General features: G+C 42.6%; 8 protein-coding genes across 9 annotated transcripts in view; 4 read left to right on the top strand and 4 right to left on the bottom strand.

Moving 5' to 3' along the window:
• Positions 1–71,816: 71,816 nt before the first annotated feature.
• On the bottom strand, positions 71,817–75,494 carry cdca8 (cell division cycle associated 8). Its single transcript, XM_070846757.1, has 11 exons — positions 75,431–75,494; positions 75,015–75,107; positions 74,580–74,708; positions 74,271–74,311; positions 74,051–74,126; positions 73,841–73,908; positions 73,612–73,694; positions 73,406–73,504; positions 72,742–72,871; positions 72,368–72,454; positions 71,817–72,216 (listed from the first exon to the last, which is right to left on the bottom strand). Exons 2-11 carry the CDS (start codon positions 75,103–75,105, stop codon positions 72,181–72,183), a joined length of 840 nt encoding a protein of 279 aa, XP_070702858.1. The 5' UTR covers positions 75,106–75,107; positions 75,431–75,494; the 3' UTR covers positions 71,817–72,180.
• A 132-nt stretch (positions 75,495–75,626) lies between these two features.
• On the top strand, positions 75,627–77,551 carry airim (AFG2 interacting ribosome maturation factor). Its single transcript, XM_070846454.1, has 4 exons — positions 75,627–76,084; positions 76,387–76,566; positions 76,660–76,778; positions 77,186–77,551. The coding sequence occupies exons 1-4, from the start codon at positions 75,816–75,818 to the stop codon at positions 77,224–77,226; spliced, it is 609 nt and encodes a 202-aa protein (XP_070702555.1). The 5' UTR covers positions 75,627–75,815; the 3' UTR covers positions 77,227–77,551.
• Positions 77,552–77,650: 99 nt separating this feature from the next.
• Positions 77,651–78,942, bottom strand: cldn35 (claudin 35). Its single transcript, XM_070846453.1, has one exon. It carries the CDS (start codon positions 78,800–78,802, stop codon positions 78,113–78,115), a length of 690 nt encoding a protein of 229 aa, XP_070702554.1. The 5' UTR covers positions 78,803–78,942; the 3' UTR covers positions 77,651–78,112.
• A 4,822-nt stretch (positions 78,943–83,764) lies between these two features.
• ago4 (argonaute RISC component 4) lies at positions 83,765–104,596 on the bottom strand. Of its 2 annotated transcripts, none has more exons than XM_070845974.1 (19): positions 104,421–104,596; positions 97,550–97,721; positions 97,216–97,336; positions 96,662–96,843; positions 96,119–96,255; positions 95,218–95,352; positions 94,236–94,323; positions 93,923–94,070; positions 93,636–93,755; positions 93,232–93,393; positions 90,012–90,160; positions 89,266–89,450; positions 89,016–89,175; positions 88,469–88,640; positions 88,075–88,218; positions 87,685–87,819; positions 87,487–87,588; positions 86,579–86,778; positions 83,765–86,437 (listed from the first exon to the last, which is right to left on the bottom strand). In XM_070845974.1, the coding sequence occupies exons 1-19, from the start codon at positions 104,437–104,439 to the stop codon at positions 86,329–86,331; spliced, it is 2,640 nt and encodes an 879-aa protein (XP_070702075.1). In that variant the 5' UTR covers positions 104,440–104,596; the 3' UTR covers positions 83,765–86,328. The 2 variants fall into 2 exon arrangements, with proteins under 2 accessions (XP_070702075.1, XP_070702076.1); XM_070845975.1 differs by having other exon boundaries at positions 90,012–90,145.
• Positions 104,597–106,928: 2,332 nt separating this feature from the next.
• On the top strand, positions 106,929–120,352 carry LOC139215543 (claspin). Its single transcript, XM_070846535.1, has 24 exons — positions 106,929–107,023; positions 107,813–107,930; positions 108,570–108,991; positions 109,273–109,422; positions 109,600–109,662; positions 109,754–109,826; positions 109,970–110,072; positions 110,382–110,971; positions 111,096–111,284; positions 111,370–111,533; positions 111,647–111,831; positions 112,104–112,156; positions 112,343–112,536; positions 112,873–113,410; positions 113,655–113,688; positions 113,838–113,925; positions 114,046–114,191; positions 114,327–114,488; positions 114,753–114,874; positions 115,268–115,395; positions 115,631–115,751; positions 117,157–117,233; positions 117,909–118,070; positions 119,817–120,352. Exons 1-24 carry the CDS (start codon positions 106,997–106,999, stop codon positions 119,940–119,942), a joined length of 4,035 nt encoding a protein of 1,344 aa, XP_070702636.1. The 5' UTR covers positions 106,929–106,996; the 3' UTR covers positions 119,943–120,352.
• A 5,052-nt stretch (positions 120,353–125,404) lies between these two features.
• Positions 125,405–128,988, top strand: LOC139215820 (uncharacterized). Its single transcript, XM_070846853.1, has 2 exons — positions 125,405–125,457; positions 127,292–128,988. The coding sequence occupies exon 2, from the start codon at positions 127,314–127,316 to the stop codon at positions 128,403–128,405; it is 1,092 nt and encodes a 363-aa protein (XP_070702954.1). The 5' UTR covers positions 125,405–125,457; positions 127,292–127,313; the 3' UTR covers positions 128,406–128,988.
• Positions 128,989–142,218: 13,230 nt separating this feature from the next.
• On the bottom strand, positions 142,219–143,873 carry cdca5 (cell division cycle associated 5). The gene has a single exon (XM_070846917.1). It carries the CDS (start codon positions 143,814–143,816, stop codon positions 143,007–143,009), a length of 810 nt encoding a protein of 269 aa, XP_070703018.1. The 5' UTR covers positions 143,817–143,873; the 3' UTR covers positions 142,219–143,006.
• A 115-nt stretch (positions 143,874–143,988) lies between these two features.
• The window catches only part of psmb2 (proteasome 20S subunit beta 2), an 11,641-nt gene continuing 11,450 nt past the window's right edge, over positions 143,989–144,179 (top strand). The window contains exon 1 of the mRNA XM_070846472.1: positions 143,989–144,179. This exon is cut by the window's right edge and continues 12 nt beyond it. Coding sequence (XP_070702573.1) covers positions 144,101–144,179 — 79 coding nt within the window. The 5' untranslated portion in view covers positions 143,989–144,100.

The raw sequence follows: 144,179 nt of genomic DNA, 5'->3' as shown, positions 1-144,179 counted from the left end.
CTAAATCCATGAACAGGGCTGAATAGAATAGTTGTGAATGGCTTTTCTTACTTTACTTTTTAATTTCCATGGAAAGCACATTGGATTTTCCCCTGTGCATGAAATGTGCTGCATAAAACAGGCTTGGCTCAGCTTCCTCCCTGCACTCTCCCATCTGGATAACTGCAGTACACACAGGTCACAACTATGACCCACAAACTGGGAATTGCTGGCCTCTGCCACGGAATGGAAATCAGTGTTGGTTTGGCATAGTGTATGCTCATGAAAACACAGCAGTGGATGGCATTGTGCAGGAGACTTTTCTCCAAGTTTAACAAAGAGTCAATCACCCCAAAAGTTTGTGCAATCCATCAAAGCTGCTTGGTTTGGCTTTTGGAAATCTGAAAGTCTCTAAGATGTGAAGAAAGTTGGTGAGAGTTTACTTGGTGAGGTGCTTTGAGAGGGAAGACTGAATGCTTGAACACTACTTGAAAAAAGCAGGTGCAGCATTTGTCTTTGGTGGTGCCACCTCCCCTTCCCACTTATTTACAATACAAAGAAAATGTCAGGTTCACTATCAGTTCAGTTGTGTGTGTGTGTGTGTGTGTGTGTGTGTGTGTTTCTTTTTCTTTCTTGGGGGCAGATATTTGAATAAAATTACTCACAATTTGCAAATGAAGCAGGTTTCATTCCAAAGTGAGATATCCAGCATTTGAATAAAAGTTTCGCCTATTTTTAGCAAATAATTGCCTGCATGAAAGTAAACCACATCAGGTGACACACCGTTTGAGTTCTGAGTGACCATCATACCATTTGCTCAAAGCAGGATGATTGAAGACAGAGAAATGATTACATATCCAAATAAAAATGATCAGGCATACGTGTTGTTCTTGATGTAAATTTTGCATATCTATATTTCTGGTAGCCGCAGTCTTCATCCTTGGAGACATCCAAGCTGATCAGAATCAGATCCAGTGGTTTTGTACACTCAGCTAAATCTGCTGCCGTTTTCCCCTTCCTCTCTGAAGATTTGGACACTGTTAGATCTCAGGGTAGGAGATGACCTTGGGTTTGTCATTGAAATCTGTTAACAAAGTCTGGAGGATATAATGGATTTTCCTGGTGGCTGGGCTGCTGCTGTCCAGCCATGATCCCAGTGTCCTTCAGAAATCTTGAGACTGTCCTCCCAGGAAACACGACGGCATCTTTGAGCAAATGGCCAAAAAGAACAAGTGTTCAGGTTCAACTGGCAAAGCCCTCGGTGGGCATTTATGAATTATGAATTACGTCATTGGGAGGTGAAGGAGGAAATAGTACCAATATCTTATAAGAGCCAGAAAAAGGGATGAAGTCTGGGTGGTTGAATAACCGAACAAAATGTCAGACTTTTTGTTTCCCGTTTCTTACCCATACTCAACAAATCTTTCTTTTAACCGTGATCATGGTCAGTCCCTGGTCACAGATCCGAAAACACTCAGTTTTGCAAACGTCATTTGTAACCATTTTGGAAGCACTGCGTGTCATCCATAGGGGTCTCAGATGTGTTGTCAGGTGTCTATTTAAGGTTCTGGAGGGCAGTCGCAAACAACATCTGAGCATCGACAGACGCAGCATCTGCAGCAACAACACAGCGTTTTGATTTTCTGTGCTGCAGCTCCACTGTTTTCGGTACACTCTCCCTGCTCTCATCACCGTTGTTTCTGTGTGCACCTGATTTCATTGAAAAATAGAAAATAAAAAAATGCTAGCTGTGCACTACCTGCTCAGCACCAACTGACAAACAGACAAAGTTAGCAACTAGATATTGAATATTGGACTACTGGATGTGAAAATAGGAAAATAGGCAACTGTTTGCAAAGTTTTCCATATCAACTTAATCACTTAACTTATCAACTTCTTTATGGTGCCCCCAAGTGGCCACAGCAATCAGTTATTGCTGGCTTAAATTCAGTGTATTGTGTGGTTGATTAGTAGTAATTGTAATGGCAGTTAGACCTGTATTATGGTTAAAATGAAACTGATAGAAATGTTTGGCAGGCAGCTGGTGATATAATAGGTGACCTTGCTCTGCTACATGTTAGACTCCTCACACACCGTCTTCATGTAAATCGATTCAGGCATGCCAATCTTTTACCCCGTCTCACCGCCTCGTGTTATACGTGAAGTTATGCTGACATAAGAAGGGAATACATTACCTTTACGCAATGCATTGTCCAACTCTATTATGTAAATAGCTTGCTGCTCTTGCTACTCTCTTGGACATGAGCCTGTGTGTGCATTTGTGTGCGCTTGCATGTGTTTGCGTGCTCATGGCTGCGGGCTGGACTGTTATATATGCATTTACATTTTATCTTGTCATTTTGGATTTGTCATAAATCTACCTGCAGAATACATTGTTTTTATGCTGCTGCACATGCAAGCATGTGTGCTCGTGAATTTTTACGCTTGAGTGTAATTGTAGCCAGCACACAAGGACATTTGGAACGATTACGGGAGATGAAGGACATCAACAATATCTAGTAGTATTGATGGCTCCCATTAGAGACATGTATGCCATATGCCAAGCTACTGCACCTGATTAACCACTCCTATTACTGATTAACTACTCTTCTCCCCTTTGTTTTGTCCTGCCTCAGCTTATTGTTGTCTCATTCAGGACGCAAACAAGTCCCAGCTCAGGTAAGATTGCCATTGTTCTCCCTATCTTTCTGCATCTTTTTTGTCACTTTTTCCATCTCGCTTTCTTTCCCTCCACCGCAGTGCGAAGACGTCCACACAGCTGCGGGAATTTTTAATGAAGGCAGCTTTGGATAATACGACCTCACCCAAGGGACCGCTTGTTTGGAAATAATTATCTCTTACAGCTGGCAGAGAGAGGGAGAGAGTAAAAGAAGGAGAAGAAGAAAAAACGAGAGAAGCGCGGTGTAGAAATTATGAGAAAAAAGAGAAAAACACAAAGAGTGAATGAAAGGCATCTTCATCTGACTGTAGGCACATGCCTGTATGGAAAGACATGAGAGAGAAAAAGAGATAGAGAGAGAGTTGCAACTCTGCCCCACTTGCTTAAATTGACAATTATTAATATCCTGTATTTATGGTAAGCAAGTACATTCAGTCATTTTCTGTCTCATACAAACAGGAATACACACACATACACACCCCTACACACACACACACACACACACACTGACACACTTCCTGTTCCTGAGTTGAAAAGCTTTAAAGGAGGTAGAGCGTGGCTAAATTCAGCTGCATCTGAGCACAAAAAGATGGGACGATGAACAAAAACAATCACGGAATGAGGATTTGGGATTAAATCAGAAATACTGCATTTGCGTGTTGGAGATGGAGCCGAACAGGTTTTATCTTTGTGTAGCCTCCCTGTGTGGATGGTTATTATATTTAACCCTACTGACTTCAGTGTGTGTGATAGCACGCTACATTTGCTTTATCTATGGTGGGTTGCCAAATACAAATACTGCCACAGCACGCTGCATCAGTTCCCTGCTGCTCTTGCCGTTACCCTAAATCATACACACACATATATACACACTCATGTAAACGCACACTGATGCAATCGCATGCCAATACCCAGGCTCGTCCCACCCTAGCCTGCTTTACATTTTATTTCCTTCAACCCTGCTTTCTCTGTTTCGTCTTTCATCTTTTCTTCCTTCCTCGCGTCCCGGCTCGTCTGTCTTTTCCAGCAGCCTTATAATGCTGACAAAGCCAATAAAAAGCCTTCAGGTGAAGATGGGTCAATGCTACAGTTTCATCTCTGGATAAAGACACCTTCAAACACAAAGAAAAGAGGACGGAAGAGGTCAGAGGGGAGAGAGGGGAAAAAGGCAGAGGGGGAAAAGAAAGGATAAGAGAAAAGAGGATGAGGAGAATATCGAGGGAGAATGAAGGATAACAAGCGATACAGCCAAGGACGAGAGGGAGAGTTGGGTTGAGGAAGACAAAATGGCAGGACAACAGGAGCAGGTGGATAAAGACGTGATTATGATAAACCAACAGCATGCCTACGCAAAGCTATCTCTCCCCCTCTCTCTTTCTCTCTCTGTGCATCATCTCTATTCTGTGACCAGCCACTAATTTATGACATGATAGCCTCGGCCATGTGCCTGAGAGGCACACATAAATCTACCTCATCACTGTTAAACACAAGGGCACGTCAAGGATACCGCCTTCCATACACTGCAAAAATATGTCGACCCCATCAAGTCATTTCATCTGGCGTTCTATCTTAAGATCTTATTTTCCTGAAAACTAGTGGAGAGTCACGCCAGTGAGTTTGTAAAATTCGGTTCTTATTCAAATGGTCTTCACACTTAGATGGTTCCTGTTCATCCATTATTTCAGTTAGCATTATGTCAGTATCTTCAAACGATGCAGATCACTCGGCTACTGAAAATGACACCTTATTAAAAAAAGATTTCTCCCTGAATATTTTGGCAGATTTTTCTTGTCTCGTGAAATATCAGATGCAAAATGAGCTGAAAGTGATGAGCTCATCAGATTAAAAATGTGTTTTTAATAATCAACTAGTTGTTGCATATTTCTTTCAAGCAAATATGCAAAACGTTTCCTGGTTCCAGCTTCTTAAGCGTGATTATTTGTGTTTGTTACATATGATAGTATGCTGACTGTTTTTGGGGGGTATGGACTGTTTTTGTCAAATATAACAAGCAATTTGAATGTGTCACCTTGAGCAACTGGGAATGATAAAGGGCATTTTTCCACTACTTACTACTTTTTATAAACAAAACAATTAATTGAATGAGAAGAGAAAGAGAAAGAGAAAGAGATTAATCAATAATTGTTGCAGCCCTAGACGCAAAGACAAAACTTGTTATTCAGTTTGTTTGTTTGTTTTTTGACTATAGCCCCCTTCATTAAAAAGAAATCAAAGATAAGACGGAGATCAGAATAGCATGTAAAAAGAGTAAAAATAATATAAATACAATAGTATCGCAGCCAGATACCCACAGGTTGACCCAGGCTGTAAAAAACTAAATGTTCCATAGGCACATAGAGCTAAACAGGTGACTGAATATGCAGAAAACTCAAAATGAAATAAGACAGAAGCACCAAGGTTAGTGTTAGAAAAGGAGTGAGATCAGACCACAGATGGACAAAGTGGCTTATGGGAACTCAAAAAAAAAAAAAAACCTGGTTTGGTAAGCTTATTGTCTTCCCCTTCAGTGAGGAACGCCCTGCACCACAGCAGGAAACTGACAAAAGCAAGCCAGAGGCACTACATTCAAACACAAGCCATCATATCACAAGGCATTATTGATTCATCTACATACACACAGGGGCATCACACAAATATGCAATCAAACAGCACGAACACACTAACACACACACACACACACACACACAAAGTGATTTACATTCAATCCCGTACGTTGTAAAAATGGGGAGCGGTCCAATCACTGGCATGAGTGAGACGTATATGGTCAAAGAAAAAAAAGCCTTCCACTATAAGCTGTGTGATTTTCAACACCATCAACTCACAGTCTCAAGAGTACTCCTATATCATCCGCTCTCTCGTCCTCTTTCCCATGATGCCACTGTGTCTCTTGCCAGCGGCTCTTGTCTATACGTTCTCCTCACTGCAGATAATCAAAGCACGTACATGTAATTGAATTTGCCCATTAATCCGTCGCATGCTTCTACACACACATGAACACACATACAAGGGCACAGGCTCTTTGTCTCATATGCCATCTCTCCTCTCATCGCCCACCTCTAATTCTCACCCAGTCTACTGTCTCAATAAGATGTTGCCTCAATTGAGCCCCCCCACCACCGCCACAACGACCCAACCGTGAAAAAAAAAACAGCACTGCCACAAACAATCAACCACCTCTTGAAAGAAAAGGCTCCCCGGGGACCACACCTCATCCCATCTAATGCAATTTCTTGGATGTTCAAGCAATAAATAAATAAATAAATAAACTTCTCTCTGTATGTGCCGTAATTAATTTAGAACAGCCAAAATGAAATTAAAGCTGGATCGCAGGCAACGCGGAAGGGGGCCGCATTTAACACTGAGATGATGAAAATAAGATTGGAGGTCCGCGTGCACGTAGCGATGTAGGTATCAGGATGCTCGCGAGAGGGTGAGGTCTAATTGTCGTCTCGGGAGAATAGATCCTCGACTCGGTCCTGACTGGCTGAGTGACTCAAGGCATCGTCTGTATGGCTACACAGCAGAGCCACAGCATGTCAGGCAGAGTAATTCCAACTTTTAAATGGAAGCACCTCCGTAACATTTGTTTGACTTCCTGAACATTCACATTGATTTTATTATTCTTATTCGCTTCTCGTGCTTTCTGTTCGTGGAAGCAACTGATATGATATGTTATGTTAAGACATCAAATCTCTTCATTCGCTGGATTTGTTTGTTGGATTTGTTTGTGTGGAAATGATTTTTAACAGCCTCAAGGTGGGGGTGGGGGCATGATGAAGACACCCGAATGCCTACTCCCACAGATTATGCATATCATTATTATTTTATGTCACATCAAGTGTGTGAGGGTGCTGGGCAGCAAGGGAAGGACTTACGAGCTCAATCTTTTCTGAAAGTGGAGGTGCAATTTCACTACAAACATAATGTTTGAAGTCCGTACATTTGGATTAAGACACAAAAACAAGGCTACTTAGATTATTCATGTTAAAACCGGTTTAAAATGGATTATTTTATGCTATTACACACTCATATGCTCCAGAATAAATCAATTCCAAAGTTCATAATGGGAGGCGGTGGCATGTGGTTACTATTGGTTATAATATTTATTATGTGTTACTGGTTACAATAAGATTTCACCCCAAAACATGTTATTGTGCAGAAAAATAAAGGTAACAGCTGTGCTTGAAGGTTTATTATTGGCCTTGGAAATAGCAGTTTGACAAAAGGTCCAAGTGTTAATCCTGAAGCTTTCACTCACATCTAAGTGAGCGACTCTATCAACACAGAGTAAGTGATGATAATTCTTTGTCAAAGTCAATGTTACAGGATTTTAGTGTGAAATTACAGCAAAATTAAAGAAAACAATTTTTCTGGCCTTAAATGATAAATATATGTACATCGTGGAGTATTATCAAACATTTTCCTTAATCCTTAGATGCTTTAAATGATGATTAGCTTCTACGTAGGACTTGCTAAGTGTATGTGAAGGAGCAATGTTGGTTGTCAAGTTGTGGTAGGCTATAATTGGTGATCTGATTTTTCACTGTCACATTTTCATTTCAGCAGACGTTCACAGCTGGCAGCCACGGCGCTGGAGTTAAACTAATTTTCACTTGCTTATTAGAATGCTTCCTTACTGCCATTTAATAAAAGCAATGAAAGGTTCAAGGCCGTGTTTTACAGTGCCGTGACTTAGAGCTGAACACTCCACGTGATGTTTGCCTGCCTTTCATACAAGAGTGCATATCAGCGTCAGCATCATGCAGAAAGCCATCGTCGATGATTTTCCATCTGATTTACCACAGCTGATTGATGGTGTTGCCCCAAACAAGAGGAAAATGAAAAATGTGTTTGGATTTATTTTAGACCATCGGGAAGAGAGACAAACACGCTATCATCTCTTTGTATGTCATACAAGTGCTCACTCACTCGAATCCATACGCATGCACACACACACACACACACACAAACACACACACACATGATCTGTCTTCCATTCTGGATCAAACACACACCTACATATGTTGCTGCTGTCTTGGTGGATGGAGTGAGTGGAGGGCCTCATTTGCCAAAGTGTCTGCGCTGGGCTGATTGCGGCGATGTGATGAATGGCTGATCGAGGCTCGGCAGGGGTGCAGAGGAAACAATTAGTGCCATGTTGATCTCTCCTCTTCTCCTCCACCCTCCATCCATCCCTCATCCCCCTGATCTCTCCTTCTGATTCTCTCGAGTGTTCTCCCAGTTAATCACTGTCTCTGTCTCCCCGTCCCATCAGCTGGACCAGTTCACTGTCTGTCTCCTTCTATCGGTGTCTCTCTCTCTCTCTCTGTACGTCAATGAATTTGCACCTTATCGCCATTAGTATTAATATGCATCTTGAGGGAAGAGAGGGAACAGGCATAAATGAATAAAGATGGAAATAGGGAACAGGCGGATGAGGGTTGGCAAGAGGACAATGAAGTGTCTCGTCCCTGTGATGCCAACATCATTAATATTAGCGGCTGCTGGAGTCAGAGCAAGCGAGGTTGAGAGAGAGAGAGAAAGACAGAGAGAGAGAGTGCAGACAGGTGAAAGTAAATGAATTAGAAATTAAGGCACAGATGAACAGGTGAGATTGTTCAGGAAGATGGGGAGGGCCACGCTTCAGAAGGTGTGATGCACGTTCAAAGCCGATGAAACAATGTCCTCTGACTGGCCAGAATCCAGATAAGAGAAGAGAGGAGTTGATCAAAATGTAATGAGTCACCTTCAGTTCGCAGCTCGTGCTAACAGAAATCAAAGGAGCACGCCGATTTAACATAACAATTCTATAACATTGTTGGACGCACAATGGACTTTGACGACTATCAAAAATCGATGCAGTAGAATCAGAGATATCTTCTTTTTTTGTTCCATGCATTCCTCTGTCTTGTCAAAATATGGCACCTACATTACCCATAATGCAGCTTGGTCAGGTTTGCTATGCTAGCAGCAGCTAATAGAAGCTAATGTAGCCAAATTATCAGATTTTGTACACTTCCCTCTCATGCCACTACAGCCTTATTAAAACTAGTAAAGTAGTCCCTGTAAACAGGCTTGTACATTTGGTCACTCTGCCCAAAGTTTCGCCTCTCAGGCAACATAGAGGGTGCCCTGTTATTGTTAGATGTTGGAGTCGTACACAGCCTAAGAGGAACATTTCCACAAAACACTATTGAAAGTTGAAAAAAACGTTACAGCTCATATTCTCCTACAATGACACCAGAGCTGAGCATCAAAAAGATAAGGCAGTAAAGCAAAGTTCCATTTCAGTGAAGACAGAAATACAAAATCATCTGTAATAGAATATCAAGGCTCTAACAAGTGATCAAAGTGGGATTTTTTGGCACCAATTTCGTTTAGCATTTCCAATTTTCTTTATATTACCATTATCATGAAAGGTATGATAAGCAACTTGATCATTTTATGTTATTTGCTATATTGATAATGATGTATATAAATGCATTTGGATGAGGAACCTCTGACTTCATTGTGTCACCCCGACTATTGAAACCAAAACTACGCTCTAGTGCATGTATCTGTGTGTGTGTGTGTGTGTGTGTGTGTGTGTGTGTGTGGGAGAGAGAGATGGGGCTCCCATACCCTGTACAGGACACATTGTATTAAGTATGTCTGTCCCACAACGAGGTCAGGTTGATGAATGGCCACTCCTCCTTAAAGTGCTCAGCAGGACCAATCTGTTTATGTCACCCTACCACTCAGTGGACAACAATAAGTGTGTGTATGCGCTTCTACAGTATATCCACACTGCTGGTGTGGGCTGGTTTGCGCATACATGCATATATTCGCCTAATGTCACCTTTATGAATGCGTGAATGTTTTTGTATAATAAGAAGAGTGTGTCATGTGCATGTGTGTGTGTGAACTTGGGGACAACAGTGGCAGCAGGTGTCACAAAATCCTGCTTTGTAGTTACAGGGCCCTGGCAGATAAATCGCTCACACTGAGTCACTGATCATCACTACAAATAGGTCATGACATAAACAGGCTAAAGAGGGAGGGTGAAGCAGCGGAGACCATCCGGAAAATGTTAAGTCTGATATCGGCAGGAAGAAATAAGTGGCTATTCAGTGTGCTTAAAGTTTTTCATGTAGGCAAGATAGTGAAAAGTATCTTATTCGTGCTAAATCCTGCTAATTTGTAATGCTGATGTGTGTGAACAGTTCTCGTCTCATATACATAACAGTGTTTAAATAAACTCTGCTAACTGAATTTTCAGTTTAAATCTGTTAAACACAGCGTGTGTTCATCCATGACCATTTCTGTCCGGCTGTAACGCCCTTGAGCTGAAATATGAACTCACTGTTTCATAAATTATTCTAAATAAGATCCTCCATCAAAGTCTAAAATGTTTCGGTGAAATGAGCATGAATCACAGATTGGCTTGACCTCTACATCTCTACTTTCCAACCACTCCATTTCACTGTCAGCCAAACGGTGTCGTGCAAGATCACACTCAACAAAAGCTAGTTCAGAAGTTCAGCTGACGCACATCAAAATGAACTCGTTGACATTCACAGTTCACGATGCAAGTTCAAACTAAGGTCACTGTGCCAAAAAAATGAACTTGCGTTAATTTTCTTCATTGTAGAACAACTGCAGTATTTGAGCAAGAACAAAAATGGAGTCTCTACAAGTTTGTCTACTTGTTGGGAAACAAAAGTAACTGATCTTTTACAAAATGCTGTGTAGTCTCACTCATTCGTTCGCAGATATTTCCATAAAACTGGTCACATGCTTCAATTTGAGTCATTTCAAATTCGTTGCCAATATGACTGACGCTCCGACTTGTTTTTTCCAGTACAAAGTACAATGTGACATTTGTCTGTAGGAACCTGTACTGATTTGTTGACTTCAAAATACTCATATCAGCTAGCTCAATCAGTACCAGTAGTTGCCTCTGAATTTCCTTTTACACTAACTGTGCCACCATGCCAGGTGCCATTAAACACGGTGTGTGACCTGTCGTTAACGCTCTCGGACGTTAATGACGTGCACATTCACGTCTACGTCCATTACTTGCAAACGGTTCAACTTCCACTGAAAAGATGAGAATATTCATGCACAACACAGCAGCCAGAGAGTTGATCCAAGGAAACATATTTACCTGACTTTTGGTACTGACAGCATCCTATTCTCACTCCATAATATTTTGCTCTATTTACAAAACTCTCAAGAGATCAGAGATCAGCAACTAAAAAAAAATCATGCACAGAAAATTGTTAGATCTAAAGAGTTCTGAGTGCAAGTTTCAAATATTTTATTCTGAATACTGTACGTCTTTAAGCACAAAGCATATGATTGGCAGCAAGATACTGTATGTCAAATAAAAGTATAGAGTTTTGTAAATACTGGGAAAGAAACAACAGCAATAAAGGTCATGAGAATTATTCCTAAAAACATATTGTGTGCCCATAAAAGTTATGTGTATGTTTAGTTTGCTAACAGCTTGGAGGTTGATGCCTTGCAATCAAAAAATGTGTTATTGCAAGTGAAATAAAGTTGTGAATAAAAATGTATTAATGCAAATCCAAAAGTTTTGTTTGCGAGTCCACAGGTTTTTGCTCGCTGTTGACCGAATCTTGAGGGCGGGACCTACGCTGAAGGATGTAAAACATCTCCATTGGCTAGTCGATCTGAGTGACAACAACAAGCAAAACTTTTAGTTTAAAACTTTTGGATTTAAAACTTTTGCTTTTCCAAAGCAAAACTTTTGGATTTGCATTAATACATTTTTAATCAGAAAATTTGTTTTGGACTGCAGTGTCAAAAAGTTTTGCTTGAAAGCCTAATTCTGAAATGAAGACAAGACTAATCTCATTGGTGTCTGGTGTAAAATCTTCAATAGATATGGATTTATTCTTAAATGTGAAAAGATAATTGTATGTTTTTTAAAGTGTTGTATTTACAAAAGGTGTCTTCTCTCCCCAGAGGAATGTCACTGTTTTAAAAGAAAGTGATACCAGATACATTTAGGAGGTACAGTGATGCAGTGATTTTAAGGTTAATACCATAAGCCCTATAATCTTTATCTAATGTTTTAATATGACATGGAAGATAAAAATGGAAGTAGGATGAGGTAGAGACAGAGAGAGAAAAAGACAGAGAAAAAGCCCAGCCATAATGAGAATCATGCCCTAATTCATTTCACTTATAATATAATTAATTCAATGCAATTCACCACACACACACACACACACACACACACACGTATCTGAAGTGCTTTAGAAGAATATTGTAGATATAAAATCTCATTCCACTGACAAAATGAAAACGGAGAGACAGGAGACAAAAAAAAGCAGAGAAATGAGAAGTTAAAAAAAAAAAAACACACACACAAAGAGAAGAAAACTAGATTTTGAAGATTCATTTCAACACCATGGTCCACTTATTATATGAATTAGTTTTCATTGTCATTCTTGTGGAGCACAGTGGCTGTCGGTGGGTTTCTGTGTCACCCTGCCAGTTTCACTGCAACACATCAGAGGAGGAACTGTCAGTCAGAGGCACGAATAAATACAATCACACAGCTGCACAGTCATCTCGATCACTGTCTGACAGATTTTGATGTTTGTCTTTGTCAGGCTCAGAGGATTAGAAACACTGGGCTCGACATTCTTCAGAGTTATCTCACAGCCATACCGGAAGGATATACAGCAAAGATCAAGCAGATTTTTAAGATTTTTTTTTTTTTTGCACTAAAAATAAGTCGTGGGCCCGTTAGAGCAGCTTCCAACAGCAGAGAATCGAGACATGATGAAGACAGGGTTTTTAGAAATATGTCCTGCTGTGATGAAATGTCATTGCAATGGTGTGACAGCTTAATCCCAACTTTATTCGCAGATGCTCACAATAATTTTACTATGGAAGGACTATGGATGTCAGAGTATAACGTTAACATCCATCTAACGGACATTTTGGAACTCTTTTTAATGGGTCCCCTAATTCTAAGAATATCTTGGAAGGAGCAATGAATTTCAGTAATAATTAGTGGGGGAAAAGTGGCAAACTCCTGATAGTTAATGAGTTTAGTTAGATTGAGTTTATAAACAGTTGTTGATTTCCAGTGGAGTTTCCTTTAAAACTGTAAAAGAACCTGTAAAATCTTTATAGCTGGAAAAATCGACAGAACCATCTTATCCGAAGCTACTTAGTTTTCACACAACAAACACTTTCAAACATCATCATGTGGAAATCATGGATGTTGTGCTCATGTTTTAAACTCACTGGTATTTGAAGCCACTAATATAGAGTCCCGTGGTCCAGTCAGTTTCTGACCATGTTGCTATAAGCACAGACGCTCAGACAAGCAACATATAACACACACATTTGTCTTACATTTGTCTCTCAACAATATCAGAGACTTTTACACTGGAAAAGAGAGATTTTACATACATGTCAAACAATATGGCTGGCAAGCATGAAGGGTTTTAAACCCGGTGACAGTAAAAACAGAATTGTGGCTTTTAAAACTGGGGGACTTGTGTGTTCATTAATGAAAGAGACACACAAGTAGCTGTAGAAAAGCTCTCTGGGCTTGTGCAGCCATTATGGTGAGCCCTTGTGGAAATATAGAGAGGGAGAGAGGGGCTTTAATGAGCTCTCGTCAAGTTAATGTGTGTGGGAGTGTGTGTGTGTGTGTGTGTGTGTGTGTGTTTGTATATGTGCGAGTACAGGCCGGCCCGTGAACGAGTGACTGAATGAGTGAAAGAGAATCACAGAGATAGACAGACAGCAGGGAGACAGTAATCTTTGTCAGAGTGCTGAGTGAGCTCCCAAGGGTTCTACCTTTCTGTCTGTTTGCGCGCTCGTCTTTGCATGTGTGCGTTTGTTGCACATGGGCACACACACCTGCCTCATCTTAGCCACAGCGGCCCATATCGTGCACGTGTGACCGGCATGCTTATGTTTCAACTGACCGTGTGTCCGTTTGTGTGTTTGTGTTCCAGTCTCTGTTATCTGTGTGTGTGTGTGTGTGTGTGCGCCTGATACACTCGCCCAGTGTGTATACTAGGAGGATTGTTGACAGTGACAGAGAAGCAGGACACTGGGTAATGGAGTTTGTACCAGTTGAGAGTGCATCACACTGACAGATGCTAGTCCCCTCGGACACCGTGGGGGAGGAAGTGCTCATTCACTCTCATTGCCACCTTGTGGGAGGGCCTGGAGTACCACTACACACACACAGACAGTGATAGGTTACACCATACACACAGCCATGGGAGGGCAAAAATAGACTAGATGAACACACACACACACACACACACACACTCGCACACGTGCATGACAAAAACACCGGCTTTACACACACGCTGTACACTACACATTACACTTACAGGGGGGTATAATGTGCATGCACACATTTGTTTGTGTTACATTTGAGGACATTGTGTTGACTGATTTTTTTTTCCCCTGGAGGCTCACCTTAACCTTAAAGGGTCAGTTCACCCAAATTACACAAAACATATGTCCTCATTTACTTCCATTATCTAGCCATGCAGATAGTTTTGATTGTGCTGCTGTGTCCGTTCAGGTGTTGAGATACCGCATCTGTTTCTGGGGTTTTTCCTTCCACAACAAAAGAACGGAGCTGGATGTATTTTAATTTGTACAACAATTCAACATGTAACGTCTACTTCCAGAGCCAGTGACATAACATTGGAACTACTTTCCAACAAAGAGATAGTCCATTTGAAAACAGTTTTCATAAGTGTGTTTGGTGAAGTACTGGTCATTTCTATTCTTTATGCTAATTTAAGTGTCCCCTGGCTCCATCTTTATAGTCAGCGGACAGATATGAGAGCGCTATTGATCTTTCCACCTAACTCACAGTAAAAATACAAATAAGAGTGTTTCTCAAAATGTCAAACTGTTCCTTTAGCACATTGTAAGGACTCACGTCTGGGGACAAACTGCACAAAGCTGGACGCCAGAGAGCAGTTCGCATACTGCACACAGGTGAACTACACACACACACACACACTCGTACAAAGACTCATTGCCACAATATGCTGATAAGTATACACTACAAGGGCCCTTTCTCTCTCTCTCTCTCTCACACAGCCTCATACCAGCACTCTTCATACTCGCACAACCCATTTGAACAAATTCACACATGTGGATGCACACGCGCAGAAGCACGTACAATATTACGGCACCAAAAAGCCTGTAGACAGGTACGTTAGAGTGTCACAAATCCACCAAAGTTGCCCCCAGGAATACAACAGAAGTGCGATTTGATGAGATTGATGTGATGAGATTGGATGAAGGACAATGGAACACACCACATATTTTTTTATTGCATTATATTCATATTTTACAGCTCTGGTTTTATCTTTTTTCTGTGTCCTAAATTCTTTCTCTTATCCCTCTATACTGTTGGTTGTGTCATTTATTTCTGTTGTTTCATAAGTCATTTTGCAAGAGCAGGTGTTCTGTACATTTAGGACTCACATTTTTTTGGTGCAATCCCCAACTCCCACTTTGCATTACACAAGAGATTTTATTAAAAGGCTGCTGCAACTAGGAGATGAGTTGCTATTTTAAGGAGGGTGTATTAAATGCGGTCATTTCTGGGGCACTTTTCCTTTTTTCATTTCAATCTCCCCAATTTTCTTGAAAAGCTGTATCACAAAATTAATCTTACATAACCGGCTCTTATCTGAGCTCGGGGCTTAAAGCTCTTATCCAATTACAAAGTTGCAGCCCCCACTGACGGACTACCTCAGCTTGAGGACATTACCACAAGCACAAGAGGAGGGCACTCATCTTCTCTGTCTGTATCATACCTCTTTTTTCACTTTCTTTTAATACACAGATGTTATCAACTCTCACAGAGAGAAAGAAGAGAGTGCTACAGACATCTACTGAGTAAACACAACGGGAGAACACTCGTTTCTCTTCATCCATTCCTCTGTGTCCACTTCATTCAGGAAAAAGATATTATCTATTGTTTAGACCAGCACAGAGGCAGGGGGAGTGTGGTAGAGATAGTCTCAGTCATCAGGATGAGACTAATCACAACAAGTGGGCCCCCTTTTCTCTCGGTCCTCATTTAGCTTCCACTTCTCCAGTGGTTTATTGAGTAGAAAGACACAGATATGCTTTGCGTATGAAATGAGTGAAATGAGCACTCAACACAACACTCCATCTTCTGAGACCTCTCACAACTCTACACAACAGGAGGACACTCGTTCTCTGTGTCATTATCTGTCCCTCTTTCAGCAGAGAGATGAATCTGTGCATTACGCCCTGCGGAGTGTCCATGTTTCAGACAGACTACATCCTCTGAGTTATCACAGCTCAACTCACCACTACAGCAGGACTCTCATGCCATTTTATCTCCCCCTTTCCAATCAGAGGATGAAATTGCGCTACGCTATATTAGAGGAAGGGGAAAGTACCATAATGTTTTAGTTCACATCCTCTGAATTACAAATTAGAATTTTTCTTTTTTCATTCCTATCCTATTTCTGGCTGATTTTAACCATTTAAGCAAGATTAAAATAAGCACTTGCACCATTAAATGCATATGTATAAATTACTTTATCGCTATGAAAATGTAGGGCATTGAATACACTCTTTTTTAAATAAAATCACATATTCAGGTTACAGAAAACAGTTATTTTTGTTGCTATAATTGAAAATGATGTTTTAGTGGTAGTAGTAGTAGTGAGTTACCATTACTAGTGCACAAAGCTACACAAATCATGCTTTTCTGGTATTAATAACTGTTCTGGGCTTTCCTGCATGTTGTTTTGGAGGTTCTCTCCAATTTCATCGAGCAAAGAGCTCCACTGCACTGTTCCAGGGGCTTGCACTGCATTAACAAAAACTGTCCTCCCAAAATAGCGGCGCAAGTGTGCATGCAGAGTAATAGTGTGAAACTGTCTGCAGGCACAAAACACCCGTAACACCTTTCAAATGCTTGGTTTGCAAAGAGTGCTTTACAAAAAAACACAAGTGCATCAGCTTAAAAGAGAAAAAGAGGTCACTGTCACCACCTTCCAAAACATCCCGTATGAGCATTTGTTTGAGCAAGAGCGTCAACTGCTTGCTGCGTATTTGGACATCCTCATGCACATGTACAGCAGTGGTCAAAAACTCTTTAGGGCACCTTTAAGTATAAAGGCGAACATCTGAATGAACAAGCATTTAGCTCTGTCTACAGGAGGTTTTTCTTCTCCCACAATGGGCTCCTGCTTGTAAATCCCCTTTGTTACTTCAGGCTATGAATTGTTGTCAATCAGTCACCACACTGCCACAAGCATGACACGATACCCCTCATGTCCTTTAAGCTATTGCTCTTTTTCCTGTTGATGCCAACAGCTGTGTTCTTTGTGCCTGCTTGGAAGTGTGTGTCAAAAGCAACAAAATAAAACTTAATATTTATGTAGCTACACTCAATAAGGAAACACAGTTATTGGCAGGAGCTCACTTGTTCTGGGGACACAGGTCTTGTACGCTTTCTGTCAAGCAGACTAAAGAGACCAAAAGATTTTTACAAAACTCACAGCACTGATCCACATGCGTCACTGGCCAAACCCACTAAAAGAAGGTGGAGGGATTTGGATCCCTGGTTGACCTAATGCAATGAGGCATGAGACTGACGGAGTACACCTGGAGCTGGACAAAGGGTCATGTACTCAACAGCTCTGCAGGTATTTTCTAAGAATCGGAGAAACATGCAGTACACCTAAATTCTAAATTTAAATGCCTACTCACCTACAGTTGTTTAGACCTTTAATAACCCCCAATTGGCTGAATCCCACAAGAACCGTGAAGATAAAGCAACACAAAAACAGCACTCAAAAATCTCCCTACACTTGTAGTTACGCCTAAGTCTGATTACATGCTGTGCATAGCTCAATATCCCCTGAAAAAGGAAGCGATAGATGGAATTACTCCACTTTTTGACTCACTACTGAAAGAACGTGTCATTGTGGCATGTCCAAACTCTCGTTGTCATGCATCTGTATTTCCTGTAAACGAAAAAAAAAAAAAGAAAAAGAAAATCAGCATTCTTGGAGATTTCAAAGCAGCAAATGAAACAGTTCATGCCAGCGCATTTGAGTTCCTCACTTCATTTTATCACAAGTACCAAGTGAAAGCATGTGTTTTACAGAGGTCGACCATGCAAAAGCATTTTTCAGCACCCCAGTTCATCCAAATTCACAGTTCTGGTTTGCATTTAAATTCAATGGTGAATATAGATATAAACATTCACACATATGCAGTCTATTTCGCAGAGCTGAATGAAAGTTTGAAAGGGTTTCAGCCTCTTTGTGTCAGTGTAAATGTCCAGTACGTCAATCTTACTGTATTCCCAAAACAAACAGGCCTGTACAAGAGACACCATTGCACTGCTCCAATGTCTCGCAGCACATGGTTACAAAGCTAGTCGAAACAAACTGGTCACATGGCCATGGACTGAGACCCACAGACACTGTACTCTGGACACAAGATTGACTGAAAAGTTTCAACAAGTACCAACAACAGCCCCAAATCTGGGTCTGCCTGACCCAAACCAGCCATTCACATGGTCTGTATGTGAGATAAATGGATTCCAGGCACACCTTTTGTTACAGAAACATGGAGGGAAACTATGAGCAGACACACTTGCCTTCCAAATTAGATGCAGTAGCGGCAACAGCATCTGCCTCATCAGTGTGGCCTGATGGGATATCAGGATGTGAATTTGCTTGTTCCTCACGTTGTTACCTCGGTTCTCTTAGAACAGCGGACCAGTCATCTGACTCCAGCAAGAATGATGCATTACCATAATGTGTTACTTTCTCTCCCAAATGTCATTATCAGCCAATGCTTTGTACCAAACCCGACATCTCTTCTCCCAACTGAAGCAGATGCTCCTGCACATGAGAAGGAGAAATGGTGGAAAGGCACTGGCTGTACAGACGTGAATAATGTTTGCCAAAATGTCTGTTTCCCTATCAAACAAAGATGACGCATGGGAGGAATCATGTGTCAAAGGGAGGATGGTATAAATAGCAAACAGGCACTGGTGCACACAACGCTTCTCAAGTTCATAATTATTAATTAACTTTTGAATGTTCCAAGACATATTCATTCACAGGGAAACGCAGCTTCACCAGCCCTGCTGGACGGATCCTTGCCCATGATCCAGGAGACTGGATGGACTGTAAAAGGCTTCACTGGAAGAAACTACACTGGATGGGACCATTCCAGGTGCTACTATTGACCAACTGTGTTATGAAGATGGCAGAGAGAGCCACATGGATCGATGCTGGGCACTGCAGGAAGGCTCCGAATTTGGAGGATCAAAAGCCTGATTTTAAGGGTGTCCCTAAGAAAGCTCAGGGCAACAAGAGTTAAGTGGTCGCTAACCGCTGACTCCAACACCGCCTGCGAGCGATGGATCGAGAGAAAAAGAGCTGCAGGATGAAAGCCAATGCTTCTCAACAGTGATCAGCCATCTCATTGTGCTTCCCCTGCTGCTCTGGTTTGAGCTTGGGACAGAACCAAGAGGCATTACCAACCAAAAATCCCACATCCACAGGGACCTGTGGAAACTGAGAACATGGATAGTGCTAGAAGACTGTTACATGATCTAATTAGTAACCAAGTGTGGTTTCTTCAATTTTGCATTCAATAGCTGAGGTTCCACCCTGTTTATATTTATCAGCTGGATTTGTTCTCCATTTTAAAAGCAGTAGGTAATTTTCTTAGATCACAGATAATCTATATGTCTGGATGTTCTATTGTTTGACAATGTTTTAAAGAACTTGACGCAGATGGTGAAGATGATTCAACTCCAAAGAAGTATAAAATAATAAAAAAAAGGGTGAAAGTTATGGAAATTGTAGTTTTAAAATGCTCAAATGCTTAAAGCTGCTAAAACACGGGGAGGAGAGAGCGGCCTCGTTCACAGACAGTGAGGAGGAGAAGAGCAGGCGGTGAGTGTTATGATAAACGAAGGCTGTAGCCTTTGTTCTGACCTTGTTGATGACTGCCTGTATTTTAGACAAAGAGTGATTCAAGCATAAAAACTGCACCGAATTTTCTTCAGTTTTGTGTGCAGTTGTCCAAAGGTAGCTTAGCCTTCAATCACCGTCGGCACTGGAGTTCAGAGTGTCAGAATTGAGTCGTGCCGCAATGCCCCGTCCATCCTTTGTGTGATGTCATTTCCACTTCCACGACTCGGTTTGTAAAGCTCAGAGCTTTTCTAGCTGTTGCTCTTGCTTTGTTCTGTTTGCAGCGGGAAAAAAAAAGTCACTAAAGTACACCTTTTCTTTTAGGACATTCTCCTATGCTAAATACGGTTTCTTATTTTCTATTCATTCCAAACAAATGTCATGCCATGTGCAGCCAAACCTAACGTAAGCACATTTGCAAACATGAGACAGGGAGACATCTAATGAAGTTAGTAAATGTTAAAAACAATATATCAGCTTTCAAATCTTGCAAAAATCAAAAAGTCCTCCAAACTAAATGACAAAAAAAAAGGTCTCTTTCTTCAGAAATGACACAAGGTTTTTTAATCCTGCACCCCTCTCAGCACGACCTAATCATTTGTCAGTGCCTTGTAGGAGTGTTACATATGACTGCTGACTGGTTTTAAAGTGGTGTAACTACTCTGTCTTTCCTGCATCCATCTTTCTCTTCTCGGGGACTGACTTGCATCCTTATGCTCAACCGGGACTTTTTCAAACCTTTGTTCCCCTTCCATTTTCCTGAACAGTTCAAGTAATAAATTAATATTTAAAGAGTGACTGAAAGTTTCAATTCTCACTGCATCACTGCTGCCACTGCTGTGTGGGTGAGTTGGTGGAGCCCCAAAATAGAGCTAAAAGTGAGTGACTATTTAACCAGCTGGCCAAAAATAAATCTCCGAATGAATGCTAATGTTGCTCTGTAATAGTGGATAGCGGGATGTGTAGGTAAGTGACTTTTGTCAACAAGATTGCCGCATCAAATCAAGGGTGATGATAAAAAGTTGTGTGACGACTTGTTTCCGCTGCCGCCAAGGGGGCCAAAAAATCAGTTATTGGAGGTTTAAATCACTGGAGATCAGCGAAGATCAGGGTATGTTAATTTAATCTTCAAGCAAAAGTATTGATAACCTTTCTGGTAACGACAGTTTCGCAAAAACAAAGGGAGTATAATGTTACCAACATTTAAGAGAGATGACGAGATTACTGACATGACAGGCAGTGAGGGAGGAAATATGAGAGACAGACAGAGGTGAAGAGAAAAACAGGTAATCAAGGAGAGATAGAGAAAAAGCTGTCTTCCTCTGATAAACTCAGTGATTTTGGTGTCTCTTCTCTCACAAGCATAAGAGTGATTGCTTCAGAGACTCATCACTCACTCTCACATCTTTCTCTTCCCCTTTCTATCTTTCACCACCTGCCCTTTCTCCTCCTCCCTCCGTTGATCCATCTGGCAAAGAATAGTAGGGGATACCGGACCAGAGGAGATAAACACCCCAAAAAAAAGGGCGACATGTACATGCACACAAGCGCGCTGTGTTTGTCATGTGGCACACACACACACACACACACACACACACACACAGGTATTGAAGCCAATCAGATAACATTCACTCTGCAAAATGTCATCATAGATGCTGCCAAACCTTTCTCTCAGAGATATAAAATGGGGCGACAGATATTCTTTTTTTTCACTCTTTCAATTCTTTTTTTAAGACCATGACTTATAAATTAATTTGTATTGCCAAAGCAAAAAATAAAACAGTGGATGAAGGAGAAAATGAGAGAAAAAGGTAATTATAATAAACTGGTTATAAGAGAAAGTGTTGGTCACTTTATCTTATGTTGTTTTTACAAGGTTTATACTCATCTATAATGCACAAAAGACCCAAACACACACTCTTACAGAAGGCCAATTAGATAAAGGCAGACATAAGACATATGACAGCAGAATGCCCCGCGTGCAGGTAGACACACCCCATCACAAACACAAACCACATACAAATATACACACACATACAGACAAAACCACACACTCACACAAGCAGGCCGGCAGGAACAGGAGCTCCCCGTAATGTGATTTTGTCTCGATTAAAATGGTGGGAATTGGATCTGAGGTAAAAGGCCATGTCAAGAGAGAACAAATGGGAGTGGTGGCACACGGAGGAAGATGAACGACTGTCTGGGAGATGGAGAGATGAGATGGAGGGGAGGAGGCGATGGAGGGAGAGAGAAATGACGAGAGGGGAGAGAGAAAAGCGGAGAAAGAGTGGGGTGCTATGGGTCTGTATTAATCCATTATGGAGAGGGCTCATTCCCTCATATCTGTAACCCTCCTCTCCTCCACACATGATGATAGCACTGACCTCTCAGTGGAAAGCATATATCCTCCTCCTCCTCCTCTTCCTTTTATTCTCGACTTTCCTCTACTCTTTCGTCTGCTTTCATTCGATTTTTACATTTGGCGCTTCAACTATATGCTTCTTCCATTTACCTCCATTATTTTTCTGTTCCTCCATGTGCTCCAGACTTTCTTCATTATCTCTTACAGTTCCTGTTTCAGCTGCCTTCATTTTCTGTTTCCTTCTCCTCCTTATCCTTACATTACCCGGTCCTACCAGAATCTATCAGGTTTCCACTCCATAACCATGGGCGTCCATGGTTGGCTGCCATCCTTGTGTGTGCATGAGTGAATGAGAGGCATATTTTAAAGCACTTTGGGCAAAAGTGCTTCATCCAATTCTTACAGAAACCATTAGGCTTAGTTAAAATTAGTTCACTTTTAGATTTTTGATCAGTTGTGGATTAACTTTTTCCTACTTGCAACTACAAAGCATTCTAAATTTCCTACAGCTTACTGGCTTCCTCTCTGTACCTTTGTTTGGTGCCTTAAGCTTATGGGTATGGTCGTATTTAGAACCATTTGTCATACCAAACTGATGGGAAATAACATGGTTTCTCAATAACCAAGTTAGAATAATGATTCAAAACTGATGACCATAACATAAACACATATCACTGTATAATCCTGGAGCCTCTCATGTCTCTGAAAAACACTAAAATTAAATCTGCATGTAATTCCATTTTCCTTTCTTCCTTCTCCGCCTATTTGCAAAGACTAAAACCAGCCTGGTTTTTCTTCTTAAGCTGCTTATTTCCATTCTTTTATTCTCACATATACTCACTATCACTTGTGTGATTATATCATGTGCCTACAGACAAGAAAATAAACATGGGCAGCTTGCAGAATTCATGTATTCTGCAATAAACCTTTTTGACAGAGTATCTACATGCCCAGGTTGAACATGGAGACACTGATAATAACATAGATCTCATGAGTGTGCAACATGTACACACTGCATGCTGACCCAGAGTCAACATGACAGTAAACATATGTACTGTCAGGAGATACATAGGCACGACTGACACTCACTTTGAATTCAAGTGGCTAAAGCATCGTTGTATTTTAGGCATGACTGCATACAATACAACTCTGCCAAAGCATATTAACACAAACTAGACAATCATATTAAATGTAAATAAATAAATTAAACAATACAAAAGAGCACGGAGAACAAGTGGGGCTATGGAATGTAGGTACAAGTAAGTCTGGAAGTCTCTCCAAGTTACTTAGATAGAAGAGCTCATGGAGGTCAGCGATCCCCGAACCTCAGAACTGCATTTCTGCTTTTTGCAAAAGGCGTGGTTCTGTTGCCGTCGTCAGAGTGGGACCTTCTGCACACACTTGGACGGTTTGCAGCCAAATGGGAAGCGGTCATACTGAAAGACAGCACCTCTAAGTCTGAGGCCATGGTTCTCTGCAAGAAAACAGTGGATTGCTCCCTCCGAGTTGAGAGTGAGTAGCTGCCCCAAGGGAAGGAGTTCAAGTATCTCAGGATCTTGATCACAGAGTGCATGTAAAATGGAGCGTGAGATGGACAGGCAGACAGATGCGACATCAGTAGCACTACAGAGGCTCTACTGGTCAGTTATAGTAAAAGAGGGCACTGAACAGAGACTTCGATTTACTAGCTGTTTCAACCCTCAAGTAAGCATTGGTTTTTTTATTTATTAGTGTGGATCTTAGGTTACAACTATATTTCTATATTCAGACTGTGTGAGACAGCAGCGTTTCGCACAGTGAACAGTCTGCATAAGATCCATCACAAGCCTGAATGAGACCATTTGTAATACTCAGATGAGACATTTGCAGGAAATCAAATCAGAAAGTGTGCTGAGATGCTCTTATCATCTGAGGTACTGAACTGACAGGAGTGGATCTGTTTGAGTAGGCTAACAAAGTTTAAGAACACACTGTCTTGGTGTCTTGAGCCATGTCTAGGCTGACAGTAGCACTGTATAACAAATAGCCTCCTTATTTACTTTAATGAGCCTGCCATGTTGGTGCAGCTTGAGGGTTTGTCAAAGAAATGTGGGGTCAACTAGTTCAATCCAACAATTTATGACTTACTTCACTGTCCAATCAAATACATGCAAACACAAAACTCCAGCCACATTTTCACCCCTTCAAGATCATATACTTTTGTTAAATTCTACCACCATTACCCATCTACTCACTCGTTCCCACTTCCCTAATCATTCCTGGAGTGACCTGACCATCCCTACTCACTTTGTTTCCACTTCCCTCATATGCCACTGACTACATATACAAGCCCAGATTATATGTTCTGTTGTCAGATTGCCCAAGTTACAATGTTGGTTTTTTGCTTTGTGTTTTTGCTTTAAAGCTTTTGTTACCTCAATCTAGACCTGTACCATTATCATTGAAAATCATCCTGCTGCCTCCTCTATCTACATTAGAGTCAAATCCCCATTACCCTGCACGACTAGGTGTGACAAATCCAACGATAAAGATGGTATAGTGTGTATTTTTATGCATATATATTAAATTGCATCTACTATATCTCTTTGAGAAAAAGAGACAACACCGATAACGGCAAAAACTGATATCCTTTTAAATTTGTCCCCCAAAATGCACTTCAAGCTTTATAAAACTGGCACAGAGGTACTGTTTCCTTAAATTGTGATCTGCACCCTTGATATCTTATCAGAATATGGCAAAATGCACAGTAACACAAGCTGCATTGCGATAAGAATATGATCTGATTTGCCAGACAACCTGTGAGGGAGAACTGGATCACACTGTGATGAGATCTCGGCCAGTGAGCCAGGTTCAAATGCAATCTGTACTGCGTTTGTATCTGGAAGGAACCTTTCTCCATGTTGTAGAGACTACTCCCTCATAGATTCTCCGTCTACTCACCTTTGGTGCTTCTTTACCTCACTCGTACAGTGAAGGCAAGGCTGCACTCTGAACGCACGCTGCTGGCAAAGATATACATGATACACAGTTGAAACAATTGATCAGTTAGTTGATTGACAGAACATTAATGGGTTATTTAGACAGCCGATTAATCGATTAATCGCAAAGTTTAATTTCCTGGTTCCAAATGATCTCCATTTGCTGATTTTTTTCCTGCTTTATATCATTGTATATTAAGAATATTTTGGGGACTCGGACATCATGTTTTGCAAGCCAAGACATTTGAAGATGAATAGAATATAATTTCACTATTTTCTGATATTCTACATAAAAACAATTAATAGATGAATTGAGAAAACAGCTTGGAGCTTAAACAATGAAATGAATGCCCTCCTTCACATAATGACTAAATTGTCATTTAGTGTTGTCTCTTATGAAAGCATGACCCCATACAATAATAACAATAATAATAATAATAATAATAGTACGCCCACGGCCTGCTTGGATAGTGCATATGAGAAGTGGCAAGGTAACATTAATAGATACAAAGTCATATTTAAAGGCTAGACATGCTGTAATCATGATATGAAGCATGATCAGAGTGGCTGTTAGGACAGAAGCAGCCCACATTGCAGAGCAATCCCTTGGGTGATTCTGGGCAGGGAAAAGTGATCTGTGATAAATCTGTTGTTAAAAGGTCAATACAAAATATCAGCTTGGCCAGATTGCTTGCATTGATTTGAACCAGAATATTTTGGAGACAGACATTTGGCAGCGACCAGGGAGCAGCACTGGTGGTAAAATGTTGTGTTGAAAGGCCACCCTGGCAGCGATAACGATTTCCAAACGCAAAACAGCAGCAACTTAGTATTTGACTGCCAGATTAAATGAACATTGTTCCTTAACATGGTGATTTTAAAGTGTAAACACTGAGCTGAGGGCTTTTGCCATACTGGTTGTTACTCTCGAGAAATCAATCATTTTTCGTCACCTAACCCTTTCACTTAGTTTTACTCGTGTGAGATGCATTCAGTCAGTTTTTGTCTTAATTTTTGTGTTTCTTTTTTGTTGTTGTTTCTTTAGCTGTAGAGAGTTTTTTTTTTAGTCATGGTGGTTATTCTGACTACAAGCATTTTTTGCTTGCTCCAAAAACAGAAATTTTTGATGTAACCCAAGAGGCATCATGTTTAATCACCAGAATAAGTTCATCACCAGATTTCTTTGGTTTTTAATCCAGAGGACTGCTAATGCTGCTGGTGTAAATGAGAATAACAGCTAACATTACCAGCCCCTCCCAATACACCATTCGGTTAAAAATGTAATGTTAAGTACCACATGGTAACACACAGTGGCATATGCAGTGTATTACATGAGTGAATAGTACAGAATACACCATTAAAACACTCAGTGTCCACTACTAATGTTGTAATGATTTGAGCAGGTCCCACTAGATGTCTCCTGCAGGTTAAAATGAAAAAGTACGCTCTTGCATTGCCATTACTTATTTATATAGGTTCTCATATAGGTGAGTATTTCTCTATGCATGCATTAGGACATGTGTGAAAAGGTGTGAGAGCATATGAGAAAAAAGCGCGAGAGAGGCTGGAGATGGAAAATGGGTATGAATCAGTGTTGACCCCTGGACCGCAGAGCGACTGATGAAATTACCCTGCTGCTGAATATTGTTTTGAATAGAGCCAACTGTGAGATGGTTTCTGGCCACACATGGTTGGACCACATGTAATCACACACAAACCTTCAGTGCCACTTATGGAGCGCCATCGTGAAAGAAAATGCCCAATCTCATGGGTAGACAGAGAAAATGTGGAGGGTGGGAAAAAAAATAAGAAAAACCTGAAAGCGAGAATTGCGGGCTTGAGAGAGAAATTGAAAGGAGAAAAATTAAGAGGTAAGAAGAGGGTAAAAGACAGAAGCAGGCTGCTGAAGAGGTAAAGAGAGAGGAGAGAGATATGTACATGAAGGGGAAAAATGAAACAGACATCCAAAATGAAAGGAGAGCCAAGGACAGGCAGAGAAAAGGGTGAAATAGAGTGCAGCTTATTTGAATGGCTCTCAGACTCAAGTCTTTGACTCTTTCCCCTTGTTCCGCTTTGACTGTGCCTGAGCCTACTAATGTATCGATCTGGGACCGGGACTGACTGAAAAGAGTATGGAGTCATTTAAAGTTTAGTCTGACTTACTGTCACTCTCAAAAGACAAGAGTTAGACATGATAGTTTCAGCTTAGAGGTTCTGTCCCACTCTGATTGTTCGTACTGTTATTTTATTCTTTCATTCTCCTCTCCCATTGCTCCGTCTGCTTTAGCCACACTTGTCACTGTTTCACTGCTATTTTTGATATCCAGTGATCTGAGATGTGGCATTATAAGACCACACCTCTGGGCATCCTGTTTCGGCCTGAAAATGTCCGTTACAGGTCTCCTGTGGCTTTATTTCTGTTCAATCTGCAGGCTCTTTGCATTTTCTTACTCTGTCTTTCTACAATTTTTTTTTTAAAACTAAATGCCACACATTCCTTGGTTACAGCTGCTTAAAATACTTGATTTATTGCTTTTCTTTGCAAAAGTAAACTCGATATCTTTGAGCAAACTCTTGGTCAGACATAACAAACAATTTGAATATGTCGCCGTAGGCTGCGAGAAATTATTTAAAAATTGTTTTTATTATGCAAGATAGTAATCAGCATCGTTCAGCCTTTAGCAGCAAACTTCTTCAACTCTCACACTTGAATAGTAAACAGGATTTTGAATCTGCAATACACTGTTACAAGTCAGTATTCCTATCAAATAAGCGTGATACTGTTAAATGCAACCAGTTACAAGTACTGCTTAAAGCTTCTTTCTCACATTCTGACAAATGATGACCAACACTTCCTGATGATTTCTTCCACAGCAGCCAGTAAGTAAAATAAATCTCCATAATAAGTCTCTTCTTATTCTTATCCCCGATTCCTGAGTTACGCGTTTTATTTCTCGCATTTCCAGAATTTCACTTCAAAGGCCTCCTGCGTTAGCTCCACCAAAATGTATACAGCATTGCAGGAATCATATGATAACACCTACATTTGATTATCATTCTGTTTTCCAGTATTTGCAGCTGATTTTAGCCACAATATCTGTAATCCTGTTACAGTAATTGCATTACATTTAACCGTCAGCGCAAGATCTTTCCAATCTGGAGTTCTGTAGCCTTGCCTGCCTTTCTGCCTGCCGGGGGACAAGAACACTCACAGCCTTGTAGGGGCATTAAGAGAACATCACAGGAACAATGGGGACCATGACAGGGAATCAGCATTGTGTGTTTTGATTCTATCAATGTGAACAATGAAGCATTTCCCCCCCTGAGGCTCAGCGGTGAGACACTATAAAAACTGTAGGACTAATGCTGAGAGTGTCCCTGGAGGATGTGGAAGATGAGGAACATGTCAGTCTGTTCATGGAGACGTTTTTTGCACAAGCGCATGTGCACACATACACACACCCAATACACTTGCCTGACAAGTGGGAACCATGAATGAAATCATTTCATTCCCTTTCATATCCTTACATGAGCGCACATACACAAAACATCTTCATACACCACAATTTGTCTGTGTGTTTGAGGGAGGAAGCATGTTTCTTGGCAAACATGTTCAAACACAGTCACACTTTTTTTTTTTTGGTAACTGGTTGTGTGATGTTTCTCCTCAAAACATTCAAATTCTTGCACCGTATAACTTCAGGCTACAGATTATGTCTATTCAGATGGTTAGGGTTAGGGTTAAAAATCTTCTAAAGATCTTATTTTCATAAAAAGAAAAAAAAAATTACCAGCAAAAAGACATTTCATTCTGTTTACAATCAATACTGATGTGTTTTAAGAATATTACAGAAATGAGTGTGACAAAGACTCTCAAACCTTGTCAACCTGGGAGAGAAAAAGCAAAAAAAAACTTTTGTTTGAACTTTGTGTGGTGTCCTAGATGCAGAGTCGGTTGTTTTTTTCCCCAGTGATACTAAACATGGCAAACTATGATAAATTGTCATTCTCGTCACCCCACATCTGTTGGATCAGGACATTTTCTAGCTAATATCATGTGCTGCACATGTACCCTGCACCCCTTCATCCTTTTCACTGCAGATACTATGAACACTACCACTTCCTCTCGTTCCTCTTCCTCCCTGCGTGTCTCTTGCTGGCAGGAGATAAAGTGGAAGTGACACTTGTGTGGGTAAGATGATATTTATGTAGCGTGAGGAGGTCATTTATTAAAAGAAAAATGGATGGCTTATTACTGGCCACGCATGATGAACACCAAGGGGTATATTTTCCCCCATAGGTTTTTTTCCCCGCAGCCAGCCTCTCACTGTAAAACAATTGGGATTCTGTCCTCTTTCTCTTCCCCACTTACTAAATCTATACATTTTTTTTTCTCTCTCTCTCACCAGCTTCTTCTCTGATTAACTCACAGGACAAATTACAGCCTTGTATCTATTAGTGCTGTCCAGGTGCTCTGGCCTATTGAGCGATCAAAACTAAGACAGTCTGCAAAAAAATACACCCTGCTGCCAGGCCCCTTAGATTTGAAGTCTCTTTATGCAGCAAAGGACAAAGAAACATGACAGTTTGGAGATTACATCATTTTGGTTTCGTACCAGCTATCTGCTCTGCAGTCAGGTTGGGTGGCAGATTTACGATCTAGTCACATTATTCTAACCGGCTGCTCTCTCTGTCCTTCTAAAATAAATGATTGTACACAGGGAGTTGATTTAATTTGTGCCATGCTGAGTCCCCAGTCAAATTAAACTGAGTGTTTACTAGGGGTAAATGCAAAATGGCCACTATACAAAAGACCTACAAACTGTAGGAGTTCTGGCAGTAAATGAATATAAAGGGGAACAGTATGAGCTCCACGCTCAGCTGGGGCATTGCTGGAATAGAAGACAATTATTTTTCCTCTTTTTAATGAAGAATGCTATCAGATATGATATTACCTCCAGGTTACATATAGAAGTTCTAATATAAACTCTGTGGGATTTTCTACATTGTCTGATGTGATGATTCAATCCTTCTTGTCTGAAAAAGTCCTCCAAAGTAATAGTTTATAATTGCCCTTGAACAACACAGGACAACATGGTATTCTATATTGTGATGCTGAAGGAATAAGGAGTACATGTTTTGGAAATTCAACCATTTACAAATAAACTATATACGTAGGAAATGTCTCTTTTGGCTGAGCCAATGAAACACTGAGAATATCAAGGTACTTCATAACATTCATACAATAGTTGTATTGCTCAACTACTGACAAGGCGCACTAACAATACAGCAAAATGAATGAGAGTTGGAACATATTGGACTATCGAGTACATATAGTATGTGAAACTTTAACTCCCCCTGTTCTGTCGAGAAACTGTATTCCCAGACTATCTGTATTAAGTAGCTAGCTAGCGAACAATGATGACGATAACATGACAATGTTGCGGTTTTCTGTTCTGTTGCGGAGCGGCTCAGAGGGAGAGCGGGTCGTCCATCAATCAGAAGGTCGGCGGTTCAATCTCCGGCTCCTCTAAGTCAGCATGTCGAAGTGTCCTTGGGCACCGAGATACTGATCCCCCAACTTGCTCCTGAAGCTTAGTTTCAGTGTGTGAATGTGTGTGAAAGAATACTCTCCTGGTTGAGGATGAGGATGTAATGTAAAAGCACTTTGAGTGTTGGAAATGACTAGAAAGGCGCTTTACAAATACAGACCATTTACCATTTACTATTCATTTACATGAATATATAAGATTACAGTTTTCATGGTAGAGAGAGGGAGTCAGAGAGAGGGCAGCCACCCCACAGAGAGAGTGAGGGGAGAGAGTGAGGGGAGAGAGTGAGAGGAGGATACATCCAGGCAGAGAAACAGGATGTGAGGGAGATGTAGTGGATGGTCAGACAGGCAGCTGTGTAGCTCGAGGAAATGTTGAGGAATTGATCATTAGGAAGTGTTTGACTGACTGCCATGTAAATTCTCAACATGATGAATCTATTCATACAGTAAGTCTAACATTTGATCATGTAGTTAGATGACTAATATATGTGAACTTGGTTGCACATCCTTCGAAATAAGCCACAACTTATCCATGTTACCGTGCACAATGCATCATAGATGTGCTCCTTTACTTTAGGAAACAGCACAACAAATCCAATACTATGCAGATGACACACAAATCTATGTGTCCCATTAAAATCCAGTCAAGTAGGGCTATTTTTGATAGACAAGATACAAGATGATTAAAATTAAGTGTTGGATATACTAAATCCTTCTTCAGCTAAATGAGAACAAATTGGAAATAATTCTCTTTGGTCCCTCAAAGTTTCAAATTTGAATTTGAAACATTTGGATCCCTGTGTTCAAATATCAAACCTGCTGCCAGACACCTGGGTGTGATATTTGGCAGTGACCTTTCATCTGAAAAGCAAATTACAAACTTTGTTCACTTATGTTTTGATCAATTAAGAAGCATCAGACCTCATGTTGTGATTTTTAGTGTTGTACGTGACCATTTTGTTTACATTTAGATTATAAATTGTGTCTCTAATACACTTTCACATTCCTCCACTAATGCCTTCCTCGGGACTAGATACATCTAAGAAAACTATTTTTCAAAATGGCAGTCAAGCACAGCACTGAATATTATTCATATCAAGAACATGACATTTACACAGGCAAGTGTCTCTCAAACACGCACACACACACACACACACACACAGACGACATGTATAAAATCAGATTATATAGAGACAGATTCATTCACCTGGGTGTCACATGAATTAATGAACATATCACAGACCCAAAACAGACACTATGAAATCCAATTAGATGGGAGATATTTTCATAAGTGTAGTCAAACAGAATCACACACCCAAAACAACACACACCTACTACACAAACATTCATGACACACACACACAAACACACTGATGCACATGTATGCATCCACAAAGCCAAGCCTGGTCCTTCATTACTTATTAATGCTTTCAGACAACCTTCGTAACTGGAGAGCTATTTCGGGGGCCAGAATGATCTTCGAATCATCTGCCAGTGAGCCAATCTCTCCCTTTGCTCATCACTCTCCCAGCCGACTCTCATCACTTTTTCTGCCCCTACTCATCACTCCTTTCCTGAGAGCAGGAGGCTGGTTACAGCCAGGGCATGACAGGTTGGAGGGTGTGTGTGTGTGTGTGTGTAAGAAAGAGACAGAAAAAAAACCCTGTGGTGCTTCGTGGTGTTAGATAATGCCAGGTCATGCTTGTCTGACACTGTGTAGTCAAAGGGCACCCTCTATAGGTCATTGAGCAAACTACTTCCCAATACAAAGGGTCAAAAAGGTCAAAGAGGAAATCATAAAACCCCCAAAAATCATGCCTGTTAATTATGTTTTTGCTCCTGCTGCAATTCTGACATTACTGAGAGACTGTAGGGATCATAATGGTCTATATATTCATCGTGTAAATGCAGATTTATTTTAGAGATGAGGTCAGGAATGTGCTGCAGTCTTTCAGCAGCTTCCTGTGTGGAGCAAAAATGTTGTCTCACGCTTGTGCTGCTCTATTCTACTCTACAGTAGTCTGTCATTATCCAGTTAAAATCTTTCCTGTAAGAGCTGTGCTATCATGAAAGTGATTTAAGGTTTTCCTGCCAGCAATGACTGATCAGCTCCAAGATGATCTTCCTTCTGACTGACTGAAAAAGGGGGAATGGTACTGTATGAGATGAGAAAGTGTATTCTCAAAGCAAAGGAGCAAGAAGACAAGGTGCAGAGCAGCGGCAGTGACAGAGGATTACAGTAATGGCAGGCTAAATGTAACTGGGCTGAATGGGGACAGACGAGTGATATGACATAATGATAAAGGAGAAGAGTAGAAGAGAAGAGACGACAGTGAAGACACATATCAGCATTTTCAAATAACTGCAGCCGAGAAACAAATCTAAGTTTGGCTGTTCGGTGGAGTCGTGTCTACCGCTGCATAATCCATTCTGTTCAGTCATAAACACCAACATGCAGACATACCAGAGGAGAGAGGGAATAGGGAAAAAAAACTTGCAGAGGGACAATGCCCAAAGCGTGCACATCAAGCTGACTGAAAGGGAATAAAATGAAAGCAACATGAGGTAGAGGTATGAAAAGATGAGAGTGCAAAAGGGTCAAAGGAAGGAAAGATTGGACCAGAGAGCTGTGGGCACCAGCTCCATCCCTTGATGAAATATGAGTATTCACAATTAATGTGAAATAAGAGAGCCAACATAATCTCCACACAACAATTGAACTGGGCAAACCATTAAAATATTTTACAAATTATGCAACTTAATTAAATCCCTGCCATTCAAACTTATCAGTAATTTAAAAGACTTTTAGCTAGCATTACATTTATTCAAAATTAAAAAGCCCATTCCCTGGCAGATTTTAATATATACAGGCTGAGTGATTGAAATGGCTTGCCATGGGTGGTTAGACAGAGAAAAAAGATTCAAGAGGGGAGACAGAGGTCAGTTCAATTATAGTTTCCCCAAATTCTGAAAATATTAGCGATGAAAATCTTCCCCAAATTCAGCCCAAAACTGATCGTCACCACTAAGAGCAGGTAAAAGAGTCACAAACAGCAGCAAACAAACACCAGGTGTGCCAGCTGATTACCGAGTTGCATCAATTAGGTTGATGATGTCACAGGCCTAAACTGTGTGTAGTAGAATAAATGAATGCATATCAGCGCCCAATACTCAACAATAAGTTATGTGAACAACTTAGATTTGTGGATCACTTTTCTAGGAAGGTTTGTATCTGTTAATGGCAAACTCTGTTGCTTTATATCGTGAATCACAGCTTGCTAAGGCAGCGAAGTCGTTTACTCTGGATCGAGAGGACTGGGTGTCGATGCGCATGGATGTTTAGGCCTGTGACATCATCAGCCTAATTGATGCAAAGGAGCAATCAGCTGGCACACCTGGTGTTTATTGTTTCCTGACACCTCTACCTGCCTCTGATGACGGTTTAAAAGGAAAATTGATGCATTGAAAAGAGCAATTACGCCCCTTTTTTTGGCGTAATTCTGCTCTTACACTCCAAATATCAGTGGATTTCTGCGTTTCTGGAATATGAAACTACTCATCATGAACAAGAAATGATTTTGTGCAGTCCAGTTTCTTTATTTTTCTAATCTGTGATGAACAGCTTTTTCCTTTTTTTATTTTTAGGATGCAAATTGTTGCTCACTTTTATCACTGTTCACTCCATTTATTGTATATGACCACTTTTTAAGGTATTCATTGTATGTATTATTCAGAGAGAGGGGAAAAGTTTTATTGTGGAACAATGAACTTTTATTTTACTATGTGCTAAAGATATAGAGTGCATGTTTTTTCTGTGTCTGTATGTGCGCGCGTGTGTGTGTGTGTGTGTGAGTGTGTGTGAGATGCACATGTGTGAGAGAACACTTTCTTTTAGTTCCCGTCAAGGCTCCCCGCAGGTTTCACTGCACCTCTCCCATTTCACTTCAAAAACACACTGAATCAACACTCCCATTTCGCTCTCTCACACACACACACACACCCTCACTTACTCATAACCGCCGTGCCGCCTACCTACTGAGCCTTCCACAATGAGAAATTTCAGTTCTGCCTCAAAAACCAAAGCTACCAATGAGAGTGTGATCCCACTCCATCCTTCTGCAGCTCTTTATTCCCTCCTTTGATTTGAGAAATAGAGTTTACCCAGCTTTGAAATGAAAGTAGGAATTTCTCTTGTAGCATTTTGTGTGATAGTTCATAATATGATCAAGGTTTTTAGTAGCTGTCTTTGTTGTTCTTTGTACCGCAGGCTACCCGACATCAGAGTCAATTAATTTTGTTGGTGAGCCAATATATTGATTGATAACAAGAAAGTGCTGTACAGAAAAATAATATGTTTAAGGTAATTTAGCAACAGAATTTGTCTACTCTCTAACACTCACAAGTTTATCTATATCAACATGTTCCACCTTTTTTTATTTTGTTGAAAAAAAAGCTGATGGATCTTTGGATCAATGATCACCTACAGATATGTTATTGGCTTTTATCAGCCACTATTAACATTAGCATTAGAAATACAATATTTAAATCAAACAGTGCTCAATTCTCCAAGAGTTCAAATCCTCTAAAGTAACCACATTGTATTGTACAGGTATAGTATTTTCTCACCACACAGTATAACACAGATTGAGCAGAATCGACACTGGAACAGTCATTACGCACTGTCCATCTCCACTTATGACAAAATAAAGAGTAATAATAGATTTTCTGGAGGATGCAGAAGAAAACAAATGAACTGCAGGAAGTGTATATTTAAGATTAACCAAGAGAAACAGCTTCGTAACCGTTTATGCAAATAAAAATCTTGCACAAACATAATCTCATATGAGATACATGGTACACATTGTAAAAACGGTATCTCCGGAAATTCTACAAGTAAGCTGAAGAAGACAGTGTGCCGTTGCGGCCCGAAGCTCAAGAGTGACTGAAATCCCCCGGGGGGAGAAACAAAGCTCCTCCTGTGTCCACCTGCTTCTGTGGGAGCGACAGCCTGTCGTGTTCACTGCATTGCAGAAAATATAGACGGTCTGAAGTACTGATCACCCTGCCTGAATCAGCCATGAATCTCAAGTGGCAACCATATAAGCCCGACCATCTTCATGATTGCCCCTATCCAGGCCAAATGATCAGAGCACTCCCAGCAGCAAGACCACAGCCTGGAAGTGATTTCCCAGATGGACGGCAAACCTGCAATGGCCAGGTAGCAGATCTTCCAGACCTTCACTCCTACTTCCTTTTGTCACTCAATTCAGAGAGCAGTCTTTGCCTAATGATACTGATGATGTTTGCTTATGCACTTATTTACCCTCTTTTTCCTTTGAGAGGCTGAGTTTATTCTCATGTATGGAAAAGCCCTACTGGAAACCACAAAGGCAGTCAACATACTTTAATAAAGAATTTATATACAGAATACAATAGACCAACCACAAGTTATGATTGTCTTTTATCTGCTGAGACACAACTAGTACACTATAATAAATTACTTTGCAAATAATATGCAAAGGAGCGCATTTGAATTTTTCTCTCGCTTAACTACATTGTGTTGATTTATTGTTTACATGTTTTTTTTTGTTGCAACTGATGTAAGAACATAGCAAAATTGAAATGGAACTGTTTATGCTCTATTGAATCACATCATATCATTCCACATTATGTCGTATCCACTGAAACTCGGCAACATCAAACCACCGCAGCCTAAAATATATCTTTCATGAATTGGATCATTGATCAAATGTTGAGCTGTGTATCCCATCAGTCTAGAGGGAAAGATACTCATCTGTAAAATCCAATAAGAAAAAGGGAACAGCTGGTTCTAGGCAGTCTGCCATCCCAGTGTGAGGCCGCAGACGCACAGCGGAAACACACACGAATCTACACCAAAGTCACCATCATATACCTCAATCTGTAGCAAATACATACGCAAAGAAGGTGCCCAGTCGTAGCTGAGCAACCATCACTAAGGCTGCATCCGAAATCACCCTCTATTAACTACATAGTGCCCTTCATTAAGGCCTTCATTCATTTGAGTGTCTATCCTCCATATAGTGCGCTCAAAAATCCCACTATGGAAAGAACAAACTAATGTCTATGGCATGTTAGCCACTTTCTAACAATCTCACAATGCAATGCTCTGCAAAAGTATGATGATCAGTAAGTGACCAAAGTTTAGAGGGAGTAGTGAATGAGTGAACAAGGGAGGGATTTGAAAGAGAGCACATGTGGCCGTTGTAAACGTGATGCTCTGTACATAAAGAGTGTGGATGGTCACAAGAACAAAGACATAAGTCATAAGGATTAGACAGGATGTTTATCTGCTCTAATGGAAGCTGCAAGTGTTAACATGTTTTTCTAATTGGCCGAACAAGTCCAAGTCTAAAGAGCAAACCGTTACCTGTCTATATTAGTTTTTGGGGGTGTAGGTTACATGATAAAAATCTGTTTACATGACTAGCACAGCAAATATGTAGTATTTTCCCGGCAGTGAGGAAGTCAATCCAGAGATAAGGATAATGTTAGCAGCTCTATCCTGCTCTGTATTAGATTTGGGGAAGTTTAGACTCTTGCAACCCCAGCAAATCTTAAAACGAGACAGCGTTTTGCTGTGTTGGAATGGAAAGCGTGACAGGCACAGCAATGGTAACTTAGTCGGTCAGGGCATAAAGATGGTCAATTACAGTAAAACAGAAGCGTGGACCTCATTAAGGTCTATTGTGGCACTAATCAACCAGCACTCTAATCAAGGAAGGACTTGATTGTGTGAGTTATCACAGTTTTCTGTGTCGAGAGTCTAAGTCTGGAGTAATTGAAGCGACAGCCATTTCACACTTCAGAAGTAACCAGAAGTGAAGGTCAAATGACCAAGATTTAACCCCAACATACACTGCATTAACACTGTCAGTTAATAACAGTCAGAAGATCTTAGTTCTGAATAATTTAAAGCTCTGCGGCAAGAAAACTCAAGTCAAGGAAGAGTCTGACTACCAAGAGGTAAATTAACTTAGTGTACAGAAAGGTAGTTTGAAATATCTTTGTCATTCAAGGTCAAACTTGGGTGAACCAGGTAGAAACTATCACCTGCCTCCCTCTCAGTGCCACTCATGAGCAGTCCCAATCAATTTACAACCAAGCCCTTAGCTCTTCTGCTAGCTGTCAGTGTGACACAAGTGCTATGAGAGCAGTGATGGCAACCTGTCGCTTTTCTCTTTCTTTCTCTCTCTCCCTCTTGACTTCTTCCCCATCCGACCTGAGTCCTTGGAAATTGCTCGTTCCAGGGATGGCTATTGGAGCCTGTGATTAGCAAGCTATTAGAGCTCCAGTCAGACAGAGAGAATGAGACAAGGGCAAAGAAAGAGACAAAAACACTACAGAGAGTGCTGCTGTACGTCCGCCTGTGGCTTTCTAGTCAGTTTCTATAGAATGACATTCTCGTAGCTGTATGAGGGCAGGACATCTGAGATGTAGCGTTGCTTGCTACAAGGCAACTTTACTGCCAGATCTAAAAGGGCACTGCAGGGCAACAATAAACCAGAGCGAGAGAGAAAGAGAGAGAGAGAGAGAGAGAGAGAGAGAGAGCTGTGCGGGGAAAGAGAGTGAACAAAATGAAAAACAACAGCGAGGCCCTCAAAAGACAGGGACAAAAGAGCTTTCCCCTCGCTGCCTGCTCCTCGGACATGACTAATAAATCACCTTCACACCATCAATCACCAGGCATCAAGCGCGAGACTCACACAATCGATTCAGATGCTTCCACACCTGAGGAAAAACAGGGAGTAGATACAGAGGCCGGGTTCTGTCATGTATGCAGGGGAGCACACAAGTGCACACAGAGGGGGAAAACCCACGGGAGCACATGCAGTGCCTGCACAGACACACACACACACACACACACAATACTATAGGCACCGGTACAAAAAGCACATAAGTACTATTACTCATCTGAGTGTCAAAATGAGAATCTACTTCATGGGTCTTTCATTAGTACAGAAAGTGTCTGAAACATTGGAATTTCCCCTCAACTTGTCAAATGTCCACAGTTTGTGTCAACCCAGGTCTTTCTTATATTGTTTGTCATTATTGCTCTGGAGAACATTTTACTTCCTAACCCTAACCTCCATTATAGGTTTGGGAAAAGAGCGTCAAGCAGGGCGACCTTCAAGTTTCCAAACGACGTAAATTTAAGCCTTAAAAAGTGTGATGTGACATTTTGCTAAGTAAATTTGTGGTTTTAACATTATATGTTATTATAGAGAGTATGAGGGTTTTGTTTAGATATGTTAATCATTCAAATCTGTGATCAGCATCCCAAAGTTCTGAGTGCAGTCAGGAGGTAAAAATAAATGTTGTCAATACTGTGTATCTCACAGCTCAGATGCACACACTGACTCATAATCAAACACGAACCACACAACAACCCACGTTCACATTACACACACACACACAGAGAGCGAGGAAGCAACAAAAACTATATCACAGACAAAGTAAAATGTCTCTCCCTTTGGAGGCAGATTGCTGTTAGATATGATCAAAATCCCTTTCGTCACGACAATGCATCCTCGCTTCAAAAGTTCCCCGCAAAAACAAGTCGAGTTTTTGAACTCTGACCTCCCGTTTCTCTAAGGAAACCAACCAGAACATTCTCTGTGAAATGAAGTTTCACTTTAGCGCCATTCTCCCTGCAGCCAGAGGAGAAGAGAGGGGCGAGCAGCAGTAGAGGACAGCGCAGCACTTTGTTGGCCTCCATGGATGTTGCCTTCAAACGCCTCGTACCCATCGAGGCAAAAGTGCTGAGAAATATGAGAGACGTTATTTTTAACACAGCCTTCCCTAATCTAATTATCTCAGCAATTAGACTGTGCTGTCATGAAAATGAACTCGTAGGAAGGCAGCGCGGGAGTTGTGACATGCTCTGTTTGCCTTGGCCAGCCTGAAGACCTTAAAAAACACTTCTGAGAGTTGGCAGAAAATTTCATCAGTTTTTTGCCTGTGGCGAGTGTGAGGCCAGTACTCGTGTCCACGCCAGTGTGTGTGTGTTCAAAAAAGCATACTGTGCAGACATACACATCTATATCCGTGCATATGTATGTGTGCGTCCCCTCTCTGATTTTTGAAATGCATTTTCCTTCCAACATCAGCGACAGCCACAGCTCGGTTCCACAGGTCATGTGATCTAGAACAAGGCTTTGAGGAACACATCCATACCTCCTTGGTGCTGTGAGTCACGTGTTTGGACACCAGCCTGAGCCTGTTGGCAAAACGTAAAGTCACATGCAGATGGAGAGATGAGAGGCAGCACACGGCTCGGTTTAAGTACAGACCGGCATGGACAAACAAGGCAGAGCAGGGTGAGGAAATGGAAGACTGAACAGGGAGAAGAGAGAGAAGAGAGAGAGAGAGAGAGAGAGAGAGAGAAGGAGAGGAAGAGGATCATGAAGACATTGATGGTTGTCATGTGGCCAAGAGAAGGAGAAAAAATTATTCATACGTCACTTGTCAGTGCTTAAAGCAGTGTGTGTGTGTGTGTGTGTGTGTGTGTGTGTGTGTGTGTGTGTGTGTGTGTGTGTGTGTGTGTGTGTGAGCTCTGCCGCCCAGTCACACTACAAACACTCTATCTCATTACAAAGTCAAACCAAAACTGATTTATTATGTATTTCCCTTGACAGGACATTATGGCTGCTGATTAGCATACACTGGTGGGTGGAGCATATGCAGATGCACGCACATACACACACACACACACACACACACACACACACACACACACACACACGCACACAGGCATACACGAGAGAGCACGGCCAATTTGTTGTTGGTTTGATAATATCAGCCGGCCATGACATTGTATAGCATCGTCCTTGACCAAAATGTTTGTTTATGTTATGTGTTCAGGTAAAACTGGCATCAAAAGCATCACTTGAGTCACAATAGGTGCAATAATAACATGCCAAACATATTATGGCCAAACAATGTCATCACACATGTCTGCATACACTGCTTACCATTACATCTGCACCAGTTCTTGGCAAACAAAGTGTCCCTGATTCTCATGTCATTCTCGTCATACTCGCAAATATACAGGAACGTCTCCGATATTTAAACCCACCGGCACCAACCACACACACACACACACACACACACACACACACACACACACACACACACACACACACACACACACACACACACACACACACACACACACACACACACACAGAAAAGTCTGTTTCCTGTCTCCAGTGGTAATTTTCAAGCTGTCAGTCAGAGCGGAGGAACCTTTAGATTAATGGAGACATAGAGAGAGGAGTTACACACATGACCACCTACCAGATGTGTGTGTGTGTAGGCCCAGCACCTTCTGAACTGCAGCTGATTGATTGACTGTATCTGAAATCTGAAATCTTAAGAATCGCCAAAGAGGGAAGGGGCGGTGGCTGACCATGAGCAAGCCAGCTGAAATGGTTATACCATGGAGTTCTACCATTTCTTCTGCGGGACGCCTTTTTAGTGATCTGCATGCAATTTGAATGTTTAGCTACATTACTGGATAGTCGTGGTAGGGGAACACACCTTTCTCCAGCGCTGATGGCTTCATACTTTCCAAATTATTATTTCTGCATCTGCGTCGCAGCAAGACTCCACAGGACACACAAAGACACACATACAAGTATAAACGAAACTGCTGGTGCATCTGCTGTCCACATCTGTGTCTCGTGGCCATTAGTCAACCAGTGAGAATCTCTCTTGAAAAATACACTTGATTTAATGTAATTTCATTGTGATATTATTGATTTCACTTAATGTAAAATGTCATGCAGTCTCCAAACATGCCACGGAGTTATTTCTCTAAATTTGAGCTGCTAATGATCTTATAAACATTCAGTAATTAAGCTTTGCTATGTGCAAATCACACCATTGTTTCAGACTGCATGTATAAACATGAAAAGGCATCCACCAGTTAGATTTCTCTGATGAGTCAAATGAAATTCTCCAAAAACCTGAACAATCCCTTTTTCATGCTGGCAAATGTCCAATCTCGCTCTGAACATTGGCTGTTATGTATTGTAAATGTTGGGGCAATTTTTCATCAGCACCAGAAATGAATTCTACTGGTCTGACTGCACAGTAATAAAAGGACATTAAACTTGGATTCTCTCTTGGTCTCGTCCATCAAACATGAGCAGACACAACAACAACAACAAAAGATTAGAGATCAGAACTTATATCAGGGCTATAAATCAGTGAGAAAACTCCTTTACCTGGCACACCCGAGGAGCAAAAGTCCTCTGAAAACACCACGGACGGCCTTGATAGTGCACTGTGCTTTGCCACAGCATGTTGCTGCACCACAGCCCTGCATGCAGTGGCTGTTTCATATTCAGCAAGTCTGTTGTCAGCCGTGAATGGCACGAGGAGGAGGCATAGCGGCGAGAAATTCCCCGAAATGTATGCTTTCGCCTCATCCACTGCTTCCTCCGTGTCTTAATTAAATCAAATGTACCCCCTGTCCCTTTACCTTTCTTTCTCCTTCTCTTTCCCTCTCATTCTTTCCATCTCCCTCTCTCTCATACTCTCAATCTCTCTCGCCCCCTCTCTGCCCTGTGTGACTCCCCGTCTGCAGTTGATTGATGATGAGAGAAATCTCCCAAGGACAGGCGCCTTGTTAAAGACAGGCCAGCGTGCTCGGTCTGTGGGAGCAAACGGAGGTGGAGGGGATGAGTTGTGGGGATTACAAAGAAAGGAGCACCCTGATATCTCCCTGCTCCACTTCTGTTATGCTTCCCTCCTTATTTCCTCATCTTCCTTTTCCCTTCCCATTTCCTGAAACCCCCGATTCCTATTTTTCCCATTTTTTGTTTACCCCTTTTTTTCTTGTACATTTTTTTGACCCTGTTTTTCCTGTTTTATCTCCCCAGTTTCTCTACCAGGCCCTTTTTTAGTCTCTCCGCTGAGGGAGAGCCTCGTCACCAGAGGGAGAGCGGGATGGGGGTGATAGCTGTCAGGTGGGGGAGGGTGGAAGGAGAGGGAGATAGGTAGAGGAAAAAAGGGGTTCCTGAGGTCTCTGCTGAGCCCCCCTCTGAGGCCCCCTCCAGGGGGGGCCAGGGTGTTTTAGACGGGGGGCCATCCCAGAGAGAGACACGCTGCGGTCTGATTAATGACAGGGAAGCCATCGTATTCATCACTGCCCTACATCAGCCCTGAGAGAAACGCTGTTTGTTGCCAAGACTGGTGGCTTTTCTGGCTCTGGTTTTTTTTCTTCCACTTTTTCAGCAATTAATTTAGAATAATGACTGATGAGGCAAGCAGAATCACGATATATTCAGGCAAATATTAGATAAGAATAAATTAGATTCAGGAGGGTTTTGTATTGGCTGTGCAGAACAGCTGCTTTCCTTTTTCTTGTGCAATAGTAATCTAAATATCTTTGTGTTTTGGAGTGTTGCTCGACCACTTGTAACGGGCACTTTTTCACAATTTTCCTATATTTTATAGATAGAACAATTTATCTATTAACATAGAAAATGATCAATAATAGTAATTGTTTAAACAGCTGTAGCCCAAATGAAAGCAATTGATCATGAAAATTATTGTATTTGGAAGCATGGAGGATAGGAAAACTGTCAACACCTCAGTGGATTCTCCAAAAGACTTTGCCCAAACAGATTTTGGAGGATTACCCAAATATGTTACACTTCCAGGAAGAGAAAAAATGGGTGCTCAGTGCCAGGCCACGAGCACCTGAACAAATTACGCTAAATTGATGCCTTCCATGGTTAAATCGGACAGCCTGCTGTGATCGGTGACACCGCCTGTATTGTCTCAATTTACATCTATTTGAAGTAATGAACAGTTTACATTTGGTAAAAAAAAGATGAAGGATTTAAGTCAAGGAATATGTAAGGCATTCTGAAAATGATGGATCAATTATCTTTGATACATCATATCCCTAAAAATCACTTTAAATATTTACAACTAAAAAGCAACATTTCAACAAAATATGAACAGATGATATCAAAAACCTTTAATATGAAACCTTTCTGAAGAGTTGAAATAACTAGATGTAGAAGGGAAGTGCCGCTAATCTAAATATTACAGTATATTGGTTGTAAATCACGCTGAATCAACACTAGCTGAATTCAATTCTTGGAAAATAGATATACAAGCCGACATTGACCGGACAGAGTGGAATAATGCTCGATTAAAACTGCAAAGACAGACAAAAAGAAAAGGTTTAAATTACTTCAATAGAGGTGGTTCATAAGAACATACACTTCACCATATGTCTGCTAATATTCCAGATGTTTGTACTAAATGTTTGGGCGGTAAAGGTGCTCTATGGGATATGTCCAAAGATCCATGCTATAAAATGTTTGTCAGAAATGCTTAATACCAAAATCACATACCAAATTCTGTGGACTTCTGTGGACTTTATATAAAAACCAAAACAGACAAACTTTTGGGCTTTGGACTTAAAGCCAGCAGAGATATTACACTATGCGTGGTATGGACGCTGCATCATTGACAATATGGACGGGAGAGAGATGGGAATGTTGGCTTCATCTGTACAGATGTTCTAAACAATGTAGGGAAATATCATTTGAACTCTATCTGATATCGGTTCAGTGTCTGTATGTGTGTGTGTGTGTGTGTAATATACATATTAGTGGCCTTAAATTGTTGTTTTGTTACTGTATGTTTGCTTTGATGTGCTGCTGTAACATAAGAAAATGAAAAATAAGCCTGTAGTGAAATCAATGAGCCGCTAGGAAATGTAAATTAATGTAAATAGCTTTGTTTTAATTTACAGCAAAAAAAAACAGCCTGATTAAACCTACAGCATGCAGGATCCATGGTGGTGGGGGGCAGATCGTTACTTTCATGTCCCTTTTTAAAACCACACACACACACACACACACACACATCCAGAAAGCAAAGATGAAATGAGAATCCCTTTGATTCTGGAGGAGACACTCTGTGACTAAACATTTCAGCAACTTCTAAACTTGGGCCAAGATCATTTCAGAGTCTTTAAATGCCCAAATAACAGACACACTACTGTAGTTACAGGATATGCAGACACAGAGCGATACACACATACAAACATAAAAACAGACATTAAAGCCACATTCAGTAAAGCAAACTTGAATGTGTTTGACCGAGTGTCTCTCCTTCTACTGCAACCACCGCCAAACCAAGTCACTTCTGTTCCACCCTCTTCCTCTCCTTTCTTTTCCTCTTCCTATGCGGTCCAATTTTTCTCTTCTTCCTCTCCTCCCCTCTCCCCAGGACCTCCACAGACTCATGCAACATTTATGACTGTCTGGAACATACGCTTGCAGCAGGAAACTGAAGGGCATATCTTCTTATCCAAAAACCAATGCTAACACTGTCTAACAGCTCATCTGGTATCTGACAGGGAGAATCCCTGGTATGTTTCTTCTTGCAGCGGACAGCATTACACCAAATCTCTAGTGGCATTGCCCTGCTTAAAACATTTGCTGGAGCAAAAACAGCCTGAGACAAATTTCCCCACAGGGGCATCAACCTAATCTAGTCAATCTTACCTCCCATGCGAATGTAAATCAGAGCACTCCTTGTCTGCTGTGTATCATAAACGCAGCACAGAGTGCAGGATGGAGGGTGGAGCAGCAGTGCAGCAGTGACACTGCGATAAGCTTGTAAAGAGTGGGACCTCTGGGACAGCTGCATCTGTACAGATAAATACACTTCACGTTTTATTTGATGACTCCATTATCTTTTAACAGAAAAGTTGACTTGTCTTGTGTGAGTTTTCCCAGCATCGCATTTACAAACTCTCTCACCTGGGATCCGTCTAATATAATCACAGCAGTCTACTGTCGACCACAGAGCAGCTTCACTGCTTTGCTCAAGGGCACCCCGTGGTTGCCGAGTCATTTCGGAGTCAGATTTGCACGAACAACTTTCCTGTCACAAGCCATTTCTTTGCCCTCGTGGCTTTTCCTGTTCCACTTGCATCTCTCTCAGTGGTAGCAGGGTGCCTGGCTTTATGACAACATTTCTAAAGGTCTTCTCTGTAAATGTTGCTTTTCATTGGTTCTATCATTGAGGTTCGTTAGAGGATATTATCTGAGGGTACTGTGGAACTAGTTGTATAGTTTATGCACCGGATAAGGTAAGGGTAGATACTGTCGATCCTCCATCTAAGGTTAGAGACATTTTGTGAAGTATCTCAGCGATGGTTTCTGGCTGATCCAAATGTTTCTTTTTGTGGCCCAAACTGTAGATAGATCGGGGGGTGATAAGAGGATTTTAGTCTAAAAGTGAAAAGCTGTAGAAAGTTATAATCCTGAAATTTCAGTCCTGGTTGATTTTCTGAAACGTGTGGTCGCTCGTGGCCTTGAGTAGCTATTCTGACAGAAATCCAACAGAAAAAGAGCACAACCCCGTTTACAACCGAGCTATAGACTGAGAGGCTGCATCGTATAGGAGCCACATAGTTGATTGTGTTGTGTGTGTAATGTGCCTGGTGCACTGGTCCAGGCCGAGGGTGGCCACAGGGCAGTCCACGCCATCCATTACCTGTTTTCTACAATCTATGTTCGTTGCACAGGCGTCGCTTACTGAAACTGGGCAAACATTTTTTCACTGGGCTGTGCTGTTTTCTGTTTTTGTGACTTTTGTCTAACTTTGTATTTAAAACGTCCAAACAATTTGACCGCAGCCAGAAGTGGCTGAAGTGTTGAACCTTACCACTTCACATCATGTCATGTAACTTTGGTAAAAGAAGACTGAGAAAGTCAAGTAAGATTTCTTTTCCAACAGTCCAGCTTTGGCTTTTGTCATTCACCCCCCCCCCATCCAGTACGTGCATGTATGTATTGATTCCTGTGAATTCCTCGTGCATGGGTCTGTGATCTGAATCCCACACCACTACACACAGAGAGGCAATTACAGAATCCAAATACATCAAGTGACCCTTAGTATCAAAAGTGAGCTTAGATAGAATAAAAACCTTAATATCACTGCAAAGAATACAAAGCCATACAGAGCTACTGCACCTCAGAAGAACCACAATGAGTTGTAATGGGAAAAGAAATTCACTCCATGAGCATCAGGTTGTGTAAGAGAGTGTATGGTGCCACTTGAGAGCTCAGTGCAGCAGTGTGGAAAGATTGAAGTGAGTAACTACAATGGGTGATTTTTACGACGGCCATTTTACTGGACCTCACACTCTTTATGTGGTGCTGAGCCATAATAGAACGCCATTGAAGTCCTAAGTGAGCACACTGGTGCTGCTGAAATGGCGTTTAAGCGGATCCCACCCGTTCATATTTCAGAGGGTCTTTGATTTCACACCTTTACCCTGCCCATTACTTTCAATCAACCGAGTTCATAATTAAATAGGTGGTTCTCTTTTGTTGCTAATCTATCTTACTTGCTATTCAACTACTTAAGGCCATTTCACTAGAACTCATATTAGAATACTGAGCCCAGTGGGCATTAATATTGGATGAAGTGGGAATATAATGTCAGTTCCCTTCACTGGAGGCAAACTACTCTCAGTGCCTTTCTCTTGGGCTCTGCACCAATATGTATGGAGGAATATTAATTACTGTCGAAGCATTATGGTTATTATTCTGATTTCACATTATGTTGCTTCCAGGGGCAATTGGTGGTGGGATGCTAAACATGCACAAGCCACTTAATATGATGAGAAGGGAAAGAATTCAGCTTTCTAAGACCACTAATTTTCCTTTCATGCCTTTCCTCTTGTTGTCTTACTCCCCCATTTCTGATCATTTCTCTTTCTAATGGTAAAGTTGGTTATTTCATGGCAACATTTTTGAAAAATGTTTTGTCCAAACGCTTTGCTTTCCTCTTGCTCCACTTCCTATCCTACTTCTTTCCTTCATCTCTTTTCACTTGCTCTCCATCCAGCTTTCTGGTAACTTTCTATTTCCTCCTCAACCTCTGCCTGCCTCCCACTCTGACTACCTCTCCCTCCCTCTTTCCGTCCCTCCCACAGGCACAGTGGATCAGAGGGTTTTAGGTGATAAATACCCTGGACCAAGGGCTCACCAGCCACCGATTCCTGCCACTTTACTGTGTCACATTGTGGCCGAGGCCTCATTAAAAAGGCATTAGCCTCCTCTTGGTCCCATGATGGAGGCCGTGTCTGGCTCAGTCACTGCCGCAGGGATCTATTTAAAAGTGGCGGCAGGAATGGATAAGGAAGAGAGAGATAGGGGGAACAGAGAGGGAAAGACATGGCCCTGTAATGAAAGGGAAGATTTGGCTGGAGAGAGGGAGCAGGAGGCATCAATTCCGTGTGCGAGGATGAACCGCGGTGCGGGAGTCCAAGGAGGCGAAGGAGGAGGAAGCAGAGATAACTAGCTGGAGTGAGGTCCACTTACTTGTCCCTCGTGAGTTCATGTGCTTTCAGAATTTAATTGATACCGGCCAATTAAAGCCACTCAGGTGTCACCTTGAGGGGGGTCAGGAGAGGTGAATTCAGGGGTTGGGAACAGGATGAAGGAGGAGCTGTGGGATGAGGAAATGGAGAGGAGCAAGGTGAAGAGGGGAGGTGGAAAGTGCAGCGTGAAAACACAAGAGTCAGCGCTTGCAGCACATCATTAGTAAATAAGTAGTCTGGAGGTGACGACAGAAGGGAGGAAAAAGAGTGGGAAAGAGGGAAGAGAGGAGGAGGAGGAGGAGGAAAGGGTTGACAGATGAGATGATTGTTGTTTGGGGGTTGGGATAAAGGATGTAGCAATGACTATCAAGCAACTGTTACAGCAACATATAAAATAGATTAAACTTATGTGGGTCGAATCTAAACAAAATATGTATACAGTACATATAGCAATATTCTAACGCTTCAACTAAAGGTCAATAAAGCTGAAGAGGCAACATGCACATGGGAGAGACATCGTTTATGACACCCACCTCCTTCACCAGGATAAGCAACTCAATCAACAAACCTTAAATCTTAAACCTGTAATAACTCATTTTTGTAGCCACTGCGCCCCACAGTAATATTATTAAGTAATTTATCACTTACAAATGAAAGTAAATGGCAACATGGTATTATACTACACTTAAAAAGTAACTTTCCCAACACTGCTGGCAGACAAGTAGACGTAATATGTAGAGAGACAGACAGAAAGACAAGCAGACAGACAGGCTGCCTCCTTATTTATCAACAGAGCAGATTCCGATGCAGCTGCCCTCTGCCCTCCTTCGCTGTGATGGAAGGATGAAGCATAAACAAGCAGATAGCTGTCACCTCCATCGCCTCTGTGTGAGTGTGTGTGTGTGTGTGTGTGTGTCTGTCCATCCCCTGACAAGCTGAAGAACTGAGACGGCGAGTGTGTAGGCAGCTCAGTGAAAAAGCACAGGGTCAGGCAGGCAAGTGTTATCAGGTGCACAGGAGTGTATTAGCTAATAAGGATTTCTGGGTAAAATAGCCACAGACAGACAGGAGGGTTTTTTTGGTGCTAAGTTAAGGCACAGGTAAGTGTCTAGTAGCCAGACAGGCAGACAGAGCTCATACGGCAGCTCAGAGAAGCATAGGGGGAAGCTCCTGTACCGATGCAGATCAAAAGGACAAGGTCAGACAGGCAGACAGGACTCAGGTGGAAGGAGGTGGATTAGCTATTGTGATTTTTTTTTTTTTGTATAGTTTTTATGTCTTGTACAGTAACAGAGAGACAGTAGGCTGTCAGGGGTTATTACACAGAAAACCAAGTCTTTTTTCAGGTGAAGGAGGAGAGAATCTGATGTGAGGCAGGCTGCGTTAGGCCTGGCAGGCTGCAGTTCAATGTGAATGATTCAGAGGACAGACAAGCAACAAAGTGGAAGGAATGATGTAACACTGCAGGCAGACAGTCAGACAGACAGACAGACAGACAGACAAGAAGTCGTTTTGTACTGATGCAAATCAATACATTCATACTTTTCTTTCTTTCTCCCCTCTAAAGGCATTTTTGTTCTCTTTTGCATTTAACTTATTCATGTTCTAGTACGCATCTTCTTGTTTTTGTGTTTGAGCCAATTAATGAATCTTCAAACATTTGGTGCCTATTGTTTTTCCTGGTATGGTCATAAAAGAGGCAAAATTAGAGATGAGAGTTTATTCTTCTGTATGCATACACAGAGAAAACCCTCTTGAGAAAACTATTTCCAAGAAATCACATCTGTTGTTTACTAAGCAGCATTAGTATAATGAAGTAAAAGTTCTATTATTGTAAAAACTTAAACTATAGCTATGAATCTTCACACTTTAGCTGCACATTTTCACACAACTCCTACAACCTGCCGTGTCTTCGACTTTGGCAACACGTCCTCCTTACACTCTGCACTTGTACATTGTGTCTCTAACATTGTGTCTGACTCATATTTTGAACTTTGAATACCATGTTCTCCTTTAGTCGGAAGATTTCAACCCAGAGCAGTTCACGCAGAATTTTATGTGTACGTTTGATGTGTGTGTCAAGCAGTGAAACTACTGGGGTGAACTCCAGGGTGATGTTATATACAAAATAAAAGAATATGAGGAGAGGAGGCAAACAGTGGTGAGCCTGTTCCAGTTAAAGCTCAGGAACCAGACCAGGGCCAGCTGGTCTCTCAGGCAGGCCACTTCATTAAACACTGACACTTAATGCTCATTTCAGCAGTCGCATGGTTCAGTCAAATTCTGGGGAAGTGTAGTAAGACAAGTTATCTAAAAAAAAAAAAGACATAAATTGGGATTAAAAAATAAAAGTGACTACAGATTTGTAGTATTGTTCCAGTGTGGTGAATTATGACAAATCCAATAACATTTTAAAAAGTGGCTACAAATCTCCAAGCTCCTCCTGTGCATGTATCAAACCCAAGGTTGCTCACAATGTATGTGAAACACATGAGATGCTTTGAATAAATGTGTCTGCCAACAGAGCATCAAAAAGAAGCAACGCATTTATCACACATACAACTTACACTCGTTTAATTAGCTTCTTAAAAACATACAGTGCCAGGGACTTGCATATTCCTTGTATACATATGCTCGAAATAAAGAAAAATCCTTCTCTCCTGACTTCTGACAATAATGCTCAGTTTAAATGGATGAAACACAAAAAAAAAAAACTCACAGGACTTTTCCACAGACTGAGCTGATGAGTAAACAATAATCTCAAGAGGTTCTGTCCCTGCTGACTGTATAGAAAGCAGCCAAACACGGCACAACACAAAATATAACCTTAAATACACACAGCCAATGCAGAGCATCAGTGACAAAACCAGCTAGTGGACAGACAGACAGACATTTGACTTACTTCATTAGTCGCTGAAGCCCATCATTCCCCCTGTCCTTCATGCAGGTGACCTGGTCTTCACCCAAGTTGTAAAATGTCCCGCTGCACGTGTTGCTGTGATGATGAGCAGAAGCACATTAGACGTCACCTTTAGCCTCCTTTACATTAAATGGTGTTGAAATAACTTAGCAGATGTTACAGCAGATTTACAGATTATATTCCTGCCCACTCAATGTATTGCTATGAAACGGCGATGACCACATCTGATTGTTTAGATTAATACACAGGTTGGGTTTTTTTTGTACTTAAATCAACCACGCTGGCTTCACCTCCTACACTCAACATGAGTGCCTTGAGTGAGGTGCAATGTCGCTTTGGACCACACAGGCTGCCTTACATGTACCAGCTGTTATAGGGACGTCTCTGCTTAGAGAACTTGCCATTTCCTTCTTTTTATTCAATCCACAGCAATGGTCATTTGTTATATCTAAGAGTGCTGGCTGTCTTTGGACCAACTCCAAAGCACCAGGGGCCAAGATACACTCAGTTGCTGGTTAATTATTGAGCAGACATCACCAAGGAAAAAAGATAATGAAGTCTAATACAATATCTCCGCAGTAGATTGGATAATATGTCCAGTTTGGGGTTTTTTTTGTTTTAAAGGGGTGCTGCTTCAACTATATGATCCATTTTGGAGGCAGCAGTTTGTGGTGTCATATGTACAGGTGTTTCTGTTATTTTGTCCACTCTATATCAGTGAGGGTAGGCTAAATAATGTCACCTGTCTGTACCAGGCAATACAGTTGAGAGCACAAACTACCAGTATTATTATAAATGTGAGTGAACGGCTCTCTAAAAGCAACAGAAACTGAACATCATACCCTTCATGAAGGCAGGATTTGTTGCAAGACTGTTGCATTAGTTTTTGCTACGTGATCCTAATACAATTCAGCGTAAAAAGCACCACAAGCTCCAGCCTGAGAAAATACCCTGCGTTCAATTCAACATCTCTCTGACAAGGTCAAAAATAGAACTGAGCATCAAAAGCTTCACAGACATAGTGTTTGTTGCAGGGCTGTTGTGCATTTTCAATCACGTGGGTGTTGATGTCCAAAACCTGTGGGTTGTCCTTACAGCCACGGACTTGTCAGGCGGGTGAGTCCGAGGCAGCAGAGGATGGACCAAAATGCTGAAAAGCCAGGCAGATCAGCTGAGCACAATTCAGTGATTTATTGGTGGAATGAAGATGCATGAGCTTTACAAGCAAAGGCAGCAAGTCCAAACAGAAACGGCTGAGAAAACTGGAACAGAGCAGGCGGGTGGGTGGGTGGGTGCACGTATGTTACAGGATTAAGAAGCTGGGCCGCAAAGGCGTAGAGCAACGCCAACATGTGGACAGGGAATGAAACTGTGGTCTGGTTTTATGCTGCAGGGTTGATGAGGAAAAGTGGAAAGAGCAGTGGGGGTCAGGTGACTGGGACAGGTGGAAAAGTGTGAGGGCATCTGGTGGACAGGTAGAGAACGGCAATGAAGGGGCCTGCGGAAGTGGAAACGTGGCTGGACGGAGGGGCAGAGTGCGACATGGACTGTGTGCTTATTCTATGAATAATATTTAATTCAATAATGTCTTGTCTATTAAAGTGTCAAACTGCAAATCTTCAACCAATATCTTAAAAGCAAAATCTATTCAGATCATATTGGAAAAGCAATAAATATTTGGCATTTGTGCTTGACGCATGACTTCAATAACTAAATGATCTGTGCGTGTATGTGCTAAAGTCATACAACCTCCTCAGCTTCTCAAGACCAATGCACTTACATACACAACCTGTACTAACACGGCTCTCTGCTGTTACCTTAGACAGGCTGTCAAATGTATTAAACTACAGAGCAGAATCAGGTTTACCACAAGACACTAGTGTACCTTTTAATCAGCTTCAAGTCCCACAGCAACATCGAGTGCAGAAGTTAACAAAAAAAAGTTTAAACAGAGCTTTAAAACCTTGGCATAACTTATTCTCGTTTAGGTGAAACATCTTTTTTAATCTTTAGACAGCGCAGGAACAGGACAGACACTCCAAGCATCTGGAGGAAGTTGCTGAAATAGCTGGACATTAATGAGACGACAGGAACGCAGACATTTTGCTGACGTCTGTAAAACTCTCCAATCCAATTAATAGTAAAAATTCCCCCACATCCCTCCATATCCCCTCTCCTTCTTATTATGAAACTGTGTTTAATTCATGCTCAGAGGGCGCCGAGTTCCCATGAGGACGCTCTTACAGCAACCCCTCCAAAAAAAAAGGTCAAAGAAAGTTGAAAGGCCATCAGTCCGCAACCTTATTCACTCACAGATGATTTACTTGCTGTGTTTGCGTGCAGGCAGGACTCCCAGGATATTTGTGAGGTGAACTAGGACGGGGGAAAGGATTGTGACAACAGGGTCACGTAGGTTGCTTATTCAAATAATAAATGGCGTAGTGTCAGGGGAAGGGACTCTCATATTGGGGTTAATGATATGAGACATTGATTGAATATCTATGTGGAGAGAATATGTTTGCATGTTTGCTTTTCTGTTTCGGTGGATTAAACCGACTTTTTTGATTTTATTATTTGTTTCATTGCTGGTCGTATTAGCAGTGTACAAGCTTTCATATGTATATTCAGCTTTTGGCGGTAGCAGATGCACACAAAGGTGCCTGCAGAGGACAAAAAAAAAAACTAGAACCAGGTGAAATATTCCTTTTAAAAAGCACAAAAAAGGCTTGGACAGACATTCGTGTTGCTCCTTCAGCAACATCAAGTTTGTCAGTTCTCTAATAATAAGAACAACAGAGGAAATGATGTCATGATTATGTCATAGCCATACAGTCGTACGTCCTCTTGCGGTATTGTTTTATCTACTGTATTTCTTTAATTCATCCAGACCAAACTACACTTTAAAAATCTAACATTTTACACCTCCAGATGAGACACCCTTACTGGACTAACTCGTTGTTAAATCATTGATTACAACATTTACAAAAGTATGTGTTGCGACCTTTAAACTGTAGTAGAAAGTGCTGCCCAAAAAGCTATTATTTCTTTTCATTTTGTTCTGTCTTGACAACTGCAAATGGCACACAAGGCTCACTTAAAAAGTCTCACAATCCCATTTATACGGCAGCTCCAAAATACAAGTGTGCATCTCCCCCTCGATTTCAACATGTTACTTTTACCAGCGATTTCTACTACACTATTTCGTTAGCACTTATGTTACAGACTGCCTTTAATAGGATGTACAATGACTGCAGACGGCACACTGTTTGGTTGAACAGTGCACATGAGAGTGAGTGTCCACATTCAGTATGTGGGTGTGAATAGTTCAGCGTACTGGCATTTAGAAGGACGGATAGAAATTGCTGAGAGGGGTTGTAACATTAGGGGTGAGGAGAGGTTATATAGCCTCGTGAGCAGTAGTTTTGAGTAATGGACAGTGAACTGGGTCAGGTCAAAGGCTACTAGCTCTCGGCAGAGTAACCTCTAACCTGTTCTCTGGCAGATTTGTGGGTTTGCAGAGCGGTAAAAAGCCCACCCCAACAAACCTTTAACACCTACTGCCTCATAGAATCAGACGTATGATGGATTGGGACAGCGCTGAGGTGGCGACTGCCATCTGGGACTGTGTGATACAGAGGCGAGTGATTGACTGGGATTTAGTGGAAACGGTCCTGACTGCGTGGCCTGACAGGGACTGATAGCCTCACCATCATCATTCTGGGTCACAGCAGGGGCGGTCTGCACTCTGTCTGGGAGGTCAAGATGGAAGGACGGCGAAATATGGCTAAGGGTATAGACGGCTATACTGAGTTCATATAGGACTTTGTATTACCAGCTTTTGTCAGTTTGTTCACATTTAAAGAAGGACAGTGAATGTCTCTCAGTTTTACCAGAAGGAAGAACTCAGTTCGGTGGAAGTAGTATTCAAATCTTAATAATAATCTTTAGCAATCTTTAATTAAAGATATAAATTGCTTTATTTTCCTCAAATTACTTGCAAAATATGCAAATATTAAAGGATAACTTTTTAATTTTAAACATATTGTTGGTTCTGCATGACATGTGGCTACAAGAAGTTTTGGACCTGGTTCAGTGGATCACATCAGCCAGCCGCAGTATTGGCTGGAATGTAATCGTTTGTGGCAACTTGTGTGCTTGTTCTTGCCGCTGAAAGGCTCAGATTCTTATTCAAAGGGTCTGATGACATTTCAGAAAGAATCCCTGAAGAGACGGACCTGTAAGAACCTCTTTCTTCAACTATGAACAGCTGTTAGAGAACAATTTACCTTGCAGAACGCAGGAGTTGCTGGTCATCCACTACCTTTATTACTTAGTTTGTTTCAGTCATTGTGTGACTTTGGTATTTTAAAAAGTTTGCAAACTAACACGCTTAAACACCAAAATCACAGGAACTATACGACGAGTGTACTTTCTCATCTTATCTCTCCATTAACATGCATGCAGTGGGGTCACAGCACAGATGCACACGAGATTCAGGGACACTTAACCTCACTGGAGAGACTCAAATGTTTATAGATGTAACAGAAATAGTTAGAAAATGTCTCTTACATATCACGCTGACAGTCATAAAACAATCCTACCCCCCCAAATACAAACCTCACAACAACAAACTGAAATCCAAACCGTAATAGCCCTCCTCATTAGCACCTTATCACAGTCATCATATCCGAATGAACAAACCAGACAGATAATGCTATTCATTATAACCCTATTAGTGCATTTTAACCCGACGTGTAATTAAAACTGCAACTGTTGCTGTGATGTAATAAAACTAATCAACCCACCATCAACAATTCAACTTTGTGAGCATAATGTCCGTATGGCATTTCACCAATTTACAGTTGCGTCTTTTATTTCAGTCTAAGATATTAATCCATTTGCAATAACGCTCATCATCAGCAACAGAATAATGAATTAGGGGATACTGTAGGCTCTGCTAGTGAGGCAATAGACTGCCATTATTACTTCTACACTATTCGTCTCTGACTCCGTAGTTCATTTCACTCTTTTTTTATTCCCCCTCTCTCTCTCTTACACTCTTTCCCATCTCTCCCTTCTTTCCACGTACCTCCATTCCTACTTACACTCCTTCACTTCTTCTCTTTCTCCATCTCTCTAACACCCTGACTCTGTAAAGCCTATAAATCACATGGTGATAGATTGGCCCCATTGGGAATGTCTCAACCCGAGGCTCTGAGCAAGGGTAGCTCACCAGATATGGCTCCTCTTTGTTCTGAAACCACGTCACGGGGGGATATTTACATGAAGGGCACAGATCCCAGTCATCCTGGCTTGAAAGAGGGGAAGAAAGGGCTATATTCACAGAAACAGTCCAAGGACAATAAAAGGCTACAATAACACATATTTTCCAGGGACCAAACCGCAGGTTATATTTGGACTGAGACCTCTGGTGGGACTGATTACTACGATCGTCTCTATTTATATTGCAGCTTTGTGACTTCGCAGAGAATGGGCCATCACAGTAAAGTGTGTGTTTAAGTTCAAGAGGCGTAACCTAGAAAGTGAAGCATGTTGCTGCTGTGTGGAAGATGAACATCAGACTGGGGTGTTTTTCACTTTGATAAGTGGTTTATACTACAGGCCACAGCATCTAAGTGTTTTTACATTGTCATTGCTATGTTGACAAGAGTTCAGTTTAACTCGTGTTTCACACCGTAAATTAGACGCTTCAGTTTCATATGACCTTCATCCCAACACGCCACCTCGCCGCATACTCCGTGCCAGCGCGCCACCATGGAAAGCTTGCGAAAAAGACACGCTGCGAGGGGCTCGCACCATCCATCACACCTTGCAGGAAACGCCGAGGTGGCTGTCACACGATTCTGGTGGCTTCTTTCACTTTTAATGTATTTATCTTTGTACAGGAATGCCAAAAGCAACAAGGTCACCCTGCGTCATCACAATTTGCCAAAAGCTCCTCCTGCCATAAGTCAGTCATCCCAGAATTTTAACCCCGGGCATCTGTCACAGTAGGATTAAATATTCATGCAACGCAGTGAGGATTCACAGATATAACAGCAGGAGTAGCAGAGTTTAACACAATGCCAGGTGGAGTTATCACCTTATTCTTAATGACTATAGACATCTACTCTGGACTATAGACAGGTGCTACACAAACAGGCCACCTGGGGGCTTGTAGGGTACAGCCCACTCTTTGGAAAGCTGCCTGCCTTTGTTAAAGTTCCCCTTCCTGATCTTGCTTGTAGTGCCCAGAAGCATCGCCAAATCCAAAAAAACCTGTGATCACTTGGAAACTCAACTGAGCGCTGGGTCGACTTTCGAAGCATCACAAATTGACCATTTGACAGGACACCAGTGAGCATGCTGACGTTAGCATTCAGCTCATAGGAAAAGGTTCCAGGTCCAATCTTGTGGCTTTGCACTCTTAATCTTATTTACAACCAACAACACATTCAGTCAGGCTGTTGATGCCCTGATGAGTCTAAAATCACACACAGAATCTACACATAGTCGCTTTCATTGGAAACAAGCAGTATATTTGTTATTTAAAATGATAGATGCTATTACCACTGCTAAAATAATCAAAGATGGAAACAACCAAATATAAGCAAGTATTTTGTATAACAGCCTTCAATCAAACCAATCTGTCAGTCAAATATTGCTGCTGATAAACTGGACCTGTGCTTTTGAGATTTGAAAAGCACGACTGTCTATTTCTCTGTAAAAAAAAAAAAGAGAGAATTCAGCAGGCAGACCTCTGAGTTATAGCAGTAGAAACATCATTGTTCAACAAAGATACTCGCAAGAAAGCTACAAAAACTGAGCAGCGAAGTCAGTGGATGAACAAAACAGAAAGCAATTCTCAAAACTATGACAACATGCATTAGACATCCAGGACAACTGGGGTTCCTTTGATAAATAAAGAGAAAAAAAAAAACGCCTTTGCTAAGCCTGCCTGTAATTGCTTTTCATTATTAAGTGGTGCAAGGCAAGACCTGATTTAGCAACCTGAAGTTTCATTCCTCCTCTCCTCAGCGCCGTCCCTCCATTAGCCTCACCAGCTCCTGGGAGATGATTCCCTCCAAGAAATCTAGCGCAATAATGTACAATGCACAGTGACAAGGAATAAGACTTTTTAATAAACGAATATAAGAAGAAAATCCTGCCGGGGGACAGGACCGGGAACCTTTTGCCTGTTGAAAAGTGTCTCGGCCTGTATTATGCTGTGGAGTTTTTGGGGGTCTGCTCCAGATAAGGGTAAATAAAGCCTTTTATTGCCTTGATTCCTTCAAAGATAGACTCAGCTGTGTAATATAGCCACCAAGATATCAGGGGATTGGAGACAAATAAGGATAGGAGCACGGTAAGGAATATATCATATGAAAGATTTTTTATTCTTCTGGTGATAAAAATATATGCAAGGAATAGCTTGAAGCAGTATTAGAATATTTCTTATTATTCTAAGGCCAAAAATGATCAGAAATGTCTATTTCTGCTAAGTGTTTACCCTGATTGTCGTCTTGTATTATCAGAACATTAACAGTGCATTTAATAGTATAATAAAGGTATATTCCGCGTAGTAAGGCAGGCTGTGCTACAGTGAATGATTACACCTTAACTCATAACCTGCGGACATGTTGACCTATCTAAACTCACCGTGGTAATAAGGTCATATCTGACAGCAAACCGTTTCCTTTCATTACCTCCATCTGACACTTAATGTTCCTGTTCACATACAGTAGCCCTGACACCTATCGACTGAGTATTAAAACCGCCATAAGGCTCAGCCTCAAATCAATACACAAATACTTTACCAGCTCTCAGAAAATTCCTTTTCCGTAACATCAAGTCCTCAAGTGGTTTAAACAATTTCTGTCGGCACAGATGAATGCTCCCAGAAATTACTTTTTTTTTTTATTTGCGTCTTATTAGCGCTTATATGATAATATGGCAGTGATATATTTCTCAACTTGGCCTTTTTGCTTGTTCACATTTTCTGATGCAGTGCCTTCATGCAGCAAGTGGAACGACCTGTCATTCACGAGCAAGGTCACTGAAAAGTCGATCCCTGCGTCAATTTTAGTCCTTTTTTTCCCACCGCCTCCACATCTTAGGGAGGGAGTCACTCACTCTCCCTCGAGTCAGTCCACACAAACAGGGCAGTATCCGTCTCTGTCTCTCTATATTTAAAGTTTCATTTCAGTTTGTTAAACTTATATTTTATTCATTCATTCATTCACTTTTTGTTTTTCTCTCCTGTTCTGTTTCTTAGTGGACGATCAATCTATAGCTCTACTGATCTGTCTATCAGCCTATTGGCCTTTTGAGCTATCGATCCATCTATCAAATTGCGTGTATCATTGTCTCAGAGCTTTATGAAGCTTCATTTCCACCAACGGCTGTCTGCAAAGGTAGGAGTGAGACAACAGGGCCAGTAGACATGAAGTCACGTCTACTGTATTCATAGAGCCCAACATCTTAACACATAATAACACACTTTAAGTGCTTTGCAAGCCTGTACAGCACTGGACATCCTCCACCCCTCGACCCTCGACTCGAACGAGGAAAAAAAAACCTGAGGAAGAGGATTTCTCTTCCAGAACGTACAGACATGCAATATGTTGTTAGCTCAGGGAAGACAGAAATGACAGCGGTAAAATTAAAATATGGAAAGACTGCAAGCATATATGAGGAATATGAATCCTGGAGGACGTGGGATAAGTTCAATATGCTGCCAATACGCACCCCAATGATGTGAGCATTACCAGTGATCCAGGGTGCTCTACAGGGGATGTTAGATATGTCCCGAGCACTGAACCAGAAGCATTTGCTTTTTCAGGTTGAAGCTGATGTCACTGCACATGTTGTATGAGCATGTGACAAATAAAACGTTTCAGTCTTTCAGCAGTCGAGGTAATAAGCTCTATGGCTGCAGAAGCATGTTTCAGAGAAGGACAGAGAGGCAGTGTAATTTATTGGATAATATATTTGCAGACGACCATATGATGCTGCATACGGCTGTGCCACTCTCTTTTAACAAGAGAAAAAGAAAAGGCACTATGAGGGTGCTTTTGTATTGACATGTTTTCACTACAAAATCTGTGTATTCGATGAGATTTGAAGGCATGTTACCACAAAAAGAGACAACAATACTCAATAAGCTTTAAAATGGATTCAGTTGTAATATTAATTCACAGAGCTGAGGCAGAAGGATGAGCAGCCTTTAGAGCAGGAGACATCTGAGACCACACTATCCTCAGTCAATTTAAATCACATCAGTGTTCTACCGAGCCCGTCTTCCCAAAAGCTAAATGGAAATGAAAAAAAAATTACTTTTTGCACAATGTTTTTAATCTTTTGGGCTCTGCTGCAAGGATATAAAAACTGTTTTACATGTAACAGACCATGTCAACTGTCGGTTCTTGTAGAAAAAGAACAAGCAAAAATAAAGAAAGGGTCTTTCGGCAGGATACCAGCAATAATCTGTGTTAAACCTGCTGAGCTGCTGTATTACTGAAGCCCCTGGCAGGTGCAACCACAATGTAGGCTCGCTCAGTCAGTTTGAATAAGCTCTGTGTAGCTCTGATCACCGTGAAACTTCAGATAAGTGCGACTCGCACTCAGACATGCCGGGAGAACGCTGAATCTGCTCTCTCGCCGCTGTAATGTCAAGAGAAAACCAAAGATGATGCAAATATGCAAACATGCTTTCGCAGCACCTGTAGCCCCGATTGTTTCTAAAGGAACGTCAGGCACATGTGGAAGAGAGAAAGTCATTAGAGGACACCACCAAGAGCCGCGCATGACAACAAATATCATGTAATGTTGCAATTTAAATTCAATTTGTTCCACCTCTAATCTGTTCCATCAGCAGAGGCTGTCCTTCTTAGAGGCCACAAAGAAGAAAATACTGATATTAATGCACCCAACCCACCACTGTTAATGTCAGGTACTGATTATGCAGGAGGGGAAAAAAAATCAGCAAGTCAGCATTTTAACAGGCGTGACGGGCCTCTGTGGGTCTTTAATGTTGGGTCCTATTTTTCCAGGAAAACAGGCGAGGAAATGGGCACCTGCTACCAGAGACTTGAGGGGAGAGCACTTAAAAACACTTTGCACATTTTTGCGTCTGAGCGGGCAGGCGTGGGGGTCTGCAGGTCGACAGCTCTGTGATGCATGACAGAGGAACAGTGCTTTCTGCTAACAGCACGCCGGCACGCTGCGTACAGCGAGGTCAGCGTTTTACTCACTCGGCTCTACACGCACCCCCTTCTGCTCTGAGACCACAGACACATGAGCAGAGTGATAGAGCAGCAACCTATCTTCACTCACTTACGTATCTGCGTGTGTGTGTGTGTGTGCGTGTGTGTGTGTGTGCATCTTACTTGCGGCACCAAGTGTGTAGACGTGTTAACGCTCAACCGATCAATATTTTATATTAACAGCACCACATGACTAAGCTGTCACTTGTACTGACAAACCCACAGAAAATTATCACCAACTCTGCAGCTTCTCTCGGCTCTACAAACCTGTTCGGGGTCTTTCGGCTTAATGTTTTGTTTTCTAGAACTCCACTCACATCGCCCTTGTTCCCAGTAACAGCAGGCAGCTATTTTCAGCAAAAAAAAATAACTTTGACAAACCCACTGTACACTACCTGCCCTGAGCAGAATAACAGGCAAACTTAGCTGCTAGCTGGTAAACATGGTGGAACATTTAACAGCTAAAGAGGTTTTTCATTCAGGGGTTGGTGGAGAGCAGAATAGCAGAGTGTACTAAAGCAGCATGAACACTGATGTTAAATTCATCATGTGGACACACTCAAAGGCAAAGATTTTCAGCTCAGAACACACTGGTGGCCTCGGGGTCTGAGGCGCTGGCCGTGAAGTACAACGACCCCGGCTTGAATCTGGCCGGACACATTTCCTGTTATTTCTCCTCCATCTATTCTCTAGTGAAGCCGTAAGTTGGCCCCAAAATACTTTACATTTTCAGTTTGCTGCGGTTTTCTTTGGCTACTTTTTTTTTTTTTTAGATATCTGTACCTCATAATGCAAACGGACCATGCGGAGGGAACTGGGAGGTGTTTTGTATTGAAATTCCTTCGTACCCCCATTCTGTCTCCTTCTCTCTCTCAGTAAAGGAACAACCGTAACGAAGCAAGAGACTGAATCAATAGGTGCACAGTGTTCGGCTGAAAACTCCCAAAGTTAAAAAGTCAAACATCTCCTACTTTGATGGAGAGAGATTTATCGACAGATGACTTGTACCAGAAAAACTGCTTTCAAAAGGGTGTTAAAGGAGTTTTCAAAGTTGCCTAATCCAGTCCTTCAGCAGCAGAACTGCTGTCAGCCACCCCTCCAACTTTGGCTCCATTTTGATGTCTTTCTCTGCAGTGCGACCACTTTATGAAAAGGTTCCACGGTGACTCTTAACGCTACGAATGCAAATCCCATCTCGGTGACACAGAATTAGATCCTGGCTTTTGTGGTGCTTCAAGAGTTTCCACTCTGTGACTCCCCTGTGTAGTGCTGTAAATGTATTGCTGCAAAGAAATCAGTAAAGTAAGCGTCAGCTACATTAACGTTTTCTGTCAATGTCATCCAGCGTTGTCAACAAGAGTGAGAAATAAGACTGAAGAATTAATAAGACAATGTTATTTGGAAACACTTCGCTCTAAGATTATATTTTAACCTCATTTGTCAGAGTTGCTGAATGAAAGACCATTGAAATCTAACTCTAAACTAAACTTTACTCTGAAGCTAGCCAGCATCCCCAAGTTTTAGGCTGACATTATTGAGTTGACCACTGCACTCAAATTACCCGACACCTCTTTAGGTATAATGTAGACACAGATAGAATAGACTTAATGTTAAAATCTATACTTTTAGAGCGCTGCATTTGGAAAATTATGCCTTAATCATTTTTCACTCATATTCTGCACAGATTTTACTGTTTGCTGTACCGGCGTTTCATGCCATCGTTTATATTTGTGCGTGTGAATGTCTCACACGTGTCTCACACGTTGGAAACGGCAGCAGTTAACTGAAATGCCCACTGAAATGCCCACACAGAGCCGTGTGGCTTAGCTGCCGTTTCCACAGATAGATGTGCAATAAAACTTTTTTTATCCTCTATGGAAAAATGGAAAAACTGTGCATTAATATCCGGTCTATAATTACAGTGTGTATTCCCTCAAACACAAAAAGCAAAAGAGAATTCAAATTTCAATGTGACTTTCACAAAGGTTTTTCAAGCCTCATTTAAATTTACTACATTAGCTCCATACATCTATGGTAACGGGAACAAGCCCGACCATTAGCAGACCATTCAAAAGCAAAGAATTCTTAGAAATATTCACTGCACGTTCCAGTGATAGAAAGGAATACTAATTACCAACATAATATCCGATTCTCTTGTGTAAAGAGAGACTATTGTATTATGAGCTGAAATGTGTTATGTATGTGCATGTGTGCGCATTTGTGTGTGTGTGTGTGTGTTATGTGAAGGAGGGGCGGGGGGGTGCCCCCTTAATCATATCACTCACCACTGCATTTAATAAAAAGAGAGCCTGGAAATGAAGACAAATTGATCCGCCAACTTATTTTATCATGTAGGTCTGCTGCCGTGAATCCAAGAGAGACAGGTGTTTCTCATACGCTCCAAGTGTGTGTGTGTGTGTGTGAGTGTGTGTGTGTGTGTGTGTGTGTGTGTGTGTGTGTGTAATCAGTGTCTCACAGCACCAGTATAATCACCACTAACTTCATCTCTGCATTGTTTTGTGCCCAGAATCACAAGTACACACCTGGACAGGAGCCCCTGCCGCCACGCGCCGGCATTCGACGAGCGAAACCAGACAAAAAGTGGGGAGGATGTTTTTCTTTACAGTCGGCCACCTTGGCAGCAGGTAGTTTGAAAAGCAGGTGTTTTTGGAGAGTGTTAAAGACAAACATGTGGTGTACATATTGGTTATATAGGTGAGGCATATGGCTTGTAAGCACATCTCACAAAATCACACATAAGGAGCAGCTGACATGAATAACACAGAGCAAAAGCCGTGGCTGAACAGCAACGTCGAGGTCTCTGCGTCAGCAAGACTTTGAGTAAATGTTAACTTTTAGATATAACGGAAATTAAATATGTGAACTTCCTGCATCAAAGTTTGGCTTTTTGTTTGTCTTCAAATTACCTGACACACGACACAAACCATTTCTTTCAATATAAAAGCTTCCTAATGTGCTAAACAAGACCACAGAGTTTAGAGTCACGCTGGCAGCACAGCGGTGTCTTGAGGTTAGTGGTTACATCAGCATGCTAACATGCATGTTTCAACTGGATACAGCAACGGAGGCACTCATTCCTATAAAAGTTGCTCAGAGGTGCACGAAGCAAGAAGTGTTTGATTTCCCAGGTATAAAAGTATCCCAATCATCTGCATGTGGGCACTGATGCTCCTGCATGGTGGGGCCCATAGAGCAGGAGCACTAGTGACTGAGGCTGACTGACTCCAAACTCCAGGTTTTATGTTATGATAGCAAAATGAATCATTTCGCAGGTTGTGATGCTCAAAAAAATGGCGACACCATTTTACAATTAGGAGCATAACGCTTTTTGGGCCCAATGGCAACATTTTAGAGACGTGGTTGTAGTAATTCTAAATGATTGTAGCTTATGTATTTCAGTCTGGTTTTAATTGCTTTGAGTTGCTTTGACTTTCAGCTTTTCTCAAGTCCTAGTCTCTCGGCTTCTTATGAATAGTTTACATTGTTATTAATGTGGCAATTTACTGAGACCTTTAAGTTGTCCCCTCAGCAGGGCAATAATTGGATACTTAAAGATAATAAAAGGATATAAATGAAATGATACTTCAGTTAAGCAGAGACCCACCAGCTGTCAGCAGCGTTGCAGCAGTTCAACAAAACACCACATCACGTCATCACGGTCGTGTGATACATAGACAGGAATTATATCAAACGCTACAGACAGTGTGTGCTGCTCATGTTTAAATGGCATCCTCCTCCACTATTATTAACATTCGCCTAATTGGAAATGCATTATCCAGGCAGATTCCACAGGCTTCCCTCCTCACACATTACCAATTAGTTCAGCCTGTAATTCTGCACCCTGCGTATCTCATGTGAGTCACACGAGTGATAACATCAGCCTGCAAACACGGCCTATGACAAGGTGAACAGTAAGGCATCTGAACTTAAAGTGGGATTTTCTGTTGGAGGACAGAAACGAACCCTTTGTCTCCTTCCTGGTCTCCTAATGAATTGGTTTTAGCCTGTTTTGGAGCACATTATCCTTCCCTCTCCTCCTAATTTTCCAATTTGCTGTGTCATTTAGACCTAATTGAGGACCGCACTGGGCTGTATTACTCTCACAAATAGGGTGATATAGTTTATTGAAGGTCTGCTTTATACAGAGGGGCTGGTAAACCAAACATCAATTGCGTATTTTTCCCAGAGGCTGGGGAGCATTGCAAAGAGGCTTTAATTATTTCTCAAAGGCAATCCCGGCCATTGCTCCACCGTTCATTTTATGGTCACTTTCCTTTTCTTTCTTTGAAGGGGGTAATGAATGGGGTGAGCATTCATTTTATTTTATCCCTGCTCTGTCACCCTGTCTGATATTTGCATCTCATATTTCTCTAACCAAATAAGAAAAGCTTGTTTTCAACCTGCCAAAGCCAGGTCCGGCATAGGAATGAATGACAGCACAAAGCTCAGGTTGGTGCCTCCACTGTTTGCGCTTTCCACATTAAAAGCCTCTGCATGCAGGCTTTGGTTCGCCTGTTAGGAAAAGTGTAAGTTTGTGCCCTTGACTCTCAAACTCTTCATAGCCAGAAAATGGCAGACAAAGGAAGTTATATTTATTTACAAAATCAGATCGGTTGCACATAGATGCACGGCCACATTATAAAATATAAACCGTCCAATTAACTTGAGGAAAAATATAAAGAAGACTGCTGTTAAACTCCTAATTAGACTGGTGACCCAGCAAAAGGCTCCCGATTCTTTTATTCAACCGCAGCATTCGTCAACAAACCACAGTGTGTCCACTGACACATCTCTTCCTCTTTATCTGACTTCTTTCGGCACTTATCAACATCTCAATTGTCACTTTCTACTATACAGTTCAGACACAACCCTCAGCTTTTTCTAGCACCGCAATTGTTGAATCTCTTGACGTCTTAAACTGACTGTTCAATGACCTTCAATGCTTTCACTAAAATTTAAATTTCAACATACATACAGAACCAAAAGACACTTCAGTTACCTGCAGTGAACATTCCTCAGTGTTTTCTATCACTTCAACAGACATCAGCTCACAGTTCAGTTGTTTTCATCTGATAAACCCAAGCTGGCAGTTTAACTGCATTCGCTTTTACTCCAACGGTTATTTCAGATACTTTCATTCATACTGACAACTGAACTTCCTGCTCTGCTTAAACTGATACCTCACATGCGTTCAAAGGTCCTGCTCAGACCTGGTATTAACCGTGCGTCTTCTGTGATCCCATCACAAGAGCACGGCTCCTACTACAGGAGCTGAAGCGCCGAGGACGTATTGAAATCCAGTCGCTCCGACCACAATCGGAGCCGTTGTGGGCTTTGATTACATTTCAGGTGATTTCGGCTGCTCTCAGCCCTAACTTCAACCGACACCTCGGCTCCTTTCAGCGGCCACTCCTCAACCTTCTCTGGCAATGAACGGACGTTTGAGCTTTCTCCTCTCGCTCTTCAAATGACAATTCAACCACTTTAATTTCTTGAACTTTACCTCATGACTTCGTCCACGTCATGTCAAACATTTCCGTTGCTTTAATCTCTTATACTTCAGCAAACAGTGTAACTGTTCATCCGAATACTTCAGTGCTCACGAACAACAGCTCATCTTCCAATAGGTCTAATACCAATGTCAACTCCTCTGGGTGCTTCAGTTTAGATTTCCACTCCCATATAACAACTTATGTTCACAGAAGCACTCATTTCATACACTTCAACCTGCACCACACTATCTGTACAAACCTGACAATTAAAATAAAAAACATAAATGTAAGTACTTTCTGGAATCACAGAAAAGGTTTAATGTACAACCTGTTTTTCTACTCAGTGCAAACAAATGCTGTAATGTCTCTCGCAGACAAATGTCTGAATTTCAGAGCCACCAAGGGGCCTTTCAAGCAAAGTTTGTCTCTGTCTGTGCAATCAGCAAATGACATTAACCTCCTGCCTCTCCTCAGAGCAGACCGTTATTTTCAGTTCCTAATTTCCACAGGACTTTTTTTTTTTTTTTTTGGCAGCAGATGTTCCTCTCCACCCCGCCCATCATCAGGGGTGCCTGAGTGACAGAGGGGCCGCCCATCAAAACGCCATCAGGACCCTGCTGGCCACCAGACGAACACATGCCCAGAATGCATCATGTGGGGGCCGTTCAGTCCCATTTAACTCTTCCTCCCGTCTGCCACTTCACTTTACCGTCAGCTTGTGTTCGCCAAACTCTCCATCACCAAAGCAGACAGAACAAAGCATTCGGTGACAATTTTTTTGGTTTGCACTGACAAACCAACTTAGCAAAAGATGAGTCTCGACCCCTGGCTGGCTCAGTATGAATTAACTGAGAGACAGTGGCAGACGGAGGTGTGGGCACATGAATAAATCGATTAGTGGAGCACTTGACGGATGGGATTTAAAGGAGGCCTTGACACACCAGAGAATTAATTTTGCTAGGAGAACATGCCTCCGCCAGGTTCATTCGTCTTGGCAGCAAATTTGGCACATTCCCCAGGTCTGGGAGCTCAATTAACCAACGACTCCAGCAGTTTGGGGAGGGAACAGCTTTGTTGAGGAATACTCCACATTCATGTGTCAGACACATGTGTTAATGATAACAGATTTTTGGAATATAAAATGAGACTGTGAGGGAGGGTGAGGTTAGGTGGTGAAAGGGTGAGGTTAGGGGCGGAGAGGTGGGACTGGAACAAGGTGACAAAAGGAGCGGTAAAAGAAAAAGGCTCAAGGAAGCTTAAGTAGAAATGATTGTTTGGCCACTTGGAACAACCTGTAAACATAACTTTGATATATTATTGCCTTATAAAGTTGTTCACACTTTGTCTACACGATGGGAGCAACAGGAAAACCTCCCGTTACTCTAACTTGGGACTGTTAACGCCTAAATCACCCACTTTTCGTGTGTTTGTTCGTCGGCAAGATACAAACAGTGTTTAGCTCTTTTTAGATTAACTTCATCAATTGTATTATTAGATTTTATTCAACATAACTAAGCCAATGACGGTGGCTTTGCAGCCATATTGCCAACGGTCTGTAGTTCATTGACAAAGCAGACAATCCCACATTGGAATCATCCATCTATCCATCCGTCATCTAAACCAGTGGTTCTCTACTGGTCTGGCTCCAGGACCCACCATCACCCCTTAATGACAAGCCGCGACCCAAATCGAGGGAAAATGTTCAACCTCTCAAATGTATTTAATGAAAAGATGGAGCAGTTTGAACCTGAGATATCACAGTATGTCAACACAGAAACCTAAACCTTAAAAAGCTAAAAGTGCATCTTAGGGACACAAAGTTTGAAGAATATTAATGTACTTAATGTGAGTGTAGCTGTGATCACCTGCATCAGTGGATCCATACTGAACAGCCCTGGATTCATAATATTCAACCAGTAGCACTTAATAAGCCGTTGATCCTGAGGCTGTTACAACATGCAGAACACTTCAGTAACTTCAGCCTGTTTCAACAGACTCAACAGTGAGTTCAGGCACAAACACGAAATAAAAAAGTGCAACTGCTGAGAAGTATTTTGAAAAAGAGAATCCTCACTCACTGACTCTGTGACAAACAACACTGCACTATGGAAATAATTCATTTTCTTCAGAAGCAGTTTTTCTCCACAAACTCAAAATAAATTAAAGAAAAAGTGCAATTCAAAAAGATTCAAGTACACAAAATTCACTTTTCCTCTGATTACCTTCTCATTACAGTAGGTGTCACAGCTGGCTGCACAGGACTGAGGTTTCTGTCCTCCTTAGTCCTCAATGTAAGAAAATCCAGATCTCATGTAGTCGGTGTTGAACTTTTGCTCAATTAGCATGAAAACAAACTTTGCGGCTCTTCTTCTGTGCTGTCAAATGGCGGGTGTCAATTAGCACCACGGGGCATTAGCGCCACCTGCTGTTCAGGAGTGTGAACAGACGGCGCTCCGCTGCATAAGAAATCCCCGTCAGAATAAAAGCACAGGATTTTTTTTCTTATCTTTTTTTGCCCCAGGCAAAGGCCCACGACCCGCTGAAAACGGGTCCGCGACTCACTTTTGGGTCACGACCCACCAGTTGAGAATCACTGATCTAAACCATTTATTCTTAAGGGTCGCAGGGGGGGAGCCAATCCCAGCTGACAGTGGGTGAGAGGAGGGGTTCACTCTGGACAGTCAATCACAGGGCCGACACACAGAGACAGACAGACAGACATTGTCTTTGGAGCGCAGGAGGAAGCAGGAAGTACCTGGAGAAAAGCCACACGAACATGGGGAGAACATGCAGAGGACACACTGAAGGAGGGCTGTTTCTGTCCTTTACTGCTCCCTGGACTCCATAGAGGAGGTGTGTGAGAGGAGGACATTAACAAAACTCAAGTCCATCATGGACAACCCCTCTCACCCCCTGCATGAGACTGTGGGGGCCCTCAGCAGCTCATTCAGCAGCAGGCTGAGGCCCCCACCCTGCAAGAAGGAACGCTACCGCAGGTCATTTCTCCCATCAGCCATCAGACTCTTTAACAGCAGCATCACTGGCTGATGTTAATACACTGTTTTTCCATTCATGTCATTCCATTCCTTCATTCCTTCATTCCTGTCCATACCTGTACATTTCTGAACTAAAGTGTAAATATCCCATAGCGTAAATATTTATTTCATCACAGCCATATATTTATATTTATATCTATTTTGCTATTGCTATTTTTTCTTGTACTATTGCTTCTTTTCACTCTCCCTGTTCTATTGTTGCTGCTGTGACATGAAAATTTCCCCCTATGGGGGATCAAATAAAGAAAAGTCTAAGTCTAAGCCTAAGTCTAAATCGAAAGGCTGCGATTTCAAATTCAAATTCGATTTCAAATTCAAACTGCTGCGAGGGAACAGTACCAACCACTGCAACAGCCCCTAAGTGGAATCAGAAAATCCTGAATTAGAATTACAACTCGGAGGCCAATGTGATCTGTTTTTCCAACTTGGAAGCTTATAATTATGATTTGATGTGACGTTAACATTCATTTGGAGTCGTATTTCTGGCCACAACAACCACTCTGGTCTTCAGTTCAACTCAAAGTCTCTGAATCTTATAGCTGCTGAAAACAATATATCATACATACATAGCTGGTATAGCTTTAAAGACTTGACTGACTTTGCACAAATGTGCTGATTTAAATCTCTTGTTTTCTTTGCACTGCTTTAGAGCTGCTGAGTATTAAACTGAAGAGATGCTACTACAGAGTTCTTGCAAAGCCACATTTGTGTGTGTGTGTGTGCTAATGCGGAGTGTTGAAGCTGTGTCTCCCTCCCACTATCTCAGGGTCCAGTCCCTCATCCTGAACATCTCAGCGGATGATTTATGTAGCAGAGTTGCTCTGTGACCTCAAAATCCGCCCCATCCATACCGCACCTGTCACTGCACCACTGCCTGCATGCTTACTGAAAACCAAGCCATCCATGCAAAATGGCAATTTTCCACCCACCTAGAGAATAAAAAAAAGGATCCAATTCATTCACAGGCAGAACTAGGAAATTTCTACGATATGTTGAGCAGGTGCGCGAGGGCTCAGTACTCCGCTAACGAGGGAGCTGAACTGCACGCACCGCTGACCACAACATCTGTCGTTTGCAGGGATGCAGAGTTTGGTTTTGAGCTCTGCAGCACAGTTTGCACAGTGAGAGACAGCCCATGATGAAGCGCTTAAGATGGATACAGATGGAAGGGACCGGGCCCGGTTGGAGCTGGGGGGCACAGAGTTCCCATGCTGTGGCCTGGTAGCATATGATACATGAGAATCCAGCAGGAGCAGCAAAGAGTTATGCTTGTCTGTCTGGGCCCAAGGTGAGGCCTGGTCTTTCCCAGTTCACCATCCCAGGTGGAAACCGTAACGAGCTCATCAGGCCTAACGAAGCCTAACAAGCCTCTAATTGGCAGCGTTATGATGTCCCCGAAGGTCAGAGTGCAGGTTTCTTTGCCAGCAGCGGGACAGGCTGCCACTTCCTGCCAACAATGCATCACATGGCCCACTAATGTCCCTCTGTGTAAACAAAGTCATGAAAGGACAAGAACTTCTAACATAAGCAAAAACAGGAGTTTGTTGACCTATAGAGGGAAATTACACACAAAAAGCAAAGTGGGCAGCTCTGGAAGCAACGCTGTAGAGCCACTTCATCAACCTGTCCAGCACCATAAGCAGTGCAGCACAACAAAGAAGTTATAAAGACTTTAGCCTGTAAATATATAATGAAACTCAGTGATGCGCATTAAAGTATTAAAAATATCAAAACTGCATTGTAATGTGTTTCAGGTTCTTGTTTCAGTGAATGCGAGGATGGTGAGTTAATTTGCTTGATCAACAGCAGAATTAGCAGGTTCTGAAAGGGAGATTACTTCAGTTTTAGGTCTATTTGGCAACAGCTTTAATATTGAGGACAGATTACAGCTGGAGAAAGATAAAAACCGTCTGAGGAGGCTGAGCCAGTGACTCCAGACAAGCAAACTGCTATGGTAAAATGCTGCCACCTACTGATCCCCATGCAAAGGTACATCATGGTGAAGACATCTGCCCACAAGAAAAAAACTCATCCACACAATTTAATCCAAAATAAATGACAAGTTTAGAGCTGTGGTCAAAATCCTTTATCAGTTTTGTACTCAAAGACCAATCTATGTACATGAGGCATATAATTGCTCCAATGATGTAGCTGCAAGCTGATTCATAGAAACATGGAGGATCACTGATTCAACAATTACAGAATCACAAAAAAACAAAATGCTGGGTTACAGTGTACGTACAAAACAAAGGATGGACAGTAAAACATATTTGCAGAGTATAAAATACTTACAAAACATGGTTTTCTAAAAACCCATGCATGTTGTATCTTTTATAATCTATCAGTAAAAAAAAAAAAACAACAACATATCAAGCCACATGAAAGTACGCAAGGCTGTGAAATAAAGATAAGATTTCTTAAAAGTCATATACAAGTCAACAGCGGGTGGTCAGATCACTCTGATGTTCCACACAGGGTTGTGAGGCGATTCTGTTGAAAAGGCACAAAAAAACAAATCAATCAATCAATCAATCAGTCAATCTTTATTTATATAGCGCCAAGTCATAACAGTGTTATCCCAAGATGCTTTACATAAAGAGCGGGTAAGACCAAACTCTTTAATTTAAAAAAAAAAAAATACCTGCAGCAGCCTGATGCTCTTCAGAGCGGTTTCATCCAACAGCGACAGGTCCACCGACTCCATCTGACTGGCCAGAAGCTGAATGGTCTGGGTCGACACATTACAAGACATTTGGTTGGTAAATACACCTGCTCTATCAGCCTAATCCGCTGTCTCGTCAGAAGTCATATAATCAATATAACACAATGGTCTAAATAAATATATCATGTCCCAGAGGATTTACAGTTACATGCAAACTAACGTTTCTTGGTCAAAGACAAAGGTCTGATAACAAAGTGAAGGTGTCTTTGCTGACATTCCTGCATAAAACAATGCATTACTTAAATAAAATATTGTCCTGTAGGATCCACAAGCCAAGCTAACTGTGCGCTCACCTCTCCGTTGCCAACCGGGACATTAATGACAATGTCGTCATTTCCTGCTGCAACGGGTGAGCCGTTGACTGAAATGCTATAGACCCTCTCTTTGTGGCGGGGAACTCTCACAGCGGGGGTCTTAGGAAGCCTGAGGACATAAAGCAGGTATGGTGACTAATACGAACCCCTCGCTGTGGATAATGTCTCCACAGAGGAAGAGAAAACACAAGATCCAACACAGCAAATTGCACTAGTTCCTCCTTTTCAGCATTTCAGTCTCCAGTGCCCATATATTGAATAATACTCATGTAAAGATGCGTTCATCAGAGTTCATGTAGCCCTTTAAGAGTAAAATTCAAGCACTTTCAAGGTGCTCAAAACTAGTTTTAAGATTCTTGAAGCCTTTATCATCACAATATATGCAAGTTGAGAGAATTCCTTTATTCCTAAAGCAATCATTGTGTTTTGTCTCCTGGCTTCTCACAGCAGATAATAATCTAAACATACACCCAAAGTAAATATGAACAGCCGGTAGGATAAACAAACAAACATGACGATGGGATTGTTTCATTTCAAATATTACAATTTTTTGGCAGCCTTTGTTGTCGAAACAGGGAGATTAGCAACAGGGTTTTAACATAAAAGCTGGTGCGGTGCGCCTGTAACCAAACTGCCGGCTTACCTTGGGTCGAAGCGTGGGGTGATGAGGGGAGTAGGACCCATCATCAAAGAAGAATCCAGCACACTTCTGGCAGGAGTGACCAGTGGCTTCCTGGTCGATCTGAATCCAGGCCGGGACATGTTAGTGTGACATTATTGGCTAGTGAACTGGACAAAATGGGTGAAAAAAAAAAAAGAGAGAAAAAGAATAAAAAGAAAAGGTCTTACCGCCTGATGGAGGTGCTCTGCTTGCTGACTGCCAGCGCCTTTGCTCTTTTTGATGTAGTTGGTGGTTTCCTTGTTGCTTTCCCCTGAATTAGAAACGAGCAGTTAAATGGCGTAAAATGGCTGCACACAGGTGACACCCCATAGTATTTATCCACTCTGTGTATTTATGATCAATGATATTCTCAATGATATTCCCTTTATACATGCTCAGATAAAAGTCAGCCACTACCTTCCTTGTTGTGCTCGGGGTGTTTTCATCCTCTGAGCTGGATTTGGCTGCACCTTTTTTCTTTGACGCTGTGGGTTAGAGGCAAAATACACGGCATGAAATCCACTTCAAAAGAGATTGGACGCGTTCACTGGGAGCATCAGCACCTTGCTGATATACTCGATTGATCTAAGAATACTTGGATAAGAAAACAAACTTGCTTTGACATACTTTTCTTGACTGATTTCAGAAGAACTGCGTGGTCCTCAGCCACAACACTGTCGACAATAGCTGCTTCTTCTTCTCTCTGTAAACACACAGGTGTGGATCGAAAACTGAATTGACGTTTAAACACCACACAGGGCATAACTGCACAAGTCAAAGACTTTTTGAAAGTTACAACACGCTGTGAATCATGATACACAGTGAGATAGAGACATCACCACCCTACCTTTGTTATGTCCACTTCTGGTGACTTTGGTTTCTCAGCTCCTACAGACCGATGGGTAGAGGATGAAACAATATTTTACACAATAAACACAGAAATAGTGCATTTATGGCAAGTATGTTTGATTTTTGCAACAATGTACAACATGTCTGGAGTGTAAAGAAAATCACTCAATAGCAGAAATGTACAAACGTCACTCCAGATCTGCAGTTGTGTTTTTGTGAGTACAGCACAGATTGCTGAAGCTTCTGAGGCACAATAGTAACATTTCTTAACACAATGCTTTGTATCTTTGGGTTTGTATCTACTCACTGCAATGCTCCAACCAGGCCGTTTGCCTGACAGCCTTGGGGAGCTTAATTAGTGCCATGTTGTAGCTGTTGTCCACATCTTTCAGCAGCTGGTTGATCCTCTCTTTAAGCTGTCCAACTCTGGTCTTCACTGTGAAAACATAACAAGGGTTGCTTGTTGATGCAGTGTTTCAGATTAGTCCTGGAGGTTGTTTAACCTCTTCCAGCACACCCGATTCAAATGAACTGGCCTTTATCGAGCTCTGCAGAAGCCCGATAACAAGTGTGGATGGTCTCTGAGGATGGTATGTCCAGCAACATGTGGCAAGCTTGTCTGGGAGCGGTGGGCAATGTGAATTTCTAATTCAGTCCAAAACAAACCATGCACACAGCACATTTCACAGCTTTATAAACTGTCGCGTTTACTAAAGAAAATGTAAAAGAAGAAAATATTCACCTTCGCTGTCGAAATCCTCCAGAAAGGCCTCCAGTTTGGCCGTCTTAGGGTTGTTTTTCCGTTGTTTAGTTGTTCTTTTCCTGGGAGCCATGTCTGCACGGGAAGGAGGTGGAACAAAAAAAAAAAAAGTACATTTACCCACGACATTCTCCTACATTTTGACACGAGGAGAGTAATATCACCATGTTACATTTTGTAGCTTGTAGGGTGTGTCTGCATCCAGTATTTTAAAGAGAAACTGCCGACATGCGGCTAGCTGGTAGCAAGCTAACAGTTAGTTAGCAAGATCACTCGCTTGCCCCGCAATTTGGCTCACTTTTTTCGCTGTCACGCAGTTTGCACATTACATTTAACAAACCACTCTTAATAATAACATTTTAACCGCGGTGATACGTGCTTCATAAGCCATTAGTTACCTGGTTTTGTTTTCCTTCCTCGGACGCTCGACTCTCTTCTTTCTCAAAGCCGTTTTCAAATCTCCGCGCATACGCAAAATCAGCCAATTAGGAGGCGCGCTTGCTCGACGTCACGGAGAAATGCTTCCTGACCAATCACAGCGCTATACGTCAGTGTTTACACCAGGAGAGCGGAAATGGTGTGCAGGCAACATGGTGCGAATGACATATTATTAGCCGCTAATGTTAGCACAATTTAAAGGGGGGTACGGGAGTCGAATTAAACGTGGCGGGTGCCCCAAAACGAGCTAAAATAATATAGAACAAAGGATTTATTCATGTCACACATGTGGCTTTGATTTTATGATCTGAATAAATAAATTAATATTTGAAATCAGCGCCTGAAATGTCCAATTCGGCACAACTTGCTCTCCATCAGGCACTGAGGAAAAGCTTCAAAAGCCTTGACAGCAACCGGAAAGTATGGAATAGTGTTTTGGAGGAATGTAGCCCTCTGATGGCGTCTCTCGAGAATTTGGCAGAGCAGCTGAGGGCGCTTTCCAACGTCCAGATCTCCAACACACCGCTCAGAGACTTCCCTGACCTGGAGGATCGGCTGCGTTTCAAACTCTTAGAAGCCATGGATACAGTGATGTGCAAGCTCAGTGAGAAGATGTAAGTTCAGGTGGCTGGGGAAATAGTGCAACAGAAATTAAGACTGCACTGATGGTGCACAGACTCACCCCCTGTCATTGTTCAGAGTTATTCCCTGAGCATCACAGATATAATGTGACTTCTCTTCTTAAGCTTCTATCTAGCTTTTATCAGCAACCGTGCATGGACCACACTCCTTTGATCCATATATGACCCATATGAGCACAACATCAGCTAGAGATAATAGAGGATTTAAAACTAGATTTTGGATTTTGACACAGGTTACTTATTCTATCTGTCCATCATTACCTTTTCCCCCTCAGGTCTTCTCTGCAGTCTGTCAGAGATTCCATCAGTAACCAGGTGTCTGCCGTCTTCCAGCTTTATGAGCAAAACAAAGACACTCTGGACTTACTGAGTGTGACTGAGCGCTCGGCAACCACCCCGTCACTCTCTGACATGATGGAGTGGCTGCAAGATGCCGAGCGTTACTATCGACAACAGTATCCTTTCTGGTCATGTTTGCGTTGGGGTGGCTTTGTGTTGTTTTTTTTTGTTTTTTTTGTAGGCCTTTTATCCTCAACTTGTGTGTTCAGATTTCTGAAGAGGAAGACTCTGCTGCAGACAGTGAGAGCAGATGATATCTCCCTTTTAGAATCAGCTCACAAAAGATGGAAATCCATGGAGTCTCCCAGAGCAGAGGACTGCATCACAGGTAAAGTACCTCATGCAATGTTGATAACTTCATTGTAATGTTGCTCTGTTCATAAAATAAATAATCATACATGACGTTCTCTTATTACTATAGTGTGTGTGTAGCCATGTGAAGCTTCCTTCACAATGCCAGTTGATGATATTTAAAATATAATGTGACATTATGGGTTTTTTAAGACATTCCTGTCACAATACATTGTGTTGTCAGATAGTCTTTATACATTGTTTATGCCTGATAAAGGGCACCAGCTCCAGGGCCAGTATACATGTAATTAAAACAAGGCCATTTGACATAATTTGGTCTAATGTCAGTTTATATAACTTGTGTTTTAGTACAAAGAGGCCAATGCTCAGCCATGTCTATAATGGCTCTCATTATCAATAATTACTACTTCTGTCTTCTTGTAGATACACTTTGCAAAGTGTCCTTCTTCATTGAATCCCAATGATGAGAGTAACAGCGACGCAAGTGGAACTCCGACCGACTTGTCAATCCGATTGCATTTGCGTGAAGAGAAGCCTGTTAAAGGAATAATGGGTTAACATACACGTATACATCAGATGGACACGTTTTCTGTGGATGTTTGGAGAAATACTGGATTTTTAGTCAGTCAAATGGCCAAAGACATGCTCTTGGATTCGGAAGTGGGCGCATGAGCCGACTCTAAAGGGAAATTCAAGAAGAAGAGGAAATCACAGCATGGCTGAAGATGCCTTTTCCACAAAACATTATGTCATTTCATACTTGGTTGATGAAAATTGCTCTCACATTGATGTCTGTGTTGTGGTTATTGGTTATGTTCACATTGATGGCCTAAATGGCCCAAACCAAATGTATTTGTGTGAACAACCAGCACACACAAGGACAAAGGCAGTTGCATAACATAGTTTGTGAAGCTCGCTTTAAGAAAGTTGTTTTATTTCACACTTTTGATGCAGGCACACTCAGTCAAGGCTTTATGTGACAAATCGAGAGGTAATGACATCGTCAGAGAATAACTGCTTTAAGAAATCACTGCATTCTTCACAACACAAGCCATCATAAAAGCCGCCGTAACAGTCAGTTATACTTTCTTAGTGAACGCTGTTGATTTGACATTATAGGCAATGGGCTTTCTTCAGGCACTACTAGAAATCAGAGTGCAGTAAAAGTCACATTTCAAACAAACATGAATGTTTTTAAGTACTGAAGACGACTTCAACATTACAAAGAGATATACAAAATAAGCAAAATATATATTAATAAATAAATAGATTTCATTTCATACCTTAAAATTCACAGACTTAAAACTTCAGGCAGTACATTTAGGAAAGAGCCAGAGTTACTTCCTCCTCCTATACATACTCCTTTAATGGTAGAGTATTAGATGTGATAGGTTTTGGGGGATCTGGTGCTGATACAGGTGAATTAGCAAAGCTCCGGCCTATGTAGCCCCTGCGGTATCTGCCACCCCTCTCCATGAGGGGGCAAGTGCTGCTCAACACAGCTCCGCTGATCATAAGAATAACGGCAGAAGCCCAGCCCAGATAAATAGCCTGACCCAGCTCTCTTTTGTGCATCAAGGGCACGTTGGGGTTGTAGAAATCCTGGACGACGGTGTTAGCAGTCCAGGAAACAGGAATCAGCACGCACAGGCCGGTCAGAATGAACAGAACCCCACCTGAGAGAGCGATGCCCGCCTTGGCCCGGCGGTCGTCCCCGGCGCAGGTGGTGCACTTCATGCCGCAGCAGGACACGGTGCAGGAGAGCCAGCCCATGAAGATGGCAAGACACATGAGGGCCCGGGCCGCCTGGATGTCCGGAGGCAAGGCCAGCATGGAGTCGTATGTCTTGCACTGCATGTGTCCAGTGGTCTGGTAGATGCAGTTCATCCAGATGCCCTCCCACTTGATCTCTGAGGTCAGGATGTTGCTGCCGATGAAGGCCGAGACCTTCCACTGGGGCAGCGCCGTGACAGCGATCGCCATGATCCAGCCTGTCACCGCGCAGGTGAAGCTGATCAGCTGCATGCCAGTGTTCACCATGACAACCTCCTTTGTGTGGCTCCTCTTTGTCTACTGTAGTTGCCTCTCTGGTAGAATTATTTTCCTTATTATTCTTCTTTCCAGTCTTTAAAGTCTATTCCTTTTTTTTACTTGTCCCTTTCCTTGTCTGGGTTGGACAAGCTTCCTACGGCCTTTTCCTCAGCGTCACTTTGTCAGCGGCCATTTTCTTCACTTCTCTTCTTTTCCTCTTCAACATCTGCTCACTGGTTTCACTTCCATGTGCCCTCAATCCCCCCGTGTTATCCAGAAGTAATTGCTCGCTTTCTTTCCAAAGGATCAGAGGCTCACACACTTTCTCCTCCTTTTCATTCCTGAGCTCGAGTCAATGCATTATTGAGTAGCCGATAGCTGTGCAGCCACCTGTGGCGGACCGCAGAAGCAGGATCGATCAGGCTTCACGGTCGAGGCCCTGTGGATGAAATGGAAATCAGCCAGGCTTTTTGTTTGAATTTTGCGTGGAAGTGGTTCCTTGGCTTCTGCTGTGGTTCAAAGCCAGGAGACCAATTGTTTAGCTCTAGTGTATGTCAGTGTCACACTCCTGGTTCGGTGTTGCCTTACCAAGATGGATCAGACTGATACAACCTGATACTTGGATTCAATGCCAGTGATGCTATGAGAGTGTATCCTGTCCCAGTAAGGCTGAATTGGTGATGATCACACAGAGTAAAAATCGGCTCAGCTTTTTACCTCTTAGTCGACAGAAATCCAATGTTAAGTCCTCAAGGAATAAATGAACCAAACATCCTGTAGAGAGGGACAATCAGCTGAAAGAGGTTATTCCAGACAGCTTCAGATATCAGAAACAGGCTTTTAAATCTGTGTCTCTGTTCAAAAAAGCACAGGTTTCCAGAGGTAAACCGGCAGTGGAGCTCGTCATCACACACTGCTGCTGTTGCCAGCTGAAGTGTCTCCTTGTTGACAATAAACAGCGCTGGGGTCCAAGGCTTGATGAGGCCACTTCAGGCTTCAGCTGCTGTGTGGCTTCACCCTCCCCCTAACCGCTCGCTACGGTTGCAGCGCAGCCCAAATAGGTCAGCGTGGCTCCGATAAGGGTATAAATAACAAATCAGGGCTGCATAGTCAGACTCCTAGGTAAATACAGCACCAGGTCACTTCCTCCCATCTTCAATACCAGTGTTGACGGTCAAACCTGAGAGAGCGACACTGAACCTCAGGGGGATAAAAACCCAGCGACGCAGGAGGGAGGGAGGGAGGGAGAGGGCAAAAGGGGGTGAGACAACAAAAGGAGGGAGGGATGGATGGACGAGGATGGAGCGCTGTCTGTAGGTGGATCAGTTAACACAAAGACAACATGGGGGACCTCTACAATGAGGATTACATACTTTGTATTGCTTCACACCATACGAACTCGCAGGTATTTTAAAGAAGCTTTCACAAAAAATAGCTTTCATTGGCCTTTTTGTCTGCAGTGAAAGGGAGAAACAGCTTCACAAAAGGGGGCATTGCTGTGTTTTCTTTTCTCTAGCGATGACCGTTGTTGAAATGCTGAAAAGCCGGGAGAAACACACAGGTAACAGTTAAAAAAAAAAAAAAGAAAGTCACATGTATTCTGTGATTGTAAGCGGTGTCACCTGGACAAAAGAAATAACCTGAATTCTGACCATTTTCAAAGTTGTAAAACATCATTGCACATCACAAGATTACAAATTTGCAGCTGAAATATTAAGATGCTGGAAATGATTTGTTATGGTAATTATCAATATATCAAGTAAACAGCTAAAGGAGGAAAGAAATTAGACCCTGGGTGTGACAGACGGATCTGACAGCACCTTAGTCTTCATATTCAGAGATGTCCCTTTTACCCAAGACCGCTCTCACTTCATCTGCATTACATTGAACCTTGGTGTGCCATTGTGCCGATGAATTAAATATCATGGCATCAAGATCTGTGGTTCAGGTTTCCCTTTCTTCTGTAGCCTCCACTCTCCATGGTAACGGTGGTCATGACAACCAGCCAGGACACAGGAAACAGGAGAGGAGAGGGGATGATACACAAAGGGAAGCAGAGGAAGGTGACACATACCAATGATGGCTATCAAGTCTGAATGAATAAACAGCCAGATGGAGCGCAACAGAACTGTGGTGAAACTACGCTACAGTTAATGTCAAGTAGCCTTAAGATTCATCACGATGAAGCAAAGTAGTTTCCATTTGACAATTTATATTTCCATGGTAATACCGCAGCATGGGGATGAATGAGGTTTGTTCCTATTTAATGACTTCTTGAACACACAAAGCTGAAATTATTGGAAATTCAACATCCCTGAATTCCTTTTACCCAGAAAGGTCATATGCATGACCTCTTTTACCTGAGGGACCGGGGAGGGGGGAGGGGGGAGGGGGGAGGTGCTGCTAACAGGAGCCGCAGCATTGTATCCACAGAAATGATGGAAAATTGAGTGAGAAACCATCTTTTAAATGTTCTTCTAAATAGCATCACTTGAATGTGAAATCTAGTTTACCACCACGCATTTATGAATAAATGTGATAAAATACCAACATTTCTAATGAAAGTGAAGGCACCATCATACGTTTTTATAGTAGTAGTATAAAGAAGATCATTTATAAGACAGTTTAAACATGACGGAGCAGTCAAACGCTCATTTTTAACCACTTGCTTTTATTAGTTTTCTTATGTTGTATGAATGACTTTTCAGCCTGAAGTGTGTGTGCGAGTGGATAGCAGGTAATGATCTAATAAAAACAAATGTAAGTGGTTAATTTGTGAATGCTCGTCCTACTTATGTGATTTCATTGGACTCTCTTTACAAACTGATAACACCGTTAAAAACATCTGAAGACACAGAAGAGCCTATTGAAGCCTGCGTGCCTGCCAGGATGTTACATGGAGCTAAATACACATATTTACACTTCACGCTGCTGCACAGGTTACCAGCTACATTGATACATCTTCTAATGTGTTAGACCCTGACCGAGTATATAGTGGTGTACTAGCTCAGGGCTTGTACATAAACATATACTTAATAAGTACTGAGGCACTTGTAAAGCCCGTAGATCCTCGGGCACGTAAACTATCGCAGTGTGAAGGTAAAAGTGAGTGGACTCTTGATGTGGGCTCACTTAAAGGAGTTCAGTGTCACAGCATCTACGCTGGTTAATACAGGTCTGTAAGGAAAGAAGCTGGTATGGTTCTTTGATGTCTCCGTGCCTCATTCAGCTGTTCTTAAATACCCACCGAGGTGAGGAAATGTCCTCAGTAATCATGTGATCTCATTTACCTTGGTAAAGAATGCCATCTAGTGACAAAATACATGCACACAGAGGCCTTTGTGTTCACCGGTAAACTAGCTCTGTGATAAAAAGGACATTTCCGCTCCATCATCAATGACAAGAACACAACAGCTGCGTTATAGGCATAAAATACCAATTTATTACTTTGCACATTAACACAAGAATTCCCTGCAGGCTAAAAATAAAAATAAAATAAAATGTACTTGAACGTGTCACATAATAGCAATAACAGCGAGTGAATGGCCCTCTGCTGGGGGCAGGGCTAGAACATGCCCCGCCCACTCATAACCTGTCAGAGAGGGCCACGTTCATTCGTAGAACTGGAGCGTCCCAATTCACAGAGATGGAGCGTTCCATTTCTATGACTCTATTGCTATTTGACAATCACACACAGCTTCAGAGACCACTAGCAGAAAAAAAAAAAAAAAAGAGAAACAGAGCAGAGCTATAACAAACCCCCAAAAAAAAGGAACCAAAAGAGGGAAATAAAATAAAATTAAAATACACAATACACAATGTCAAATTACAAATCCGTTAAGATATAACAATATATCAAAGTGAGAGGAATTTAAAAATAATTCATGCTCTCTTTCTATCGGGGCACAGAAAGAATTATGGATCTTTTTTTAAAAAGGTTAAAAAGAGGTAATCCTGCTCCGCTGATGCCATGGGGACCCCTTCACAAAGAGGAAGTGCATTTGTGAGGGGTCAGCAGAGTTGCCATGGAGACAGGAGAGCCCCACCCACCCACCCACCCACCAAGAGGCGTGGCCACAGGTACAAACCAGGAACTAGGAGATAAAATGGATGCTCGCTACAGTAACCTGGCACAGAGGAGAGGGGTTCGGTCTTTAACGGGTCCACGTTTGAAGAAAGTACCTCGTTTGAATTTGAACACGACGCAAAGAGCTGACCCCCCTCGCCTCAGAAATCAGAGTGTACCTCCCAAATTACTGACATTTGTGTAGGAATCTTTAAAATGCATCTTAGAGAGACCGGACATATATTGCTAGCCTAAAACAGTCCCACTAAATTGATCAACATTTACCCTCCCCCAGGAAAAATAAAAGCGTTTATATTTTTTTCCTTTCTCATAATAAATATGATTCCAAAAAGGTTTTTTTTTTCTTTTTTTCTAAAAAGGACAATACTCTGGCATGCAGGCGAGCAAAGTCTACATTTTGTTACTTTAAAAAGAAAATTGTCTAAAGTCTACATAACTATACCACCAAATGCACATTCCCACTGATTGATACAAGCAAATAAAATAAAAATTAAAAAAAAAATAAAAAAGGTACAGAGACACAATTGCGAGAGGAGACCAACAACCACAATGAGTAGAATTATAGCTTTGTTTTTCCACGTTTGAAAACTAGAACTGGGTTAGTATTGCTTTGCAATGTCATGTTACAAACAGGGAGTGATCATTTTTCTGACTGGAGCTCAATGATCAAATATTGTGAAGGATAGAAAACATTAAATCATTCCCCCCCCATTAGAGATGCCAGATGAATATTCAATCACAGCCCACTTAGCTTCATAAAACTAGTGCATGTTTTAAAAACCGATCTGCCCCCCTTTTCAACAAACAGTAAAACTTATTGCATGCAATGCCTGGACAACACCCTCTCTCAATCATCCCCCCCCCCACCCCACTAGCCCTCCTCACTTCCTGCTTCTCTGCTCCCGGCTGACGCCAACGCCCACGCCTTCAACAGGCAGGTGCTCAAACTCATTCATAGTAAACCTGCTGCTTTACGGGCGGTTTATTACAAAAGGGCTTTCACTGAGCTGCCCCTCCCTGAGGAGGCGTGCACGTCGACCGTGTCTCCAAACCCTCCTGTCCAACACCTCTATCCAATCGTGACACCAGGGGGCACCACTTGCGCAAGTTGTCACCACAGCACACGCTGATGTTACTTTGGTTTCCATGGTAACAGTTTGGGGGGGTCCAAGGGCAGTGCTTATGCTTATTGTCGATTCATTTAATCCAGTGTTAAAAATGCATAAAAAATATGAAACAAACACCGTCAAATAGCAGAGACTTTAAGATGGGTATATTTCAAATACACACAGAGTAATAGAAACCATTTTTGTTTTTAAAAAGTCTAAAAATTCAACTCATTGCCTATCGCAAACCGCTTTTCAACAAATCCTTTAACCTAGGTTCACTCAGACTACAATCCCTGATTGTCACCATCTATCCGATCAAAACCAACCGATACCAGCCGAGTGACGCACACAGCGGCACACGTGTTCCACCAGTCGGAGTGCTACGCGATACCTCACACCTGCAGCTAAGTTTTACTCTCATTGGAACCTACAGAGGAAGCATGAAGTCATCCATCCTGGGGCCTACTTCTTCTCACCATTAACCATAATGCTACAAAAGAAAGAAAAAAAAAAAAAAAAAAAGATTTCCAACCCAAAGCTCTACCCCTTAAACCTGCAGCTCAACAACTGAAGTCTATTCCTGAAGTCGCACTAGTAACTATATAACTGGCTTTTGTTGCCAACCTTAAAATTTCATCACAATAGTAACAACATTGACAACAACGATAACAACAACAACATCAATGGTAAACTACTAATTCTAAACAACAGTTTTTAAGATAACCACAAAACATCTTATATTAAACTTTTACAAATCTGCTTTGTTGATTCGTATGTATAAATGCATAAAGGTACGAGAGATTGAGAGTGCCCTCTGTTGCTTGCCTAGCGTCCCGGGTCAGTGCAATGAATTGGCCAGTATTAGCAAAGGAGACCTCAAAAAACTACGTTGGTTTCCGGCCCTTGAAACTATTACAAAAAGAACAAGAAAAAACAAAAAGAAAAGCAACGTCCAGCAGTGTCGTCATATAATCTTTCAGATAATCAGGTCCAAAGAAAAATAAGATTCCTGCTTTTCACACAGAAAGCAAGGCTGATAAGACCATACTCTGTTTTTAATGCCTTCAGCCATTCAACAGGTCCCAATGCTGAGCCAGTCAAAGGCCAGACCACGGTTACTACTGCTACACATCAGACCCGACCTCACTTACTGCTTGAAATGGATTAGGTTACTTTTCCTGGGATTCAGTGATGTTTTGAGGCACAAAGGAGCATCTGGCTCCCAAAGGCGCAAATCCCAACCGTCCTGTACTAGCAGCAGGCTAACACACATGTTCAAAATGTAATCCAAAGCATTTCAATTAATAAGCGACCCAGGACTGCTACAAATACCCACACCGGCCTCAATGAGGCCTGTTTAAGTCATATGTCTCAAAGTTGCTCTATAGATGTAAATATATGCTTATATGTACTGTATGTGTGAATATAAAAACAACAAATCTGAGGCATTTACAGCAGTTATCTCCTTGATTTCCCTTTACAATTCAGTGGCCTGCCATGAAACACACACACAAACACACTCTCATACAGCAGTACATGTATATACAGATGCACGCACACACACACACACACACACACACACACACACACACAGACATATTCTTCGCTAAGATGGGAGGAAAGTAGTAATGGGCATGACACCCAGGTCACCTCGCTTGTAAAAGACCGTAAAGGAGAAAGTTAAACCACACGCTCATAAAAAGGAAAAATATATATATATGTATATATATCATTCTCAAAAGGTCGACTCCCCTCCATCTCTTTTCCTGTAGAGTTCCCTCCCCACCACCCAATAAACCCAAGACCTTGTGACAGATTTTGCCCAAAGGGGCTTTGAGGTAAAAGTAGATAAGAGTCCTGCTTAGCTGGGAGAGCTAAAGAGCTGCGCCGACACAGATCGTGCCAATCCACTCCCTTGCTCAGTGTATCTTACGAACACAAGAGTGCAGACATTCAAATAGAAAAAAAAACAAAAATCAAAATAATGGCTCAACTTGTAGTATGTGTGTATGATTTGTTTTTTGTGCATTGGAACCCTTCGGGGTTCACAGTGCTGAATTGCTGGTTTGAAAGGCGGCTCGACTGGGAACGCTGGTTGGATATTGTTCCTTGAAACAAAAGCCTGCTGGACATCAAGACACAGCAGAATCCCCCGTCCAAGAGCCGCTTTGGTGCAGATTCAGAAAATGAAGAGTGAGTGTGAAGAGAAAGAGACAGACTACAAGGAAAGAGAGATGTTCAAGAGGAAGAAGAGGAAGAAGAGAGAGACTGGCAAATGAGAGATAAAAAGACAGAAAGAAAGGGAATCCGCGGGTGGACTGGCTGACGTTCTTGCTATCTCAGGCGAAGTACATGGTGTGCTGGGTATCATAGTGGATCTGAACGGCCTTGGCCAACGCCTGGGGGTCCCGGCCGTTACTCTGGCCTGACACGTGGCTGCCTTCAGCACTGCAAGACAGAGAAAGGCACGGTTTACTTTGACTGTCAGGAATGTCACAGCACTAAGATGCGTCATCTCTCTTGGCTTGATCTAAAATGATGCATTTATCTGTCCTGAACTGGGACAACAGACATCCCAGGCTGCCCCACCTGTCATGGTCTTTGTCCACCAGGTGGTAACGGGCTCGGAAAGCCACTAGTCTGGCGTAGTAGGCCGGTGCTGGGATGGAGACGGAGCGCGTGCAGCGGACATAGGTGTGGCACAGCTGGTAGGTGAGGAGCTGCAGTTCATCGGCAGTGAAACAGTTGTCGTCCCACAGGACGTGGTAGTGGGAGGGACGACTGGTTCCCTGAGGGAAGACGGAACATGATATTTTAAATGTTTTAAAGCCCCCTGAGGCAAACTGTAATTTGGGGCTACATAAAAATATATATATATATATATTTTGACTTAATGTTTTTAACTTGACATCTCAATACTGTACTGGTAATGTCATGTTATGCTGTTATACCTACCTGAGGCATGCTTGTTGGGTTTAATATCTATCTATACACAGCAACTGATTTATGTTTACAAAGTGCAGCATAAGGCTCACCAGTAAGTTAGCCAAGTGTGTGCAAGTGTCTGTTTCCACTTTTTACAGCTCTTTTAAATTTGCAGGCAACAAGTGTTTTATACTGAAATTGTTATTAAGATGTTTGAGGGTAGTGCATGACTTTAAGTAACAGCCAAACCATCTAATGAGTCAATGAAGCAGCCAAATCACGCCGTTTATTCTCATTAAGTATCATTACTGTGGTAACCACAGAGCAAAATTTACATACCCTTGAAGACAAATTCCACAGAGATAATGGGTTGTAACCATAATTTCTATGTTTTGGTTTGTTAGTGTGCCAAACTCATGCACAATTTCAAAACTGTGAGTTTGACACGAAGCAAAGTCGCATTAGGTTTCTTTAGATGTATTTCTTTAGATTTTCTTTATTACATTTAATTCAACAAACAGCTTTTGTGACATTCTCATCCATGACCAGGTGTTTGAGCATCTATCCCTCACCTGAATTCCAGCATGGCTGCACAGGTAGAAGTCGAACTCGGACGGGTGTGTTATGGTGCTGTCCACTGTGGTGCCTGCTGGGACGTTACCACTCTTCCCAACCTGCAGGGCGTGATCGATCACATTATAGTTAAAGACTCACTGCAATGAAATGACGCACGCTAACACCCAATCACAGTCGAGTGAACTCCTACTGACCCTCTCAGCTTTGTCAGAGCAGAAGAGACGAGTGTGATGACGTTTCTGAACCACAATGTAGGTAATGCCCGGCCTGTAGTCCTCCTCCAGACTGATACAGGCCTTCCTGATGGCTATCAGCTCCGGCCACGCCACCTGGAAATACAGAGACACATATACGCTTAAAATATCCTATGCAACATGTTGTCTTCATATACGACTGCTGTACCAAGACTGTTGAATTTTTCTGTGTTTATTTCACTTCTGGTCACCATCTTTTAGTCACAGTTTTGGCAGCAGCCATTCCCGTCTGGAAGATCGCACTTGGGACTTGCACACCAAAATGGCAAAAATCAACTGGCAGTACGACAGTTTTACCAGTTGTTTTCATGCTTATTTCCAATCGCTCACCTGTTTCATTTGTCCCTCTGACACACCGCCACGATAGTAGATGATTCGTGTGGGCTTGAAGCGTGTGGACTTGTAGAACTGGATGAGCAGCTCCCGCACCATGTTGGTCAAGTCTTGGATTACCTCCTGGCTGAAGAGTTGCTCCTAAAGAGACAATAACAAGCAGGGATACTGTAAACGAAGAGTCAATCTGAGATATGTCCAGAAAACTGATGTCTAGTATTATACATTGAATTTGAAATAGTGTTAAAATACTAACAATCAATCTAAACATTGTAGACAAGCTTGGCTACAATAGAATGTTTTTTAAAAAAAGAAACCACTCAATGAACAAGAACAAATTAGTTTATCAATAGTATGAAACCTTCACCAAGTACACAAAGAAAGCCGTTACCTGGGACATGTCTTGTCGAGACGTCTGGACTCGCACCGTGGCGCAGTAACGGCTGGGGTGGCCGTCCATGCTGCCCACCACCGCTGCGATGGACGGCTTCTTCCCATCACCTGCTGGAGGATGTGTGACATCCGCACCCAGGAAGATGACAGGCTGCTGGAACACAGAGGGCCTAAACCAAGAACAGGACACACAAAAGAAAGAAAAGAGCCTTTGTATCACGGGCCTGTACATCACATTTCTTACTCCGTTTCTAAGCCACATGAACAGTTCTAAAAACTGTGTGTGAGGTGAAAAAAAGAAGATCCAATTATAAAGATTCTCAGAATTTCAGCACCGGATGAAATGAAAGCCAAGAACGGCCAACTTTATATGAAAACGATGAAGATTATTACTATGACTTGGATAGCTCTTTACCGCATGATTACCAGGGGGCCATTTGTATTCAGAAGACATCTGACCGTTCTACAACAGTAAAAGCCAAGAAGGAAACCAAATTCCCCATCGGGAATGCAACGAAGAAATAAATATCCAACTCCGTGCTGACCTCTGATGAGGCACCAGGACGTTGTTGATGCCTCCCAGCTTGGCGTTGATCTTGAGGCACAGGTTGGAGAGGGTCTGAGGGGACGTCTTCACTACGTTCTTCACCTGCACACACTGGGTTGCCATGCCAAGGAGAGTGTCCCCCACTCGCTTTACCTCAGCTGCAGACGAGAGCGGAGATGACAAAGATCAATATCACTCAAAGTTTGCCTAAAAGACTGACTGCAAAAATATGAATTTCAATTGCTTACCATAGACTGGTGTTTTGCCCGGCAGGATGACGACAATCAGCTGCAGACCTACATAAGACATCTTGAGGTGTTTGAACATGGGCTCCACACTGTCAGCTCCTTGGGCGTATTTACAGAAACATGGCTGCCCTTGAATCGGCATCCCGGCATCCTTGGAGATCTTTCGCAGCTGGTCAGTGAAGCTCCTATTGAAAAAACATTAAATGCTCATCAGAAATCAGCAGTATGGGCACAAGCAGATGCAGACAGACTGGATTTGTGGGTTGCAATTTAAAGACTAAAGAGTTTTCAGCCCCACTAGCATCTTTACGAGGCTGTGATTAGGCACAACAGTGCAACCATACTGATGATACGCTGGTATACTACCATCATCATCTTGGTTTAGTTTGCATGCTAACAGTTGCTAATTAGCACTGAACATAAAGTAAAGCCAAGGCTGATGGGAATGTCAGTTCTGCAGGTGTTTGGTGATCCCTTAATGCTTCTTCTAGCGTCATCATAAGGTCATATTTTGATTTTATCCAATGCTTAAGTTCATGATCAAAGTTATTACAATTCATCCTGATGGGAAGATAAATGTCTGTCAGATTTTGTGACAATCCAAATGTCAACCTCATGGTGGTGGATCAAAGTCATTAGGATACATCATCTGGCATTCATGAATGTTTGTACAAAGGTTTGGGCCAATTAATCCAATACATGCTGAAAATATTTGAGTCTGAACCATCATCAGTGCCATGACTCACTTGAGCAGGTCCTCCCGACACTGTTTCTGTGGAGCGAAGCAGGCCACGGCCCAGACCTTGATCTCGATGCCGGCGTAGAACTGCTTCCCTCTCATGTCCCACACGCCCTGATTGGGCGTGGCCACCGTTTTATTCTGCGGAGAGAGTCCCTACTCTCTTAGTCAACCCCCCGATTGGATGAGCCAATACAAAAGGTACTACAGCCCAACCCACACTTTGAAGTTCCTTCCATATACGGATATACATAGTGCATGAACAGCCCACCCAGCTGGCCTACAGACACATACACTGTTCGACTTTATAGTCTGTGCATAGCATGTTGAGACTTATTTAGAAACGGTCTGTTTTGTATTACAAATATGGTTTTATAGCCTTTGATATTAGGAGTCGAGACATGAACAGTGAAGAAGAGTAGTGCATCTACCCAAGGAGACATTAGGTGAGTGCATCTACTTCGAGTGTGGTTGTGAATACAAATTGATTGGGCAGAGGCTTTCAATTAAGTTAACAAGATTTGCCAAAGGCCATTAAGAGCTTTTATTCTTCAAAACAAGTGACCACAATGAACTACTTGAGGGTGGTGTGCCAAGAAAAGTTAAGAGCTCCTTTATCTCATTACAAGACCGTTCCAAAAACCTCCAACATGATCAAAGTTGTACGATTTGAAACTACCTACACCATCACAGTACATGTTACACAGGAAATAGACTGCTGCTTTTCCCCCATCTCGCACTTTGCACATAAAGTCACTTCAGAAAGTATTCATCTGTGTCTCTGAATACTTTGATGTGGCTGCATGTCCAACAGCAGCACAAAGAAATAACGAAACAAGGGTGCATTTCATTCATAGTGATCACAGAAATGAGAAAAGCCTTCAGTATACATTTAAGAGCCTTTCACTGGAGGCAGATGAGACTCGATGTCCCAGCAGGCACGTGGCCAAGCCCTTCAGAAAGAGTGTTGTGATAGTATCTTAGGTAAATTAACCAATGTATAGTTCTGGCAGGCAAGAGAAGGATTTAAGATTGGCACTTTTTTTTTTTTTTTTTTCAAGCAACAGTCTGCTGTGATTCTGCGAAGAACGACTGTAAATGAAGCATAAAGAAAAAAACTGGGCAATACACTGAACCAATTTCCCTACAGGGATCATTAAAATTTCCGTTATCTTAGCAGAATTATTGAATGAATGGGGCGTAATATTCTAGCACCTGTAGTGTTTAAATTAACATCATCATTTTCAGATGGGAGATTAAGTCACATTCACTCCACGGGCTTGAAAAGTGAATCTTTCCAACGGGTTTAACTTTAATGCTGGGTGGCAACGAGTCAACTGGTCCCCCTGTTGGCAGCACATCCATTCTTCCCCCCTTACACACAATCCTTGAATTCCAGTTCAGCCTCTCATGGCCTGACAACCAGTAAAGGAGGAGTATAAACTCCACTTTCCCGTAATGAAAAAACACCAAACAGATGTCCACTTCCTTGTGTTCCCAGTTATGTCTTCAGTTGACAAGCTGGATGCAAATGATTGCTTTTCAGATCCATACAGGCTTTCTCAGATCTCTCCAAATGGCTGATTTGAAATTCACTGGGTGAATCTCAGCAGTCTGCAGTGACTTGCTCCTCTGATCTGTTCCTCTAATTACACGCTAAAAACCCAAGCATTCCTCTACATGCACTGTAGTATTGGCAGACAGTTTTGTCGGTTAAGTGCATCTCTTTAAATACTTTTTCCTCCTCGCAGACTGCTGATATGCACCACAGGATTATAACACAGGGCAAGTTCCAGGTCTTTCAGGTCTGCATATATTTAATTTGAATTCTAGTATCTTGTCACCTCTTGAATTAATAGCAGCAGTCACACTTCCAGGTCTGACTGGTTAGTATATAGAGTTGCAAAATAGGAATCACTGGTTCTGTACTTCCAATTGAAAATTATTTTAATGACGTCCTAAATTTCACTCAACATTAACAAATGAGACTTTCCTCAATGATGTAACAATCCTATAGGCTGGTGTTTCCCCAATCTTGCCCCTGGGGGGGGGGGGGGGGGCACTGCCCTGGATGTTTGAGGTTTCCTTGCTCCGGCAAACCTGTTTCAAATGATTGGCTGGTCATCAAATTCTGCAGAAGCCTGATAAGGCATTTGAATCAGGTGCATTAGGGCACAGAAACATCTAAAACATCCAGGGCAGTGGGCACCAAGGAGCAAGTTTGGGAAATACTGCTATAAGCTATACAGCTACTAGTTTTAATTACTACAGTCCCCTTTCTGATGCCAAAATCCCACCAGGCATGTCTGTGTCACACTTTGGCTGCAGTCCGGTCGTCCATGTGGCTTCATACCAAACCAGGAGCATTTCAGAAGCAAAGCGTTTCACTTGCTTGATTAGTTGAATTGCTCAGATTTTGATGATTTGGTCATTTTCCCTTGATTTATTGTGCTTCTAAGACATGCAAACAACACAGCCAGAGTGCACACAGCTGTGCCCAGTGAAATTCAGCAGTAAATGTACATGTCTGCAGGATGAGTCATTTCCACGATTCCCATTTATTGTCTGTGTACGCAGTTGTGCAATGCATTCTGGTAGCACTGTGGCGCTACCACACTCAAATAAATAAATGAATAAATTCAATTAACTGTTGTCGATCCAAAATACAGACAGATTCGGCAACTACACGGCTCATTTCTCACCTCAAATGTTTTCAGAAACATTTTAGCTCGTAATATAAAAGAGTTTCCAAACAAGCTGCTATGTTTGTCCAGTAGACAGCCCACGATGCACACAGGCTTGTACCTGCAACTTGTTTTAAAAGCAGCAGGATAAATTCTAGCGCAGTTGTTCAGCTTCTGTATCCGTGATCCAACCGCAGGAATTTTAATGCCCATCCAAGCAATAGAAGTGGTCCAACTGTCTGTCACCTCATACTGTCTATGAAGAAAATTAATGGGACTTTTCTTGGAACCAAGGCGCCTGAAATCACTTCCCGCTTTGCAACTCTATATCATCTAGTGATTAAACACTGGCTCCAACAGTCATTTTCAACCAAGTATTTCAATATTCATAAATCTTTATTTCGCTTACCTTCCTAATGAGTGACCTCTGCAAACCTGGATCTGCCCCCATGTTCCAACATTCAGTCTGTAATGCCCCCCCCCACCCTGTGCATTCCCAGTCAGGTTTGCGCCCCAAGAGTGAAACCCCAGCCCAGTACTCACCCTGCCACAGTCCCGCCCTGTGTCGGTGCTCACCCGGCCCCCATACTGCAGCATGGGTGCTGGGAGAACACGTCCGGTCACCTCTGTCATGTCATTGTGCACAACAATGCCAAATTCCTTCAGGTAAGGGTCCGGGCCCCCGACCATGCTGTTACTTTTGACCTGGGAAAGGAGGAGGAGACAGATTAGTGCAGAAAGAGATCAAAATGTGATTGAGGAAAAGAAAGAACGGATACAGTCATGATGCTAAGCTTGTCGAGTCACTTTCTCTTATTCAGCATTTATGCAAGAATGAGTTCATATCAGTGGCTACAACTGAGAAGGTCCATAGAGAAAAATCAACCAAACGCCAGCTGCCCCAGTTGCTTTTCTTACCCCCACCCCAAGAGGGAAACGGCACTCACCAGTCTGCTGATCTCTTCCTGTCTGTCGGGGGCTGAGCGAGCTGTAGCTTTAATCATGGTGGATGTCTGGTTGTCTGTCAGTTTCTTGATACAGCGCTGGCCTGCTACGATGTTACAGACCTACAGAGCACAAAAGAATCATCTCATTAATAAAAACAAAAATCAGACAACAGGAACAGCAGCAAACAATTATGGGAGAATGTTAACATTGGAGATGAAAGGCTTTTTTTTGTCAGAACAAACACTAAAATAATGATATTTAAGAATCAACACAGCCCGGATCTCACCTCGAGGGGAAGGTAGGTGTGCTTCTGTTCCTGCCCTACTTGCAGGCAGGGTAAATGTGGATACTTGAGCTGCAGATTGTACTTCTGCTTGAAATACTGTGCTACTGTGCACTCCATGGCTTGGCCGTTCTCAAGCTGTAAGGGGAACCTGTGAAGAAATGGAAAATGTGGGCAAAGCACACAGAGGTCCAAATGGGTATTTAAAACAAAAAAAAGGAAAATATGACCAGAGTTGCATTAATTGTATATTTACAAGGTCGGCCAATGTTGCCTTTGTTGACATGGTGAACGTGAACAAAGTGATGGCGCTTACGTTTGGTGGCTGGCAGGTCGGCGTGTTACATTGCACACACGGTACTTCCTCTTCATTTGACCACAGTGTGTGACCTCGACTTTCAAGCCTGTTTAAATATGAGAAGAAATTGTTACAGAATAACGTGAAGAAGCCGCACCATGATCATTTACCACCATAATTTCAAATATTTGTTATCTTTAAATTTAGCAGGTTGGAATTGTACCCTTCTGTTGCTCTACTGTCGTCTTCAGGGCCATGATAAAGATAAATGCTGACAAAGCAGCCAACCGTGCTCAGAGTGTTTCAGCTTCAGTTTCCCTTAACACCATTTGTCACAACTCAGCTCAAAACACAAACCAAAAAGGAGAATAGAGAGAGCTTACAAGTGTCTGCTGAAATGCAATATGAAAAAATGTGCAATTCCACACCGCCGGGTTCAAAATTACATCAAATTTGACAAATACCATTAGCTCCTGCATGGTTATTTCATTGTTTTATGTGTATTTACGATGACAGCAGTGAGGGAAGATAGACTAAGGCTGCCTGGAATTGCAATATTTTCTTGCATTAAAGAATTCTGTGAGTTGCAAATAGAAGTGGAGCTTTATGCAGGAGATCCTTGATGTTATTGTGAATCCCATGGACATATTTTCTGATTTGAGGCCGTCTAGTTTCTATTGAAAGGCAGAAACACAATCCTTTGTCACCCCGAGGTTAAGAACAAGACAAGTGTTCAGCACTGTTGTAGGTCGAGCAGTGTGTATCCAGCATGAGTACGTGTCAGAAGTGGGTGTAGATTCTTTAGTTATTACACAGTGCATAAAAACAAACATGCATGTGCCTTGCAGGCTCACACCGATCTGCAATCTATGTGGTGAATTTGACACAATGAGTCACAGGGGTTGTGTACATAACGTGTGTATTTCTGTTCATGCAGACCTCCTGTACATGCTGCCAAATGTGGGTATATTGTGTGCATGCACTAGTACTGAAAGCTCACCTCTTATTTCCTTGGTGAATTTGACGCGCTGCGAGTCGGTGAGTGGTTTGGTCTGTTCGTTGATATTCTGTATGTCTAGCACCTCGCACATGAACTCTATCACAGGCTGGGCACGGTAGAAAGCTGTGGCTGACACTGAGGGGTAGAAAAAAAACAACAACAACATGGCATTAATCAGCAAATCAGCCCCCATAAATCTGTGACTACAAGCAAACCAAATAAGTTCATGATACTGTAAATCACAGGCAGAGTGTGGAAAGACTGTGGTGCAGGAATGCAGCAGTGACAAAGGGAGCTTTAGAGCGTCTTCTATCAAATATAATACATGTCCTGGTCTCACCAGCACAAACACACCACCTAGTAAGCCATGTAAGTCAAGTGAACTGATCAGGACTTGTGATAATGTATGATTAAGCATTTAACACAGCAGTAAGTCCCTGTCTCAGTGTTTGTCTTGGCGTTAAGAGGACATATTGACTACCTTTTCACCCTAAAGAGATTCAGGAACTGGCTTCAGTGCCAAAACGCCTTGTGAAATACTGAGTTTTACAATGTCAACGGATTTAACAGATCAGTTCAGACCCAAAGCAGCCTTGATTTAAAAAAAAAAAAAAATCCACGGGATGCACTGTTTGAGTAATAGATATGACTTTAAAGGCATATCAGAAGCCGAAACACTGCATGGTTATGACAACATCTTCATCAGTCTTGCTGGGAAGACCATTGAGGCATGATAACATTTATTCAGTTAACACCCACATCAAATAACAACATCATTAATAATAATAATAATAATAATAATAATAATAATAATACAAGCAACTGGGAGGATTTTAAATTAAAGTGCTCAAAGCTAATTTAAAATCACAGCTGAAGCCGATCAGCTCCACTCGGGTCTCACCGTCGATGTTGAGCATCATGTTCCACATGGCAGGACGGACAGACTGATGGAAACCAAACCACACCTCCCTGCCCCCACCCAGAGGATGGTAGTAGCCCTCCGGAGGGGAGAAAAACGACCGCCCCACTGGAGTATACCTGTGTAAAACAAAAGAAAATGATATAACACGGCACAGAAATAATAGAAGGATCAATATAGACTCAAACCACCTCAATTGATGAAATGTCTGCAAGATTGTTGTATAAACCAGATTAAGATTCAAAGTAGTTAGTGCCTTCTGTAAAATATTTCAGTAGATAGACACCATGTGATGATTTGAAAATCCATTTGGACACAAATATCAGGGCAATGATGAAAACGTGTCCAAAGTAAAGCACGAAACACTGCAGTTATTATTGTGTAATATTATTTGATCAGGAAGACGAGAGACAGCAGGAAATTAAGTAATAAAGACAAATAAGAGATGAAAAGCAATAACTCTGTCAACAGATGTGAAAAAGGTGCGAGTGTTTGTGAAAAGGCAGAGGCGATGAGTGTCCGGACCTCATGGAAGGCAGATGCCGCGTGATGACATCCAGAGCCTGAACGGAGTCCTCGGGGACCTCGTTCAGGTGACCGGATAGGGCTTCCAGCAGCATCTGAAGACTGACCACAGACACCCACTGCAGAGACACCTTGAACGTCTGATCTTTCCCCTCGCCAGGCAGGGTCACCTCCAGATCCACCTACAGAAGGAGAGCGGGGAAGAAAGATGAGCAGAGGGAAATGGATTGAAGAACAGGTGCACTTGGGTTTTTACTGCCTGCTACTTTTGTTAGTTTATCTTTGAAACAGTAAAACGTGAGTCAGCAGCAAAACATTACATAAGTCCGGCCACACAGAGTCAACAGGTACAAATAAGAAGACAAAATCTGGGATAAAAACATGTTTTACAAGCAGAATGTGAATAAGTCTTTAAAATCATTGGCTTAATAATGCAGTTAAAGCTTTTTCAACGCATGGAGATTTCTTATTAATTCGTTTTTGTCATTTAAAAAAAAAAAAAAAAAAAATCCATCTGTCTGTTGACATAAAGCTCACGTGTTTGAAATACCAACCCTGTCTCTCCCAATTGGCAGTGGATGTGCTGTGTACATGTTTCTCTTCCCATCGTAGCCAGGCTGTCGGTCTCCAAAGATCTGCATCTTGAAGTGCCGCACCATGGTGTCCACCACCTCCCTACACAGCAGAGACAACAGGGTGGTTCGTACAGCAATAACACAGAATGCTTCTTTTTCCTCACCCCCCCCCCTCCCTTTACTGGGTTTTAAAACTTCTTACTCTTAGCTGACAAGTTCCTCCTTGAGCAGTTCGCGGTTATAATCGCTACAAAGACTATTGGCATTTCAAAATGATCAATATCTAAGACAAAACCTTCTCTCTCAGATTTACCTGTTGACCCTCCGAGGCCGTTTCTCAGGCTTGATGTCGATATCATAGTGATAGACATCAATCTTGGGAATCTGCACCTGGAAGTGGTTGGCAAGGAGCCGGATGGGTTTCCCCACCGTGCCGAGGCCGGGACGCCGCGGAGGCTGAAACAGAGAGGTTGGGGCGGGCGGGCCTGAGGAGAGCAGAGAGGGAAGTGAGTGTCGCAACATAAGCCATAGCAGGTACTTAACCACAGATGCCCTACATGTGTGAATTGCCACCATCTTTAAGTTTATAAGGCCTTTTGACATTGTTTGACACAAATCACACAAATCAATATGTAACTTATTTTATGTGGTGAATTCATACATTAGTCAATTTCCTCCTCTGAGTGAAGGCTGAATCTACCACTCACACCATTCCACACCAGAAGCTTCAAATAAAGCACGTTTTGCATTCAACGTCAGATTTTTAAGATGAATGTGCGCCGGGTTTGTTGCAAGCTCATCAGTGCCACCTGCTTGAATGCACAGAAATGGCCTAACAAACCCAGAGGCGTACATACACGCTCCGATTGATCCGTGTCTCTGGCCCCTGACCTACATGGGTCAACAAGGGGCTAGCGAAACAATGACCTCCAATTATCCTTCAGCCCGCCCCCAGCTCCACCCAGACACACAAGGCGCCCACCCCTCACACCGAGACAAAGACCGAGCTCCTCTCAGACAGACAATCAGCAGGGCCATATGGAGGGGTGCCACACAGAGTCTGGGATTACCGTTACACTTAGTCCACACACACACACACACATCCATCTAATTCATATCACATACAGTATATGCATGTGCTCAGATACCTACCAAAGGTGTGGTGCCTGCAAGTCTTCAATTGTGGCAAAAAAAAACACTGCAGTCAATTGAGGAACACGTCTTTCGCGCTTAAGTCACCAGTTTAAAAACAGCACATATATACACTAAAGACCTCGTGCCTCATCTAGCTGGAAGAGAACCTGATAATAAATCATCATCAATACATCAAAACATCAATACTTCTCATTGACACTGAAGGAAAGGAGACAGTGTGATGTCCGCCATGACAAAAGACAGAGGCAGAGAAAAGATCTGGGGCGTACTAAAGCAGCAAAAAATACAAATGTTAAAATGATGCTGTGTTGGTGGTACTGAAGGAGGTTGGAGGAGGCTGCTCAATGCTTTTGTCAACTGACAGCTAAGGGACTGCAGGGGTCCTCCTGAACTCCATGCACCCACACGCTCCAGTTAGCAAGTGAAGCGCGAGAGCGCAGACAATCGGGACCCTCCCCATAACACGCTCCCTAACATGCTCTCATCTAGCCTGGGCCCCAAATCACCTTCCCTGCTCCCTCCTACCCACTCCTCCTCCTCCTCCTCCTCCTCCTCCTCCTCCTCCTCCACCGGCACACAAATAAACCATCAGCTTGATTTTCTACATCGTTGTGTTTGGGATACGGTCAAAAATAAGAAGCTATTAGTTGCATGTGGTGTTTTTTTGTCACGACTTGGATTAAAATCATCTCATGATTCACTGTACTTTGTCCTACTGGCCTTGTTACTGATGGCAACAAAAGGCACTCCAAGTCTTCTACGCTATGCTGCGCACTAAACGTGTGTGTATAATGCTACATTATGCGCCACAACCATACACACACACACACACACACACACACACACACACACACAAGTATTTCAAGTGCAATGCAGCTCAATAGTAATTCAAGCACATGAATTTATGCCTCTATTTGGTGCACTGCTTTCATGGCGTGTATGGAAAGCTTACAAGCAGGAAAATGTGTTTATATTACATTTTGTCCTATGCTGCATGTGCATGGGGGGGGGAGGGTGAAAAATCTGAATAAATTGCGGTTAAATACAACATCACCACTGTAAACTATGGCAACAAAAATGCCCATATAGCCAAATCAAAACACCTTTCATGATCTGTTTAATACCACATAGGAAGCCATTTAGTATCATTTCCCCAACACACTAAGGCTGCAGCTAATGATTACTTTTCTTTATCATTTAAACCGTCCTTTTAAATCACGAGATTCAATGACTGTCAGCCATCTGCGACACCACTAACCACTTTTACTTCTCACCTTTCCATGTGGTCAGTCAGACATTTAGCCTACTCATAGAATTTACAGAACATGCACCGTATCGTATATCTCTACCGTGTTTTCAATTGTATGACATTCTACATGGTTTTTTTGTTTTTTTTTTCTGCTCGCTGAGTGCATGAACAGGCACTACAGAAAGGGTTTTACTCTTCATGTGAGAGGCACAGTGAGGTAAAGGCCTTCCTCTTCCACTTTCACCAAAAACAGAGCTGAACCTATATTTAGCCTCCTCAGCTGCCACACTACTACACTTAGAAATGTGTGTGTCTCAACATGAAATGCCTGAACCCATCCTTCCTCTCCAACAGTCTACTTGCCACAGTCAACACCGCAGGAGGTAGGAAGTCTTTGGCTAAAAAGATTTGCGTGATTATCAAAATAGTTCAGCAAACATGTTACTGTCAGTCAACTGGTAGATAAACAGACCAGATGTTCCAGCGCTGAATTAGTGTGGCAACCAAACGGCAAAGAGAAAAGGCAAGGCAACGGATACAAATACATGAAGCAGGTGAAACTAAGACAAACTGTGGAAAAGATAACAAATAGAGAGCTGCAACAAAGACTGATTTACATTGTTGATCCATGTGTTTAGCGCATGAAACATAAAATAGCGAAAAGTCACAAGCCAGGGGTGACCTCTTCAAAACGTCTTGTTTTATTCAACCAACGCTCCAAAACTCAAAAGATATTCAGTTTTCAGTGATACGTGACCAAGGACAGTAGCAAATCCTCTTATGGGAGATGAAACCAGAGAATATTCTGCATTTTTCACCGTTTTTGCTCCATCAACTCAATTTATATTTCCAGCTCCAACCAAATGACATCAAAGAAAATCAAAAAAAACCAACAAGCATGGGTGTGTTGTATCCAAATAATGAACTAGAGTAACGCTTGGAGTACATTTTGGGCCATTTTAGGATTTTTGTACTGCTGCTACAATAAGGGGAGGGAAAAAAACAAAAAACAAAAAAAACATGTTGGCCTACATTCATGTAAATTAGGATATTTTAGTGCCCCAATCTGGACACAGCCCGTCATGGGGAAAAGACAGACACAGGCAAGCGGACAAAACTCAACAACAGTTTTGAATAATCAGAAAATTAAGGAGAACCATCATGTGGCCATAAAGGCCATCCATCATTACAGAGTACCACTTGAACCAAGCTTGAAATATAAGAGCACCGCGTCCATCTACAAGACTCCCTCTGTTAACCGATATCTGAACAGGCTCTTCTTTCTTCTGCATGAATGTCACAACCATATTTCTTGATTGGAGCGGCAACAACTAATCACATTAGTTGTCAATCACCATCTACTTTGATTGGCAGTTTATCACTTAAACTCAACTTCGACTTACTTTCTAGTAACAGTAGTAGTTTTTTAAATTAGTATTTTCTCCTCCTTTTACTCAATATCTTTAGGGTTGTGGCCAAAACAAGACATTTGAGGACGGCGTCTTCGGCTTTTTTCTTGTGACACATTGCTGAAGTCTGAGAGAACTTGATTGTAAAATAAGTGGATACCTTAGTTTCACAGAATAACCTTTTAAATCAAGCTAGATCACACGTAAAAGAGACCCTACAGACTTTTCAAAGGTGGTATCTTGGTCTCGATGTGAAAACAACCCGACTGCAAAGCATCCTCCATAATCTTATGCTTCTGCTCCAAGTGAGACAGAGCTCCATCTGCTTTGAGTCACAGAGGAAGTGAAATTAGCTTTTCCTGGCGCAGAAAAAAAAAAAAAAAAAAAGACAGACGCACAAGAGGACAACAAGTCTTTCTGCTCCTTATTCAGTCGGAGTGCATCTCTTAGCTTTGATCCAAATTGACCACTAGCATCTTCAAGGGGCAACACAATACGGTACAGTGATTAAACGCCCGCTTGCCGTACGGCGCTGATATTTCTCTTCTGATTTAATGTTTAGACAACATTAGACTGTGCGCAGTATACTCACATTTGCTGAGAGGGGTTTGCTTGGGTACACTGTAGAGCCTACTAATGCTATGCGTGTCCCTGGTAACCACAGTCAAGCAGATAGACAGCCGAGCTTAAGCTAAGCACGAGGATGATGGCTTGGCCTGGTGATGAGTCAGAGACTAACGGCACTGAACAGGGAGTGCGCTGACGCCCACACCTGCAAATCACCTGGATTATAAAAAGGTACTGTGCTGGACTGTGGAAAAAAAGCAGAAGTACTGATCTTTCACAAGAAGGAAATATCCTCCCCTCAGCGTGAAGTTTAATTCTTGGCCGTTGCTTAACGAGCAACTGATTTTGACTTTAACGGGCGACACCAAATTCGACGTTGAGCAATTTTCATTATTCTCACAACTCCCACCTCTGCTGTCCGCGTTCATCGGCCACAAACAGCCAACGGATGCATTTCCCGACTGGTAGAGCAGCTGTTGGCTGAAAAAACACAGATACCCAGTCTATGTAATAACTGGTCAAACATTACCAAATTGTGCCGGAAACTGTAGTTGTTTTATTTTATTGTCCTCCAGGCTTTTGCCTTGAATGAAGTGGAGCGGGTCACATTTCCAGATTTGCTTTTCTTTGCCTCAGTTCATGCCACAATTGGCTGAGTGAATCGTCAATCTGTCTGTCTGTCCACCTCTATTTACATCTTTTATGTGGCAATTTAGGCATTTGTGCAAAGCGCTTCAGTTTGTGTCTGAACATCACTTACGCAGTTGCACCTCATGAATCTGCAAACAATGAAAAACAGATTAAACCAGCTGCTTTGTGAAGACACCCCAGGACTGCATCACATCATTACACACAGCCTTTTAGGGGGGCTATGCTTAAAGAAAAATACCAGCCACACGGATATCAAAGCCAAAAAGTGCTCGTTTCTGAAGAAATCCCCTGAAACTGAACCAACAGAAGCTGACAAATGCTTTTTTTCCCCCAAATAATTTCCTTCAATGCAAACACTAGATTCTCCTGTAGAGCCGGGATGGAGATTATTGGTAGTTCGTGTATCAGCTTTAAAAAACAATAAGCATCATTTTTGCATCACTTTACTGACGCTACTTGATTCTGATTACAGAACTGAAACTTGTCTTTGTGTACATTACTTAATACAACTGCTGAATAAGTCAGATTTTCTAAAAAGCTCAACTTGCTTTGCACAAAGATTCTTAATAAAGATGCACCTCAGTTTCAGCCGATTTGAGCGTGCAAAGGTCGGATAGTGGGACAAAAAAAAAAATGACATTTGTGTTCCTATTTTATCATTATTACATAGTCTGCAATTGAAAAACTGCCTCCACACCCCCACTTTGCAAGGTAAACATTCATTAAATGCTGGTTTTCCCTGAAAGATTTAGCTGGAGGAGGTAATCCTAGAAGTATCAGGTGAATTTTGCATTGTAGTAGCTGCTGTTATCATGGATGTCTCGCACTGATTGTGTGACAATGTGGCTGGCTCACACACACACACACCTGTGGATGGTTGTGAAATACTGTTGTCTCCAAACCCTCCCCTGGACCTTCACACCGCACCATACATGCCTTTAACATCTATTTCAACCCTGCTGCAGAGCAAATGTCCTCCTTAAATAATGCATCTGGCTTTTCCTAATGCCACCACCTTTCTTTCTTTCTTTCATGTGGACAATGTGAGGACATAAAGGGAATCAACAGAAACAAACAACTCCTTCACTGTCGCAAAAAAAAAAAAAAAAAGGGGGGATCTGCTCTGCAGGCTGCATTCAATTCCTCATGTGTCTAAGGGCGCGTTTCACACGCAAAATGAAGAGCTGCTCGACTCTGAAGGGGGAAAAAATGGAGGTAAACACAAATTTGGCATGTGAGGATAAAAAAAACGCGTTGTGTAGCTGAGTGTACAGGTGTGTGGCTGATTCACCCCCGCCTGCTTTATCTTTAGATGACTGCATCGCTGCAAAATAAGTGCCTTTGTTATCATTTAGGAGATGAATAATATAGAGCTGGCCTGCAGATCTGATCGATAAAAGCGCCATCCATCCATCCATCCATGCCAGCTGCGTTCTCACGGACGCATAAAACCATCAAATTACGAGTCACAAAACACGCACGTCTGCACATTTAACGCCAGTAACATGTGTTTTATTGGCATTTATTCCGTTTTCCACCCCATCGCTGTCACCTCAGACGAGGGCAGCCCGGAGAGACGCGCTGTTCCTGATGGCGATGGTGCAAATTCGGAAGGTTTGGCAGAAAAGGGAGATTTAAACACAGGTAGGCGATTTGGTTCAATTTCGACAGGATTGCGTGGTGATATTGTGGGGATTAGTTCGTAGCTACGCCGCCGAGGAGAAACAAATCGCGAACAAACATCAACGTAAACACACCACGACGCGGAAGGAAGGAAGAAGGAAGGTCCTAGTTAAATCCCCACTCACACAATGCCAGCGCCGACACGACGAGCCGTGCGTGCCTCAGATAAATAAAAAAAACCGCGCAGACATCACCACATAGCCGATTAAAAACACCAACCCTTCCGCCACACGCCAAAAACGTGGCCCCCCGCTCGGTGTAAATAAAGTCACGCACACATATATCCACAGACGCACGGGCTGGGCCTCGGGTTTGTTTTCCCGTCAGCGCGTCGAGGCCTCGCTGCAGCCGCGGCCCCCAGTGAAGCGACGCATTTGCGCACACGCTCCCCACACACGGCTCGCTCCCTCTCCGCTCCTCGCTCTTTTTTTTTTTTTTTTTTTTTTTTTAAATTTCCTTAAATTTCTTACCGGGTCCGAGCGCTTCCATGGCCGAGGCCTCACTCTCCGTCTCTGTCCCGGCCTGGCGGCTCCGTACCGACGCTGAAATTGGGGGCGGTATCGCGAAGCTTAAAAGTGGCTAATTTAAGAAAAGGGAATATAGATAGATGCGTGGATGACTGCTGACTGGACTGACTGACCTGAGCTACCGCTGCTGCTGCTGCTTCTGGGGATTTGTACGTGCGCATGCGCCAGTTACAAGCCCCGGAGCACGCTGTGCGCATGCGTAATTTGCTGTACCACACTGGTGGATCAAACTTTAATAATGATCAGTGTGTCAGAGGGGTTAGTTGCTGTATAGCACCAGGATACAGTAAAAGTGAGTAGATATTATATTATAATATAAGACAAAGAAAATATCATAAGGCAGGAATGTAAAAATAAAAGACAACAGCAGGTGAAGTAAAGCGCATGAATACATAAATAGTTTGGGGGAAAATATTCACATTAGCACTGGAAAGTTGAGTACATTCACTTAAATACTTGTACTACTAAATACTAATTCACAGAGGCCTCACTGTCGTCCATACAGAGCAGCACATGATGGTGTTTCCTTGTCCCAGCTGTAAAAACGACAAAAGAATAACGGATGCAACATTTGGTGGAGTGAAGCAAACATTCAGGCCGCATATAAGGTGCAACACAAGGTGCAAACATGTAGTGCATCAACAGGACAAATGTACAAGAGTTATAAGAGTATAAAACTCTAAATATAAGTGTAAACAATGTAAGGTGAAATAAGAAATGTAAAGTGGATTAGTGCTGCTGCAGCAGTAAAAGCAACTCAAAAGCAGTTTGTGGGTCTCTGAGGACATTAATGTATACAGGGTATGTGTGTACTTCAAGGACAGTTGGTATTCTGTGCGTTGCATTAACACACATTGTTTTGGACTATTATCTTGGCACATTGCACATATTCTTATACTTCACACTGGGACCATTTAAGGCTTGATAATCTGCACATTTCTGCACAAACTGTACAGCTCTTTCATTTTAAAAACAGACATATTTTACATATTCTCAATCTTTCATTGTATTTTCTTCTGTTTCATATTTCTGTTTCTTGACGTGCATCGCCTGCTTTGTACTTTGTTATTTTCTCTTACTATTTTTATTGTTACGCACCAAAATATCAAGACAAATTCTTTGTGCATGTTTGCTTACTTGACAATAAACCTATTCTGATTCAGGCTTGAGTGCTGTATTGTTGTTGTTGTGTTGTATTACTGTCTTCATTATATAATTGTTTTAGATGGAGCTATTTGTGACTACTCTATATTTCTGTGTTGTAAAAATAAATACTTTATATGTTTTGCATGTAAAAAAAATTCTAATCTTGAACATATTTTTTTAATCTTGTGTGTGTATACTGTATAGCTACTGTTTATTTATCTCCTTTCTTTTTCTATTTATCTATCTATCTATCTATCTTTTTTTTTTTTTAAATTCTGAAGCGGCATCGAGGGCAAAAGGGATAACCCACTGAATCTTCTTGAAATGTGGTCGTACCGTCCATATATGTACAGTATTCTAGACTTGCAATGCACATGTGCAGGGAAAAAATGATTTTATGAACTGTAAACTGAGAGCAAATACTAAAACCATGCAGGTCTTATTATCCCTGAGGTAAAACTCTGTAGGTTCTCGGTGGCCTTCGTAGATGTGCTTAACACTGTCCTCAAATTCAAAATCAAATCAATCATTTTATTGTCATATGTACAGATAAAAGCAAGTTTCACTCCACAGTGAAATTCTTGCTTTGCCCTTTCGCCTTCAATACCGCCCCAGGATTTAAGAAATGGATAGATAAATGGATAAATAGAAAAAGAAAGGAGATAAACAGTAGCTACACAACAAAAAAAATATATACAGTTTAAGTAGTTCTTACTTACACAGATATGTCTATTGAACAGACAGAATGTGTATTGCATGGAGGGCACCTGAAGCTTATGGTAACAATCATTACCAACAGTTACCACTAGTAGCTGTTAAAGTGAATGTAAGTCAATGTGAACTGTTGTGTATGGGACAATGAGCAGGGATAATTTATTCATCATACACTAGTTGAGAGTATACACTAAATAACCTGTTATTTAATTAAATACCGCATCCTCACTTCATCATCATCATCATATCGTTCTTTCTTTCTCTCTGTCTTTCTTTCATCAAAGCCTCAAATCAGACACACCGGTGTATAAATCGAGCTTCCACCAAGCTGTGTCGTCACAGTGGGCGGATACAAACGTCCCCAGTGGACCAATAGGAAGGCGAGAATCGGGCGATTGACACCTCGATGACGAAAGACTGCGGGCCAGCTGTCACGGCGCGCGAAAGATCAAAATTTCTTTTCGGTGTGAGGAACAGGCGGGAGGAAGAGGAGCAGCCCGGACAAACGACCTCTAAATGCGCTTTAAAACTCTTAAATAACCTCTGTCGCGCAGACGGTTTCTTTTCAAAGTCTGTTGTGGCCGTCGAGATTCGACGAAGCGGTTTTTTCTCCGCTGGTTTATTTAAAAAAAGGAGCTAAAACTAGCCGGCGGACAAAGATGAGCCTGGTCGTTCCTCAACAGCAGGTGAGGAGATGTTTTCAGATACCAGCCTCCACTTTCGACACCAGTAACTTATAACGTGAAGGTGTCAGACTGACACTCATGTCCGAGTCACAGGAAACTACTGGCAAGATCAAAAGTGTCAAATCAGATCAGATATATGGTTAGCATTAGCCGGTTAGCTAGCCCGCTAGGTTTAGCCAGCTGTGGTGGCCTGGTCACACCGATTAAGTGCAAGTTAGTTTGGCATTTTACTTTGATGACGACTGTTAAAATATTACATCTGAGCACATTTTGATTTAAGGGACTACTCGCGGAAATCAAACCCACTTCTGTCTACCTTTTCACACAGCTAAGTTATCTACAAACGGTGAAAAGAAGCTATGTCGCTAGCTAACGACCGTGCTCATTGTTTGGTTTATTGCGAGGCGCCACTGCTGTAAGTTATCAGCCAACTGGCTTCTTAAAGACACACAGTTGACCTCAGTTTTTTTTTTTAGCTGACAAATACATACACATGCTGCAGATTTGGTATATTAGAAAGCTTTACACAGTGAGTTGACTGTCACTAACTATGAAATGAACACATAGTTCCTTTTTTAAATTCATTACTGTGGTTAAATAACACAGAGCACAGTGAGGAGCCTTGAACAAAAACATTTGGCAGCTTGTGTCTTTAGATAAAGGCTGTATTACATTGAATGTTTGTTTTTTTTCCCCCCAGCAAAGTGACAACAGCTGAAACAGACTGCCTTACACTGTGGAAAAAACAGTCCATGGTGGGTTAACTCTGCTTTGTGTCATTGTGCCCAGGCTGAGGAGCTCCCAGCGGTGGCCCAAACAGCAGCAGAGAGCGATTCAGACAGCGGGATGGGCTCTCCAGCAGAGGAGATGGTCGTGGAGACGGCTAACAATAGAGAAGAGCCTCCAGGTGAAGTAACACAACAATAGAGTATAACACAGGCCAAGAGACTCTTTGACCGTGTAAATGAGGGATTCGCTTATCTTAACACAATCAGCTCTGCTCCCACTAGACCACACTGTTCCAAATCTGACAATAACGGCACTATAATGCACATCAGCTGTGCAATATTTTTTTAGCCTCCCCTGTGTACATTGTCCCTATTTTTATACTTCTTCTTGTTTAAATTGTACATAGTTTTTCAGGGTATATCTATTTCTGCTATTTCTACTTTTGCTTACTTGCTTCTGTGACACTGAATTTCCCTGCCGTGGGACTAATAAAGGAATATCTTATCTTAATCTAAAATTGGTGTAAGATCGTTGCATTTACATTATACAGGACAGACATTTAGTGAACATTTAAACAGAGAGTGCACAGTAAGTGCAAAGTAAGTAAGTGTCAGTCCTGTGCAAGTGTGGGGGGAAAAAATGACTCAAAGACTGCATGAACTTACAGATTCAAGAGAACAATTATTGAGTAAAACTGAATCAAACAAAAACAACATACAGGAACAGTAAATAGGATAAACTTATGTAATGCTCCTTAAGTATGATGCTCCATCACAAAAAGTCTCAAATGGTTTCTAAAATGTTTGTTTGTTTTCAGACTCTGATGATGAAGACATCACAGTCCACAGAAAGCCTCACCGCAATGCCATTAGAGACAGTGACAGCGAGGAAGAGGAGGGAGCCGCGGAGAACAGTGTAAACATGGCAGAAGCACTGGTCTTATCTGCTTCCAGCGGGGAGGAGATGGAGACTGGCGAGGCGGAGGAGAAGGATGAGAGGAAAGAGAGAGGGGCGCAGAAGAGCAGAAGAATAAGCCGAGCTCCCGTCGACAGCGAAGACAGCGAGCATGAGACACGTGGAGAAATGGAGGAGCAACAGAAGGAGGGGAGGAAGCAAGTGAAATCCATGAAGGAAAAAAAGAAGAGAGAGAAGAGTCAGAGGCATCGGGAGAAAAAGGAGAAGCGTAGCAAAGCGATGGAAAAACTTAAGAAGAAAGAGAGGTTCTCAGAGACAAATGAGGTATAAAATCCGTAATAATTTTGCTGTCAGAAAATATTTTCTACATATTTAGATGATTGTTTCACATTCTAATGTTTGTATCCATTAAGAATAATCTTTATGTAAATAAGGGATATGGCAATCTGTGTAAAGGGATTAACATCGACACCAAGTACCAAATTTAGAAATAAACTTGTGAGTATAAACATGTTAAACGAAGCAGAAGCAGAATCGAGTGATTATATAGAATAAGAATTCTCGGCGTTGAATCATTTAAGACTATTTTGTACCCGTTTCCTCAGAACACGCCTCCTCCTCGGGCTCTGAATGACAGCGGATGTCCGCTGGGCGACACGGAGCTGTTTGACACCGGTCTGGGTGATGAAGAGGAGGAGGAAGAGTCTCTGGAGGCCATCCGAGCTGCTGTCAAGCAAAAAATGAAAGCACAGAAGGTACAAAAAATGTAATCAGTAATACAATACTTTAACATTATTTTTTGGATCAGAGTGAAAACAAGCACTGTATTTATATGTAAAAGGAATGTGACATGTTGCTGAAAGGACTAGCACAGTATTCAGCATAGCTTTCTAGACGGGCCTTTGTGTAATCAGTGTTGAATATTGCTGCAGGATCCTCTCCTGAATGAAGACGAGGGGGAAGATGAAGATGCACCAGAGAAACCCCAGCGTGTGGTATGCACTGCCTGAACTCATTCTGACTGCTGTGAAAATATATACCAAATGCCAAAAGGTGTCTTAAATCTCAAATGTGTGATGTTTTCAGGAGAGGAAAGCTGCACGCGCCAGCAAAGAGGCGATGAAGCAGCTCCACAGTGAGTCTCAGAGGCTGGTCAGAGGTCAGTTCATAAGAAACTCTTCTCTTATTGATCCTTTTCGCTCGATCACACTGCAGCATGTGAGCTTCAGACTTAAAAACAGGTGTCTCATGTCTTCCAAGGTACCAAGACTGTATCTTTTCCATGTTCTTCTGTCTTTGTAGAGTCTTCACTCGGCCTGCCCTACCACATCCCCGAGCCGAAGACAATCGATCAGTTCTTTAAGAGGAGGGCCAGACCAGGCGGTCCTGCCATGGCGTTGTTGAAGTAATGACAGACATTATAGACGGCACACATACGTCAGGGCAACAGCTAGTCGCCATATTGGCTGAAAACTAACACTTATGGTTAAGTTTACCTGACAAATCAGATTTACCCAATGATATTGGTTCAGTTAGTTTTTTCTGTATTTGTGTTTTTATTTTTATTTCAGTTAGCTAAAATGTTGTTGTTTTTTTTCACACCTAGCTTTAGTTTTTAGTTTAGTTTTAGGGAACTATAATAGTCTTAATACACACAATCAAAAGAGTCAAACCTGCCAAAATAAACTTACAATGATGGTTTAATTGTCTCCAGATCTACAAAGTATTCGGCCATGATGTTGGAGGTACCGTCGGCTCCTCCTCCAGCTCCCGCCAACCCACCTATTGATCCAGTGCAGCCGCCCAAAGAGCAGGATGCTTCTCCTTCTCTAGATCTGTCGTCCACTCAGATCCAGCCCATACCTTATCCTGCCGCCACCTCGTCCCCGCAGAAGGACGGCCTCCACCAGGCCGGAGATGCAACCGTGAGCCCAGATCCTGAGCAGGAATCTGGACCGATGCTTTACCTCTCTGAGAGTCTGCAGGAGTCGGTCACAACAGATGAAGAAGTGAGACCGGCTTTGGACTCTAGAAAGGAAACGTCTCCTGCACCCTTAGAGCAAAACCATACTGCAGCAGCGCCTGATGCTGAAGGCCTGGAAAAAGAGCCTGAATCGGAGACTTTGGTGGAGCCTTTCATCGCTCATCCAGCTGCAGCAGAGCTTTCAGCACAGCAACCCACCAAACCCAAGATGGACAAACTGGCCAGACTGAAGCAGCTTGGACTGGACCCACCACCAGTCGCTAAACTGTGTCCAGATGACGGAGCTTTCATTCAGCTCGATCCTCCTCAGCTCAACCCCGGTGAGTGACGACTCTTTTGGGAACTCAGCAAAGCAAAGGATCAAGAGAAAGCATGTGTATAATGTGAATAAACCTTGCTACTATTGCATTTAAACCCTTTATTTTACTCCTCTTCTTCAACTAGGTTTGGAGGCCCTGAGGGAGCGCTACCTTCGTCACGTCCAGGCGCCTGCTCGCCCCCAAGGAGAGCGTACCCTGCAGCTCAACATCATCCGCAAAGACTGCGCCCCGTCTGGCCAGGAGGAGTTGCACTCTGAGTCGGTCACTGTCACTGTTAAAGAGGGAGCAGAGGAGCCCGTGGCAACCAAACCAGGTGTGGATACACGCATGATGTGCACATGTGAGAGATTTGGTTTGATCTCTGGTATGACTAACCTCCTCTGTCCCTCTTCCCATAGGAGAGAGGCTGTTGACCCTGAAGCAGCGCCTGCAGCTCGCAATGGCCCAACGGAGAAAGAATGAGAGGGCACGCAAGGCCGAGCTGCATCGCCTAGACAACGAAGACTGTGGGGAGGAGGAAGAGGAGGAGGAAGACATGACAGACGAGTCTGAGGACGAAGAGGTGAGGGGACGATTGTTTTCCTGCTGCTTTGGAACAGTCAAATTACTTCCTACACATTTGTACACATTTATCTCTTTGTACTCAAGTCAAGCCTGATCTCCCTCTTTCACCAGGGTGTAGAAGACTTACTGGGAGGTGATGAGGGCGAGGCAGAGGAGGAGGAGGAGGAAGGCAGTGTGGCCCAGGGTGTGAGGAGCCCGTCTCCTGTGGCACTGAATGGACCCTCGCCATCTCCTGACCTAGTTAACACAGATGGCACGCTCATGCTGTTCCCGGGCAACTCGTGCTCTCGCACCGGGTAAGAGTCTCTGTGTGTGTCTGTTTTTAACATTACAACTCTTCAAGAAAATTGAAGCTTGAATTAATTTACTAATTGTGAGTGTGGCCTTGATATATAGGAAAATATAGGTCACATTTGGGGGGAAAAAACACCTCGTAAAATAGAAAAAATGGCTGCATATTGGCATGTCTTGGCTGATTTAAATAGTTCCATGTTTGTGTGTACTGTATGTTTACTTTGTGAGTGTGTATATAGGCAGAAAGCTTCACATGCACTCTTCTCCTTTTTAGTGATGGTGTAAGAAGGTCTGGTGCTTCTGGACAAGACAGCAGCAATAAGATGGGTGGGTAGAGTGAAAGACCTCTGTTCAGTTTGTCCAAACTTTTTACACTCAAAACAAACTATTATCATTAGATACTAATGACAGAAAATGCGTTGAGTGTACAATGTTTTATTTTTTCATAGTGCTTCTCGTTGTTTTTGGCAAATAAACAATAATAAAATCATTTTCTCTCTTATCCTTCTCCAGAAGAGGACGACTCTCTGTCCCTGGTGAAGGACAACAGCCATAACAGCAGTTTTGAGCTCGGAGGATCGATGATAACCTCCTACCAGCCTGTCAATCATCAGCGTTACGCAGGAAAAAGTATCTCCAACTCCTCCATTTTCCGCTCCCCTTCTCCCTGCCTCTTCAGGCCCAGCTTCCTCGGCTCTGCCTCCAAGGTGAGATAAAAGGTCTTTTCAGTTTGCTTCCCTTGGAGCATCCAGGTGTGAGTTCTCCTAAACAAATTGATATCACACATAGATGAACCTTGGTACAGTTTTACTGTCATGATTTTAACATTTTTGCTTACAAAAAGATACAACTATTATAAAAGACGTGTACACATTCATTTACCTGAATTGAAAGTAAACAAGAGTCTGGCAGGAATGTAGGAAAGTTAGAAGCTTATAGAAAGACCTCTACTAAAGAGGGAAAGGGAAAGGTAGCTGCAAAGCCAAGAGAAAAAATTCTGTTTTGCAAAGTCGCTTAATATTTCATCTTTTTTTCCCCATCAGAGTTCAGGCAAACTCTCCGAGCCCTCTCTCTGCCTGCCTGTCGAGGACTCCCAAGACTTGTATGCGCCTCCATCCCCAGGAGCGGACTCGGGGCCACTGGGTGGAGCAGCTTCTGGCCCCGGTCTGGGAGGAGACTCCCAGGGTCGCTTCTCCCTGGAGGACGACACCCATTCCCAGTTATTGGATGCAGATGGCTTCCTTAACGTGGGGCCACGCCCTGGTGCGCCCCGCTCCCACAAGAGACAGTTGATCCTGGACAGCCTGGATGAAAATGCAATGGATGCCAACATGGGGGAGCTGTTAGGGATGTGTTCGGGTGTTTTTGGGACAGTGGAGAGCAGCTCAAGTAGGGCCGGAGGCCTCGGAGCAACACAGGAGGATGAGCTGCTTGGTTTGTGCTCCGGAGCGTTTCCACCAACACAGGCAGGAGAGGAGCAGATGGAAACAGACAAGAGTAAAGAGAGGGGACAGGATGAAGAATCTGATAACACCATGGATCAGCTGCTGGGGCTGTGTTCAGGCAAATTTCCAAGTCCAGGTAAAGGAGTGTGCTACCCCCCCTTTTTTCTATGAGAACATACACACAGTGTATTTTATTTGAAAACAAAGACAGTAGATCTTATTGTGAAGAGAAATCAAATGGATCACTTGGCAATAAGAGGAACCTCGAGGATCTATAGTTGTTTCATTTTGAAGTTTGACAATGTTAGAAGAAGCTGTTTAAATTATTTTCCTTCTAGTTCCACGGTATTTACATTTGTCTCCTTTTGCTGCCATTTTAGGTTCTGCTCACACGGCTTCACCAGCACGAGACAGGTACAGTTCAAATATGTGACATCATCAAAAACATTTTTCTGTATCTGATCTGTAAAAGTTGATTTACTTTTTTTTTTTTTTTGCTTAAGGATTATGGGAATATTTATAGGCCCAATATTAATATCATATTTATATTTCTCTGTATAAAGTAAAGAGAAGCCTGAGGAAGAAGAGCAGGAGGAGGAAGAGGACTGTGAGTTCCGGCTTCTGTCAGATGTGGAGAGTCACAGTGAACAGGTAAGATTGTTAACACACTCCTCGTTGTCTCTGTAATTTACCTACAAAGGTTCATGTATAAATAACATACTGGACAAATGTCTTTGTGATGCAAATGACAAGTTACATATTTGTTCATAGGAGGACAATGATGAGGATGGTGGAGAGGAAGATGAGGATGGAGAGGAGGATGAGGCAGATGCTGCTGAGGACGAGGACAATGATGTGGAAGAGGAGGAGATGCGGGGTGTGTTTGCACCGCGCCAGGTTAAGAAAAAGAAGAAAATGTAAGTGTAGAATCAAATACAACTTTATTAATGTTTCCATGGAGACGTAATCGATGTTTTTTACTCTTCTCATGGATGACGTCAGATAATCCATCCTGTAGCGCAGGTTTCAATAGTGCGTCGCACTCTTTGCAGGCGTTTGGCTGACTACTTGGACTCGGAGGCTGAGCTGTCAGGCAGCGACCTGGGCAGCGACGATGAAGACGCCGACAGAGGGAGCGAATATGAGGAAGAGGAGCTTCTTGAGGAGCTTCCCTCTGATGAAGAGCTGCAGGACCAGGTCAACAAGATCCACATGTGAGTAACAGATTTCGTTCCATCTTGAGCGTTTTACTGTCAAAGGCTAAAAAAGAATCTGTGGAAATGATTCTTGTATCTGGTTTGTCGTTCCTAAGCTTAAGTTGAATTAATGCAAGTGCAGAGAGTTTCCTCCTCCATTGCTTCAAACATAAGAGGGATATCCTGTAATAATGCAACGTGGATGTCTTGTATCTGACATTTCGTGGTTTAAACTGAGAGACGAAAATGTAAAATAACGTTCAACCCGTGTTGTTCCTACAGGAAGCAGATAATGGACGATGACAAGCGCCGTCTGAGGCTCTACCAGGAGCGTTACCTAGCTGATGGCGACCTGCACTCTGATGGCCCGGGGCGAGCTCGCCGCTTCCGTTGGAAAAATATAGGTGAGTTTACAGGAATCACCCTTAATACCATGTGCTGGTAATTGTTTAGAGTTTGACTGGACTTTAAAAGAAGGCATAACCCCGGTAGTATGTGTCTGTGTCCCCAAGAACACCTGGATCCACAGCTAGTTATTATTATACAGCAGCATATTCTTTCAGGACAGTTAACCCTGCAAGGAGTTTTGTACTCAGCAGCCCACCACACACACACACACACACACACACACACACACACACACACACACACACACACACACACACAGGGGGGAAGTGAATATGATATAATAAGTGGGTGCATCAAATCATCTGTTTAGTTTCTACAAACTCTACTAAACTTCTTTCAAAGTTGTTCCAACGAGCCATTGAGAGTTTCTTTTTGAATTCTTCCTCCAGATGATGGTTTCGACATGGACAGGACGCGAGCAGAGGGTGAGGAAGAGGAGGAGGACGATGATGTGGACCAGTCAGAGCTCCAGAGGAGGAAAGCGAGGCTGGAGAGAGAACAGTGGCTCAGAGAACAGGTAGGTTGAAGGGTCTGTAAATTTCTATTTGCCTACACAGAGCCATTAATGAATGAGACATTACACTTTTTGTTGAGGTGACTTTAAAAAGTCTACTCCTACTGTTACCCCTGTAAACAAACAAAGAAAAACAAAGTTTGTGTGCATCCGAGGCTCGTGTGGTTGAGTCATCCCCCTCCTCTGCATGGGGGTGTTGTGATATTGCCTTCATTCCTTTCTGTGTCTCTTCTCACAGTCTGAACAGAAAGCCAAGAAAGGGGAAGATTTGGAGGCAGACGATGAGAAGATTGGAGAGGAAGACAGTCACTTTATGAAGCTGGCCAAGAAGCTGACTGCCAAGACTCTGCAGAGAAAAGGTCGGTTTGATACGAACCCCTCGCAAGAAGCATTCCAAGGCCTTAAAATCACCCAGACGTGTTTTTGTCTAATGGTAATTACAGTTATGATCTTGTGTAGAAAACAAATGGATGGAAATAAAACATTAAAGGATGATGCCGGAAGGGGTGCCCATTATCCTTGCAGTCCGTTCATTACCGATTATGGTCACCTCAAAGGAGATTATCACGCTTATGCCATAGCAAATAAGACTAAGACCATTCATTTATATTTTCATGGGTTTCTCTCTGGTTTCCCTTGCAACACTTGAGGATCTGACTAATACCTGGAACCAACCATTTACCATACAATGAAGTTCTTATGCAATAGAAATGTTGTTCACTACTCCAATAAGTAGCACAAACCATAGACATGACTGTCTGCTCATCTATTAGCCAGAGAGCTAATGGCCATCAGCCAGTCAGAACCAAATATTCCCCCAGACAATCATATAAAACAGTTTGTCTGACGGGTCGTTCCACAGGTTGGGAGCGTTGCGCTTGTGTCTAAACTAACGGAGCTTTTTCCTTTTTGTAAAAAAAATGGAAATTGAGCTCCAAGAGCTGATCAGAAGCAAGAACAGGAAAGGAAGGATCAAGAAAACAGGATCCCTTGTTTTTTAGTCTCAGTTAAAATCCTGGCTGCTGAATGTTGAGGCTGTTTCCTAAATGCTGGTGAACTCAGCATGACATAGTCCAGATTGGAAGCGATGAAGGTGTGATTAACAGTTTCCAGATTTTTAGCAGCGAAGCAGTCTAATATTAGAGTTTCAGTTCCTAAGATATATGCTTTTTGATCTACTTAGCACTGCCAGTTGAGGAAACTGTTGGTAACCTGATGTGCAGCAGAGCTTTGGACATGAAGCAGAGCCCCCCACACACACACACACACACACACACACACACTCTCACAGACACTGATTGCACCAAAACCCTGGCACGTGTCCCAGCAAACCAAACTAAACCGGACACAGAGCGGACAGTGCTGCCAATACTGTCCTTGGGAAATGAGCACTCTGAAGCAACTTGCCATTTAGCGACCGTTGTGACATTCTTGTGTTCCCGGAAAAAGAGATGTGAATAAAACTGAGTGGCTACATGTGATATTCATGGGTTTCTGTTACCGGCCAGTTCACATCCTCAGATCCTGGTGACAAACTGTTCTCAACAGCAGCTTATTTATCAGATTCAAAGGGCACTTTGTTTTGGTGGTGGAGCACTGGAAGGACTCAAAGTCAGAAAGTCGTTTAATCAGTTTGATCAAGTTAAATCTGGCAATTTGGCTTGTTAGTGTTGAGATGTTTTGTATTAATCTGCTCGTAGTCTGAATATAACCTGTCCAGTAAACTGACAACTGCACCTCTAACTTTCAACCCTTTCCCAGCAGAGCCCCCTGTGGTGCCACAAGCAGAGAAGAAGACTTCAGCGCTCAATCCCTTCCAGAGACCCTCACAGCCCGTACAGGTACTGTAGTGAATCTTGTTTGTCTGACTTTTGTTTGTGTTACTTCTGTTCAGCTTCTTGTTGAGGATTTCTTGTTTCATCACGTCAGTTTAGGCTCGATTCCAGTGTGAGACGGTTTGCAAAAATATGGTTGCACACTTTGATTTAAAGCTCACGGTGTATTCCTGTAAGACATTTGTGCTGTTGCTAAATTAGTGAACTAGAATTACTTCTTTTCTTGTTGGTGAAGACCTGACACCACTCATGTGGCTCTTATACATGTAACTAAAATTATTGGTATCAGACAAAATATTAGGATTTTTTTTCAGCAGGATTACGACTTGATTTCACGTGTCATTTGAAAAGTCTGTCCATGTTGTAACATTGCTAGCGGCCAAATGCTGTAAGTGAGAGGTTTGTGAGAGCCACTTTGGCAAACAGGCAGCCGTTAAGTGCAAGGATCCAGTAGGTTAGAGGCTTTTGGAGGACCGGCTAGTTTGGCCAGTGAATAAAGATCAGTTTTCTGCCTCGTATTTCCCCTAACCTCTCAGAAAAGAATCCAAACTGATGCAGAGCGAGAGGTGTGTTTTTGTTAAATATTTAAGACCAGCATCAGCTCACAAAGTTCATTACATATTCCCTGAGATCTGTACAAGGTCAATCTAAGATTTATGTTTTATTGATTTTTCCTTCCAGGTGAGGAGAGGCTCACTACTGAGTCAGCCCCAGTCCGTCCTCCAGAAGCTGGCTTCGATCTCGGAGGGGAATCCTCTGGCGCCCAGAAACAGCCGAGGGTTCCTGTTTCAAACTCTGTCTCCTGAAAAGGACAACTCCACCTCACACGCCTCCCAGAAACAGGTGAGTGAGAAGGGCGGTCACCGAACAAACGTCCCAATGTAACCGTTCAGTCTCAGGAATGCTGAGGGGAGAAAAACAAGATAATATAAAGCTGAATTTAGAAAATATCTTTAATACACCAAGGTTAAAGTAATATTTCAACTTAACTTGGGATTGATTGTCATTCTCTCCCTATACACTCCTCAGCGTACAGGGGACTGAACTTGTAATCCTGTAACGCTCCGGTGTACAAACGGCTATCAGAGGGTACAAAAGATATAAGAATATGGTATTATGAAGTAGAGTAACACAGGACACTGATGGTTTGATTCTTATCGTGCTTATTAGATGACAGTGAGTAGAAGTTAAATGCAGTCTTGCATGTAAGAAGAATGTGAATCCCTACTATCCTGCATTAAATGCTAGATGCAAGTTAGTTGAGCGGAAACCGATTCTAGTGATCAGTTACACTGATGAACCACTTATATGGATCAAAGAACAGAATCATTCCTGTACAAATAATTAGCATGTAGTCTTTTTTTATACATGACAACGTATGGGTAGAAAAATTAAAACTATGGTAAGACCCATGATATTCTCGCTCCCGACCCGTCTGCCTCCCACGGGCTACATGAGGCTGGTGCAGCGTGCACATTTGAGTGCCCATGAAGCTTGTGACAAGCTGCCAGGTAAACGAATCCCCACAGGTCACCAGTGTTTAGAGGTAACATACTGAGTAACTGTCCACTTCACTTCTCTTTATTCATGTAGAAAATCTACAAATGCCAGTTAGATTGTAATCGGCATGACAAATTATAGTGATCAAGCCGACCCGGACACAAGTGATCACTATACACGTTTTCCACTGTATTCTAATCCTTCAGATATCAGACCATCCAAAAGTCTGCAAAAACTTTGCACAAGCACCACTGCAATAAAGTCTGTGGTATCTACGTGCACGACCCGCCCAAAGAGTTGTGCTTTCATGGCTTTAATGATTAGTTGTCACAGACGCTGTTTGCGAGCGCTGCTTCCATGCAGACACACACAGTGGCAGCGTGAAGTTACAGGAATTTTCCAAAAACATTTTGTGGGTCCCAAAGATGTTTGGATTAAATGAGTGAAGGGAGAAATCACAGCTTGAGTGCTGCATATTTGTTGAAACAGGCCCCAGGAGTCCATGACCACATTTTGACCAGAAGCCAAAAGGCTGCACTGATGTGGGAAACTTTCTTCTGACTTCAACTTTAACTTCTCGTCAGTTCAGAAGATGTAATCAAAAAAGCCTTTCATGTTTTTGATAGAATAGTCATATAATTAGCTCATGCTTATCTAGAAACGTCACACTCTCTGGTTTCCCAGTGCTCTCTGCCTCTGACAGGGTCTCACTGTTCTAAAATAAGCACAAAAACAAAATATTTTCCAAAGATCTCTCTCAGTGTGACGATCATGTGAGTGTGGTGGGTGACTCTACTGATTGTGGTGTCTTCTACATTTATGGCACTAGGTGGAGCCAAAGCCCGTTGCTCCTGTTAGACCCAAGAAATGCAAAAATCACTGTTGCTTGGCAGCTTTTCTTTTTTTTTTCCAAGAATTAACCACATTTCATTTGTTTGTTTGTTTGTTTTTTTCTTGGCTGAATTAGTTAGAATTTGACTACTCTATTAACCGTAGCCATTTTGTCAGTGTTCATCAAGGGTTTGTACTTTTACACAATAGTCTTAATATCGTGGAAAAGCTTTAACTTTGGGTGTTTCTGATCCTCAGATGATGAAGAAGAGGGGGCCGGTGGAAGCAGCAAACCCAGCAGCAAAGAGGGTCTGCAGGGAGAACAAACCTGCTGGACAGGCTAAAGCCCCTCAGAGGAGCATCTTCAACTTCCTGGGCCACTGAGGTCACAGCGCTCGAACCCAACAGATAATCATCAGCGGGACGGGACGCAAACTGATGCAGACTTTACCTTCCGCTCCCAGCAGTTCACCGGCCAATAAGACTGACAAGATGACGGAGGTGATCAGATGATGGTTACGTGCCGAGGTGGCTGGCAGACGTCCTCCGCTCCTCCTCCCTGAGGAGACGCATGTTTACAAAGCCTTTGAAAGGGCCGCTGAAGAGCACCACTGGGGCATCTGATGATTTACTCCTCATGCACACAATCGCTGTTCACTAGTTCAGCTCTCGACACACGAGCTGAACTAGTGCATCATCTGTCACACCTTACTTGACTTAATTTGGACCGTCTGACAGAGGTCCGCTTTGAAACAGTTTTATCATGTAAATAGGATTGATTTTGTTTTTAAAGGTTAGAGGGTTTTTGTATGATGATTTAATTGTATTTGTTTTACATTGTAAATAAAAGTGTATTTTAAGAGATTGTTCTTACTGCTTTTGTCTTCTCCTGTCAGACCAGAGGTGAGCTGTTGGTTCCACTTCAGGTGATCAGGTGTGTGTGTGCGCGTTACAGGTATGATGTGTGTGTGTGTGTGTGAGAGACTTTTTTCCCCTCTAGTGTCACCAACAGGTTAACATTTGTGGCTTTTACTCAAATATTTTATAATTTTGATACAGATATCCACTAAATACCTGCAAAACTCCATGATGTTCCTGTTAACCTCAGCCATACTTTGTGCTTAGTGCTAGTTAGCATGCTAACATTTAGCATGCTAACACGCTAAACTAAAATGCATTAGTGTTTAGCTCAGAACAAAACTGTGTCACAGAGCAGCTAGCTTGGCTGTGGACTCTGCTTATGGGGTGTAACTCATCTTTAAACATTTTTGGCTCTTAAAAGTGTGTTTGGGCCTGGATAAGCTGCTGCTTTCAATGGTTTTCTGGTTCCTGTACCACTCTTGGGTACGAGCTTCAAATGTAAAATGCATACTGTAGTTTTCAGGCCTCTTGTTGATAAGGTGGCGTATTCGTCTCATCTTGAGTCACCTTTCATCAGCAGAGCTTCCCTGCACAGACTAATGACGTCCCCACTTGACATTAAAGGGGAAAAGTTGAGTGTCTTTTCCGATAATCTCAGGACTGCACGCGGCAAAGGTCACCTGAAACCCAGAATAAGACAGGATCTGAGATCACAAGACGGAAGGAAAAAGTGTTTCACGGCTTTCCTTCCTGGCCGTTTTCTCAAAATCGACCGGAGTTTGAACGCACTTCTCCACCTGTCCTTTGCTGTAAACCTCCACACTTTGGGACTCCTTCATTTTCACTTTTTCTTCCTTGTTTAAAGCATAATTGCAGTTTAGAGACTAATGATTTGGTAAGTGGCTAATAATAGGCCTGCATTAAAGGGAGGGTCCTCTAACGAGCCCTTTCATGTCTCTCCATCTCATTAGGAGCCGCGGTGATTAGGAGGAGGTCCAGGGGGTTAGGAATGGGCGCAGGAGGCCCCATTACACATCATTAGGGGCCAACGCCAGGAGGGTCTGGAATGAACCCCATGATGGGCCCCGCCTATAGCGAGCTGCCGTACCTGCAGGCAGAACGGCTTAATCCTGGCACTGTTAAAGCACTGATTACATTTTCAGCTTTTGTCAAAGCGTTTCCGCCTCGGTGTTGTTTGTTCGTCTGTGAGTTAAAGTCTGAAAACATCACTGGATGTCTGTGAAATTTTTAGAGCCAAAAGCTTTGGGCAAAGGAATAATAGAGTAGACGTGGAGCTGCATCTATCATTATCTTTGAGCCATTACAATGCAATTAATCGAGATAAAGAGTTGACTCCAAATCCTGAGGGTCTGTTTGCAGGGTCAAGAAATCACTCCTAATTAGAATTTGATAGGAATAATATCTTTGCAAGTTGGAGAGTAATTTGGCTGTGGCAGCATCCTGCTTTTTATTCCTCCTTCTCTTTGTCTGCATCAACGCCACACCCACTTCTCCAAACTGAATTTCACAACTTTGCTTAACCCCGAGAGGAAATTACGAGGTCAACGCACTAAAGCCAACCCAGCCCCCCCCCACCACCACCACCACCGCTCCCCCACCCCGTACTCCCAACTCACTCCACACTTGAAAGAGGAGGAAGGTTACATGTTTTGGCATCGAGGCCCGGCTTCTAAATATCTAGAGGACACAGATCTGGCTTTATTCAGATTATGAGGAGGAGAGAGGGCAGAGGGTGGAATAATTGAGGAGAAATATGAGCTGTAGCACCCAAGGGAGTGTACGCTTGTGTCATGACGTATGCACTGTACGTGTGTGTCTCCTCACATCTATGCTTAAAATAAAAGTGTGTAATTAGTGTGCAAAGCAACCCCGTCCTGGATTAGTGGTTCAATTTAGCACGTCGTGGCCGATTTGGCTGATTTTAAAGAGCCCTGGCTGTGAGCTGGAGGTCCAGCAGGCTCGTCTTTACAGTCTCTGTGCATCTCAGCACCGGGGATCTGACAGTGTAGCCCATGGGTGCTGCTGGCCGCCCTCGGCCACTGTCACAGCCGAGACTGGTGCTGGAGCAGATGGGGAGCTGAACTGAGGGAAGTGGGTCATGGCGCTGCAGGCTGTGTACAATTCAAACAAGGTCTTATTATGCACAAGGTAAGTCATGCTGCTTTTTTTACTCTTTCCGTGTCTGTGTGTGTGAAAGGGGGAGAGGGTGGTGAGTGTTAACATTACAATAATCTGTCTCCCCCAGGAGGCCTCACAGGCGACCCTCGGCCCTCCGAGTTCACTCTATCTCTCCTTCTATCAGTGTCCTCTGTAGTTGTCTTTTGTAACTTGGGTATTTCTTTTTCTTTTTCAGAGAGAGGGAGAGAGAGAGAGAGAGAGATGGAGGGAGAGATGATTTTGCGTGTGACGAGGCCTTGGGCGGACGGCTGTGTTTGATGTATTTTTTATGTGCTTAGGCTACTAGTGAACGATGGGGAGGAAAGGGGGGGAGGGAGGGAGGGAGGGAGGAAGGACGCCTGGAGCTGATGCACTTGAATGGGGATGTTGTTGAAAGAGAAAGGGGGGGGTAGGGATAGAAGTGAGTGTGTGTGTGTGTGTGTGTGTGTGTGTGTGTGTGTGTGTCTGGAGACGAGAAGGAGGAGGACGCAAGGTTTTTTCTGCCGCCAGCGACGACATGTCAGGGGGATGAGAGCAGGGTGGAGAAAGACGGTGAACACTTGTTAAGTCTGTCTGATGTAGCCTCTCTATACCACACACACACACACACACACACACACCTCTAGAAAACACACTTGCATGCACACACACACACACACACACACACACACCCAACTGCCATGCCCTCAGATCTGAGACTGACGATCATAAAAGCAGCCAGTCACCAGTCTGCAGAAATATCACACTGCCACAAATCCTACAGTCGTCCCTTTTGCAAAAACTAGATATGATGTTACCTGTCAGTGTTGCATTGTGGGTAACAGCTTTGATACTTTAAGCACACGTGTAATCGCAGAAATCGTGTGAAAACATTTTTAGAACTGTATCTGACACCGAGCTTAATGTTGGTACGTTCAGTGCCCACCAGAAAGTGTTGGAAAAGTGTTCACTGCTGCGAATTTGTCTCGTCTGCTACGAATTCACTGTTCTACATTTCCCAGAATGCTGTTCGAGGATGCGCATGACCCCGCTTGCCGAGGTCGATGAGAACAAGGTGGAGAGACCGAAACCAACATATGATGTTTTTTCACCCCAGAGAGTGAAAGTGAGTTTTGTCCCTCCTTCAAGTCACAAGTTTAAAGCTTCAAAGCCTCTCACTGTTTCTCCCATGATGAAATCCTCCCATTACAGAGCAACCACAGACAGACACAGAAAGCAAAGACAGACAATAACTGTAATTCAGACCCAAACGTCTTTAGCAGAGCTGGAAATTTCCAAATAATATGTCACTTCATATAAAAATAAAACATCGATCATGACTCAGAAAAGTGCTCTGCTTGTTCTTACTTCCCTTGAATGCAACTTAAACAGGTTTGATGTGAAAACTTGTGTACGTACCATGAAGCATTGAAATGAACAATATATATATATTATATAATATTATATTTATATAATATGTACATATGTCTAAAAATGTGTCTTGTGGGAATCTTTAACTTTGTGGTCCCTATGGGGGTTTGTCTTGTAAGGTGCCACACAAGGCACATCGGACATGAAAATACGATAAATAAAACATAATGAAATATATAAATCATATAACAAAAATGTGCTCAAATCCACCGCAGAAGCTCAAATAAAACAACATTAATCCAAAGTTAAAACTGGACTGAATTTGACTGTCGGCCGACTTTTCTGAGATCGAGGTTATATGAAGCATAATTACTGTCTTAAAGGCTTTAATTTCAACTCACATGTCGTCATGTAATTTTGACCTGCTTCACATTCACATGCAGCCATTTACATTCCATTTAAACAAAGATTATATATAAACAGTTAATAAAAGGTGTAGAACAGACTATAACGTGGCTGTAAGCAGATTTTACTGTGTATTTGTCAACAATACCAAAACCATATGTAGGGACTGATGTTTAAACAGCTAATGAAGAACTACATAATAACTGTTATGGTAAAATAAAACACAGAAAGTATGTGTGTAACCACTTTATAGTCTGTTATGAATCATTCCTTAAATGGTAGCATAGTGCTTATGAATGCTAAATAAAGTGTTACCCCCCCCCCCAAAAAAACAAAACAAACTTTTACACCAAATGTAGCCTGACTTTAAAAGCTTTTGGTGGTAACTGTTGGCTGTAAACATTCACAATGTGTGTGTTTGTTTTTTACCACAGGGCTGAGTGAACCTGAACACATCCTTGTGCACTATATGAGAAAGAAATGAGAAATTTTCATGTTTAAAAGTTCATCACGAATCATCACGTCCTTCCTGAGCCTGACCCTCGGCTGCTTGTGCAGAAGCTTGTAACACTAAACATTTTATCCCCTTTTTAATCACTTTATCTGTATTGTGACTGACAGAGAGCGGCGCTGAGAGCATGAGTTGGCCTGTGTGATATACAATCTGTTATTGCACAATCTAACTCCTGTGTGCTTTTATCGTTTCAGATGTGCTGTAATCAGGCCCGCTCTCAATGGCCCTTCCTGTTTGAATGTAGCTGACTATAATAAGACTAATAGTGAGCATGTAATTGTGTTGACAGCGTGCCATCATGTGGCTGTCAGGGCTCAAACCTCCTCCATCACCATCTCTGAGCTCACATTGTTCCCATTCATTCTCCTCGGCTTCCCCTCTCCTCCTGTCCCAGCCCAGTTCAGGAAGTGCAGTGAGTCAGCAGGTCCTTCAGAACCACAATGGCAGGGAGAGGATGGGAGGAGGAGGAGAGAGGAAGAGGAAGATAAACATCACATAGGAGAGAGAGGGGGGGGGGTGTGGAGGGGGAGAAAAAAAAATTGGGAGGGCGCAGTGTCCAGATTCTCCACGTCCCAGCAAACCAGCAGAAAGGTAAGAACAAACCAGAACCTCGTGTTAATATATCATTTGACTTCTTCAGCCGGCAAACAGGCGATGGAAGCAAAGGTCTGAGCTTGTTTTTCCTCAGAGGAGCTAGATAGAGAGGAGACGGCTCTGACATGGGGTGAGCGTTACATAACGCCCAGCGCACATATAGAAACATTCCTGTCTTTCCTGCTTCTTTTTTTTTTGTCTAATCTGACCACATTCAGAGGAAGCCTTTTTTTTTTAGACCTGTACATGTGTCAGGATGTAAAACTGTCGTGTTTTTTTTTTTTTTTTTTTGAAAGATTTAAATCCTCACATCCATCACTGCGCCGTAAACATGCAGCCACTGAGCGCCATTGGTCGCCTTTTTTGTGTTTTCTGCCGTCGTCCGTGCAAAGACACGCACCTCTGTGTTCAGATCAGAAACATCCACCCAGCAGCAGGACTGTTTCGGTATTATTTTTCTCCTTTTTTTTTTTTTTTTATTATTTTTTTTTTTATACATGGCGTGCTGATGTTTTCGCATTGGGTGAAAAGCAGCCACAGCCGTAAGACATCCGTTCTTCTGCAGGCTTCGCATTATTTTTAAGACGCTTAGAGGTTGTTTGACGTTTTAAAATGCAGCTCTGGGGAGATAAAGGTGTCGATTTTACACGGATAAGCGGTGTTTTGTCCTCGCGACCGTCAAGCGTCAGAACTGTGCCCGCTGCACGCGCGCTCCCGTCCGCGGTCGCTGTCCTTCAGCACCACGTGAACGCGCGTGGGGAGGAAGAGGGAGAGAAGAAGAAGAAGAGGAGAGGAAGAGGAGAAAAGAGGAGAGGGGAGGGAGAGGAGAGGAGAGGAGGAGAGGAGAGGAAGGGGAGAGGAGAGGGGAGGAAGAGAAGAGGGAGAGGAGAAAAGAGGAGAGGAGAGGAGAGGAGAGGAGAGGAGAGGAGAGGAGAGGAGAGGAGAGGAGAGAGGGATTGATTGACAGCAGCCTGAAGTCAGGATTAGAGAAATTTCCATTCTGAGGAGACATGTAAATATTTGATGCTAATAGAAGTGGAGTGTGCAGACCAGCCTGTAGTTCTAGACATTATAAACAAGGAGTTTGGTGCGACCTAAGAGTGTGTCTGTGTGTGTGTGTGTGTGTGTGTGTGTGTGTGTGTGTGTGTGTGTGTGTGTGTGTGTGTGTGTGTTCAGGGTGGGGTGTGGTGGCGAACTAGATTTAATTTTCCTCTGTTTTATCGTTGCTTTGGCTCATCCGTCCAATTCTAATCATACTGTGTCATTTTTTTTTAATCCAGCTCTTTGCAGATATTTTACATTTCTGCTTTAACATTTTGCCGTGAATGTGCCGCGGTGCTTTGGGCTGACGACGACTTGTTTTTGTAACTTCTGTGCAGCTGCTGCTTTTGACTCATGTTTGTACACAAAATCAGCTTTCAGATGCCGGAAAATTTCTGTCAAAGTTGCTCAATTGTTGGCAGTTGAAAGCCCGGCTCCGTCTTGAGAACCCCACAGCTTCTGGGAAGCGTCTTTCTCCAAGATTGGAGTTTACTGTTGAAGATCCTTTAACTAATAAGCTGTGTTTTGTCTGGTAATCAAACATCAGGAAAACAGAGGTGCTGTGAATGGGACAGTGTGAATTTGGCAGCTTGTTGATGTTGATGTTTCCCCACAAAAGACTGAAGAAGAGATTTCAAAATACTTCTTGTGCCTTCTGATCGCTAGAGATAATTTGTGTTCTGGGTAATATTGGAAATTTTTGGATACTTGTGCTTAAAAAGGGAGGAAAACACTCCACACCAGCTTCTGAACTATGAAGTGCTTTAATGTTGTGTCCTTGTCGTTTCAGTGAGGCCCAGTCGAGGTCAGTGATGCTCCACCATCAGGACCAACCTCTGAACTCGGCCTACGGAGGCTCCAACATTGGCTCCTCCTCCTCTCTGCGAAACAGGAAGTGTGATAAAGACGGTAACTTCAACTTCCTGCCAGGCAAAGGCGACGATGGCTTCACGGGCAACGGAGGAGGAGACGAGAACCGAAACCAGGTGCGTCCGCACAACCTGAGCCCGCTGGGCCGCGACCCTCCCAGCTCCTCGCCGTCTTCTGGGTATCACCACAACTCAGGGCTCCTGTCACCGCGCTCCCGCCTGCCCTGCTGGAGCCCCCTGGAGCCCCTGCCCGAGATCGAGGGCGGGGATGATGGTTACGGCCGAGTGCCCCCAGACGGGGCGGAGGAAGCGAGGATGGTGGAAGAGGTGAGAAGGGTGATGATGAGCCAGAACGAGGAGAAGCGGCGGGAGAAAGAGGAGCTGCACAGGAGGAAAAGCAGCCTGGGTTTAAGGGGAAGGGAGGAAGATGAAGACGAAGTGGGGGAGTGTGACGGCGACGAATGGGGCGACAGCGACTCTGAATCTGAAGTCAGCTACCGCTCCGGTGGCAGCATGTCCTCCCTCAACATGGACAGCGGTGGCGAAGGGATGCTCATGGGAGGCTGGGACCGCATCGGCGTCGGGGAGCCAAAATCCAACAGCCATGACAACGACTTCATCAGAAACAGCAACAGAGATTCAGCAGGAAGACACAGAAGCTTCAGCCGCAAGTCGCTGACAGGAAGCCACCTGGGAAATGTCCTGGAGGAAGGAGCAGAAGAGCAAGACGACGACGACCGGTCTTCAGACTCAGACGGCGAGATGCCAGAGCTGATGGACGCGGTGTGGACGTTGCGGGACCGCGAGCGCTTCAAGGCCCAGGAGATGGAGAAGCACCAGGTGCAGCTGACCATGTACCGCCGCTTGGCGCTGATCCGCTGGGTGCGCACCCTGCAGGGCCGCATCCAGGAGCAGCAGAACCGCCTGCAGTCCAGCTTCGACGTCATCCTCACGCACAGGAAGGAACTGCTGCGCATGGGCGCCGCCGCCGCCGTGGCCAACGCCGCTCCCGCCGCCGCTGTCGGCCAGTCGTAATCAGAGAAGGAGGGGAGGAACTGAAACAGGAGGTGGTTAAAAAAAAACGGCATTCTTGTTCTGTTTACTTCTACCCTGAAGACATTTCCCCTAAAAAAAAAAAAAGAAGAAGAAGAAGAAATGAACACAACGTCCCATCATCCTGTCTCACTTTGTCAAGCTTCACTCTCATGTTGCTGATTGTAATGACTCAAAAACTCTGTGTTTTTGTTGAATTTTCTTTACTGGTGTCCCACCCAGAGCAACAATAAATGTATCTGAACCATCTTCAGTCAGACTTACACCCCCCCCAACCCCCCTCCTGCATCTACACCAAACTAAAACATATGACTCAGGATGTATTCTGGTCAAAGCAAAGAGGTGATGAACACTTTGTTGTGACATTAACGTCAAAAATATTGTGTGTGTTTGCTGTTCTTCTCCATCTTGTCCTGCTGTGTAGGAAACATCCTGCTGTACCAAAAAAAAAAAAAGTATTGGAAAATATCATATAGATTTTACATTGTTAGAGATGATTTCTACCCTGAGACTATGCTGTGTGTATATATAGAGAGATCATAAGTGCATATAAAGAAAAAATAAAATGATCTTACATCCGAGCTTTCCTCTTGTCCCTGTTTGTGTGCACATTCGTGGGACCTGATCTAATGAAATTTGTGTTTTTGTAATCACATTTTTAATAGATTAATCTGAGGGGAAGTCCAAGGACTGGGCTGATAACACCACTCAAATAGCCCAGAGCCTTCATTTCATTCCAGATCAGCATGTTGTTTTGAAGGAGCAGGTTTATCAAAGCCCCCTCAGTGCAGATATGACTAAAAAAAAAAAAAAAAGGGGGCAGTTTTTATCTTCTGTAGCTGTACTTGCTGTACTGGAGCCCTCGGGCAAATGACCTTTCAGCTAACAATTGCCTCTTTGTCAGCTGAACAAAGTTGGTTTGTATCGGCTCATCACACGGGGCTGGGGAGTGTGAGTTCTGCAGGGAGTGTGATATCCGTGTGGGGCTCAGGCGTCAATCTTTACGGCCATGGCTGCCGCCGCGGGCACTCCGAGATCATCTCACCTCTTCCCATGCGCACGTATGTGTGTGTGTGTGTGTTCACAGAGATACCAGCCGCGTTGCCACCCTGTAATCTCCATCCTGAGCGAGTCGTGGGGGCCCTCGCTGCCCCCCGGGGAGCCTGTCAGTCTGCGCCCCGGGGCCCTGCAGGTCCTATCCGGCCGCGGCGCGCAGACGCCGGTCCGGTTGCGCACAGTAGAGCCAAACCCCGGGGCAAGTTTGGGATAATCCCCGGCTATGCCTCCCAACTAACTCCCGTTTATTTCTGAAGCTTATCGCCTCTCCTGGACGCAGGCACCACAGAGAAAATCTGAGTCAATTTACATATTGATCCCTTGTTCGCTGGCTGAAGGTGGATGTTTGAGAGGCGTAAAAGCGCGAGGATAACGCGTTTACATCGGAATAGTGACTTGTAAGCAACCCACGAGCAGCCACCACTAAAAAAAAGAGGACACCAAGGAGGAACAAACACGCCTTTGATGGTGATTTTGTAAACCACCGAGACGTGATTTCAGGGTAGTTAGGAGAGGCTCTAAAACTGATCCAAACAAAGCTCATGAAACGCTGAGATAAATGAGCCCAAAGATAAAAATGAGCCCAAAAGCTCATAAAGTAGGCAACCTGATCAGTTACGCCTCAGGAAAAAGTATTTTTAGAGCACTGACAATGTTTTAGGTGCTGTGTTTTAGAATATGTGTGCTGGTGTAACTGTTTTCCTCCAGTGGGTGAGAATTAAACAATTAAACCGTATGATAAAGCACTTTTAATTAAGTGTTTATATGGTGTAATTCATTAGTTCATTAATGTTAATAAACAATTTACTAATGGTGTATTGATCAGTTATAAGCCACTAATGCAGAGGTTTTGAAAAGCCATTATTAAAATGATTAATAATAGCAAAATAAAACTTTTATAAAAGCTCATTAATCTGCAGCTATAAATGTAAGTAATTCATTGAGATTAAGGCTCAAGTGCTTTTTACTTTCTAATAAACTGAAGCTGGTAGACTAACACACCTGTTCCTATTTATAAATGGTCATTTCTCTACATTACCTGTGTTAAAAGTTACATAAATAAAAAGGATTTTGACCCTGATGCTCTTCTTCTAAAGGTCAGAGGTCACAGAAAGCCTCACGTCGTCGAGGATGTTCACCGTGCAGCGATGGAGATTTTTCACAACCAGCATTTGTTCTTATTGTCTGGTTTATGGCGGATCTATAAGCATTATGGTTTGTTCCAGCGTTTGGAAGAGAAAGACGACTCCGTAATATTTATATGCAGTTAATTTAAAAACACTGTGTAGGATCTCTGCTTTCCTCACCATGAACACACTCTGGGACTCCTGCTGCAGGCACACGTGGATGCTTCTGTTTCTCTCTGCAAACCTGCTATAGTCAGTAATAAAAAGGGAAAGGAAAACAACTCAGGTAGGGTGTGTTTTTTTTCTTTTTTCTGTCAGTGCAAAACTTCCCGGGGAGCAGAGGGCTGCGCACAGCTGGGCCTTGTGGCACCCCCATGGCGACAGAGGAGCATCTGCATTTTGCTGTTTTGTCGTTAAAACTTCACCTTCTTCTCCAGTGAGGCCACAAACACACCATGTTTCAGTGTCTGACAAAGGAATTCAGTGTTTTTCTCCACAGCGATGCCTTTAGCCCAGAGAGAAAATAACTGTAACACTTACACTGATGTGCATCGTATTTCAATGATTTTTAATCTCAAGTGTCACAGAAGAAATCAGATGACGGTCGTATATATTTTTGATTTTCTTTTACAGAGACCTGGCCTCATCAGAAAGAGGTAGGAGCCCTCTGATCCATCAGTCTGATTGATTTGATTAATTAATTGAACCAAAGGTAAAGTCACAATGAGAGCATTGTTGGTTGTTTCCACTGTGGCTCTCTGACATACAAACAAAAGTGCCTTCTATCACGTGAGCGAACACATCAAATGCAGAAAATGCACAAATATCGGATGTAATCTGTAACAAAACAATACATATTCTCTGATCAAAAAGGAGCAAGAAAGGAGAAAACATAAAGTGGTGCAGTGGAAAAGCTTACATACTACAGGCTCTCTGCAAAATATAAATCAAACGACGAATGACTAAAGAGAAAAAAACTGATTTTACAGATTTTCAAGGCCAAATATTCTCTCTGGTGTGATTAACTTTAGGTCCCACTGTACTGCAGCAGAATAGAAATGCGTTTTACCCATCAGTCATTATTTGGAGGATACGGGGATACGGAGAAAAGTCCACAGTGGAGTTTTTTAGGATTATTTCATCTGTCTGGCCTGACCTCAGACAGCCCGACCTGTGACCTCACTCTGACTCTGCTGTCTTCACGCAACAAGAACTAATCCGTTCATGTACATGCTGAAGAGACATTATGATCTCCCTGTGAGAGATTCTGTCATGGATGCCCACACACACACACACACACACACACACACACACACACACACACATCAATCTTTGACCCACATGAGCTGTGATATCAGCAGTAAACAGTATCCACTAGGGGGAGACACTCCATCACAGACACACTCAGATCAGACCAGAAGATTCTGTGGTTTGACACCAGGGGGAAACAGTGTGCACACGGGTGGATTATTCAGCAGTGTGTGTGTGTGTGTGTGTGTGTGTGTGTGTGTGTGTGTGTGCAGCAGTGGTGCACTAAACAGGGGACCACCTGGGATCCATGAAAGGTTCCCATTGGGAACATTGTTTTTCACTACATGTTGATTGATACGATGCAGCAGTTCCCAACCTGAGATCAGGGCCAAGATCAACCAAAGGCATCATGGGATGATTAGCAGTTTTTTTTTTTTCCCACCGTCTGATTTAATTTAATTTCTTGTTCAAAAAAATATGAAGATGAAACAGTTAAAAAAAACACTCTGGACTGTGGACTCTGCAACCTGTAGCCTCTTTATGTAATGCCAAGGCTTTGTTTTAAGGCGTCACTCACCACATGGTTGGCAAACACTAATAAAATGCATGGATGTGACTGGTTTATGATTATAGTTGGTTCAATAGCTTATTTTTTTTAAGTCTGAGGCAGCTTACCTGCATTTTTACAATTTACAGAGATCACACAGATATGTTTGGAGAAAGAAAAAAAGAAATGATTACACAGGCCTACTGTCCTGATTTTTAATGCTTTGGCCAATTGTTGTTAAAGCTTTAATGCCAATGAAGGCCATTCCATTGCATTCAATTGAATTCAGAGAAAGAAAGAAAGAAAGAAAGTGACAGATCAGTGACAACTTTATGGTCTTCTTTAGAATTAAGGAGATTATTTATTCATTCTGTTGGGAGTTTTAGTCAAGAAAGAAAGAAACAAACAAACACTTGAAAACATCCTTTAAGAAATTATTTGTCTATGTTGAATTACATGAAGTTGTTCTGTTTACTTGTTTAACACATAAAAAAAGATTCTCTGGGAGTGGGTCTGCTGTCAGATGTGGATCTACACTGACAAGTTATCTGATATATCTGTAACATCCTCCTGATATTGTTTTGCTGTCCCACTATGAGCAACTTTACGTGTAATTTTCCTTTTTTGATTCCCTTTATGAAGAACTCATCTTACTCGTCAGTATCTGACAGCGTCATATATTAGATATTCTGATTCAGCTTCACTGAAGCTTTGATGTTCACACTGAGGGAAAAAAGCCAAAGATTTACACACATTTCCCCTCAACTCAGACATATTTAGTATCTTTAAAAACACACACTAAAAGGTCAAAATTGATCCAACAGTACTGGGTTAGCGTCACCCAGTGCACATGGGTAAAAAAAAAAACCCACCCCAGTCAATAGGCTGTAGTTTAGCTCCTTAGTGTTTGTGATTTTTTAATAATGTGTGTATCCTTTGCAGTTTTACATGTCATGTTCACATTGTTTTGTACAAGTTATGATACATGTGGGACAGTTTTAAGGTCGAACTTGAGCTTTTCCTGCTAAAGAACAAAATGGCTGGTTATCATGACCCAGTCTGGGCAAATAATATAATAAATATAACACTGCCACAACTTTGGTGCTTGGTTAAGTTAACCCCATATTAAATCAGTGAAATTCTGGGTTAACGTTATAAAAATACTTCTGCACATCAGCCTTACACAACATTATGTCCTTATTCACTTCATCTCTACACTGTAGTGAAAGCGGGCCTTGGTGTTTTGCTGTGTAAAGGTTTGATTCTTCCTGCTGTCTGCATTGGCTTCAGACCGTTATATCACTCTGTCTGTCCCACTAAAAGTTCAGATTAAGATTCCTCAGGACAAAATCGGAGTTTTGTGGTCTTGTATTTGGATGCCCTTGACATGAAAAAGTTTGGGAATCCCTGCTGCAGCCTCGGCCTCGTCTGTTGTGTGGAGCTCTCCGAACACAGAAATACATACATACCCTATCATACTCTCTCTCTCCCCTTCTTCCCTCTGCCTGATGTAGTGTGACAGTGTGTTCGCCCGCAGCACTCTGCTGGCGTGGAAACAATCAGCTTTGACAGAAAGGGGGTGGTGGGGAGGATGGAGGGAGGCAGAGGAGCAGGGAGGGATGAAGGGAAGTGGGAGGGGTGAGGAGGGGTGAGGGGGTGGGGGAGGAGGCGGAGGGGAGGCTGCGCGGCCCGAGGCCTGTGTATGATGAACTGGATAGAAAGACCTGTCGTCAGAGGAGAAACAACAGAACACACATAGATAGATAGATAGATAGATAGATAGATAGATAGATAGATAGATAGATAGATAGATAGATAGATAGATAGATAGATAGATAGATAGATAGATAGATAGATATTATTCTTCTTCATCTGTCTTTTAAATGTTAGTAGTATGCTGCTTTGTTTTAGTATGGCAATGAAGTTATTTTGGCTAAAACTCCTCCCAAGTTGAATTTATTCAAATAAGTAAAACAAAATGTGTTAAATGTGACTCAAAGAGGAAGCAGAAAGTTCCCATATGAATTACACAGGAGCGAAATGTACCCGTTTAATTAAATTTCTCATTGTATTCAACTATTAATCAGCGTTTTGCATTATTTTGCTCATTCCTGCAGAGCCCAATTATTGAATTTAAATAATTCAATCAAGCCGTCCTTGTCCTCCATTGTGCTCAGTAAATTGGCTTAATTCAACTTGATTTAGAGCCTAAATTGAAAACCATCGACGAGCTAAACATGGTCGAAACTTTAATTGACAAAGAAGACAAAAACAGGTCAAATCATCCTCCGAAATGTGAATGTTTATCAGCCCAAACTATTGCTAATAATGTGCTCTGACAACCTGTTGACTGAAAGAGAAAACTACACTGCATTTAAGGCCTTCATGACCCCAGCGTCAGCCAGCCACTTGACTCTCTTGGCTAATTCAGTTAAAGCAATCAGCTCCATTATGAGGGCCCCTCTCAGGACGCAGCATCTCGTCACTGTTTGATTCCAGGACTTGAAGCTTGTGTGTGTGTGTGTGTGTGTGTGTGTGTGTGTGTGTGTGGGAGGAGGAGGGGCGTGTGCTGACGGTTCAGCTGCCTCGTCTGCTATAACCAGCTAATAAATATGAAAACAGCAGGTTAAAACTTTTTTATTCGTCCCGTGCCTGAAAGGATTATAGCCTTCTATAGAGTCCCGTGAAAAATCCCCCAAACCTCATGATGCCCAATGTTGTCCCATAAAACTGTGTTGGACAAAAGGCACAGAAAGGGGGCTTTTTCACGCATAAGGGGTTTTCTCAAGAGCACATTGAGGGGAGCCCCGGCCGGGACCCGCCCATAGATTATCTGGCTGTCAGTGAAAGCACGGCTGGGAGCGGCAGGTGCGTGTGCCAGGCACGGGGGGTCACGGGGGCCCAGTGACCATGCAGAGGGTGGTGAACTATGGAGAATGCTATACGCAGCTGCCGGCAGGAATGTTTGCAGATTGTCACTTCCATTTAACTTGCTCTTTTTCTTTTCTCTCCTCCCTCCCACCCCGACCTAGAGATGGAGCCGGTCTCCCAGGTTTCCCTCCCTTCCCTTCCAAGCTGCGGAGATAGGGGGCTAAACGGTGACACCCTGTCCACAAAAGCGACAAGCGGCGCAGGTCGTCCCCGCCTCAGCGCCGTGAAATCGTGGATTAAAGCCGATAAGAAGCAAGAATGATACAGATCCCACCATTTTTTGAAGGAGTTTTATGGGACTAAATGAATGCCAAGTAACTCATAAGGCAGGGTTAACACACTCTTTAACTCCGTCTCACTCCAGTCCCCAGAGGCGTCTTTCATACAGGTTATTGGATTTCACGTTTTTGAAGCGCAGACATCAACATATGGCGGTCTGTAGATGAAGCTGAGGCTGTTTAATAATGCAGCTCATGAATTTATCTCTGCAACTTTGCCAAGAATTAATCAAATAACACAAAGAATGCAAATTGTACGCCACCTAAATTCACAAACTAATCTTTTGTCATGTGGCCTCTTGTGGAAGCATCATCTCTTATCTTAATTTTCATGCATTCAAAATAAAGTCTGCAGACTTCATCTATCAAAGTAGAGTCCCTGCGTTGACCCCCGTGTAGGCCGTATCTGTGCCTGGAAATGGCCTCTTTGCACCGTACCTTGGTGTCTAATCTCTGCCGTCCAAACTGTGTCCCCATCCAAACTGTGGCCTGAGGCTGTGTGTGGGTCCGCAACATAATCCCCCTCAAAACTCTGCACTCCCTGTTATTCCACTGGGGTTTGGCGAAAAGTGCTACATGTCAGAGCGGCAAACCGTGGTGCTTTTTCACACCATCTTCTAGCAAAAAGGGATTAATGTCCCCACCATTATGAATAATGAGAATGAATAACAAACAGCCGTCTGTTTATCCTGCGCGATTAAATAAAGGAAAGAGTGTCCTTGTGCTTTTTTATTGAACTGTGTTAATGGAGATGACACGCAACCAGCAGAATGGGAGGAAATCAGTGAGTCAAGCCGCCATCTGATGCTTTAAGCCAAAGTTTGGCACTGAATTTGTCTCTTAATTAATGTCTAACCTGGGAAATTTAGTGAATCTATTTTTTGTAGGCAAAGAAGAAAAAAAAACATTATATTTATGTGACAAAAATGTTACACTCATGATAACATTTAAAGGAAATGGGAAGCTGCCACTGAGGTTCGGTCCTCTGTGTTGTGATGTGTTGTTGCGATTTTTCTTGTTTTATTTTTGTGATTTTAGGGATTTAGTGACGCACAGGAGGGGTCTGCTATTAAAATTTTATATAAACTTTGTAAGTTGATTCTGGATTTTTTAAAAAAAACTCTGTGTTAACATTTGAGTATTTTTCGGAAACACCATTTAGACTTTCATACTGTGAAATAAAAATGTACAGCAAGTACACATGAACAGTTAATTGAATAAATAAGAAAGGGAGAAAAAAAAGAAAAAATGGAAATTTTCGTTTTTTGTTTTTTCATCTGAAAGAGGTGCAGGGGCTGTTGGAGGACTCTTGACCTTGGTGTTTATAAAGTCCCGCTCACTGCCCTGTTTATTTATGAAAAACATTGCTCTAATAAGAAATAACTGATCAGCGTAAAATAATACAAAAAAGTATGAAATGTACACATTTGGTCTTAAATTTCCCACCTGAATCTCTTTAAAGTGCGACTACGTAACTTTTGAAAGGAGAATTAACTCATTCTTTCACTTAAAAATGTAGGAATTAATTTATTTGTAATAAAATGCAGCGTTGCTCTTCCAGTATATTTAGAGGTTTTGCTGCTACAACCTCATGTGGTCTGGTATGACCAGTAGATTATGGTAGCTAACGTTAGCTAGCTAACGTTGTGCTGTGGGAGTATTCTAGCATCTAGTATCCAGTATAACGACAACGACACATGTGACAAAAAATGTGAAAAATATGTTTAATGTGATCAACATTTCACTGCAACTACTGCATTTTTGCTTATATTTTTTCCCAAAATTCACCGGATCATGACTGCCAGCACCAAGAACGGCCTCGTGACAACAATTCACGGGACAACATTGCTCCTGGTAGAAGAGAAAAAGCCCTAAAGATTAATATGATATAATATAACCAAATCAACCTAAAGAAGACAAAACACTTTTGGTCCATAGTGACAAAATTGTCCATCAGCCTCTGATTTAAATGTTTTCCTCTCTATACAGACAATAAATCTCTTCGGTGCATCTTTCCCCCTTTTTGTTCAGTATTTTCCAGTAAACGCTGGATCAACTTTTCAAAATGGAAGAAGACCCTTATGGAGTGATGATCTAACCTCATGCAAATGAGCGACACTTGCTATTAGCAGAAACAACTGATCCCACAAAAACTGATAAATAAATAACACTCTTGGAGCCAAAATGTCCGTTCTTCATCTCCTCACTGTGTCTCCCATCGTGACCTTAACATTTCTCTTCATCGCGTCTTTTTGCTCAGTATTTCCCACCACACACTGGCTCATAAACTCTGTATCCAGAGCTGCCAAATCGGACAATGCAGCTCGGAACAAGAATATGAAAATGAAATATGAAACAGTGGTGTGATAAACTGGTAGATAATCATCTTTTCATTAAACTTTCATCCCCAGTGACTTAAATATTCAAGAGCCCAATTACAGAGCTTGTATCTCTCTCCCTCATTCTCCCTCACTCTGGCTTTTCTTAACAAGAGCAGTCGGAGGGGGGGGGGCGGAGAGGGGTGAGTGGCTTAAGGGTTCAGTGAGAGCATCATTATGGAGCGGTCACACGGGGGGAGAGAGAGAGAGAGAGAGAGAGAGAGAGAGATGACCCGTCGTCCCTCATCGAGGACAGGGAGCAGCAGGCCTGACGCCAGGCTGTCCAAATACTGGGATAAGAAGGGGAGGAAGGAGGATGGAGAGGCAGCAGACAGACATGCACACGGTGCAGCCATGTAGGTCTGATGGATGGAGGGATGGTGGGAGACGGAGAGAGGCAGACAGAAACAGACAGACGAGCAGAGAGAGGAGTATAGATTTTCCAGGCAGATAGTGGAAAGACGTGTGCATCCTGATGAGTGCCACAAACAGGGCGCATGACTCTCTTGTCTGCCTGTTTCTGTGTGTTATGTGTGTGTGTGTGAGTGTGTGTGAGTGTGTGTCAGTGTATTAGCAGTCAGAGCACTGAAGCCCACGGGCGATTCCTGTGTGTGCTTGCGATAAAGGGAAAAAGGGAGGAAGTATAACGGGGGAAGCGGGGCGTGGAGGAGGGGGAGGCGAGGGGTGGGTGAGAGGAGAGATGAGGAAGTTGGTTGGGTGGGGAGGAGGGGGGAGGTGGAGGCTGGGGATGCTGGGTGGGTGGTGTGTACGTAGATGGAGAGAGAGAAGAAGAAGAAGAAGAAGAAGAAGAAGAAGAGGGAGGAAAGAGCATCCAGCAGAGCAGAGCTTCCTCTGTGCTGTCAAAGCCTCTGGATCATGTCCCCATTGGTCTTTCTCTTTCACACACACACACACACACACACACACATGCACGCACACATGTTCCCTCACCCAATTGCTCTCTTCTCCCTCAAACCAACCCCTCTCTTCCCTCCCTCCCTCCCTCCCTCCTCCTCATGAAAAGAGTGTCTTGGCAGGGTAATTAAGAATGGCCTCTAAACACAGGAGTATGGCAGGAACGCTCCAGATGAAAGTAAATGATTAAAATAATTACAGGCTGAGAGCTGACGAGCCGGAGTGTGGGGTGGCCGCCGGACATTTGTCGGTAATTAGATAATTAATCTGAATGCAAATGATGAGCCCTAACGAAGCAGTCAAGCTGAACCAGCGACAACTGCCGTGAGTGAAATTTGAGGGGTTGGTGGTGGTGGTGGTGGTGGTGTGGGGGGGGGGGAGAGAGAAAAGAGAGGAAAAAGCAGAGACGAGAGAGGGGTGAAAAAAAAACACAAAAAAAAACACATGAATATGAGTGTAAAATATCCAACCTCCCACAAAAATCAGCATGAACAGACGCTGAAGCAAAAGCCAGCACAGGCAGCAGCAGTGGAGGCAGCAGCATTGTAAATCAATAACTGTTTCTGGCAGTGAGGGCTCACAAAACGCCCTCCTACTTCACTCTGTTTGTAACTTTCAGTCATAGTGACAAGCAGACATGAATACCTTGTTAAAAATATACAAAAGGCAAACCACCATGTGTTGTGCTCGGCAAAAAAAAAAAAAAAAAAAAAAAAATGTCTCCTCTCCCAGGGAGCTGAAATGCCAAATGAAGGGTATGAACATGAAATGGCACCTGAGGAAGAAAACAGAGCAGGCTTTGCACACCCTAAAATGCGTGAGCAAATTGTGGATTTACTCGCTGCTGCACACTCAAACACGCACTCATTATCTCTCTAGGTGTCTCCTTCTCCTACACACTCCCAAATACTATCAGCATAAGTACGTGCTCTCGGCAGATGTAAATAACCAACTTCATAGTTTATTCAGAGATGTTTTTTTTTTTTTTATCACAGGTGTAGATATACTTGTCAGCATCTTTCTGCAACACCGTGGATCACTTCTTTGGATGTAAATAAAGATATTCGGGGGTTTTTCTATTACGATGTATTGCTGTTGAAGGTGTGGCGGTTCTGTCTGGATTTTTATATTTTTTGCGGGGCACTGTAACAACAGCAGCACCACCAGTAAAGAGCATCTTGGCTTAAACAGAATTATGACCATCATGATTTAGTGGATACAGATAACAGTAAGCGGCAACAACCAGACAGCTGTGACTATTTCAATGGTGTCAAAAGTCCTAAATCGTATCTATTTGTGATTGGACTAGTAAATCTGTGGCTACTAATCAGTGGGCCATTGGTGGACTCTCATTGAGTTTTTTGGGCCCCCGTAGAGGGCACCTCATCCTGTTTTATCTACCATAGGTTACCCTCTACGGGGCGCAGGGCCCTTATAGGCTGCCCAATGAGCTGGCCTCTACATGCTGCTAAATAGTCTCTTTAAGTGTGTGTTTTTGTCACAGAGGTGCAGTTGTTATACTTCTAATTAAATCATTTTAATTTTAAACGGGGTTTGGAAAGTGTTTCGCCGTAAACGTATCTCGACTTTCTGTGTGCTGGTGCCCTTTTTGAACATGTTAATTTCTAGTGTTGTAACAGATACCAGATCAATATTCTTTTGATGGCTTCCTCTGTGGTATTCTAACCTGTTTTTCCAACGAAACCCGTTTTTTCATTCAACAAAAGAAAGCCAAACTTCTCAGACTTTCCCTAAAGGTAAATGACTTTCGCCTGTAACTATCTGTTTAAAGTAAAGACGGGAACGAACCTGAGCATGTGGTGCTGGAGAGTGATGTCTGTCACATATTCTGGGATATTTAGTTGGGTTCAAACCTGGGGACTCATTACAGAAACCTCCTAAGCCTGAAACCTATCTCAGTTTAGGGTGACATTTAGTGCTTTGGTGTTACAGAAACATGTTTCCTAACTGCGTCTTGGAGAAAAACCCCCATCTTATCTCAGGATAGGAACTGTTCCAACTGAAGAATCAGGTTAGGATGGCAGCACCATCATCGTTGGGTCTGTGTGGCAATGACAATGAAGATGGGAAACAACATAAACACAGCAATATTATGACTGGAAGGCTACTCAAACCATATGATGACGCTTTAAATGCATCCTGGACCCATAAGTGGAGAAGACATCTTCCCAGAAAAGTGCAGTTTCCACTCTTACACGACACAATTAATGCCTAAAACTCATCCAAACTACAACAGAGCGCCTGCCTTCTCTTGTCCATGACAGCTAGCTAGTTAGCCGGCGATGAGTGAAGTGAGGCCATCGTTGATCTCACATTCAAAACACAGATCCAGGCGTGACGGGACGAGACTGAAGAATCGAGTTTACAATTACACACAGTTAAGATATGAGATGGGAGGTAGGATAGGACGCAGCCATGAGCTTAGGAATTACCTCTGTGATAGGGATATTTAAGATAATGAGGCCCCTGGTGACTGTGTAGGCCACAACACAATTCATATCATCATTCCCATTAAATGATTCAGTGACCTTTCACACCCTGCATACAAGCATCTGTATTTATGTTTGTCCAATCGATTATTCAGGCTTTCCTCCAGTTTATCACCAGTACGTACATCAGCAGGAGAAACCATTCAAATTCTTTGTTTTCTACAGCCAAACTAATCCACACAGACCGAGGCGTGAAGGTTGATAACACCCCCCCCCCCCTTGTTAGTGCAAATTATGCAACACATCCACCTCTAAGAGACTCCAGAGGAAAACCGTCTTACCTGTCCACCAGTCTCATTAAATGCAGACAGATCGCCCACTCACTCACTCACTGGAGACCAATAGTGAGCACGCAGGACTGTGTTGTTAGCTTGTACCTTATTAAGCCCCGCGCATGTTAACATTAATCAGCAACATGTGCCGTCTCCCTCCAAAGCTGTACATGTCCAACAGTGTTGTTTTACATCTCACATTACTTTCCTCTGATTATAAAAGCAGATTTTTATTGGGTTTTTTTTGTGTAGTTTCTGAACTCGTGCATCAAAGAAACACAAGATCGGCCCTCCACTTAGAAGAAAATGCTGCTGAGCCCAGATTGAGCAGAAAACTGTTTTTTTTTTTTTTTTTTGGTTTTAAAGAAACTGCAGGAATTTTAAAATACTGCAAATGTGGTTTCCTTAAATTTTACCTTACTAAAAATATTAACATTGGCAAAATGTTTACTGAACAGTAAAGTATTTCTGTAAAACATCCAGTACTGTGACTGAAAGAACCTTTATGTCTACTGGCAAGTCTGGTGATTTAATTAGTTGTGTATTTATTTACATTTACAAGCAAGTAAAAATAGATTTTCTTGCATGTTAAGAAAAGGACATAAGTGGCATAAAACAAACAGTCCAAGATCAACATTGACAGGTGCCGTCTTACAGTCTTATTTTGAAACTTTATGTCAATTAAATATGGATGTAGAACATTATTAAAAAAGGTAGAATCCTAGTTACGGCGCCTGAACTGCTGCCCACGTTTCTGTGGTTTTTTCAGCGATTCCTGTGATAGAAAATAATCCCTTTACTGTTCTCAGATCGTACCATTCCTGCAAATATATGCTTCACATTTTAGAAACTACCCCTTCCACATGTAATTACAAGCCATATTAAACTGCCACACGCTGTCCTCCAATGTATAACACGAACAATCAACCAGGTTTGAGACTGAAAAGTCACTTAAAAAACAAACTTAGCAAATGCAGTTTAGTCAAACGGGACCTTTAACATGACAAATATAAGATAAACGATCACAGGAAACATAATCTGTATAAAGATTTCAACAATAGCCAAAACAAAGAATATACTGTAGCTTTTACTACTCTAACCACGGTTACCACAGCGTAATGACTTAAACAACCCCATTAAGAGCATTTCAATGAACAACCAAGCACATGAAATCAAAAAAGAACAGAATATATAAGGCTGGAAATGTACAACAAGTTGAATGTTTTTGAGTATGAAGCAGACAGATGATGCTGTCCTCCCACAGCTGGTGTTTATCAGCATGTCAGGACAGATTCCTTCAGTTCTTCAGTCATGATATTTACTCCACAGTCAACTCAAACACCTCTGCCTCCTCAAACTCAGCGTTCATCTTGGCAGCCATCTCGTCCAGCTCTGTGTCGTCTATGTGCTGGATCTTCCTCCTCCTCCTCTTCTCCTTCACCACAGCCACTCCGGGGATGTTTGGGTCCGGCTCGGGGAAAGCCGAACCACAATCATCCGCCTCCAGCAAGGACGTGAATGAGCTCAGACCGGCGCAGGACCCAGAAACCTCCAGACCTTGGATCTTGGGTTGCCTGACTCGTCCGATCACCTCGGGGGTTTTCAGCATCTCAAAGCCGAATAAGGCGTCTCTGGAGTCGGGGCTGTTGAAGGACTTGTCGCTGAGTCTGCTGTAGGACCGGCGAACTTTCTGCGACCACACCGCTTCCCCTGGATCCTCTGCCGGCTGCTGGGGACGACAAGGCGGCGGTGGTGAGGAGGGGAGGATCGGTGAGGGCATAGCGGCCTTCTTCTTCTCCTTCTTGGCCGAGGAGGAGCTTCGACGGCCCGGGACAGGAGCAGGAGTGGAGACATTAGTCGCCGTTTTCTTCTTCTTCTCCTGGCTGCCTTCACACTCCGACCGTCTCGGCGTGTTCTCCTTGTTCTCCGACGGTGCGACTGTTTTTCTGGGCGCTATTTTCCTCACAGTGATGGAGCGCTTGACCGCAACAGACGGCACCGCCATTTTGTTGTCACTTTTCACGTCAACGGCTTGAGGAGAAGAACTCAACCGCGCGGACCGTCTCCTCTGCGAGCCGTTAAGATGATTAGATTCCGCCATTATGTTTTGAGGTTTCCCTTCCTTCATACTTACAAATTTTCCAGCCGAAATAGCCGACTTTTATTTGGATTTACTGTACAACCGGCCGCGTTGTATCCCAACACGGGTAACACAACAACAGCAGTCCGCTCAAATTGCCCGCCTGAGTCGCACAGACATGACGAAATACCGTTTTCCGGTGACGACACCAGCCTGCGCCGCTTAGCTCAAACTTTTGCTGTGTAATCTGCGCAGACGAAGCTAAGAGGCGTCTGTTCTTCTTTTTAAAGAGTATTGTAAAACTCTTCCAGCTTGTAAACCTGTAGTACAGAATGGAGTATTTAATTGGGATTCAAGGACCTGATTTCGTCCTCGTCGCCGCCGATAATGTTGCAGCCAGCAGCATCATTC

This window comes from Pempheris klunzingeri, chromosome 16 (genome assembly GCF_042242105.1).
Source record: "Pempheris klunzingeri isolate RE-2024b chromosome 16, fPemKlu1.hap1, whole genome shotgun sequence".
Lineage (NCBI taxonomy): Eukaryota > Metazoa > Chordata > Actinopteri > Acropomatiformes > Pempheridae > Pempheris > Pempheris klunzingeri.
The sequence above is the reverse complement of the archived record's forward strand: the minus strand, read 5'-3'. Positions and strand labels throughout refer to the sequence as shown.

Excerpts from the sequence above, each read along its gene's own strand:
- cdca8 (XM_070846757.1), bottom strand. The coding sequence starts at position 75,105 with ATGGCTCCCAGGAAAAGAACAACTAAACAACGGAAAAACAACCCTAAG. Across the intron at positions 74,127-74,270 it reads CAGAAGTGGACATAACAAAG|AGAGAAGAAGAAGCAGCTAT; the intron begins GTAGGGTGGTGA and ends GTGTGTTTACAG. Across the intron at positions 72,455-72,741 it reads TCCCGGTTGGCAACGGAGAG|ACCATTCAGCTTCTGGCCAG; the intron begins GTGAGCGCACAG and ends GTGTCGACCCAG.
- airim (XM_070846454.1), top strand. The coding sequence starts at position 75,816 with ATGTCCAATTCGGCACAACTTGCTCTCCATCAGGCACTGAGGAAAAGC. Across the intron at positions 76,567-76,659 it reads GAGCGTTACTATCGACAACA|ATTTCTGAAGAGGAAGACTC; the intron begins GTATCCTTTCTG and ends TTGTGTGTTCAG. Across the intron at positions 76,779-77,185 it reads AGCAGAGGACTGCATCACAG|ATACACTTTGCAAAGTGTCC; the intron begins GTAAAGTACCTC and ends GTCTTCTTGTAG.
- cldn35 (XM_070846453.1), bottom strand. The coding sequence starts at position 78,802 with ATGGTGAACACTGGCATGCAGCTGATCAGCTTCACCTGCGCGGTGACA.
- ago4 (XM_070845974.1), bottom strand. Across the intron at positions 96,844-97,215 it reads TGCCAATTGGGAGAGACAGG|GTGGATCTGGAGGTGACCCT; the intron begins GTTGGTATTTCA and ends CTCCTTCTGTAG. Across the intron at positions 93,394-93,635 it reads AGGAAGAGATCAGCAGACTG|GTCAAAAGTAACAGCATGGT; the intron begins GTGAGTGCCGTT and ends CTCCTTTCCCAG.
- LOC139215543 (XM_070846535.1), top strand. The coding sequence starts at position 106,997 with ATGAGCCTGGTCGTTCCTCAACAGCAG. Across the intron at positions 111,285-111,369 it reads GCCCGTGGCAACCAAACCAG|GAGAGAGGCTGTTGACCCTG; the intron begins GTGTGGATACAC and ends CTCTTCCCATAG. Across the intron at positions 115,396-115,630 it reads AACAGTGGCTCAGAGAACAG|TCTGAACAGAAAGCCAAGAA; the intron begins GTAGGTTGAAGG and ends CTCTTCTCACAG.
- LOC139215820 (XM_070846853.1), top strand. The coding sequence starts at position 127,314 with ATGCTCCACCATCAGGACCAACCTCTGAACTCGGCCTACGGAGGCTCC.
- cdca5 (XM_070846917.1), bottom strand. The coding sequence starts at position 143,816 with ATGAAGGAAGGGAAACCTCAAAACATAATGGCGGAATCTAATCATCTT.